This window comes from Emys orbicularis, chromosome 4 (genome assembly GCF_028017835.1).
Source record: "Emys orbicularis isolate rEmyOrb1 chromosome 4, rEmyOrb1.hap1, whole genome shotgun sequence".
NCBI classification, from domain to species: domain Eukaryota; kingdom Metazoa; phylum Chordata; order Testudines; family Emydidae; genus Emys; species Emys orbicularis.
Genome location: NC_088686.1, coordinates 18,896,690 through 19,040,868, shown reverse-complemented (window position 1 = coordinate 19,040,868; position 144,179 = coordinate 18,896,690). Strand labels below are relative to the sequence as shown.

Genomic DNA, 144,179 nt, shown 5'->3' with positions numbered 1-144,179 from the left:
AGAGCTAATGACACCCTTGGATGTATAAATAGGGGATTCTCGATCAGGAGTAGAGAAGTTACTCTGTATTTGGAACTGGTGCAACCTCTACTGGACTACTAGGCCTAGTTCTGGTGTCCACTCTACAAGAAGGTTGTTGATAAATTGGAGAGGGGTCAGAGAAGAGCTATGCGAATGAAAAAAATGCCATAGAGTGAAAGATGCAAGATGCTCAGTCTACAGACCTGATTAAAGAGAAGGTTAAGGGAGACCTGAGCGCACACTGCGAGTACTGACATGGGGAACAGAAATTTGATAGTAGAAGACTTTACAATCTAGCTGATAAAGGGATAACAAGAGCCAATGGCTGGAAGTTGAAGTTAGACAAATTCAGACTAGAAATAAGGTGACCAGTGAGGGTAAATAACCATGGGAACCACTTAGCAAGGCTTGTGGTGGATTCTCCATCACTGGAAATTTTTAAATCAAGATTTTTTATTTTTTTATTTTTTTTAAAGATATGCTCTGGTTCAAACAAGGATTAATCCAGGGAAGTCCTATGGCCTATGCTGTACAGGAGGCCAGACTAAGGTGATTATTGTGGTCTGATCCAGCTTTGTAATCTATTAATTGCTTGTGAGGTGCTTAGTTACTATGGTAATGAGGGCCATATAAGAACCTTAGACGGACATGCTGCTGAGCTACTCTTGTAGCTAATAGGCAGGAGTACTGGCTGCACAGCGCTTCTCCCCCTGCATTGGATTTTGAGCAGTGGAGCCGCATGAGGGTACCTTCTTGTGGGCCAAATCACTGCCCCGCTCCTGACTCTCCACACTCCTGTGCAGAGAGTCTATATGGAGCCTGGCTCTATGATGCACGGGTGGGTGGGTCAAATCCCACTGTGTTGAGGTTGTGTGGGGACGTTTGCGTTGTTACCCTCAAACAGAACAGTATTTCTGTCCAAACACATTAGATCTATTGTGTGGGGGGGAAGCAGCAAAAATACCCTGTAGGGGAACTCCAGACCACCCCCTCCGCATACCTTGCTGCCCAATGAGCCAAAGTCCCCTGCGCTGGGAGAGGGGCACGGACAAAAACTCTGCAAGAGTCACTAGGAGACATTTCCAAGTGGATTTTTCCATGCCATGGCCAGGCCATAATTGCTTATGTTACATAAAAAGTGTTGCTCTATTTCCCAAACAGGACTCGTCTTTGGGCCCTTTGCAGCTCCACAAGGAGAGTTAGTCATCTTCCAGCTGGCAGTGGGGATGCATGTAGAGAGGGCTGGAGCTTGCTAAGCTGGGCACAGGGCTCCTTCCCCCTTCCTCAAAGAAATGAGTGGGATTTTAAAAGACAGCCATTCACGTTAAAACTTGGCTGTGAAACACGCCCCTGCTCCTACGGAGGAAGTGGCTGGAAATCCTCCTATTTCTTCACAACATCACATCATTTCTTTGGGATTTATGCAGCAACCAAGTATGAGCCCAGCAGGCAAGCAATCCTCATAGAATATCAGGGTTGGAAGGGATCTCAGGAGGTCTAGTCCAACCCCGTGCTCAAAGCAGGACCAATCCCCAGACAGATTTTTACCCCAGTTCCCTAAATGGCCCCCTCAAGGATTGAACTCAGAACCCTGGGTTTAGCAGGCCAATGCTCAAACCATTGAGCTATCCCTGCACACAACTCCATAATGTTTAGCATTTATATAGCACTCTCCCGTGTACAAACTATCTAATGCATCCTCACAATACCGCTGTAAGGCAGATCAGTAGTGCTATCCCCATTTTACATATGGGCAAAGAAATAGGCAGGTAGAGAAAGTGACTTGATCAAGACCACACAGTGGCTCTGGATTTCCAAGAGAACACACTTGGGAAGCATAGTTCCAGACTTCGACCTCTGGATCATGCTATCTCCCGGCACGGGACGGGTAAACTGGTTCAGATACAAAAGAACATTCAGCTGAAATGAAAATCAAACCTTAGGTTGTGTAATGGAGAAAAGTTGTGTGGGCCTGGGATTTAAGGTGGTCCAGGGAACAGAGCACTGAAGCAGGAGTCAGGCAAGGTAGGCTTCTTTCCTGGTTCTACCAGTGACCTTCTGTATGAGTTTAGGTAAGTCATTTCAGCCCTCTGTGACTGTGTATTCCCTCCTACTCTGGTCTCTTTAGATTGAAGGCTCTTTAAAATAAGGGTGCGGGGGGGGGGGGGGTTCACTAAGTGTTTGTACAGTACGTAGCACAATGGGTGGTGGCCTCTTGGTAATTACTGTAATATAGTTAATAGCCAACAAATTGAAGTTGCCACTAGTCAGTTTTAACTGCTGCTTTTCAACTTTGCTCTTCTTTGTCATATTTTTCATTGAGAAAAACTATAGAGATTTCATTTACAATATGAATCAGACAAAAGAAGAGAAAACAGAGGTTGGTTTATCAGAGCAAATACATGATTACAGAGAGCAGGGATCACCTAGAATGTGGAGATATTGAGAGGTTGGTATAATCAAAATTGGGCAAGGATTGGTTACTTGGAGATTCCGTATGTGGGGTGTAATTTGAAGCGACAATAGAGGTTCAGTTGTAAAATACTCCCTATTCCCAGGCCAGGAAACAGTATCTGTTTCTTACTAGTGATGGCGCTGATACATTGCTCTGTGAAGAATCAGTGCTGAATCAACTCCTGGAAAAAATAACAGCAAAGCGAGGAATCCAATTTAGATGTCCTAAGTGATTTTCTAAATATGGGCATCTCCTGACCTGATCAACCCTATAAAAGAATAGAGCCTTTAACTCCACAGTCTATTACATCTCTCAGAGGACTGAATCCATGCAATCTAAGTTTGTTGGCATAATACATTTTATATATAGCCCATTACAGAGGAATTATTTGATACCATACAAGAAAAGCTGCATACCTTCCCTGACTGCCGTCTTTTGTTAAATCAGTGACCAAGTCAGACTGTGGGCATATATTAACTATATAAGGTCAAACTCAGGGACAGATTTTCAAAAGGTAGAAGACTAGTGTAAAAATGTGAATGCAGTCAAGTACCTAACTGGTATTTGTATCTGCATACCAATTAGATACATGTGCACACTCACTCTTGCACGTGGGCCTAAATGTCTGACTTTTTGATAATCTGGCCCTTAGTGTACAGTACAAATCCTATCAAGCCTAGTTTCCACTGACAAAATTAATTCTCACTAAAAATTCATATATTCTATGTAGCTATATGTCATGATCCCATAGTTGAAGAGAAAATAGACGTCTTTGAATATATGGGGGTCTCTGGAAGTTCACTAAGATATTCTAGAAAGCTTCATCATAGCCAGGGCCGTAGCAACAAAGAACGTGGCCCCCTCCGAACGGTGGCCCCCTCTGAACATATGTCCGGGTGGGGCCCCTTACAATGCAGAAACTGGAATGCGGTATTTATTTTGCCACTTTTAGGGGCCCCCTTCCTTGCGGGGCCCCCTCCGGTCGGAGGGTACGGAGGGCGCTCGCTACGCCTCTGATCACAGCCTTGTCGTAAAGGCAGCCTCATGGTGATCAACTGACATATATATTTACCCTATATAAATACATTTTGATTTATCAACATTAGGTCAGAATTTAAAGCAGTTGTTATGTAATGATGATGGGAGGCAGTGGTATTGGATGGATGTACTAAATCATCACCTACAGGTAAAAACTGATCAGGAAGTACAGAGACCTGGACCAGGCTGGACTCAGAGATTGGTAAATATGATCAGATCTTATTTAATAAGGATAAGAGGGAACATTCCATGTGTTCTTGCTAGTCTCAAACTATATTTACTATCTGACCATCACCCACTTCTCAGCAGCAGCGTCCGTTCAGACTAATGCAATGTTGTGGGATGCTTCTTCCTTGCATGTCTTCAGCATAGATCTGTTTGCTCCCAGGCATGATGCTCTTTGATGGAGCCTCACAGTTAGGATAAGGGCAAAGTGAGCACCTATCCTGACCAGGTTAAAAGAAAAAGTATTGAGCCAACAGTGCTGTTAGAACTTGTTCTGGGGCTCGATCCAGCACCACTTAAGTCAATGGGAATTTTGCTACAGATGTCGGTGAGAGTCAGGTCAGACCACTAATGAGCTGCAGTATGATCTAACCGTGCTTCAACTCTTCAGCTTAACGCTACTGATAAAATACCATCTACCACATTGATTCCAGGGTTAGTGTTTACGATAAGCGTCTCAAAGGTCTTCTCCCCTTGATTTAGCTAATCCCCATACAGTTAATCCTCTCTGATGCTCTCTCTAGCCAGGCTTTCCCTGTCCACTTCCATTGCCTTCTCTTCTGCCTTTTCTAACCTGATGCTTCTGACCCTAACATGTTGTGCCTGATCCTGCAAGATGCGGAAGCCCAGATCCACAAGGGTTTTTAGGTCCCTGATTCCCATTGATTTCAAGGGGAGCTAGACACCTCTGTGCCCTCAACTCTCACTGAGATCTCCGGCAGTTGAGGGCATTCAGCACCTTGCAGTGGAGACTCTGAACCTTGCAGGATTGGGCACTTCTGTATCAGTCACTGGATCTTCTGCTTCCTTCCCTGTCCCAGAAATCCCCCTCGGAGTAGCCCCTTCTGTTTCCATCTGTCCTCAGCAACTGCTCTGGTCTTTGCATTCTCGGCTTCTAGCTGGAGCATCCCCCTGAAGGGCCTGAAGCCGCTCTGCCCCAGCCATTATGCAGGGCTTGCGCTAACTCCAAAGTCCACAATCAGACATGGCTGCTAAATGTCTTTGAAGCCTCTCCTCTTCCTGTGTAGGTTTAGCATTTACAGTTTCCTTTGTATCCATCTCCCGAGTGCAGTGACACCGATGGGAAGCTTTCCAGGGCCACGTCACCACTTGGATGACACCTAACCCAGGTGAGTCACCAACACCATTGAATGCCAAGATATCAAAGTAACCATCCAAAAGCTGTAAAGAAAGACAGAGAGGAACAAGTCACTTGCAGCAGGATCTTTTAATCAAGCAGGTTTTTTAAGTGTAATGTACCTTTAAAATATAGGTAAATTTTGCCCTCACTGACACCCAGGCAACACCAGGGCGTGCAGAGGTTGCATGTGGATAACTGAAGGCAGAATGTGGCCCATCAACGTTTAACCCCCCAGCACACTGACCTCCTGCTGTCCAAGCTGAGAGCTGGAATGTGGATCCTATATACACGAAAGTACTAGCCCTCCACAACATACCTGAGGTGGTGCATTTCCTGGTGATTAAAAGCACCCTGTTTTGCCTGCTTCCCTGTTGTCATAACATGTGAAGGAGTCTTTCTACATTTTAGTATCCTGCCTGCTCTCAAGAATGGTGCAGGTAAGCACAGTGTGAGGCATAGGCCTGAAAACCAAACCACAGCTGGTAGATGTAATTTTAAGTCCCACTGACTTCAGTGGAGACAGGATTTCACCTCCCCACATTCATTCCTGTTATATTCCAAATAAGGGAGAGATAAAGGTTCTGTGGTTAGGGTTACCATTCGTCCGGATTCCCCCGGACATGTCTGGATTTTTGAGCTAAAAATAGCGTCCGGGGGGAATTTGTAAATGTCCGGACTTCCCCCCCCCCCGCCATGCAGAGCGCGCACGGCTAACAGGGCAGCCGCCTGGATGGTGCCACTTACATGAGGCTCTGACAGCCAGAGAGAGCCCCTCCTCCTCTCCCCTGCAGCTGAGATCACTCCCTCCCTCCCTGCATTCGCAGATCGCCTCCGGCAGTCTGGAGCTCCTCCCCCGCTCCTCCTCCCCTGCCAGCCAGCCTGCCGGGACGAACGGCTCAGGCCGTTCCTGAGCAAGTTCACAGAGACATTAGGCGAAGGCCAACAACAAGGGGGCCAGGGGGTCGGAGAAGGGGCAGGGAGGTTTTGGATGGGGCAGTCAAGAGACGGGGGGGGTCGGGAGTTCAGGGGGGGGGCTTTCTGGGGGAGGGTGTGGATAAGGTTTTGGGCAGTCAGGGTACAGGTAGGGGGTAGGGTCCTGGGGGGCAGTTAGGGGCAGGGGTCCCAGGAGGGGGCAGTCAGGGGACAAGGAGCGGGGGGGAGGGTTGGGGGGTTCTGAGGGGGGTGGGAAGTGGGAGGGACAGGGGCGGGGCTAGGGCAGGACGGGGGCGGGGCTAGGGCGGGGCTCCTCCCATCCTCTTTTTTGCTTGCTGAAATATGGTAACCCTATTCTGTGTGACAATTGTAAAAGTCAGTGGATTCCTCCATTTAAAGCACATAGAGAATTTATAAACTTTTGACCAAATCCATTATTAGTAAACAGAGGTCATGTCGAAATCTGCTTTCTATTTACTACAAAACAAACATAGATATAGCAGGTCTTTAGTTTTTAATTCGTGAATGAATTTGGTCTTCCTCATGTGACTTTGCTATGCCCGTCCTCTCCTTCTCCTGCTCCTAGTTTAACTCTTTCATGGCTTACTGGTCCCTAAATATTCTGTCAATCTTTCACAGACTATAAAATAACTATTACCAAACAATAGTGGTAACTATATTTTTTTTCTTCTGCCCTCCATAAAGATGTGTTAACTGTTTTGTAGAAAAATATAAACTCAAATAGTCAGCTCAGCTCCCTTGTTGATGTAAATTAACTTAAATGGAGCTACACCTATTTACACCAGTATAGGATTTGGCCCAAATATTATACAAAAAAGAGAGGAGAGAAAAGAAACCCGCTGAGAAATTCCGAGGGTAAGGTCTCAGGACTGAGAACTCTCCTGTTTATTGGGATGAATATTTCTCTGTGTGGGCGTTTTAATTGCCTTTAACTTTTATTCTTATGCTGTCCAGCAAGCCTTCTGAGTAGACAAGACACTACCAGAGAAAGTCAGTCTATACTAAAGTCTGTCGGTTCCCAGTTTTGCTGTTTTGATAGTCCAAAACCAGAACCTCAAATCTCAACTTCTTTGCATTCTGATGGGTGTTGATGGGAGATTTCAGATCGGAATGAACTGATCCAAACCTTCCCAAGTGGTTTTAGTTTGGATTGGAACCAACAGTGGAAGGGGCCTATTTTCAGGTTTAGGTGCCACCTAAAATCACACGAGAAAAGCCCTTTTCACAACTTTTTGGGCTACAATGGCCAAAATATTGCAAGCACAGCTGCTCTTATCTGACTTCTTTCATTTTTGGATTAAAATTTCACATGAACAGTTAGAGTTTAAGGCTAGAAGGGATCATTGCATCATCTAATCTGACCTCCTGTATCTGACAGGCCTTAGCACCTCACCCAGTGACCCCTATATTGAGCCCAATAATTTGTGTTTGACTAAAGCATATCATCCAGAAAGGCAGCCTGTCTTGATTAAGATTTCAAGAGATGGAGAATTCACCACTTCCCTTGTGGTGGTCAGATTCCAGTGATTAATCACCCTCACTGTTAAAAAAATCAGTGCCTGATTTCTAATTTGAATTTGTCTGGCTTCAGCTTCCACCCATTGGTTCTTGTTCTGCCTTTCTCCAATAGACTGAAGAGCCCTTTAGTACCCGGTATTTTCTCCCTCACGAAGGTACAACACTGTAATCTAGTTACCCCTCAATCTTCTTTTTTTGATAAACTAAACAGATTGAGCTCTTTACGTCTCCTGCGGTAAGGAAATTTCTCCAGCCCATGAATCATTTCTGTGACTCTCTTTTGCACTCTCTCCAATTTTTAACCTCCTTTTAAAAATGTGAATACCCAACCTATATGCAGTATTCTAGTATCCGTCCCACCAATGCAGTGTACAGAGGATAAAATCACTTCCCTCCTCCTCCATTTATACATTCAAGGTTTGCCCTTTTGGCCACAGAATCACACTGGGAGCTCAAATTCAGTTGCTTATCCACTACGACCCCAGGAGTCACTGCTTTGCAAGACACACTCCCCTGTTCTGTACCTATGGTCAGCAATCTTTGTTCCTAGATGTCCGACCTTGCATTTGGCTGTATTCAAATGCATTTTGTTTGAACAGGCCAGGCTTACCAAGCAATCCAGATTGCTCTGCGTGACTGCCCTGTCCTCAGTGTTACTTGCCATTCTGTCAATGTTTGTGTCATCCTCCAATTTTATCCGCAGTGATTTTATGTTTACTTCCAGATCATTGAAAGAAATGTTGAATAGCATCAAGTCTAGAACGGATCCTTGCAGAGCCCTACTAGTAACATCCCCATTTGAGGACAATTCCCCATTGACAACTCCTTTTTGAGATCTGTCAGTTAGCCGATTCTTAATCCAGTTAATGGGTGCGTTATAGATATTGTCTAATGCTAATTTTCAATAAGAATGTCACATGGTAATAAGTCAAATGCCCACATCTACATAGTTACATTTATCAACCAAACTTATAACCTCATCAAACATGAAATCAGGTTTGTTTGAAAGGATCTATTTTTCATAAAACCATGTTGAAGGGCATTCATTATATTCCCATCCTTTAATATTTTATTAATTGAATCTTGTATCAGCTTTACTATTGTTTTGCCTGGTATTGATGTCAGACTAACTGGCCAGTAACTACCTAGGTCAACCCACTTGTCCTTTTTGGATATTGGCACAATACTCTTCCAGTCTTCTGGAATTTCTCTGGTATTTTGAGATTTATTAAACATTAACATCAGCGGGCCAGAGATCTCCTTAGCCAACTCTTTTAGCATTCCTGGGTACAAATTATCCAGGCCTGCTGATTTACATGTTCATTCCTAGTAGATGCTGTTTAACAGCCTTCTAATTACTAATGGACTGGAAAATACTTCCATCATCCTCATGTGATACGAGTACATCAGCCTATTTCTTTACAAATACTGAACAAAAACATCTATTGCACACTTTTATATTTTCTGCATCATTAACATTTTTACCATCTCCATGTAGAAATGTTTCTGCTCTCGAAACAAACCCCAGCTCAAATGTAAGCTTGATCCAAATGCGAGCTTATTTTCCTGTCTCTGTATAAAATAACTGTGACCTGTTTAGGGCCTGATCTTTCAAGACAGCAGCGATGTGAAACTCCCAGTGAAACCACAAAGGACATGCAGTATTGGACTCTGCTCCTCATGAAATTTTTGGCATCTTTGTTATTCAACATCAAAAATGATTTACATGATGAACTGGGCAAGTTGATTACTACTTCACATGAGCCTATTGAGTTTGTTAACACCAAAAATGGCTGGCATTAAGTTTTAAAGTAGCCTACAGAGAATGAATTGTTCTTCAAAAAAAAAAAAAAAAAAAAAGCACTGAAATTTCCTAAAGGTTTTTATAATGGAATGTCTTCTTTATTTATATTTTTATAAATCCATACATTCTAGGCACCCATGACATTAGACAGGAATTCAACCAAACTGATGCCCAAACATGCCTAAATTTCTTAACTACATGTCTCCAAAAGGCACCATAATTGCAATGGGAAACTTTATGGACATCATACAAGACTATAAAACTGTGCAATTGCTTAATAAACTTAAATCAGTGATGATCTAGTCTACTAAGTACATCCTACGGCCCCGATGTTGCAACTGGATCCCTGAGGGTGCAAGTGTCTGCCCCCATGGATTTGATTGCAGCATTGGGACCTTCTTAAGCTCTTTTTATAGGCTGTAAGCTCTTTGACTGTCAGTTAGTGTATGTTTGTATGGTGTCTTAGCATGCTGGGACTCTGACTTGATTGAGTCCTCTAGGCACTACCATAATAGAAATTTTAATAAAAGTAGCAATAAAGTCCAATTGCTTTTTAAAAAAAGGAAATTAAAAGGACATTTTAAAAAATAGTTATGAAAATATTTACCGTATATACTCGTTCATAAGCTCAGAGGTGAAAGTAAGCCGGTCCGGTCCGGTCCGGTGTACCAGCAAGAGCCAGTACGCCATGCCGGACCGCACCGGCTTCCGCGGCAGGGATTTAAAGGGCTCTGGGAGCCCTTTAAATCCTGCCCGCAGCTCCGGCGGCCGGGCTGGGGCTGGGATTTAAAGGGCTTGGAGCTCCCGCGGCTGCAGGGAGCCCAGAGCCCTTTGAATCCCGCTGGCAGCTCCGGCGGCTGAGCTGGGGCCGGGATTTAAAGGGCTCGGAGCTCCCCGCCGCTGCTACTACCAGTTGAGTCATCAATAGGCTTGGCAGATTTTTTTTTTTAATTTTGACAGATAATGTCAATGTTAATTTTTAACCATTTTTTTATTTTTTTTTATTTAAACTTTCACAGTTAGGGGAATTTATGGGGGGAGTCAGATGATTGGGCGGTCAGACAATTATTTAATGACAACAGACACTGAAATTCAAAAAGTTAAAGCTTTATAATTGTTAAAACACTAATTGTCAACATCCCATGTCAAAATATACAAAGTCAATTTCCTTAAATCAAACTCTAATATGTTCTCAAGCAGCATTTTTCTTATCTTGCCTGTCTGTAAATTTCTATCATCATCGATGGAAATTTGTTTTTGTCTGTTTGCATGTGTACAGTGAAATTAAAGTTTACTGACATTTACCGATAAAAATTGAATCTTTCCAAGCCTAGCCATCAAGGTAAGAAATTATAGACCATATGACCTGATCTAACAACCGTTTCTAGATCTTTACGTTCAGGAGATCCTAATGTGAATTTACAACTCAGTGTGTCCTATAATAGTTATCTAGTGACTCAGCACTGGTCTAGACTGATCTGCTGGCTTTCACTGAATTACTACGACAATAATGCCAAGAGGACCCAACTGAGATTGGGCCTAGAGCACTAGTCCCTGCCCCAAACTTAGTATCTAAACACACAAGACAGACAAAGAGTGGGAGAGGAAACAGATGAAGTGCTTTGCTCTCACTCAGTGCTAGGAATAAAACACTGTCTCTTCTGAGTCCTAATCTAGCGACTTAACCACTAGACAATGTTGCCTCTCTTATGTGGCTATGTCTTTAGCGTTACAGTGAAAGGGTATCTCTTCTTTCATTCTGCATTTTCCTTCATACGTATTTTTCCATCATTCCAGTTATTTAAATAACTGTTTTACATCAATATCATGCTGTAAAGTAGTGCTATGTATTTCCCTTTGTACTTCATAATCGCCTTATATTGATAGTTTTGTAAGTGCAGATCCTGAGACTTTAATAATAGTAAAAAAGAGGAAAATGTAGATTACTGAGAACATGAGGAGACACTGAAAGGCAGAGCTGGAAAGGCAGAATGCAATGTGATTGAACACATCTGTACATAAATATAGAGCTCCTGCCAACTCCTAGTGTCTGGGCCAAAAGGACTAAGGAAATCTCTTCTGGACCCCGTATGAAAAGCAGGACCTAAAATGGCTAGACCCCAATAGGCTTAACGGAACAGATAATGTGAATGGTTCAAGTCACTGCATCCAAATTTAGCCCATTCTCATATCTCAGCATTTGCTCATTGGGTAGACAAGCCCATCTCTAATCAGTGTTCAAGCTCCTATTCTTCCACGCATACATTACTGGCTGGCTCGTACCCTTCCCCCCCTTCCCCTACCATTTCTGGCACCCTCTTAAGCCAGGGATTGGCTGCCATGGAATATACACTAACAAGTACGTCAATGAAACTCAAGGACAGTGGACACTACAGGGAAATAAGAAGTTGCGAGAAAAACCTAGTACGCCTCTGCCTGTGGGTGAGTACGGATTGTTTCCGACTGCCAGTGCAGAGAGCGAAAACTTTCACCCCTGTGACTAGCTGGCTAATACATCATACTCTTTGGCAGCTGTTAGATTTTCCAGCCGCAGAGCCAGCCAGTGAACTTATCACACAACCTCTGGCTACAGTGGGATGTACCAGATAGGTGCTTCCTCTGTGCAGCCCCGCAAGAGCATTCCCTGCTAGAAGGCAGGTAAGACAGTTCAGACTAAAACTGAGCCTGACATTAACAAGGGCAGCCTTCACCGTTCCCTCCTCTCCCAGTCAGCAGCAGTGGGGTGTGAAAGAAGCCACAGTTTTATTTAGGGGGGAAAAAACTATTAAAAAACCTAATGCGTCTTAATGAAGCTTATCAAAGAGCTGAGACACTTATTAGACTTTGCTTGCTACACAATTAAATCAGGGATGTTTTTCTCTTATTTACTTCACCCTCTGCAACTCACATCCCAGCTACATGGAGTCTCTTTGCCTCTTGTTCAAATGCCCCCCAAAAGTCCCAATTCATTGTCTGAGAATGTAGCCCCGTTAGCTTGTCTACCCTGAGCTGCTTTTGTCTAGTACTGGTGCATGTACACTGAGGCTAGCAAACGGGACAGTGCAAGTGCAGATGGGTCACAGGAGCTTTAATGTCTCATCCGGATCTGCTTAGGGCTGAGCTAGGATGACACAGCGATAAAAACACAGCTGCTCTCCCCTGGCATTCTCACCCATGGGAATCTTCCCATTGACTTTAAAGGGAGCTGGATCGATGAAATGTGCAGTGAAGGGAGGGTGTGCTGAGTATGCGTGCATAATTCAGAGATGTATTTTACAGGATGCACATGAGCTGAGAGGCAAGGGCTCTCCGTTGAGGGTATGACAAGATGATCGAATTGCTGCGTAGCACATAGGAACCCAACCACTGCTGATGAAACAAGATTAACCCAAGATATCCTGAAGCTTTCAAAATAATGCATGTAAACTAGATGCAGCTCCCACATGTACTGTGCTCAGAGCACTTTTCTAGCAGACTCCTCCTGGTTGCCCTCCTTTCCCTTTGATGCTTCTAATCCCTCCAGTCCCTCTCAAGGAACACACACATTTCTCTAATGATTTATTTTCAAAGGTACGGCAAGCGCATAAACCTACGACTGACAGCACCTACGTGATCATTAAAGTTATCCAGTCCCCTCCACCCAGTATAAGCTGGCTGGCTTGTCCTGACACTGATGACCTTTTTATGTATATTTATAGACATCTTCCTTCCCTCTGAGTAATTATAACAGAACAACACCATCAATCCATTATATAACAGAGGAAGAGCAATGCCAAAGGATGATATAGTTGAATCTGACTTTAACTTCCACAGTGCAGAAAATGGGTGTCAGTGAAAGCGAAAACTTAAATAATTCCTTGTAAACTGTCAAACATTATCTTATTCTCGCTGCCAGGTTTTAATTGCTGTGGATGATACAGTCGAGAGACCCTTCAATTTATATGGACCTATGATTCCTTTTATATAGCTATTAAATATTTCATTGAAGTTTTTCAGTTTACAGGCAACATTACAGTGCAACAGAATGCAATAAACAAAAATCAAATACACAGTTTCAAGCAAAAGTGCTTAGACTTGGAGATTTCCATTAACAGAAATATTACCATCTGGCACCGGTCAGACTGGCAACTACTTGTGACTAGTGAGACTACAGTTATGATTCATTTATGGAAACACCTGTCTCTGCAATAACCTTAACCTCACCTCACCCTCCCTGTTTGCCTGTTTATTAACAAGAGCTGGGCAAAAACTTTCACAATTTTAACAAAACTTTGAATGTTGATTAAAAAAACAGGATGAAATGTCGGTGGTTTTCATAAAAATTACAGCCCTCCCCCCGTATTTTTCACCTATCGTACATTGTCTAAATCTTGGAGTGTGAGCTCTTAGACAAGGACTTTTTGTGTTATTTATTTGCACAGTACCTAATATAACAAGACCCCAATCCCTATTGGGATAGTATTAATAACAAGAACAATGTGAATTTACCTTCATCTTAAATTGAGATTTATATCTGAATCATAATCATGAGTACATTTAGATGGGTTGATTGTCAAGTTTTTTCTCACAAATATTAAACAGCAAAATGATTTGCCCCCAAAATTCTAAAGGCTGGGTGAAATTTACCAAGTGATAATGGATCCATACTAGCCACGCTGCTACCACAGCATAGGATGGGGTGTGGGCGGAGTGGCTAGGTATTGGGACCTCTACAACCACAACCTGCCTAAACAAGATCTGTGCTGGTTGGCTCTGAATTGAGGGAAGAATTGGTGCTGGACTAGTGAAGGGATCATTTGAGCAGCATTAATTCAAATCCAGTACCCAGGAAGTCCTGCATCTGAGGGGGAACAGCGGAACCACCTTGCCCATAGGCTGGAGATTAACTTGTGACCCTTCACTCCCTTGCATCACACAGCAGCTGCTTATCCAGGCTGGGTGAGAGAATTTTATCAATTATGTGCACTTACAAGCTCAAGCTTGAGAAACTTACAAACCAAACAGAAAGTCAACTCATCACAGTAGAGAGAACAACAGCTTGGGCTGCTGATGCCTGTCCTTTCTATTCTCCCATGCAGGAAACTGCAAAACCCTGCTGCTTCCCTTATGAAACCAATCAACTTTCCATGAAGAATGATTTCTTTAAACATAGAATTGAACTAGCTCTGGCTTACAATAGATGGCTTCTATTTAACAAACCACATGGTATAACCATATATCCTTGACCTAATCTCATCAGACAGCTTGGTATCTTCATTGCTGTGCTTACTAATTACAGCTGCCCAACACCAATAATTAAAACACACCTTTTTAATTCTTTTCCAGCAAAGATTTATACTGCACACATCCGAGGTGAAACATTATAACAATGGACCGTCACCACTCTCGTATTGATATTTCTTGATTTTACTGAGGTTATGAAAGGCTTACATTAAAAATAGCTTTATGATTTAGACTACATAATAAAAAGAAAATCATTATGCTAACTCTTTCATGGCATATCTGGGAGAACAAATTCAACAAAGAATGGCATGTGTATCCTCACAAAAACTGCTAATGCCAATTAGATTTTATTTTAGTGAATTCCATAGTACTAACATTAAATGTCAGGCTGGTATAATAGGGATATGAAGTCACTATAAAAATACAATGTATTGTAAAGTGAGAAGATATAGGGTCAGAGCCTCAGTTGCTATAAATTGATGCTGCTTCATAGGCCAATACAGACCAGCTGAAGGTCTGGTCCTACAGTTTTTAAATCATGGAGCTTAAAAATATTAACATTGTGGAAATCACGCATTAAACCCTCCAAAATGATACAGAGGCTTTTACCAGGCCTTGTCAGTCAGTCTATACATCTGAAGAAGTGGGTCATAGCCCACGAAAACTTATGCACGAATAAATTTGTTAGTCTTTAAGGTGCCACAAGCCTCCTTGTTGTTTTTGCTGAAGCAGACTAACACGGCTACCCCTCTGAAACCAGTCTATTAGACAGGACGGTATTCACAAAGGGATTTAGGCATTGCAATGCTTGACCATCACAACGCTTATCTTTTAGGTGCCTAGAAAATCACAGGAACAACAATGCAATCCACAAAGCTGACTTAGGCACTGCACAGGATGGTTTGCCCCAGGGGCTGGAGAGTGTGGGCTGAGCCAACCCTGGTTACAGGATGAGTCCAACCTGAAAGGAATTAGGATTCCTGAAGGAGCTAGGGGTAAGGCTGGGGAGAGCTTGCTCAGGGAAAGAAGAGGAGGGAAGGGCTAGGCACAGAGGACAGACACACACACACAACCACCCCCTCCTGCAGCTGTAGGGAAAAGATCAGAGCAGGAAAGGCAACTGCTGGGAAGAAAGTAAGTAAGAAAAGCTCTTCAGGCAGGAAGGCCTGATAAAGCAAAGAAGAGACTGGGAGACCCAGAGGGGAAGTAGGAAGTGGCCTAGGGGAAATTGCCATGGAGGCTGGACCTGGGGGTGCTGCTGCACCCCCTGGCTTGAAGTGGTTTCCATCAGCTGCAGGGTTTACAGTTTGGCTCAATGGCACTCAGCACCTCCACTATACAAATTGTTCCACAACCCCTGACTAGGGGTAAAGGAGCTGTCCTAGCTGGGCAGTACTTGGGTTCCCCTACTGATCCCAAGGTGGGGTGATACACCCCCCCCCCTTATAACTGTGTAGCTCAGTGCACTCAACTGGGATGTGGGAGAGACCCAGGTTGAATTCACCCCTTCTCTGTGGAGGAGGGAGAATTTGAACAGGGGTCTTCCCTCCCCCTCCATCTCAGGATCATGCTCTAGCCACTGAGCTATGAGAGGTTCTGATGTGAGGCTCCCTCAATCTCTCCTATTGAAGCTGTTGCCCTCTTGATAAATAATGAGGGGTTGGAGCAGGGGGAACTGGAGCCAGGGTCTCCCTCTCCCTGGTAGGTGGTCCTCACCGGGCTGCAGAGCCATTCCCAGTCTCTCTCCCTCACCCCCATCCTTAGAATAGTCATTGGGCAGAGAGAAAGAGGGTGTCCCACATCAGAATATCCTGTTGCTCTGGCAGAGAGGGGGGAACTGACCCAAAGTCTCCCACTCCAAGCTCGATGCTCTAACCTCTGGGCTAAATGCTATAAGGTGGGCTCCTCTTTTGGAGGTTGGGCTGTGAGCACGCCTATCAACTCGGGCAGCTGAATGCCTGTCTTCCCTCAGTTTGTGGATTGCTCTGGGGCTTAGGCAGGAGATAGACACCTGGATGCTTTGAGGGAGACAGCAGGGGGGTTGCTCAGAGACAGAAACAGAGGTACTCAGGGAAGTTTTACTCTGAAAAGCTTAGGCGCTGTATGAATTTAGGCAACTATAGGGCTCAGTGGGAGCCAAAACTGGGACTTAGGTGCCTAAATATCTTTGTGGATCCCACCCTTAGGCCCCAATGCTGCAAACGCTCATGCTAGTGACTAACTATGGCCCTCAGCAGTCCCCTTTAGTTCAATGGGATGACTCGTGCCTTAAGTGTTTGCAGGATTGGGGCCTCTTGCTAGATGTAAAATAGACTGGGATATAATGTAAATGTTGGCACACAACACTGCCGGAATAGTCTGCAGGGCTGGAGATAATACTTAGCATGAAAGGAGGACCTGATTCTCCTCACTGCCACTGCTGTAAATCAGGAGCCAGCAATGTGGTTACGCCAGTGTAAAACCGGAGTAAGTGAAAGGAGAACAAACCAGGCCCATAAGCTGTAGAACAATTTATAATTGAAATACAACTACCAAGAAGCTGCATTAACCATTCAAAGGGCAGAGGTCAGGCTTTCAAAAGTGGCTAGTGATTTGGGGGTGAGAGGCAAATTGAGACCCCTTTAAAGGTCTCTGGTTTGCAGAGGGCAGGTGCTCAGCATCTTTTGAACATCAGGCCGCTCTAAGGCATCTCAGGTACGACACCTCAAAAAACAAGGCCCCCCCTACAATTCTGTTTGGAAAAGATGTTGATAGGAATACTACCCCCATGAAAAAATGGGAGGGGGGTGTGGACAAAGAAATTGATCTAGATGAGTGGGTCTCTCTATGGGAAAGGGGATATACATCTTCAATTTGCGTAGCTCACAAAGAAAACTTTTATAAATTACTGTCTCAATGGCATTTGACTCCAGTTAAGAGCCATCGGGTTTTTGCTACTAGGGAGGCACTTTGTTGATGGGATTGTGGGGAACATACTGGCATATGTGGTGGTTGTGTTGCAGGAATTAGACAATCTGGGGAGGAAATTATTAAAGAGATTAATTTTATAACAAAATGCTGCTTCCCAGAGATTCCCTGACCTGCTTACTTAATGCTCCAGTGAGTAAAGGGTCTACATTTTAAACAGAACAAATTAACTTCTTTTATTGTTAACAGCAAAGCTTTGTAGTGCTTAGCACTTGAAAAATGTGACTTCTCCTGTAGAATTGTGGTATAGCAAAATATGGACTGTCCTTGTAATGGAAAAGCTTTACATCAAGTATGGACACAAGAGAAGTGCCCAAAAGAGGTAATTTGGTCACCCTTTTTACAGTACTTGGAGGAGGAGAACACCCCAGCCAGCAAGCCAGAATCTTTAGCCAGGTTCTTTGAGTATTAACCTGATACTAAATGAGGTAGTAAGTAAGGTATGATTATGTTTTATTGTAACCTTGCCTTAATAAAAAGTTTTTAAAAATCAACTGACTTGTAATTTTGGGGGAGGCCTTATGAAAACCTTGGTGTAGGGCTCAACTGTGCACGCCCTGCTGGAAGACAATGAATGTTTTGGATATATGAGGAATGCCGGATCAGGCCTTTTATGTCATCTTCTAAATGCCCATAGATTCTTTCTCCTGCCTCTGACAGGAAGTCTGGGAATACTGGCCTGAGGTGACATGGGAGAGCTCCGGGCACACACTAATCAAGACTGTATGCAGCAGCCGCCGCCGATAGCAGGACTCTGAAGAAGTGGTCCTCCTGCAATTAAGAAATCCTTGTTTTCTGAGACAGGTGACTACCCCAATAGAACTGTGCCCACTGGGTAACAGAATGCAGCTGTGTGCAGTGGGTTAAAATTCATTTCAGACTCCATGACCTCTTGGGAGCCTTTACTAATGCATCTGAAAGTAAGTTATTCAAAAGTGAATGAAAGAACCTGGGGGATTGGTGAATGGCTAATATTTATATAGTGCCTTTCATCCAAAGGTCCCAGAGTGCTCAGCAAATTTACAAACTGTATGTGTACACAGAGCTCATCCAGCCCGCATGTTAGGAGGTAGACTGTGGCAGATTTTAAACAGTGCACAGTAACATTTTCTATCTAGTTTATCTATAAAAGGTATTTGCCTGATGGTCGAAGCCTGGGTTGCTGTGGCCTGAGCATTGTTGCAGAGAACAATTTCCTTGAAGGGGGGAATCTGAGGTAGCTATATTGAACTCCATTGTGGCTTTATACATTGTGTTCAGGACATCAGCTGTACCAGTGTAAATAGAGCAGTCTTAGGGCAGTCTAGCTTAAATGTGGCTGCCAGCAATAACCCTGAGGAGCTGTTCTGGTAGCCAAAAATAGCAAGACTGCAGCAGTGCCAGAGCTTTTAAACCATTCAAACATCTACTAGAATTATTCTCCAGGGTCCGTATCTACTAACTTTTTGCTCGCACTACCTCATTGGAGCAGCACAAAGGGGCTGTAACAGAATGTATAGCTAGGCCCTGCATGTCTGTCTGAACTGTATTAAGTTAGAAGGAAGGGTCCCAGGAGCAGGGACTGAGGTGTCTTCTATATTTTGTACAGTACTGACCACACTGACAGTACTCATTGGTGGGTGTGTGCACCCACACACAAAATAATATCAATCTCAAAGGTACTAACCCTATAGAGAAAGTGACTAAAACCTTTTTATAGGTACCTACGAACAAAGATTTGCCTAGAAGATGGTTGGCTCATGTAGAAAAATAAATTGTACCACTATGGTCCTATTGGGTGATTAGGCTAATAGAGAGACTTCTCAAGTGTAGTTCAACAGGAAGTGATAATACTTATGAGATAAACTATACAATAGTGAATTCAACCATAACTGCACAACACAACTAAAGAATAAACCAAATAATGCAGTAAAGTTCACATTTATTTATAAAGGCCCTATAATAAATTATACCAATATTCCAAAAAATGCACAAGCAGATCTAAAGGGCCAATGAAAATGGCCCCAGAAAGGAGACAGTTCTCCACCTTGTCCAGCTACAGGAAATCTATGGCTGGGTAAAGTGCTAGACTAAATAGATGTGCCTTGCACAAGATCTGAAAGGACACCAAAGGCAAGGGCTTGCCACTGAGAAAGTCCTACTGTCAGTCCCATGGAGCTCAACGCTGGAGCAGACAAGAAGAAGAGAATCCTAGCCAAGCATCACTCCTGCAGGAGAGGCAGTCTCAGGCACAGTTGGATTTTAGGTCACTTAGGTCTCGGAAGAGAATCAATACATTGACTTACATTTGGATACAAGGTGTTTCCCAGAGAAGAACTCAAACATTGATTAAAGTGGGTAATCATAATGCAAATTATTAATAACTACTACTTTTAGAGTGGGGGAGGAAGAGAAGAAACACAGTCTCCTCTCCCAATTGTGCTGTAGCTTATTTCTCCCTCCTAACTCTGGGACTTACAATCAATGGCCTTTCCTCCTGGTAAGCATGATACCTACTAGTATTCACAGAGTGCTAATCACTGTATTATCTAGACATAAAGACATGAGAATGGATTCCGAATTCAGTTGTGACCAGTGTAAATTGGGGTAGCTCCACTGTAGTCAATGGAGTTATATTGACATAACCTCAGTAGAAGTGAGTGTCCTCTGTAGCCTGTGCCACCATCTGCTACTGTAAATAGTTGGTTATGTCCCTAATTAAAATTCTTAAACATAACAAAGATGCCCAGGTAGGTTCCTGGAGACCACATTGGTCCTGGTTTTCTGAGCTAGGTACTCAGTAGCCACAGCTCTCATTGACTTCATCTGGAGTTGTGGGCACTCAGCACTTCTAAAAATCAGATCCCTCTCTCTACCAGCCTCAGCACACAGCTGGATACACTTAGTACTTAATTTGTGCCAGGGCTGAGCCCCGGCACCTCTGGGCTTGGCAGTTCATAGCCCCGGCACCTCTGGGCTTGCCGTGTCAGTTATGAAAGTAAAAAAAAATTGCTTGAGCCCCGGCACCTCTTTCATTACAAATTAAGCACTGGATGTATTATAATAATACTCAGTGGCTCCAGTTTTCCTTCAACAGAAAAAAGCTGTCTGACTGCTATCCATACTAGTGAGCATCAGTGATTTTCTAGTATCAGAGGGGTAGCCGTGTTAGTCTGAATCTGTAAAAAGCAACAGAGGGTCCTGTGGCACCTTTAAGACTAAGAGAAGTATTGGGAGCATAAGCTTTCGTGGGTAAGAACCTCACTTCTTCAGATGCAAGTAATGGAAATTTCCAGAGGCAGGTATAAATCAGTATGGAGATAACGAGGTTCCCTGATTGAACTAACCTCGTTATCTCCATACTGATTTATACCTGACTCTGGAAATTTCCATTACTTGCATCTGAAGAAGTGAGGTTCTTACCCACGAAAGCTTATGCTCCCAATACTTCTCTTAGTCTTAAAGGTGCCACAGGACCCTCTGTTGCTTTTTAGTGATTTTCTAGTTACCTTCGTAAATCACTATCAACGACATGTGTTTTCCTGAACTTGTTCCCTTAACAGTCTCTTATTCCATTCACAAACTCTCCGGATTACTCCAACCCCTTGTCGATCACTCTTAGATATGTTCCTTCAAGGAGTAGCAGCTAAGGATACTAAGTAGGATAAGCATGCTTTAAAAATGCATGCTGAATGGAATTTCAGCCTACTCCACTAAGCCAAAGGAGGTATGTCTACACAGCAATGTAGCCCAGGCTTGAGCCTGGACTCACACCTAACCCCCCTTGCACACCACACACCAATTGTGTTAACCTAGGGCTCGGACCTAAGGTCCCAAGACCCTGCAGGGCTGGAAGGTCCAAGAACGTGTTAAGCTGGGACCTAGGGTCCGAGCCCTATTACTTTCCCGTGTGCGTGTAGCCCCGGCTTGAATTGGGTCCCGGAAGTCTTCTGGATGTATCTCAGAGTTCCTTGGGGAACCCTGGAGGATCAGGAGCAGTGCTGTCTGTTGGTATCTATTGGGGCACTGGGTGTCAGAACTCCATTCTTAATTCTGACACTGAATTTGCTGCATTCATTTTATAGCCTTGCGAACTGGAGATAATACAGTCTACATCACAGAAGTGTTGCAAAGCTTAATTAATGTTTACAAAGCCCTTTGAGAACCTTGAATGAAAGACTCTATAAAAGAGAAGTACGTTACTGTTATTATTAACGTTCATTATGAATGGAAAAGTCAAGTACCCAGCAATCAGATTAGGATCTGCCTACTGTGGCGTTACATTGGGTGTTCAGATACCAGGATGAGAGGCACCTTTGAAATACTGGTGAGAGCTCGATAGATTTCTTCTGCAACATCAACTAAATTTGGCACCACAACCAGCTACCATTCTGCCAGCTGTTAAGGGCAAGGCCTTCTGCCAACATTTTCATTAATAAATGGGTGAAAGTAGATGCACACCCTGGCATGCTCCGACTTGTGCATATGCAAGGAATGGGTGTGCTCCTATTAGCTGGGGTTGCAGATGAGCATCTGGCCAGCTTCTTAAGCACATTGGGCAATGTGCCTGCAAGCAAAAATGCCCACCCATTTTTGCACCCAGGCTTTTGACAATGTGGGCAAATTGCATAGTATAGCATTTACTGTAAAGCCTGATGCACAGCTACGGTGCCCTATAAATAATAATCAGAGTGTAGCTAGCTCCTAAATCCTATGGGGGTTGGAGGAAAAAGCCCTGCCCATTATCACGTCCTAACTCTTGGTTGGAACATGTCTGCTCCTTGCAGAACACACCCAAGCGCGTTGCATGCCCGGCTGCAACCAACTTCGCCGTGACTGGGGTCACAGCAGAGCTGAGGCTGCAGGCACCTTTAATGTTTAAACCAGCTTGTCACCTGACCTAACCTGGATCGTCTGCTCCGGAGAGGGCGGCTGCAGGAGAGACGGGATCGGGGGTGGTGGAAGGGGTAGGAGCCGCCTACTGACGTCTAGAACCTGCTGTGCAAGTGCAGGCGGCGCTGCCTTCCCCTGGCAGGAGAGGAGAGGGAAGGAGCCCGGCGGCAGCTGACAATGTGCAATGCCAGAGGAGCGGCCAGTCGGGCAGGCAGAGCCGGCTAGAGGCCGGCGCTGAGCCGGTACCTGCCGCCACCCGCACCTGGCGGAGGGGCAGGGGCAGGCAGCCGCGGCGGGCTGGAGCAGGTACCGGGAGGCCGGGCCGGGGAGCGAGCCTGCGGTGGCGGGCGGGCGAGGGGGATGGATCGGCAGCCGACAGGAAACAGCTGATCCTCAATGGCTTTGGCCTGCGGCCTCCGCCACAGCAGCACCTGGCTGGATTGCAATGCACCAGCCGGCCCGGGCCTGCGTGCGGGCTCCTCGGGCGGAGTGGGGAGAAGCGGGGCCGCTGCCCGCTCGGTGCCTTGCCCAAGGCAGGGGCTGCTGGGGCTCGGGGCTGTGAGATGCGGTGGGGAGCCGGCTGCCCCCGGGCAGGGCGTGCAGGGGCTCGGGGCAGTGAAATGAGGAGGGGGGGATCTGGGGTATAGTGCAGAGAGCGGGGCAGGGGAGGAGGCGCAGGGCGCTTGCACCGAGAGATCTGCCAGGCTGGGGGCCCCGGGGGAAGGCGGCCGGGCCCCCTTCCAAGTCCTGGTGGCGGCGATTGATCTTGGGGGGAGCTGTCCGCCGCTCTCCAGTCTAGGGCGGGTGTGGGGGGGTCAGAGCTCCCCCCCCCCCCCGGCTTTGCTCTGTTCCATTCTCCACCCCACATGATGATTTTGGGCAAGGAAATAGACAATGTGCTTTAAACCATATTATCCCTGATCTCCTGCCCCCCTCCCCCTTCCCGGTCCTCTCTAGACAAAGAGCCCCGGTCTGCCTCCCCCATGACTAATGGGGTCCATCCCCCCTCCCGACTCCTTGGTCCCGCAGGCTGGAGGGTTTGTTGTCGCACCTTGTTTGGTTGGTGTTTTCTCTGGGTGTGGATGGCTGGCAGCAGCTTTCTAATGGTGGCGGATCATGGAGGAATATACAAGCCAGCCAGTTTATTGGCATCGGTGGCCCACCACACATGCAATCAGCATCTTAAACATCCTCGAGCGGGTTTTGTTCTCAATCTCTGCCCCTCCATTGTGGTGGATTTGATCACGTTAACAATCCCGTGTGCGGCTTGGTAAATCCCCCCCTCCCCACCCCCTCCTTTTAAAAACAAAAACACTTGTATAGTCAATGGGATTAAGTGGCTTTGTTCTGTCCTTTTTTTTTTTTTTTTTTTTTTTTTTGCTTCTTGTCTAAATTACCCTCCTCTCCTCCTAGAAATGTCCATAATAAGTATTAGTTTCAGTGGTGTCTGCTGCTCGGGGTGAGAGCTGATTAAAGATACAGCCTCTCTCCACTGAATCTAGCTAAGGGTTGCAGCTTCAATTCCTCCACTGACTTTCTGCATTGTAGGCCAATAGCAGCTTTATGGAGTGTTTATTCCCTTCCTCCTAGCAACAAATGCCAACATGGGATCACTGCATGGCATTAGAAGCAAAATGTAGTGTCAAGAGGTGGGCTGAGTTTCTTTATCCCCTAGTGTTTCTGTAGGACTAGCAGCGTAACAGTGCAGACCTTTCTGTCTGGGTCCCTGCCCTTCACAAATAGTTTTTGGTATGAATGCAAGGCCTCCTGGCGTCTTGCACTTACAGAGTGCCCAGGCGTTTGAATAGCATTGTGCCCACTCAAGTCAGTGAGGCTGTTTTGAATAGGCTAGAGGTGACAGGGGAGTGGATTTACAGTCACATCCTTTCTGCAGGAGAAGTCCTTCCCTTCTGTCGGCTCCTGGGGCACTGGTGCCAGGTGGCTTTCAGTGATTGTCCACATCGTGGTTCTTTTATGTTCCCAACAAGGAATACCTGAGAAGGGATGGACGGAACCAGAGGAGCTCAGGGGTACTCACAGATGCTAAAAAAGGAAAATAAAGGCAGTCCAGTAGTATGTGTTAGGGATACTCAGTAGTGTTCTAAGCACTGACTGCTTGGTGCCGTATGGGATACAGATGAAGTCAGAATCCATGCCCCAAGGAGTTCATAATCCAAGACAGACCAGAACCTCTCTCTGAGCCTCCCAAGGCAAGCACTATCTTGGAACTCATTTCAATGTCCCTGGGTGGATGATGGCATTTTTACTGATGCAGGATAGCGTTTGTAGTCTTATCGCAGTTGTGGGCCCATGTCCCATGAGTTAATAGTTCCATATCAGCCCAAAAGCCAAGTTAGGCACTTGCCTGAGAAGAGGATGTAAAGCCAAAGGTGCATAGCCCAAATTGCTCAATAACTACGGGTATCTTTTCATGTGAACTTAGTGTCATGGGACTATGTTTACACACAGTAAAAAGGGGATAGTAATACTTGCCTCAGGGCTTATGAAGTTTACTTCATGTTTGAAACATGCTTTGAGATCCTCAAAAGGAAGATTCTGTAATGCAGAGATCATAGGGCATTATGTTAAATGGTCTCTTTCCCCTTCTTGCCATTAGTGTTGTTGATCCATCCTGCTTTGTTAGAGGACATTGCCCACACTCTCACCTATAGCTAGAAACAAAACAAAACTTTGAGAAGAGGAAGATGCGGGGGCGGGGGGGGGGAATCAAATGGATAGAAAAAGAGAAGGGAGTCTAAGTAGTGATACATTCTTTTTTTCTTCGGAGATGTGGGGGAGGGAAGGTGAAGAGAGAGAGAGAAACCCTCCTCTTGCCCCCAAAACAAATGGCTTTCTTCCCTATCCACCCTTGCCCAGGGACATCAGAAACCTAATGGGAGAGCACAAGCAGCAAACAGGTTTGCTGGAACTGTTGCCTGCAGAAGTCATGCTCCTCTTAGAGTGCTCCTTTATGCATTAGCATCACTGATCTCTGACCAGTCATACTTTAGAGTTTAGACTGTGATTTAACAGTGTGCCTGGTATAATGGGAAGTATGTAGCTGCACTGTCCTGGAGCAGACTGGCGAGCCAACTGTGATACAACGCAGATAGCCACAATCTGTTCCCTGGTTCTTCCCACTTGCTGTGGGGGTGGGGTGGGGAAGTAAAGAGCTACTGATACAGAACCGTAGCAGGTTGCATCCCCCACCATGTACCAGCTGAGCTCCTCTGGCTGGCTTATTGAGATGGGGGGATACAAGGCTCTGCCCACTCCCTGCCCTATATGGCCATTCCCCACCCACCTGCCCTTCCCCTCCCCATGCGTTGTGTTGTGCCTGCGATACGGGTACCCCGCAAAGGAGCATAAGAGGGCATGTTATGTCTCCTTGCTCCCGGAATTGGTCTGGCCAGTAGTTATGGACCAGCTTGGCTGTTTGAATATGGAGGTGGAGGAAGCATGCACTGTGCTCCTTGCCAGTCTGGAGGATGCAGTGGGTTGTCAGTGCCCAGAGAGAGCCTGGTCTAGAGAGCCTTCCTGCTTAAGAACAAAAACAGCCATACTGGGTCAGACCAATGATCCATCTAGACCAGTATCCTGTCTTCTGACAGTGGCTAATGCCAGGTGCCCCAGAGGGAATGAACAGAACAGGTAATCATCAAGTGATCCATCCCCTGTCGCTCATTCCCAGCTCCTGGCAAACAGAGGCTAGGGACTCCATCCCTGCCCATCCTGGCTAATAGCCAGTGACAGACCTATCCTCCATGAATTTCTCTAGTTCTTTTTTTAACCCCATTATAGTCTTGGCCTTCACAACATCCTCTGGCAAAGAGTTCCACAGGTCGACTGTGTGTTGTGTGAATAAATACTTCTGCTTCTATACCACCTGTCGGCTTTGTAGCCATTGGATTCCAGTAGCCATGTATTTTAATCTGTTTATAAACTCCCACAAAACTTGCTTAATACGTTCAGATTATTTTCAGTGCTGTCAATTAACTTGCTTCTGTTATTGGCCAATAACTAATAACAAACTATATATGTGTTGTTTTATTTGTTCAGGATGTTTAAAGGTTAAGTGCCAAACACCAAAATGAGTGTGACTTCGTGGTTCCTGGTGAGCAGCACTGGCATTCGCCACCGGCTCCCTCGGGAGATGATATTTGTTGGCAGAGATGACTGTGAACTAATGCTCCAGGTAAATATATTTTCATAAAAAATGTTCTGATCTGGTAAATATCCCTTGAAGATGTAGTAGATGCCTTGACTGTGAAGTTAGGGGTCTAGAAGCTGTTACAGACCTAAATGTTGCTTTTAAATAAATCCCCTAGTTCATCAGAACTTGATTTGAGGCTAAATTTACCATATCCACAGAAGTTTAATGGACTTGTGAAAGTGACAGTGAGCTTTCTCAAATGGCCCAGTGATTAATTTCAGAGTCAGGGCTTCATTAGCTGTAAGATAACTGACTGGAACAGATTAACAGTGCTACTCCTGAGGGAATTCTGCGACAAAAAGTTCAACATTCTGTGCACTATATTTTAAAATTCTGCATAATTCTTCATATTTTATTTGTCAACACAATATAATTATGCCATTTTCAGTTATTTTGGTCATTTATTTCAAAATACCTGTCAGCAAGTATGTCTGTAACAATATAGACAACAAAAAAAGAGTCAGGAAATTTGTTTTGACAAATAGATTCCTTACTCGACATATTAGCACATGTATATGGCTCCACAGAGCAGAGGGCAATACTAATATTTCCATGTATGTAAAGCACAGAAGACTTCAAGGGTATGTCTACACAGCAAAGGAAAACCCGTGGCTGGCCTGTGCCAGCTGACATGGGCTCAGCCTGTGGGGCTGTTTCATTGCTGTACAGAATTACAGGCGCAGACTAGAACCAGAAGTCTAGGACCCTCCCATCCTGCAGGGTTCTAGAGCTTGGGCTCCAACCCCAGTCCAGAAGTCTACACAGCAATGAATCAGCCCTGCAGCCCAAGCACCGCGAGCCCCAGTTGGCTGGCCCAGGCCAGACAGAGGTTTTTCTTTGCTGTGTAGACATATCCTAAAGGGCAGGACATCCTTAGGAGTGAATTTAGGCCCTGATCTGGTATAGCACTGAAATATGTACAGATAGTTCAGCACCTGACTAGCAGCTGGAGCCCGGCGTATGGTCGGAGCCACCAGCTGGGGATTCCCCAGCCATGCCCCTCTCCGGCTCCAGGCACACCACGATAGCAAGCGAGAGGGACAGAGTCTTGCACACACGCCCCGCCGCGCCCCCCTATGCAGTGATTTACGTCTCCCCTGGCTGGCTCCGATGACCAAACCAAACACACCCACCTGGGACGTGTGAATCAATTATTCTGCTGGGAAAGAGTAAAATCTGCAGGGGACATTAATTCTGCACTTGCTCAGTGCTACAGAATTCCCCCAGGAGTAACCGTACTGCTGCTCATACAGACACTACACAAAAGAAACACGATTCTGTCCTGTCATGCTGAGTGGTTAGGCTGTTTTTTCTGTAGATTTTACTGCATATACCATCCATTGATGCTTGTGATTTTGGTTTTTGCTAACTTAACATTTAATTACATTGTTAGTGCTTTCAGAGAAGATCCAAGCCAGGGACTTAAAAGAAACACGAATGTTCAGTGCAGAAACTTTAGCTGATGTGGTGGCGTGAACGAGACGGCATCCTTCGGTCCCAAAAAGTTACTGTGTTACTTGTACATAAAGATGACACACACACCCCTCGGTGGAATAATCCAGTTTGTTTGCAGTCTTGGCCTTGATAGTCAGATGTTTCAGCTAAAGAATGCTACATAGTGTTGAACATACAGATGTACAAACTGGAGAAGAACGTTAACCAGGAGCCCTTTGCCTCAGGACTTTGTGGAAATTCAGGACCAAAATTCTTGGCTTTGGCCTAGTAGAAACATTAATATTTAGATGCAGAGAGATCTTCGTTGTGAGGTTGGTTTTTTTTTTTTTTAGTTACAAATGAACTGGGCTGCAAAGAGGGGAAGCGGCTTTGTCTTGCCCTGCATGAAGCAGAGGTTCCTGTACACTCGTCCCCAGATCACTGGGCGCAGCATTTAGTGGTGATTGGCAGAAAGCTGGCTGTTGCGCAGTGGGGCGCTCTTCCTGGTTTCCACTTGCTAAATAGTGTAAAGACATGTCATAAATGCTTTTCTAATATTGTTTTCCGGTGCAAACAATTTTTGTAGCTGCTGCAGGGACTTTGTGTGATTACGGATGGGAGGGGAGAGATTGGGTTTCCAATCAGAGGGGGGGTGTTGACAAGCAATCAATCTATTAAGATGTGGTCTAGCTATAACAACATTTGAGAAACCTCTACTCAAAAGGAAAACTTGGTGTTTTGGGCGCATTGATTTGCAATGAATGAAATGGCTAGACTGGGTTTTCCAGAGTTTGACACTCCAGCATCGTATTGTTTCATTTGTTCGGGTTTCCCTTGATCATGCTTTCTTGCTTTGTCTTCTTATATTTCTACGTTTGGGAGTGGGAAGTAAGACGTGCAGAGGTTAAAAATGTCCTAATATTTTCTGTAGGGCTGTATCTGACTGTTCAAAAATCCTGATTGTTCCAAAGGGCTTGAGTTTTTAAGTGACCAACTTGAGGCCTTTTAAAGGAACTTGATTTCATAGGGTAGGTGCTTGGCACTTTCTGAAAATCAGGTGTCTCTAGTTGGGCACTCAAAAATGGAGGCCCAAAATCAGTAGTCACTCTTAAAAATCTCGTCGCTATTTCTTCCAGTGTTAGCCCATTTCAGAGCTATCAGACTGAAGCCTCCCCATTCCTCTGCTGCAGTATTTCCGGCTGAGGAGCTGCTCTGTGAGGCTGAGAGTTGATTCAGCACCGTGCTGCTCCTGGACTAACAGACTCATGCCATCAGCAGCAAAGCCTAGCAGCAGGGATCCTTTTACATTCCAATCTGGCTCTTTTTGGTGGGTCACAGTTAGGGGGAAATGAAGTAGGCGCCACTAGAAGTCTGTCTGGAGATTGGTCCTGCTCTGAGCAGGGGGTGGGACTAGATGACCTCCTGAGGTCCCTTCCAACCCTGACATTCTATGTTTTTTTCTATGTTCTAATAGAAGTTGTGAGGAGGATGTGATTGTGATTGGGAGTCTGGGAGAGAGAGTGAAGGGAGGCGGGTTTCACTGCTCACCCAGACTGAAAGCTGTGTATTGCTTATTAAGGCCAGTTGGTCGATGTTCGTGTGACACATGAAACGTGACTCTTTCTGAGTGCATTTCTTTGCTGTCCTCGGTAATAAGTCTTTCTCTCGCTTGGGGTGCCCAACCTATGGCCTGCGGGATCCCTACATAGCCCGCCAGAGCATTTGATAAAGCGGCAGAGCTTGGGCTGTCAGCCCCAGGCAGAGAATCTGTTTGGCCCACACAAGGTTGTGCTTAGGTTTATGTGGCCCTCCTGTGTAATAAGGTTGGGCACCACTGCTTTAGATGATACTTAACTTCTCATTTTGAGCAGCATGGTGGATTATTGTACTAGCTGTTCACTTCTAGAGACGTTCATCAGAGCTGTTTTAGGTTCCAGATGAAATGAATTTACAGTAATCTAAGGCAGATTATAGAATTTTCACATGTCACGTATGTGTTTGCAAAGTTGCATGTGCGCAGATGGAGGTTGGGGGTCTAAAAATAGACCTCTTGCTACAACGACTTTATCACAAAACCACTGTGCAGACTGGCACGACAGTTTGTCTTCGGAGGGGCCTAAGAAGCGGAGGCATTGCACGGTGCATTGTATAGAGGTGTATTGGCAAAGCTCTTCTGTGGGGACCGTACTACTAGTTTACTGGAACTGGTACATTTGTTTAGAACTTGTGGGTCAGCGTGCTTACTGTAGAGTTATTTTGTTTGGAAGTGTGTTTTCGGGGATCGAGCCATTAGCAATAAATTATTCCTAGTACACATACAGCAGACCGGTATTGTCAGGGGAATGGAATGTATAACCTAATAGGTCTCTAACATTATGATTATTTAGTAGTTGTGTTGTGGTAATGACTAGAGCCTGATCAGGTCCTCATGTGATGCAAAAGACAGTCCCTGCCCCAGAGAGCACACTATCTGTTATTCTACTGCTCTAGGAATTATTTTTTGGGCTGAGGTGGGGATAGATTCTTATTTTTAAGTTTCTTTAGTTGAGTTGCTTCCAGGTAACAATAGATTCCTAAACAATTAAAATGCTTTACTGTTTTGTTACAGAATTATAAAGGGATGCTATATGCTTTATTTTGACCCGGGTTCACTTATTTCATTCAGTGGACTGGATCTACTGTTCGCAGTCAACCAGTTGAAGAAGATTGTAGCCTTAAAGCTTGAAACAAAATTGGTTTGCTAGGCAGGAACGTAATCTTTCTGGAAATCTTCTACACCTACTTAGAGGATTAGAAATATTTAAAATACTTCTGCAGTGTTGTCAGGCTTTTTAGTGCAAGTAGTTGTGAGGCATGTTTTGGTTCTGAACATTAGTAAAAGGGAAAAACTGGGTTTAATTTGTATTTTGAGGTGCAGCCTGGATTATTATAAATAGTTAGGGGCTCAATTCTGCCATTCTCACGTTGAGTTTGCTCTTCAAGTAGTCCTCTTGATTCCAATGAGATTATCCAAGGAGTAAGATATTATTCAACATATGAGTAAAGGTTTCAAGGTCCACCTCTAAACAACACAGTAAAAAATGCCAATTTTCCATGACCTTTTTTTGGGGGAAAAAATCATTTAAAAATATTTCTCATGAAAATGTTTTGGTCAAAACGATTTTTTTCCCAGGGGGGAATTAGGGGGAAACAACAACAACTTTTTTCAAACTTTCCTGAAAAATATGATTGGCATTTTTAATCAACTCTGACCTTCTTCTTAATCTTTTTTGTATTTGGGGTTTTAACAAAAATGAAGAGAATTAAGTTTTCATAAACTGAAAATTCTTACTGAGAACCAACCATTTAAAAAAAAGAAGAAGCTGGCACTGGGAGCTGTGTGTGGGGAAGAGGAAGCTGGAATTGGTTGGGCACCAAGGGGTCGGGGATTAAGAACCAATGTGATGGGGGGAGGGGGAAGAGAGGCCCTGATAAGGCCCTGGGATGCAGGGGAGAACTGGAACTGGCCAGGCAAAGAGAGTGGGAAAAGGAGCCAGGAAAGGGGGAGACTGGGCCAGGAACCTGGGAGGCTGTGGGTGGTAGATTGAGATTGGATGAGGAGCCCAGAAAGGGGTACATTAGGAATCGGAGCCGAGAGGGGAGGGTTAGGGAAGAGATAAATCGCACGAGGGGCTGTGAATGGGGAACTGAGGCTGGTTGGGGAAGGAAACTGGGACTGTGTGTGGGATGGTAAATACTCTGATAAATCAGGTCCGAGGTGTCTAAAACTGGGCCCCCAAAATTAGTGGAAACTTTTGACCTAAATACTTTTGTGTCTCAGCTCCCTATCTGTAAAATGGGGATAATACCCTTGCAGGGCTGTTGGGAAGATAAATTCATTAATGTTTATGAAACACTCAGCTACTAACTCACCAAACTCTTCATGGCAAGAAAATCTAAGGGATAAGGAGTTCTGGAGAGCTGGCAGTTTCTCAAAGAGACAGTAGGAAAGGCAAAACAGCAAACTGTCCCCAGATAAAGAAAAGGAAGAATAGTAAGAGGCCAATATGGCTCCGTCGTGAGCTCTTTAATGACCTGAAAATCAAAAAGTGGAAATATGGACGACTGCTTGTGTTATTCTTTTGTACTCATGTTTTGCATGTAGACACAAAATGAGAACTGCTAAGGCACACCATGCATTACACCTAGCAAGGGGCATAAAATGCAGTAAGAAGAGGTTCTATAAATATATTAGGAGCAAGATGAAGGAATGTTTAGGTCCTCTACTTAATGGGGAAGGAGAGCTAATAATGGATTATGTCAATAAGGCTGAGTTGTTTAATGCCTATTTTGCTTTAGTCTTCACTAAAAAGATTAATTGTGACCAGATGATTAACACAATTAATATTAACAAGGGGGAAGGAATAGGGAAGAACAGGTTAAAGACTATTTAGATAAGTCAGAAGTATTCAAGTCAGCAGGGTCTGATGAAATGTATCCTAGGGTACTTAAGGATAGTGCCCTGCAAATCCGTGGATATCCGCAGACTGTTTTTGCAGATTGTAGATCAGATGCTGATACAAATTTTGTATCAAAAGCTCTGCATATCTGTGGATATCCGCTTTATACCCATGGACCATTTTTGTGGATCTCTGATCGGTTGCGGATACAAAGGTTGTATCCGTGCAAGTCTCTACTTTAGGAACTAGCTGAAGCAATTAGTAATTATCTTTGAGAACTCATGGAGAGTGGGTGAGGTCCCAGAGGAATAGAGAAGGGCAAACATAGTCAGGGGAGGATCTATGTTTTTTGCCGCTCCAAGCAGGGCAGTCAGGCGGCCTTCGGCGGCATCCCTGCGGGCGGTCCGCTGGGGACGCGGATTCGGCGGCATTTCTGCGGGTGATCTGCCGGTCCCACGCCTTCGGCGTATCCGCTGCCAAATTGCCGCCGAGGCCGCGGGACCAGCGGACCTCCCGCAGGCATGCTGCCGAACGCTGCCTGACTGCCACCTTCACAGCGACCAGCAGGCCGCCCCCCATGGCTTGCCGCCCCAGGTACACACTTGCTGCGCTGGTGCCTGGAGCTGCCCTGAACATAGTACCTGCCTTTAGAGAGGAAACAAAAAGGAACCGGGGAATTATAGACCAGGCAGTCAGGCTAACTTCAATACCTTGAAAGATACTGAAACAAATTATTAGGCAATCAGTTTGTAAGCACCTAGAAGATAGGAGGGTAAAGAGTAATAGCCAATATGGATTTGTCAAGAACAAATCATGCCAAACCAACTTTATTTCCTTCTTTGACAGAGTTACTGGCCAAGTGGATAGGGGGAAGCAGTGGATGTTGATTTTAGTAAGGCTTTTGACACAGTCCCACATGACATTCTCATAAGCAAACTAGGGAAATGTGTTCTAGATTAAATTACTATGAGATGAGTTCACAACTGTTTGATAGACTATCAACGAGTAGTTATCAATGGTTCACTGTCAAGTTGTGGGGAAGTATCTAGTGAGGTCCTGCAGGGGTCAATTCCAGTCCAGGTACTATTCAGTATTTTCATTAATGACTTTGATAATGGAGTGGAGAGTATGCTTATAAAATTTGCCGATGACACTAAACTGGGAGGGGTTGCAAGCACTTTGGGGGACAGGATTAGAATTCAAAATGACCTTGACAAATTGGAAAATTAGACTGAAATTAACAAGATGAAATTCAGTAAAGACTAGTGTAAAGTACTTCACTTAGGAATTAAAAATGAAACGCACAGCTACAAAATGGGGAATAACTGGGTAGGCAGAGTACTGCAGAAAAGGATCTGGGGGTTATAGTGGATCACAAATTGAATATGAACCAACAATGTGCTGCAGTTGCAAAAAAAGGCTAATATTCTGGGATGTATTAACAAGAGTGTCATATGAAAGATACAGGAGGTAATTGTCCCACTCTACTCAGCTGGAGTACTGTGTCCAGTTTTGGGTGCCACATTTTAGGAAAAAGGTGAAGAATTGGAGAGCGACCAGAAGAGAGCAACAAAAAATGATAAAATGTTTAGAAAACCTGACCTGTGAGAAAGAGTTAAAAAAAAAAACCTGGGCATGTTTAGTCTTGAGAAAAGAAAACTGAGGGGGGACCTGATATGTCTTCAGATATATTAAGGGCTGTTATGAAGAGGACTGTGATCAATTGTTCTCCATGTCCACTGAAGGTGGCGCAAGAAGTAATTGGTTTTATCTGCAGCAAGGGTGATTTAGGTTTAGCCCTTGTCTACACTACAAAATTAAGTTGACCTAAGTTATGTCAGCGTACAAGTCCACACTATGTCCCCTCTGTTGGTGGTGCACATACTCACTAGGAGTGTTTCCATTGACTTAACTTTGTGGGGCACTGACAGCTGGAGTCCACCCCCCTAGGACGGTGGGGCTCTGGCTGTCAGCCACACACGGGGCTGACAGCCAACAGGTGACGTAAATAATGCAGTGTCTACACAGACACTCCAGCAACCTAATTACATCGACCTACGTACTATGCCTCTTGCAGAGGTGGAGTTATTAGGTCGGTGTAGTGGGCAACTTACATCGGTGGGAGCAACACTGTAGTGTAGACACTGACCGAGTTAGACCAGGCCTAAGATATTAGGAAAATCTTTCTAACTATAAGGATAGTTAAGCACTGGACAGTGGCATAGCTACCGTGGTGCAAATGGTGCAGTTGTACCAGGGCCCATGAGGTTAGGGGGCTCAATCATCTGAAGCTGAGCTGGACCACCATGGAAGAGTGGGGCCCACTGGCCCCACAGGGCAATGGGCGAGGCTGGAATGGGGGGTCCCTTTGGCTGGGGTAACCCTGGGCATGAACAACTGACAAAGACACGTGGAGAAGGCATTGGGGGGGAGGAGAGAGGGGTCAAAGTGCCTGGGGATGTGCAGGGACAGAGGTTGCCTGAAGATGGGAGATAGCGCACAAGGTAAAAGCCACTTCGTACAGGGTGGGAAATTTGTGGGGGACTGGGAAGGGTTGGGGGAGGGGGACTACGGGATTGGAAGAAGGGAGCTGGGGGGGCTAGATCAGAGCTGGGGGGATGGGAGAAAGGGAGATGGAACAGAACTGCGTGGAGCTGGGGTGCTTGATTACAGCTGTTGAGGATGGGGGAAGAGGGTTGGAGTGCAACTCGGTGGGTCTGGATCACAACTGGGGAGTTGCAGGGTGTGGGAGGCCGGGGTTGGAGCAGAGATGGAGGGGACTGAGTGGGGAAGCTGAGGGGGGGCCTGAAATGGGGCTGGGAGGGGGATCAGGAAAGTTGGAGAGGTAGAAGGGGAACTAAAAGGGCCTGGAGGGGTGGTTGGATTGGGGTTGGGAGAGCTGGGGGTCTGTAGGGAGGCTGTGAGGGAGCTGGAGGGAACCTAGGCAGGAGCTGTGTGACGGGAGAGCTGGATTGGGGCTATGCGGAGCTAGGCAGGAGCAAGCGGATGGGGGGAGGGGGGCTGTATTGGGTGGATTTCAGAATTGGGAAAGGGGCCCCTAATTTATTCTTGCACAGGGGCCTTCTGGGGCCTTGTTAGGCCATTGGCTCTGAAATAGGTTACCAAGGGAGGTTGTGGAATCCCCGTCATTGGAGGTTTTTAAGAACAGGTTAGCCAGACACCTGTCAGCGATGGTCCGGGTTTACTTGGTCCTGCCTGAGTGCAGGGGGCTGGGCTTGATAACCTCTTGAGATCCCTTCTAGCCCTACATTTCTGTGATTCTGTACACCGAAAAACCTATGAGGAAATTAATAATTTTATCCTCAGAGCAGGGGTTGAACAATGTGCAGTAAATAAGGAACCACATATAGAACAAAGAGGAGAAAACAAAATATTGAATAGCTGCTCATTAAGTGAGCTCTGTCTGCCCTGTGCGCTGAATGAGAGAGGGATCTGATGGGGAAAATACTATGTGGTTATGTAATTAAATACTGTCTCATAACACATAGGTCCAATGTGTTTGAATTAAGATTGCACTGGCAACTTTACTTCTGATGTTTCCTAACTTCGGAGAGTTTGAATTTGCAGCCTTAATGATGTTCTTTTACCGTGGTTTTTTTGTCTCATATGTATAGCGTATAATGAGCATACAGAGCTGTGGCTTCGAGGAAATTGACATGAACTTTTTAATCTACTTGGCTACATTTTCACTCTATCTGATGCTCTTTGGGTGAATTCATCTTCTGCTGTAGCACCTTTCCGGAATACCCGGGCTCAGGAGACTCTATGGGTTCTGCAGAGCAAGCTCCACTGGTTCTAATGCCCCTCCGTCCCCCTTGTGGAGGCATTGGTGCTGGCGTTGTCTGGGGTGGAAGCAGGAGAGGTCAGGGCAATCCTGTGCTCCAGCCTTACTGTACCATTGCAGGGGCCCATAGGGTCTGAACCAGGCCTTCATTACAGGAGGCTGAAGCTGCCTCTCCTCTGTCCTGGGACTGACTTTAGCACCAGTGCTGGAAGGGCAGGTCTGACCCCAGGTCTCAGATTATCCTAAACCAGTGGTCCCCAACCTTTTTCGTCTGGCAGGCGCCAGACGAGCCACTGAGGACCGTGGCGGCGGACGAGCATCCGCTGAAATGCCGCCGACAAGCGGCAACGTCAATAGGCGTCACCGCCGAAATGCCGCCGACAAGCAGCGTCATCCAGAGGCATCGCCGCCAAAATGCCGCCAAAAATCTGGATGACGCTGCTTGTCGGCGGCATTTCGGCGGATGCTCGTCCACCAGCCAGTATGCGGGCGCACTTAGACGCCCCAGCGGGCGCCATGGTGCTCACGGGCACCGCGTTGGGGACCCCGTCCTAAACTATGTATTTGTTCATTAAGTGGGCTAAGCGCCTCACAGACATGTCTGAAGTAGGGCTGTCAATTAATTGCAGTAACACGTGATTAACTCAAAAAATTAATCACGATTAATTGGACTGTTAAACATACAAAAATGTTTAATAAATTTGAATTGGCATTCTATTGTTTATCTACATTTTCAAACATACTGATTTCTAGTACAACACAGAATACAAAGTGTACAGTGCTCACTTTATATTATTATTTTTATTACAAATATTTGCACTGTAAATATGATAAAAGAAATAGTATTTTTCAGTTCACCTCATACGAGTACTGTAGTGCAATCTCTTACAAATGTAGATTTTTTTTTGTTACATAACTGCACTCAAAAACAAAACAATGTACAATTTTAGAGCCTACAAGTCCACTCAGTCCTGCTTCTTGTTCAGCCAATCGCTAAGACAAACGGGTTTATTTACATTTACGGGAGATACTGCTGCCTGCTTCTTATTTAGAATGTCACCTGAAAGTGAGAACAGACATTCACATGGCACTTTTGTAGCTGGCGTTGCAAGGTATTTACATGCCAGATATGCTAAACATTCGTATGCCCCTTCATGCTTCAGCCACCATTCCAGAGGACATGCTTCCATGCTGATGACGCTTGTTAAAAAAATAATGGTTAATTAAATTTGTTACTGAGCTCCTTGGGGGAGAATTGTATGTCTCCTACTCTGTTTCATCCACATTCTGCTATATATTTCATGTTATAACAGTCTCGGATGATGACCAAGCACATGTTCGTTTTAAGAACACTTTCACTGCAGATTTGACAAAACATAAAGAAGGTACCAATGTGAGATTTCTAAAAATAGCTACAGCACTCAACCCAAGGTTTAAGAATCTGAAGTGCCTTCCAAAATCTGAGAGGGACCAGGTGTGGAGCATGCTTTCAGAAGTCCTAAAAGAGCAACACTCAGATGCGGAAACTACAGAACCCGAACCGTCAAAAAAGAAAATCAACCTTCTGCTGGTGGCATCTGACTCAGATGATGAAAATGAACATGTGTCGGTCCGCTCTGCTTTGGATTGTTATTGAGCAGAACCCATCATCAGCATAGACGTCCTCTGGAATGGTGGTTGAAGCATGAAGGGACATATGAATCTTTAGTGCATCTAGCATGTAAATATCTTGCGACGCCCACTACAACAGTGCCATGTGAATGCCTGTTCTCACTTTCAGGTGACATTGTAAACAAGAAGTGGGCAGCATTATCACCTGCAAATTTTAACCAAACTTGTTTGTCTGAGCAATTGGCTGAAGTAGGAATGGGTTGACTTGTAGGTTCTAAAGTTTTACATTGTTTTATTTTTGAATGCAGTTATTTTTTTGTACATAATTCTACATTTGTAAGTTCAACTTTCATGATAAAGAGATTGCACTACAGTACTTGTATTCGGTGAATTGAAAAATACTATTTCTTTTGTTTTTTACAGTGCAAATATTTGTAATAAAAATAAATATAAAGTGAGCACTGTACACTTTGTATTCTGTGTTATAATTGAAATCAATATATTAAAAAATTTAGAAAACATCCAAAAATATTTAAATAAATGGCATTCTATTGTTTAACAGTGTGATTAATGGAGATTAATTTTTTTAATCGCTTGACAGCCCTAGTCTGAAGACAAAGGTCCCTGCTCTGAGGCGCCTACAGCCTTACAGACCACATATAAATGGGGGCTGTGCTGTAACTGCAAGCACGAGAATGAGCTGGGAGATTAGCACATGTCCTCCTAGATTCATGATGTCTGACTATAGCCTTGCTATTTTGGTTTTGTGTTTTTCCGCGTCTGTTTTGCTAACACTTAATGGAGGGGTGGGTTAACGCTTATCCAGCTCACCCAAGAAGCAGGTCTTGAAGGGGCTGGAGGCATGGTAGACCCTGTGGGGAAAGGCCGGAGGTGGTTCCCATGCAGCAAGCAATCGGGAGGGAGGAACAGGGATGAGTAGTGTGACGTGAAGTGGGCAGATACTCAGGCAGCTTGAGCAGAGGAAAGGTAGTGAGGGCTTAAGCAAAAAGAAGAGTAGAGTGGTAGGTAGGAGCTAAGCTGAGCAGAGCCTGAAGACTGTAGCATGGGCTGGAATTGAAGGACACGAGGCAGTGAGCAAAGGGGACCAGAAGAGGGCTGGATGTGACTGGACTATTTGGTTTGTATGTGTGTTTGGGGGAAGGGGCATTAGCCTTTCATTGCTCCTAGTAAACGTAGAAGCCAGACTTTTGTGGCAGCCTTCTGGACGGATTGCAGAATGGCACAAAGAGCGTCAGGGAAGCCAGGGAGGAGGAAGCTGCAGTAGCTGGGTCGAGAGATGGTTAACGATGAGTTATAGACCTGTTATTTCAAACTGGGTGAGAAAATTCAACGTATGTTCTGCTTAAGACTTATACTCCTGGAAGAGTCTAGATCCTGACCCGCTGAATTACGGGTTTGTTTCCTTCCCCTGTCTAGAATATTACCTTGGAGATCTTGACAAGTGGCGAGAGCGCCACAGATATAAAACCACACAAGCTCTAGCCAGCTGCAAATCTAGTTTGTTTCAAAATAATGGATTAAGTAGTTTCCAGCACTGCACCCACCTCTGAAACCCCCGGCCAACTGCTGGGCGTTTGCAGTTTTATTTTCCTGGGTTGTGTGTGTGTGTTTAAATATTTTTCCACTCCTGGTTGCTATACCAGGGCCCCAGTCCTGCATTGGAATCTATTCGTGTCCACCATCTTGGTTGTGATGGGACTAAAAGCATCAACCTCTGCCGCTTGAGGCCTGGCTCTGTTCCTGGGAGTGTAATAGACTCCTATCCCCTGTGGATTGGGCACAAAGTGGAGATGCACAACACTCACCGACCAATGGGCTGCTCTAGCACATACCCCTATGCTTATGCAGAGTCCCATTGAAGACAAGGCATGCCCTACTTTGACATGTGTCCATTGTAACAGATCTGTTGCAGGGCTTAACTGATTGTACTGGAGAAATAGCAAGATGGACTGTACACAAAATGCTGTCAAATGCACAAAGTAGAGAAACGAGGGAAAAGAAATCCAGCTGGGTAATCTCTCTTGGTGATGTGAATTTTGGGTGTTACTTGTAAAAATAATAAGTGAGCAAATTTCAAATCAGAGTATGTGGTTTTTAAATTGATCCGGTGGTCCCTTTTCAAAGGCTGGCACTGGGAGGTTTAAATTTCCTTACTGGGACAGTCGCTGTTTTGCACTGTGGCTAGCTCTGAGCGTTTCCCAGAGTGCTAGTAACAACTGTTACTGACAGAACTGTAACCTGCTCAGCATGGAAAGCATTTGACTTAGAATGAATGTTTGTTGCAGGTTGCTGCCAGAGTGCTGCAGTTATCTGAGTGCCAGTGACACACATCAGACTATCGTTAACATACAGAATACAGCAACTGCCATCATGTATTTATTTTATCTCAGAGGTTGCGGAAGCAGCAACTTTCTGCATTCACGGCAGCTTTTTCACAATGCCACTCGCAAATTTGGCCTGGCCGCCCTCTGTCATGATGGAGGGGCAGCTGGGCTGAATTTCAGGGAGTCATGCAGGGGCACCATTTAGGTAGGGTGGGCCAGGGAGCTGACCCTCCTGTGCTTAGCCTACACACAACTCAAGCTGGGCTGTTCTTCTTGTCAGGGGGAGGCTGTTCGTGGTCCCATCCTGGGGCGGGGAGCTGAGGCGCATGGAGCCAGTTGTGGAGAGGCTGGCCCCTGCTACTGACAGCAGCACCCAAGGGCTGGCGGTGTTGAAATGAGCCTCTGGAAGCCAGGCCCAGCAGGGAACTGCAGCATGGAGGTGGTGGGGTATGAGGAGTGGGAGCCTGTGCTGCCACTGGGCTGGGGGGCCTGGTCCCTGCATTCCTGCGCACTCTGGGCTATGATTGCAACTCCCTCCTAGGAGCTCCAGGGGCTGGGGGAGGGGAGGGCAGGGCTGGATGTGGTGCAGAGAGGGAAGACCCTACATTCCTTTCCCCCAACACATGGTGCCCACACTTGGGGACTTGTTCCCTGCAGTGTGTGCCCGCACTGGGTGTAAGTGGCCCCTGGACCGCCCACTGTAAGCTGCCTCCGTCACTGCAATCTGAAATGGTGCCCCTACCTCAATGCCACTTAAATTTGGCCCAGCTGCAATTCCCTTTGACAAAACCGTAGCTTTAACGCGCGGTGGCCGCAATCTTTGAGCCTAAAACCACAACTTTCTGACAGCCTTATTTATCTCCAGTACCATGATCCCTCCTGGCACTGAGTTTCAAATCCAAAGGTTGAGTTGTAAATCTTGATCCTGTGCGTAAAGCTGAAGCAGAAGGGTTTTGCCTGTGGGTCCTGTGCCGAGCCTGGGGAGAAACGGAATCTGGATCTACATAGAGACCTGGGGTCTGACTGCTACTAAACCATATGGGGAAATGTAAGAGACGGCTTGATTCTCCCCCATCTCTCTCCCCAGGCAGGTTTCTGACCCTGTGGATCTCACTTTGAATCTGTCAGCCGCCCATTGTTTTCTTTCCTTTCTCTTCCCTGTGTCATTCCTGGAGCCCTCCCTGCTCTCTATACATAGAGCCATGGAGACCTGCCACACAATATCTGTTCTCTGCGGTATGGGATCTCCCTCCATGGGGACTCCACTGCTTTGGATTCCTGCACTGCAGAGCCACATTTTTAAGCTGCTTATAGTTCTAACCCAGCAGGCTCAGGATTTGGGGCTATGTGACTAACGTAGTGAGCGTATTTTCAAGGACCACAGACATACCACTTGGCTGCGTGGGTAGTTGCAGTAAATGAAAGGGCTGATGTAGGGTGCTGGTGGAGGTTTTCAGATTGGCACACAAAGATTTAGGTAGGTGTGTTTGGAAATATGCCCCCATCTAATGTAGCTTTAGGGGGGTTTTCAAAGTGCATAGTACCTCTCCTTTTGTATAACTTTGTTAATTGGAGGTAAATGGTAAGTTCTAGGTATTTAAAACATGGTGTAGTATAGACCGTGTTGGAGAAACAGAGCAACGTAACATTATTAAGAAGTGATTATATTTCCAGAAAAGAAATACTGTGTAAGTTAATATTGTATTGTTCCATATTACCCTTCAGAAAATATGGTAAATGCTATTATTGAGTGTTCAGGAAAAGCACACTTCTTGTCTACAAGATAAGTTATTTGAACTGATAGTAGGCTCTTTACTAGAACCGGAGAAACTTTGAATTTCTCCTTCTGCCCCAGGGTGGATTTGATTTAAATCAAATTGATTTAAATCATGATTTAAATCACTAGTCAGGAAGACTCGATTTAATCATGGTTTTCTACATAAAAGTGCATTCTTGTTGGTCGTTATAACCTTAATACATATTCTTCACAACTCAGAGATGGATGTAGGCTTCATTTTTAGAAGGTCCACACTATACATTTTTAAACCATGATTTATTTTGAAAACTTTTCAGATTAGTTTTACAGCTATATCAGAAAATGAACGATTGTTTGGTTATTTCATCTACCAAAGGTAATTGAAGCAGATATTTCTGAAGTCACTGGGAGGTGAACTATCTCCAATTCAACAGGTTAATCATTAATATTTGGAGGATTTTCTTGCCATGCTGTATTAGGAGGAGAACAGCACCAGACAGACATTTACATTGTTTTATTTAACTAAAACAACGTTAAGTATTCTGGATTTTTTTCTTCAACAGCAAACATAGAATATTTTAACAAAACAAGCATATGTCTCTCGCTTCTCACATTTATCTCCAGTCGTCTTCTCCTTGTCCAGATCTGTTCAGCCCCCAACAATCTTCTACTCATTGAACTTTTGGAAACTTTGCACTTTTAGATTGAAGTAAGGGATTGACTCTGTCTACACAAATTTGCAGAGGGACAATAGAGTTGAGGTCTGTTATTTCTCACCTCTCTCTATTTATTTATTTATTTAAAAACATTTTTGCTGTTAACAAGCATGTTACCTCTGGAGACACAAATCCACAGTTTGAGAACTGCAAAACTAAGCATCTCTGATGGTATCTTCTAGACTGAGCACTGAGTCCCATTGGGTAGATAGAAAGATTAACCTAAATAATCTATACAGAAGCCTGTGGAACCCCATAAGATTGGGTCCCTAATCCATGAACTATTGGAACTCATTTACTAAACTTTTCTTAAACATTACATGAATATATTGTCTCATACTCTAGAATTAGAATTTATAATCCCTATTCCATGATGAGATATCTTTGAGCTATAATGTATCTTAATTAAAACTATCTTTTAGATAAGTTTTTTCCTCAAAGCATTTTATCACAAAAAATCCGATTTTAAATAAAAAAAAAAATGATTTTTTTTTTTTAAATCATTGATTTTTATCCACCCTATTCTGCCCCCTCCCCATCTCCTGGGGTGTATCCTTCTGTCTGGCTCTTTCTAGCTCTAGGCTTCCATACAAACAGTTGTACCTCCACCCCCTCATTTGAGAAGATGAAACCCTGTTTTTGGTGTTTCCAAGTGGAATAGAAGTGATACCTGTATTGGTGTTGGAATGCTTAGCACCCTGTTTATCTCTGACTTTGCTCCTCCTGAGAAATACTTACAGCTGTCAGCTTGTTTCACTTGTTTTTTGCTTTATAAATATTATTGTTTTAGACATGCTGTTGTGAATTTTTTTAAAAGAAGCACATGGGAAATTCAGATAGCAGTGTTTCCAATTTAACGTGTCTCCCCCCGCCCCACCCGTTACATAGAGCACTGTCGTATTTTTGCGAGGGAGGATGCAATTGAACATGTTTCTCACTCTATCACCTTCATCAGCCTGATTAAGTCAAAATGCTTAATAAGCTGATGGTTCCTAAAATTCTGATGTAAATGAGGCTGTTCTTACTCTGACTTTATCCACCAGGGGCCTGACTAACTCCCAGTGAGTTCGTTGAGAAGATTCCGACTTCAGTAGGAGTTGGATCAGGCTCTAGTTTAACAATCTTGAAGCTGATCAAAGTCCCTTTTGTTCATGAGTAGGATATGAAGCATTCTGCTCCAAACCGGAAGAACAAAGGTTGATCAGCCTCCAGCCCTTGAGGTTACTGTTACACTGAAAGTGAGAGCTATTTCCCTTAAACTTAAGGGATGTCATCATAGGCCACTTCTGCTCCCAAATAAGAGTGAGCATGGGCAGATTTGCATGGAAATAACTAAAGGTGTGAGATTACAACTCACTTTAGTTATTTTGCTTCTAGTTTCCATGTAGACAAGCCCTCAGGAGCTCCTGTTGCTGATTCTTATGGTGTGCGTTTGTTGACACAACTGAAAGCAATAAAATTCCCTTTTCTGCGGGAGAGCACAGCATTTTGCATCAGTGTTAGTTGTAGAACAGTTAAAATACAAACTTTTTTTAATGCTTTCTTTAAAGAGATGCTGCCAAGTAGTTTCAAGACTGGGGGCCAGATTCTTCACCCTATTTCTGGTCCTTTGGCATCACCAGTGTGGTACAAGGAAGATGCAATTTGGTTACAGCTGAAAATTCTTCCATGGAGAAGAGTTCTTGGTTCTAAGTCAGCAGAGTCAGCTCCTGCACCAGCCTACCCCCTCTTGGTGTAGGAGTTGGCAATTCTCAGCTAGCACATGGGCTCTAGGGGACTGTACCCAGCTGTCATAAGTTCCAGTAGCCTCAAGTCTACACTAATGTACATCAAGGCCAGAGCCAGGGAAGCTTGAGAATCCGGGAAAGGTAACCAAATCCCTGATGTCCACACTCCCTATGTCCCCATTCGGACTGTATCTTGGTGCAAGAGAGAATCAGGACCTCTATAACCCGGTGCAACAGAGAGTCTGTTTTGCATAAATCTTTTTTTTTTTTTTTGAGGGGTGGGGGAGGGGGAATCATCACACGTTTGCTATGTTAATTTCTGTGTGGCACACCGTAAGTGCCAGCTGGCTCTACCATAAATGTTTATTAACAAGCATTGTGCCCAGAGTTCTCCATTTCTGCAGATACCAGTGATGACTGTGATGCCCCAAGCGTCAGCTAGCTCAGGAACCAGGGAGTCCCTGGTCGTGTTAGCTGCTGGGTCATCCAGCCAGAACATCGCTGATCTGCTTCTCTGTGTCCTGTGGCTGGTACGAGACCTTTCAGTATGAATGGTCCAGCCAAGAACCTGTATCAAAGGGGCTCTTCCAGAGTGAGGCAATAACTCAGAGCAGTAGTAAAGCTTTTACCTACGTCTTGATTTTGGCCCATCATTCTCCTTCCTGGTCCAGTTCTGCATGGTGCTGAGTGCCCACGGCTTCCATCGATGGCAGTGGGTTTGTCTTGACTAGGATTCAAGGGCGTCTTGCTGTTAGAAGATGAGTTAATGTCCTGAAACTAAAGTCTAGCCAAGTCAGTGTAGACTTTTAACAAGTGCTAAGAAGATTGGGTTGCCACTAGGCTTCAGCTGGACCAGCTTAGCATCTGCTTCCCTGACTTGCCACACGAGAATAGGAGGACCTGTTAGCCAATGCCTTCCAACAGCTACGAACCTTTAAATCCTAGTGAAGGCAACCTAATGGGTAGTGAGCACTCGACATCTTGAAGGGCAGGTTCCTTGGTCGTCTCCCATTACGACAGCGGTATATCCTGCTTGCACCGTTGGGCCGTCTTTTGGCATTGTGAAACCACATAAGAGATTGTATTATCCGTGAGGGCAGGGCAGGGCGGCTTGAGTGACAGCTTGTGGAGGGAGATGAAGTCTGTATCAAAGGCACTCAAGGTCCTGAGGCACGTGCAACCCTCTCAGATGGTCCCTTGTTTTAGGCCCAAAGTTGCCCACATTCCATATACATTTGGCGGGACTCTCTTCTGTCATTGCAAGTTATTTACATCAGAGGTAGAGAGCCATGAAACCGAGGTTACAGAAAGAATACATGATACAATAAAGGGATGAAGCCCGCAACCTCTTTGAGGCAGGGACCATTTTGTTGTTGTTCTGTTTGTACAGCACCCAGCAAGATGGGGTCCTGGCCCATGACTGGGGCTCCTAGGTGCTACTGCAATACAAATAAAAAATAAAAATGAACATATTTCACTTCCTGTGTGAGTAGCCCTGTGTGTCATGTCTGTGTCCGTCCATCTCTCATCTCGGGTCTTTGTCACACACTACGTGGTCCAATGGCTAGGGCAAAAGCCTAAGACTTGAGAGTGGGGTTCAATTCCCTGCTTTGCCACAGACTTCCTGTATGACCCTGAGCAAGTCACTTAGCCTCTCTGTGCCTCATCTGTACAATGGAGATAATAGTGCAGCCCTCCCTCAGAGGTGTTGTGAGGATTAATATGTTAATGATTGTGAAGTACTTTGAGATAGAGTGATGGAAAAGGCACTATATGAGAGCTAGAAGGTGGTGGTGTTAGTAGGGGCTTGCCATAAATGTGCTGGAGTCTGGCGGGTGCTCTTGAATGTTACTTCTCTGCGTGCAATATCAGTTGTCCAGAAGACATGTTCATATCATGGAAACTGTTGTACAGCTTTAACTATCATGGTAACTTCCTGGCTCGACTGCTAGAGTAATGACACTTATTGGATGGCATGGCAGTTAGAATTTCCTCAGCAATAAGGATCATTTTTCATTTGGAACTGACTGTATTTACATTCAATGGTGACCCACTTTACTTAGAGATTTTTTATTTCATGAGATACCACAATATTAGTGATGTACCCTGAGACAAACCTGTTTCTCTTCCCCCCCCCCCCCCCCTCTGTATCTAAGCAATAACTTCTGCTTTCTGCAGCAGGTTGCAAATGATGTAGGATATCCCATGATCTATAAATATAACCTCCAAATTGAATATATGTTTGTTTCCAATCAACCAATTGGGGTCATTCTGGAGGACACATTTCCATGGTTGAAACTTAGTCTGGAAAAAAGAAGAAAAAGCTGAGGATTTATCTGCTGCTAGGAACATTATCAACATGTTTGACATCAGCAAGGGAGAAAAAATTCTAGGAAACTGTTACAATATTTGTCACAAAAAAGCCATTCTTTTGTTTTAATTCTTGAATTCTCATGAAACAGTGCTGGCCTCTCTTTGCTTAAAAGCAAGTTGGTAGAGCCATTTTTAGAATAGTGTTGTGGAAGCCAGTGTGTCTATACCTGGAGAAGGGGAGCAACTCCTCTCTTCCAATAGCTGATTGATAGATATTCAGTAAAAGTGTAGCTTTGCCTCCTTACTTTGGTGCTTTGTTCATTTTTGCAGATACCCAGAGATACTACAGAGGTTTATATTGATGTGCTTTTCATTGACTGGTCTAGTTTTTCCAGTTAGAATTCAGGTCATATTGGGAAATTGAAAATAACCCTAAATATAGAGCAGAGAGTTTCTGTGACCTCATTTAATTTTTTCAAAACTATAAAGATCATGTAAAAAATGGAACACAGACACAGTTTATTTTACCTGTAGTTAATTCATACATTTTGAAGATTAAATGTACTGAGTGCAAGTAACATCATGTGGAGTCAGTGGGACTATTCGTTTGAATAAAGTTACCCATGTGTAGGTATTTCCAGAACAGAATTCTTACATAATAAAGTAATTAATAATATGTAATCTTCCACCCACCCCCATACCAGGTGAGCCTAATATCACCATTTTGTTTTGATAACCTCTTGTGTCTGGCCAGTCTCAAATTCATTATGCCTTTGTTCCCAGTCCCGCAGTGTGGATAAGCAGCATGCTGTAATCAACTATGACAAGGACAAAGATGAGCACAGGGTGAAGGATCTTGGGAGCTTAAATGGGGTAAGTTGTAAATTCTTCAGCTGGCTAAAACGTATATACTATGTATGTCTAGGTCCTAATCGTACAACATTTATGAGCATACTTAACTTTACTTGCGCAAGTAGACCCATTTTGAGTCAATGGGACTTACTCATGTGAGTGAACCCTAACACCTGCATAAGTGTGTGCATGGCTGGTTTGAGTAATGAGTTGTTTAACTAGAAGATAAACACACATCCATTGAAGTTATTTTCCTTTATTTTGGTGCTCCCTCTCTCCCCACCCCTCTGCCCCCCTCAACCTCAGCCCAACTGAACTCATCAGTTGTTAATAAATTTGTAGAGCTAGTTGGAAATGGGTTGAAATTTTGTCTCTGTTTTGCATTGAAATTTTCTGACTGGCTCTATAAAACTGCAAAACTAGTAAAGATTCTTCTGTCAGCTGTTCATGCTAAGCAGGGTGACCTTGCGACAAGCCAACTGTCTTACTAATTAATGATGTACAGTATGGAATGCCATTTAATTTCTCTGAGATAAACCATTTAAAAATTGCCTTTTAAATAATGAGACTAGCCCCCCTCCCACCCTGTTTCTGTTATTAAGATTGAAGGGCAGCGTGGCCTAATGAATTCAGCATAGAGCTGGGAGACGCACTCTTGAGTCTTAATCTCTGCTCTGGCACCGACTCACTGGGAGGCTTCAGGCAAGTCACTTAGGGCTTGTCTACACACACGAGTTGTACTGCTTTAGCTAAAGCGGCGTAGTTAAAGCAGTACTGCCCCCTACTGTGGATACAGTTATATTGGTATAAAGGTGCTTTATACTAGTATAGCTATTTCTGTAGGGAAAGGAGAATACACTGTATCCGTATAAGATACCTTTATAACTATGTCCACATTAGGGGTTGTACTACTATAACTATTTTGGTTTTAAAAAAATCATTCCCCTTAAATAGTACACTGGTACAAAAACTGTATGTAGACCAGGCCTTGGACTCTCTGCCAGTGTTGTCCTCTACGAAATGTGCATGATCATCCATCGTTATGTACCTCTCAGAGGTGTTGTGTGAAGGGTACGTAATTGTTGGTGAGGTGATTTGAAAATGGAAAGCTCTGTAGAAGTGCTAAGTATTATTATTTTGTTACATAACTACTGTAGATGGCTCACTAGCTCAGAACTTGAGGCAGGTAAGTCGCTGGGGCAAAGCAGCAGCTGAAAGGGACTGATAGGTGACGGCAGAGATGATGCAGGCTGCTGTGCTCTTGCTTTAAATAAATATTAATATTTAGTAGTAGTAAATATAACAAACCAGCATTCATTAGAAGAGGTAAGCTCTGTGTTGGGACGTTTGTACTCTGTAAGGGGAGACACCCCTCTCCCCCCCCAGGGGGTTCACCGTGCCAGGCCAATGGGGACTGCGGGAAGCGGCACGGGCCGAGGGATGTGCTGGCTGCCGCTTCCCGCAGCCCCCATTGGCCTGGCACGGCGAACCGCGGCCAGTGGGAGCTGCGATCGGCGTAACCTGCGGACACTGCAGGTAAACAAACCGGCCCAGCCCGCCAGCGGATTTCCCTGATGGGCCGCGTGCCAAAGGGTGCTGATCCCTGTTCTAAACTATATTTCACTGGATTTAATACTTGGTCTTGTCACGCATGCTTAACCTGGGCCATTGTGAAAGGATTAGGAGGGGAAAGTTATGCCCCAGCACTGAAGGCATATTTGCTCATTTTCCTTTGTAAACCTGTTTCTTCAAAGTCATTTTTGAGAGAGTCAGTTTTTTGTTGTGTTTTGCAAGCAGTGACTCCGCTCTTATCCACCCAGGGAAGGAATTGCATTGCAGCTCTGAAAACCCGACAACTGGCAGCTGCTGCTCATTTCCTATCGATATAGAATTCCACCTCTGAGCATGTGATAATTCCCAATGTTTGCCAGTGCCCATCTTCTGATCTAAGTGCAGCTGTGTGCCTAGCCCCCAGCAGCATGCCAGCATTTGTTTGTGATCTCTTTTTATTTTTGAACTGGACATACCAAAAGCACTTACACACAATTGCCTGATTGTCACATGTGGATTCATTTCTTTTCTATTAGGAGGCCTGGAGTCAATTTCCAGCTCTGCCGCACACTTCTTGTGTGACCTTGGGCAAATCTCTTAATCTCTCTGGTCTTCAGTTCCCCATCTGTAAAAAGGGAATAATTAGCTTGTAAGCTCTTTGGGGGAGGGGGGCATCTTTTAGTTCTGTGTTTGTACAGCACCAAGCACAATGTGGCCTTAGGTATCACTTCAATACAAATAATGATGATGCTTCCTTTCATGCCTGCCCCCCATCCCTGGTCTCTCCAGTTTATTTAAATTGTAAGCTTTTTGAGGCACAGACCTGTCTCATAGTATGCACATGTGCAGAGCCTAGCATGGTGTAGTACTCGTCTCCATGGGGGCATGTGGGTGTTACTGTAATAGCTAAAGAAAATTAAATCCAGTACACAGAATATGAATAGTTCTAACGATTGTCAAACTATATTTTGTTTTCACTGGTTTTTAGGTGGAGCTAGGTGTTTTCAGAGTTTATACGTGTGTTCCATGGGGTTGCTTGGCTAAATATGTAAACATTATGCCAGGGGTCGGCAACCTTTCAGAAGTGGTGTGCCGAGTCTTCATTTATTCACTCTGATTTAAGGTTTCGCGTGCCAGTCATACATTTTAACATTTTTAGAAGGTCTCTTTCTATAAGTCTATATTATATAACTAAACTATTGTTGTATATAAAGTAAACAAAGTTTTAAAAATGTTTAAGAAGCTTCATGTAAAATTAAATTAAAATGCAGAGCCCCCCGGAGCGGTGGCCAGGACCCGGGCAGTGTGAGTGCCACTGAAAATCAGCTCGCGTGCTGCCTTCGGCACGCGTGCCATAGGTTGCTTACCCCTGCATTATGCCTTTCATCAAAAGAGGGTTTATGCTTCTGTCTTGCAGACTTTTGTGAACGACGTCCGGATTCCTGACCAGAAATACATCACACTAAAACTGAACGACGTGATTCGCTTTGGCTACGATATCCTTATTGCCTGAGCAGAGCATTACACACTATTTTTGTTTTTAAGTTCTCTGTTGTTATGTTGAGGGTTAAATACCCTTAATTATGGCTAATGACTAAGTGTGTTGATATTGCCTTTCAGAGCCTCTGGATGGCTCATCAGCTTAGAATTTCGGCACTGTGGGCTTGATCCAAAGCGTGCAAATATCAACTCCCTTTGATTTCAGTGGGCTTTGGATCAGGCCTTATGTTGGCAGTAGCTGCATTCATCATGGGTGCCATCTCTACCTCTCATCTTAATGGGACTAAATAATCTCCATCCAAGAATATTAAAGGAACTGGCACATGAAATTGCAAGTCCAATAGCAAGGATTTTTAATGTATCTGTAAACTGGGGGGGTGGGTGGGTGGGAGGAGTATATCTTATGACTGGAGAATTGCTAATATAGTTCCTATATTTAAGAAAGGGGAAAAAAGTGATGTTAGAAACTACAGGCCTGTAAATTTGACCTCAATTGTATGGAACAAATTTTGAAAGAGAAAGTAGTTAAGGACGTAGAGGTGAACAGTAATTGGGATAAAATACATGATTTTACAAAAGATAGCTCATGCCAGACCAACTAATCTTCTTTGAGACGATAACTGATACTTTAGACAATGGAAATGCAGTAGATCTAATCTACCTGGATTTCAGTAAGGCATTTGATACAGTTCCACAGGGGAAATAATTAGTTAAATTGGAGAAGATGGGGATTAATATGAGAACTGAAAGGTGAATAAGGAACTGGTAAAAGGGGCAAGCGACTACAAAGGGTCATACTGAAAGATGAACTGTCAGGCTGGAGGGAGGTTACTAGTGGAGTACTTCAGGGATTGGTCTTGGGACCAATCTTATTTAACATTTTTATTAATGACCTTGGCACAAAAAGTGGGAGTGTGCTAATAAAATTTGCAGAAGACACAAAGTTCCTCCAATACAGATGAAGACCGGAATATCATACAAGAAGATCTGGATGACCTTGAAAACTGGAGTAATAGAAATGGGATGAAATTTAATAGTGGAAAGTGCAAGGTCATGCACTTTGGGACCAACAACAAGAATTTTTGCTATAAGCTGGGGACTTATCAATTGGAAGAGACAGAGGAGGAAAGACCTGGGTGTATTGGTTGATCACAGGATATCTGTGAGTCGCCAATGTGATGTGGCCATGAAAAGGTCCTAGGATGCATCAGGCATATTTCCAGTAGAGACCCGGAAGTGTTAATACCATTATACAAGGAGCTGGTGAGACCTCATCTGGAATACTGTGTGCAGTTCTGGTCTCCCATGTTTAAGAAAGATGAATTCAAACTGGAAATGGTGCAGAGAAAGGCTACTAGGATGAGCCGAGAAATGGAAAACCTACCTTATGAAAGGAGACTCAAAGAGCTTGGCTTGTTTAGCCGAATCAAATGAAGGCTGAGGGGAGGTATGGTTGCCCTCTATTAAAATATCAAAGGAATAAATACCAGGGAGGGAGAGGAGTTATTTAAGTTAAGCACCAATGTGCCCACAAGAACAAATGGATACAAACTGGCCATCAACAAGTTTATGCTTGGAATTAGATGGAATCACCATCAGAGCAGTGAAGTTCTGGAACTGCCTTCCAAGGGGAGCAGTGGGGGCAAAAAACCTAACTGGCTTCAAGACTGAGATTGATAAGTTTATGGAGGGGGTGGGATAATGAGACTGGCTACTTGCCATTGTAGGCAATCTATGACTGCTAGAAGCAAATATCTCCAGTGGCCGGTGATGGGCCATGTAGAGGAGCGGACTCACCCCTGCGGCGCCTCCTGCTGGTGACTCTGGGAATTAGCTCGATCCAGCCATCAGAGCGCCCTCTGCAGGCTGGTGATCCGCCTGTCCTCTGGCCCTGTGTCCCTCCCAGGACCCCGGTGCCCCTTTCTCTGGGTGCTGCCCCCTGGCAGTACACCCCTTAGTACTAGGGTCTCCCCTCCCAGGGGAACCCCCATCCACTATCCCTACCTTGCCTCAGTATCCGGCTACTGCCAGTCATCATCTAGCCACACGCCTGGGGCAGACTGCAGTATCAGCCTACTCATCACTGACAAGGAGGGTTTGGACCTGCTGCCTTGGCCTACCTCTGGGCTGCCCTCTGGGCTGCCCTCTGCAACCCCCAGTACCTGTTGGCCTTATGCTAGGCCACAGCCTGGGGCTTTCCAGGCTGGAGCTCCTCAGCCTTTCCCCAGCCCTGCTCCACTCAGGTATCCTGTCTCAAGCTCCCTGCAGCCAGGTCCTTCTCTCTCCAAGTGCAGAGAGAGACTCTTGGCCTCTGGCTCACAGCCTTTTTATATAGGGCCAGCTGAGGCCTGGTTGGGGTGTGGCCCAGCTGCAGCTGCTTCCCAATCAGCCCAGTTTAGCAGCTCCCAGCCACAACCTTCCCCCAGGGCTGTTTTAAGCCCTTCAGGGCAGGAGCGGGGTAACCACCCCGCTACAGGCCACAAGATGGGGAAGGCTCTGAGTTACTACAGAGAATCCTTTCCCAAAGTGTCTGGCTGGTGGGTCTTGCCCACATGCTCAGAGTCTAACTGATCACAATATTTGGGGGCAGGAAGGAATTTTCCCATGGGTCAGGATGGCAGCATGGGGCATGGGTCACTTGCAGGTTTAAACTAGAGTAAGTGGTGGATTCTCTGTAACCTGAAGTCTTTAAATCATGATTTGAGGACTTCAGTGACTCAGCCAGAGGTTATGGGTCTATTACAGGAGTGGATGGGTGAGGTTCTCTGGCCTGCAATATGCAGGAGGTCAGACTAGATGATCATAATGGTCCTTTCTGACCTTAAAGTCTATGAGTAGAGTTTTTTTTTTTTAAATGGAGCCCTGGATGTTACACTTCACTAGGCACCAGTCTGGGAGCAGACATGAAAGAGAGTGTGTGTGTGTGTGTGTGTGTGTGTGTGTGCGCGCAACATCCTCCTAGGATTTTATTTTTTTACCCCTGCACAGTACAGATTTTCTGCTATACTGAGGCCCATCCCGTTATTTGCAGGAAAAACTTGTCTGCCAAAAATGCACCTGTGTTGCTTTGCCTGCAGGTGACTTGTGCATGCTAACCTTAGTAGTTAAATGTCTAGCTCCTGCAAATTGCTGCTGGCACTAAATATGTGGACACATCTATTCATTTTGCAGCTGCAAACTGCACCTTGGTGAGGGAGGCCAGGCCCTGGACATGTGACTACTGTTTGGTTATGAAATGTGTAGACAACCAGTCTGTGCTGAAACATCCTTTGATCTTTGATATTTGCAGCCTCCCCCTTCCAACCCGCCTACTGGTTTGTTCCATCCATCTGTCACATCTTGTCTTTTAGGCTGTAAGCTCTTTGCTGCAGGGACCTGTCAATGACTAGATGTTTGTACAGTGTATGGGGCCTCAACCTGGTGGAGGTCTCTCTGTACTGCAGTATAAGGCACTGATCCAGCAAGGTGCTTACACATGTGCCCCATCTTGAGCGTGCGAGTGACATCAACAGGACTTCTTGCGTACTTAAGGTGAGGCATGTGTTCAAGTGCCTTGCTGAATAGTGACTTGTATGGCTAATATGTTGGCATATTATTAATAATACTCCAATATCGCCTCTTGGGATCTCTGATTTGATATATACAGAAACCCGAAGAAGACTATTGTAAACTTGAATGCATCCAAGGTATTAAGCCAATGGCTAGAGTGCAGGTAGATTTTAATGACTGTGATACAGATCTAAACTTTTCCAGTAGTTCTGGGCATTGTACGTCATAGTCCAAGGGCCTAATCATGCAGCCTTTACTTGTGGCTATTCCTGTAGAAATGAAATATTGCAAATGACCAGGCATCTGTATGTTGCCCATCAATGGGAAGACTTCCGAGAGTGAAGGCTGCAGGGTCAGTCATCATTAAGTACAAACTGCACCAAATATGATTTCTGCCCATTCTTTGCCATGACATTTTAAAGAGTGCTTTCTGTGCCTCTCTTGTTCAGCCCTATACCGAAGGCAGCATCTTTTCTATGCTATGAGTCAGCTGAGCTCTGTTGCATGAGGGCGTGCAGCTCTTTTTCCATTGAGAGTGGCACTCACAGGCTCGTGAGGTTTCCCTGCTATGCTCATGCCACTTGTGACTATTTTTAGTTTAACATTTCCCACCCTGTTTTTTTCCCCCCTCTGCTCTGTGTAATCTTTATAGGGCTGCTTTTGACAACATTACTGAATGTTTCCTTTATACATTTTCTGTGCAGCAGAAACTATCTGAGCCCAAACACATGAATATTGCCCTTTTTGAGAGGTTATAGCAATTCACCCCCCAAGTTACTCTCCACACAAGAAGCTAATACTGCCCAAAAACTTGTTAGTGCAGAGCAGGATTGTGCCGTGGTCCTATGTGGCTATGCAGGGAACTAAAGCTACCCATCCTCCTCTTGCACAACCATATGGGACTATTCCAGTTATGGCTTGGGCATTGAGGGGGAAGGGCAGGAGGATCTGTGAGTGAACAGTCATGGCTCTGAATTCCTTCCCACGGCTCCCCCTGGTCCAGTCCAGCTGTGTATCACACAGTGCTGTGCCTAAAGGCTAAATATAGCCTATAGAAATTGATATATATGTTGCAAAATATACACACTGTTGTTTTAAGGCAATAATTATGTTGGGCTGTTTAGTTCTGGTAGAGTGACGACTACTTTCAGTTTCTTCATCAATTTTTTCCTTTTAGGCTTTTCCTGTTGTATACTCACATCTGTTTCAGTTACAGTATCGCTGTGTATTTAATTCCTTCCCTGCTTCCTTAACAAGCGCCGTACATTCTAACATGTATGTCTTGGAACAAATTCAACACAAAGTACCAGAGGAAGCATTAAAGGTAAGCACTTATGTTATTTTTGTATGGAGATACTGGTACTTGTGAAGCGATGACAGCATTAAACAGCAAAACCCTACAGCATGTTCTTAAACAACATCCTACATTTTTCAGCACACCGGTGACAGCTTTGATAATGAATTGTGGAAAAAAACACAACTTAAGGTTTCCCTTCAATATGTGCTTGGGAGGACCTCACCTTGAGGATAGAGGTATCTCCCAGCTAGCCCAGATCTACTCTGTCCTTTCCCAACACTAGCATCTAACTGAAATTATTTATGATTTCATGACTGCCTGCTAAACAAAGGGCACTAAAGCTTTAGTGTATAGAGATGAACTCTCAGCACATTCAACTTTTCTTCAGCAGGAAATCAATGTCCTCCTAGAAATTAAGCAGTGAAGGGTGAATACCTTTCTCTGGGTGCTGTGGCTTATGTCAGCCCCTTAATGCTTCCTCCAATGAGCCAACGTTTGCTCAATTTACTCTCAGTAACAATCTCAATTTCAATAGCCTCTTTTTCTCTCCAAAGATCCTAGATATTCCTTATGACTTTCCTTATAGAGCAGTTTCACTTACTTCAATGAAATGGCTCCCCTAAGCATGAGCTGCAGGATCAGATACAGAACATACCAGACTCACTTCACCCATGACAGAAAGTCAGTCCCCTCTGGGGTGGAATGCCATAGGTGTTTCACAGCTCACAGCAACGCTACATAGCATTTAAAACAAGAAATACCAATACCAAATGTCAACCTTCAATTGACAGTTATAGTCTCACACCCCAGGTTCCATATTTAAGTCTACTTGTGTACGAGGGTAGGACTGGGTGAATCATTCATTGAACTTACTCAGACCTGATTTTTATGGAAACACCCTTTTCTGTAGATCCAGTTAGATCATTGAACACTGCCCAGCTTTAAGGGGAACCTAACTTTATGCAATATAGCTTTCTGAGCCTTCTGTCCAGATGTGAGACAATTAATGATAAAATATGTTGAGGTGTCACTGAAGCCTTAAGAGAAGGTAGATAAAAGGATGGGTTTGGAAGACTTCATCATGCTGTTGTGAGACTAAAGAACGGTGAGGGGGTTCAGTATTTGAATCCTGAATGGAAGGGGCGTTCATTCTAACTGTCCTTTGGTTATTTTTTTTAAAGCGTCTCCTAATGAGATGTTTCTTGGGGCAATGTCACTTAATATCCTTCTAAATGAGGTATTTGAAAGCTTCTCAGCTGGTATTTATATAACTCCATAGCCTTTGTTCAGGCATGTCTTTTATTCTTGTTCTCGAGCACAGCCACAATATTTGTTCTTATATGATCACATGGGGAGATAGTTTGCTCTTTTCATTGCCTGTTGTATGGCACCGCATAGCCTTGTCCGCATTTTTGCTTCTGTGTCTGCAGCACGAAAAGTATACTAGCCAACTTCAGATGAGTTTCAAGGGCACCGTGATGAAAAGGGTGGAGCAGCCGGTGGAACATGGTGGTTATACCGAATCCCCGCAAGCAAAACTGGAGAGAGGAGAGAAGAAAGCAATTACAGGTACTTGCTCAGAAACCAGTTAGTCAAGGTTCAGAACAGTCACTTACAATGCATCTTGATTTCTTTGCTGATTCAGAATAGAACTCCAGTAAAGCAGGCTACTTTTAGAAGCAATTACAGAGGTCCTCTTTCTAAACTTCTCATTTAAGTATTCTTGTTTCAGACAATGAGCCTGGCTTTCTCTGATGCAGTCTTCAGGAGAAATTTGCCAGTCTGACCTTACAAGAGAGCTGTGCTATTGCAATGGTATTTGCAGTGGGATGTGGACAGAGCAGGTCTGGCTAATTCTTGGCACCTGTCTGGTTTATTTTTAATTTCTTACCCGGGAACTGGCGCACGAATGATGCGAGTGACTCAGCTTGGAAAATGCAAGGCTTCCATGGATGGGCGCCAACATGCAGGGGATGGCGGCAGTATTGAATTCACTGCAAAAGCCCTTCATGGTCTTAAGTAACTGCACTTCCTAACGTGATGGGGGGATTGACCTCTGTTGTATTTCGGGATGGGTGGATTGCTGCAGGAAACATAAGGACCATAACGAATGCGGAGTACTTGTGGCACCTTAGAGACTAACAAATGCACAGAGAACATGAAAAAAATGGGTGTTGCCATACCAACTCTAACGAGACTAATCAATTAAGGTGGGCTATTATTATTATTATTTATTGATTAGTCTCGTTAGAGTTGGTATGGCACACCCATTTTTTCATGTTCTCTGTGCATATATATCTTCCTACTGTATTTTCCACTGCATGCATCCGATGAAGTGGGTTTTAGCCTACGAAAGCTTATGCCGAAATAAATTTGTTAGTCTCTAAGGTGCCACAAGTACTCCTCGTTCTTTTTGCTGATACAGACTAACACGGCTACCACTCTGAAATAAGGACCACAGTGAACCGTTTCAGTTCAGCTGAGCCCCTTCTAATACCTTCTCCCCCACTCCCTTTGTCTGTTGTTCCTGCCCACCCCACCTCTGTGCTCTTCTTCCTCGTGTCTAATCCCAACCAAGATGCCTCCTGCTTCTTCCCTACCCCTACAGTGTTAACAGACATAGCAGCCTCTCTCCATTTACTTTATCTTCATCAGACTCGTGATGCATCCCCTTTAGTGGTGCCCAAAGTGCATCGCTTACCTTCGGAGCTTCAGAGGTGTGAGATGAGCAACAATCAGTGTAATGCACTCTGGTGGCTTGTTGCCTGCCATGCATTCTAAAAGCCCCAAAGTGCCAGGAAAGTTGAAGTAAGCAATAACCTGTGGCCTAGCAGAGAGGCTGTCAGACATACTGAATGGGCCCCGTAGACCTGCAAAGGAAGGAGAGGTAGGTGGCAAGAGGGGAGAGGCTGGGGGAGCATTGTGTGGTTAAGGGAGGAGAGTCAGTGCCTGGGTTGCAGGAGAGGGGTGTGTGGATTTGGTACAAAATCTTTGTAGAAGCATCTGTCTATTTAGATACTTGGGTGGATCTGTCACTACTCCTCGCCAGACTGAATGTGTTGACCTTAATCTTCCATATTGTGTATTGCCCTTGTGAAAATCCCAGTAAGCTGGGAGAGCGTATTAAAGCAGCATAGCATTTCTCCTCTGTATTTTCCCCTCTTCTTCACTCCTGCTGTGTGTGAAAGCACACATACGTTCCTGCTCCTGACTCATTCTCTGCCCTGCAGAAACCTTTTCCCCGGCGCTTTCCATGTGTCCCGGTGTCACTCTTACTTGTAGTGAATACAGCAGACGTGGCACATTCCGCCTTGCCTCCTCGAGAATTGTTCACAAGCGCTCAGTTAGAGGGATGGGCTTGGCTGTGATTAGCTGTGACACAGAGGAGGGTGAAAGCAGGTGAACTTTATCTCGGCCTTGTGGAAAACTGTCTAGCCCTAGTGTGACATGAGCCAGATTCTTGAAACAAGTTGCAAATATCCAGTTTGTAAGCTCCAAATGTAGTTAATTTACATTTGTCACTTACTGGCTGACATCTTGGCAGGGAGTATGCAGGCGCTTTCCTACTTTGGTTCTTTTGATCACTTGTCACCTTGCAAAGTATGCAGGGCTTTTTTGTATGGTTTTCCGATTGAACCCATGTAAGGTAGGCAGTTGATATTTGGAAATATCTGCAAATGCAGCATCTAATGCGATACCTCGAGCACGGTGACCTACTTTCCCGGTGTGTAACTCTTGCTAACCCATATTTAATTTTCACTTGCAGGAACAAAACTTAGGCGAATCCATAACGATTCAGATTGCCTAGGAGGGGTGAATTTTAAGGATTGTGTTGCTCGCTCCCACTGCTCAGTGTCCAGTCTGGCAAGAGGCTGAGTGTCATCTGCAAAGTGCTGAGCTGCTGCTAAGCCCATTGAAGGAAGTGGGAGTTGAGGGTGCTGAGTATTTCGAAGGAGGCACTCAGCACTTCGCAGGATGGGACCCAGTGGACCTCACCCACAGCCCACCGAAGTCAATGGAAAGAGCTCGATGGGCTTTGGATCAGGCCCCCAACCCTTTGGAAGATGAACTAGCAGAGCTCATACTTAGCCTGCATCAGAGTTTGACTCATTCACTTTGTCTTCAGTTATACATGCAGTTTTACTCTGTGTTTTTGGAGGATTGGCAGTGGTTTAAAATCATCACGTTCTTACTGCCATTAATATCTTTCCAGCAAGTGGGTTTACTTAGTGGCAGTGGGAAAGAGGCTTTGGAGAGAGAGCCGTTCTGCTAAGCCTGTAGGTATTTAGTAATTTGCTTGTAGCAAATTAAAGCACGATCTGTGGTGACAATGGCCTTTAAAAATCTATATTATAGTTCCACTGGGAGGAAAGGGAGCAAAGAGGCAGGGCTTTTATAGAAGGGGAGGTTTAAAAAAAATGCTAGAGCAGGTTAGGAATGGGGGATGACACTGAAAACAATGAATCGGAAAGAGGGGTCTCAACTGTGCTTTTCTGTTTATTCTTTCCCATAATACCCAATAAATCTTTATACTATTAAAAAAAGAATCCTTGTGCCTTTTTAAAGTGTATTGCCTTTAAAGTGCAACATATAATCAACCATTGGAGCTTGCTCCTATAGGATGTTATTGAGGCAAGTAGCTTAAATTAATTGAGGATTAGAAATTCTAATGAATAAGAAAAGCAGCCACAGGTTGACTAGCTAGTGTTAAAAATAAGCAGTATTAGTTCTCATGCTTTATGGGATAAGCTGATCCCTGGCTGGATTAGGGAGACATAACTCCCCGCGTAGATGGTGTTGCACAATTACTTTGCATTATGCAGATTTGAAGACTGTCTCTGGAGCCCGAGCCCTTGCCATTGGCCATGGCATATTGGGCTAGATGGACCATAGGTAGGTTTTGACATGACAACTCCTGTGGTCTCTGTGCATAATTATAGATTGGTCATACAAGGGGTGATGTGTACATCAGCATCCTGCAATCCTTGTGCAGTCTAGAGTGTTGCTATTTGAACACACTATTGTTGTAGCTTAAAAACAGTGTGGTGCGTTGTTTTTTTAAATCCTTTAGTATCCCGAACCTTACAGTGTTGGCAGATCAAAATAAACACTGATGGCTTGATTTTCAGAAGCGTGGCATGCCCAGAGCTCCCATTTGAAATTGGCACCTTTGGAAACAGGGCCATGCTTTTTAATTTCCTTCGAATTCTGTGAAACGGTCTGCATACAAGTGACCATTGGTTAACTATACTGCTGTGTGCTGGAGAGGACAGAAGGTCTTGTGCTTGAGGCACTAGATTGGGACTCTGGAGATCTGGTTTCACTTTCTGCCTCTGCCACAGAGTTCCCTTGGACTAGTCATTTGGGCCTCCATTTCCCATCTGTAAAATGGGGATAATACTTCTTTCGTGTCTGTCTTCTCTGTCTAGATTGGAAGCTCTTCGGGAAAGGGGCTGTCTCTTATCCCCTGTTTGAACAGCGCCTAGAACAATGGGGCTCTGATCTCTACTGGGTCTCAAGGTGCTACCGTAATACAGATAATAATATTGATAAAAGTTTAAACCTACTATTGAGGATGAGGAACTATAACATTTGTAACTGATTTGCTGGAGTGCTTGCTTCTAACAGTTCTGTGTAGTTAAATTGTGGCGTACTGTAAATTAAATGGGCAGCTTTCAAGTCTTGGGGCCAAATCCGTCACTGGAGCAAGCTGGTGCAGCTCACGTGGAGTCAGTGGGAACTGTTGCTGCTTGTGTAGTGGTGGGTTTAGCCCTTTGGCTACTTTCACCCTGAGGTCATGGTAACAGTTGCATTAGAGGATAGGAGAAATCACCATCTTAGGGTATGTCTATACTTACCTCCGGGTTCGGCGGTAAGCAATCGGTCTTCTGGGATCGATTTATCGCGTCTTGTCTAGACGCAATAAATCTATCCCGGAAGTGCTCGCCGTTGACACCGGTACTCCTGCTCCGTGAGAGGAGTACGCGTAGTCGACGGGGGAGCCTGCCTGCCGCGTGTGGACCCGCGGTAAGTACCTTGTAGTTCGAACTAAGATACTTCGACTTCAGCTACGTTATTCACGTAGCTGAAGTTGCGTATCTTAATTCGAACTGGGGGGTTAGAGTGGACCAGCCCTTAGCTATGCAACTATCTATATCTCATCTGATCCAGTTTGAGGAACCTACAGCACATCAAATACCGACTAAATAATTGATACAAATAAGTTTGGCCATTGCAATGCAAAAACCTCCAATATTAATGTATACTCACATCAGTTACAAGAGACCATGGTATAGGTTTACCCCACTTAAAAAAAAAACTTACAGATAAAAATTGCCAAGGATTTCTTTAGTTTTTCCCCCCAGCTAAATTGTAGTCTACTATTAGAAAAAATGATAGCGGTTTTAGGAATTACTTGACTTAAAATATTAAAATTGGATCTTTTCCCTCTCCCCCACACCCAAGGCCTACTCCTTAATGAGCCTGCTATACTACATCTTCTGAAGATGGCAGTTGTGCTATTAATAATTAATCAAAAAAAGCTTGATTGAGGCAGTGTAGATTTCTGATGCTTTGGTTGTGAATAGCAAGCTTCAAAAACTGGGTATGCTCTCGTCAGCAAAGGAATTTACCATTATTGTCTCTTTTCCCTTTGTAATTTTAACCTTATTTGGGCTACTGGGTAAGTACCAGCCTTTGGCACTAAACCAGGAGGCTGCCAGGAACCCCATCAGTTATATTATCAAAGAAATGGAACCCCGCGTGTGTAACGTGAGAGCTTTCTCCCAGGAAGCTGTCAGAGTGGCCTCATTAATGCATAGTTTCTTCTTTTCCTTGTTCAGGTGGACTGCATTTTTGGTCCCGACCCTTGTTGCCTTATCACTTTCTTAAAAAGAGTACTCGTCCCCCTATTACAGGAGTAAATTGCTGAACGGAACACATGCACGTCAGTAGCCTTCTCTGCATGCCACTGTCACCAATAATTCAACATGTATCTAGTTCTGTCATCTACAAGAATAGTTTTCAGACTTTCTACCTGAATTTCTGAGCCAAGAAATATGTTTGAATGAATTGGCATCATCTGGACAGATTGGCATGACATTGGGAGGGGTGGTAATGAGCTGCTATCAATTAGACTGACTGTATATGATTTAAATGACTGAGTAGTTATTTTTCATTTATGCTCCTCATGGCACCAGCAGTTTGGGCAGTTCCCATGTTTCTGTGCATTTCCCAACAGCCCTGTGGGAAAAAAAGCCGAAAAGCTGTGGATTTAAGGCGACTTGTGTCTAAGGTGGTTGGTGTGTATAATAGGGCGGGCAAAATCTTATAATCCATAATTCCCCACAGAATGTAAGAAATTCTCCTTTTGGGGCCAGATCCTCAGTTGGTGTAAACCAGTGTAGCTCTGCTGAAGTCAGTGGACCTATGCAGATTTACATCAGCTGAGGATCTGGCCCTTTGGGTTAGAGTTGAAAGTTAGCAAGCTCCACTCACTTAATATAATTGCTTATTTAAAATCGGGTTTAATTTAGAAGCTAAAATGTGATGGAAAATTAATGGTTCCTACAATATTTTAGCCAGACATAAAAAGAGAGAAATGCAGTCACCTCCCCCTCCCCTTCTAGCTGTGCCCTTTGCATTCTTCTTGGAAGTTGAGTGGAATGAAGTTGTAATTTATTCCCTTATCCTTAGGATGATCAGGGACAGCAGATTAACCCCAAAACAAATGGAGCTTTTTACTCCTCCCCCACCCCCAAATCTTTAATCTTAAAATACTGATACTTTTTAACATACCACGTACAATCTGGTCTTGCCATCAAAGCCATGTAGGCAGACTCTGTGCACTGTTCAGTGCCCCCTAGGAGGTGGAGGGCATTAATTGGCTTTCAATCCTGGCAGTGTAAGGTAGAGCAGACTTTAGGCTGCTCTGATGAGTGCTGGCTGGAATGGCCACCCAGAGCAATGCACTCTGACCATGCCTTTTCCAACTTTGATATGTTCCTTACACTGGGCATTGTGCCATGTTTGTCACCCATGGATCCCCTACACAAGGGGAATACCCAGCTGCCCCTCTAGGGCTGCTGGAACAGCATAAAACAGCTGGAAAGAGGGGCTGAGGATCCCGCTAGTCAATTTTTGTTTTCTTTCTTTTTTTTTTTTTGGCTTTTTACCCCCACTTTTCATTCTGTCTTCACAGATACGTATGAACGGCCATACTGGATCAGACCAATGGTCCATCTAGCCCAGTATCCTGTCTTACGACAGTGGCCAATGCCAGCTGCTTCAGAGGGAATGAACCGAACAGGCAATCATCAAGTGATCCATCCTCTATCATCCATGCCCAGCTTCTGGTGATCAGAGGTTTAGTGACTCTCAGAACGTGGGGTTGCATTCCTGACCACCTTGGCTAATAGCTATTGATGGACCTATCCTCCAGGAACTTATCTAATTCTTTTTTGAACCCTCTTATAGTTTTGGCCTTCACAACATCTCCTGGCAATGAGTTCCACAGTTGACTGTGTGTTATGTGAAGAAGTACTTCCTTTTGTTTGTTTTAAACCTGCTGCCTATTCATTTCATTGGGTGACCCCTGATTTTTGTGTTATGTGAAAGAGTAAATAACACTTCCCTAGTCACTTTCTCCACACCATTCAGATATCTATCATATCCCGCCCTTAGCCATCTCTTTTCCAAGCTGAAAAGTCCCAGGCTTTTTAATCTCTCCTAACATGCAAGCTGTTCCATACCCTTAATCATTTTTGTTGCCCTGCTCTGTACCTTTTCCAATTCTAATATATCTTTTTTGAGATGAGGCAACCAGAACTGCACACAGTATTCAAGATGTGAGCATACCATGATGTGAGCATACCATGAAAATAGTGGCACGATGATATTTTCTGTCTTATTATCTATCCCTTTCCTCATGGTTCCTAACATTCTTTTAGCTTTTTTGACTGCTGCTGCACATTGAGTGGATGTTTTCAGAGAACTATCCATAGTGACTCTTAGATCCCTTTCTTGAGTGGTAACAGATAAATTAGACCCCATCATTTTGTATATATAGTTGGGATTATGTTTTCCAATGTGCATTACTTTGCATTTATCAACATTGAATTTCATCTTCCATTTTGTTGCCCGGTCCCCCAGTTTTGTGAGATCCCTTTGTAACTCTCTGCAGTCTGCTTTGGACTTAACTACCTTGAGTAGTTTTGTATCATCTGCAAATTTTGCCATCTCACTGTTTACACCTTTTTCCGTATCATATATGAATATGTTGAACAGTACTTGTCCTTGTACAGACCCATGGGGGACACCACTATTTTACCTCTCTCCAGTTTAAAAACTGACCCTTTATTCCTACCCTTTGCTTCCTGTCTTTTAACCAGTTATTGATCCATGAGAGGACCTTCCTTCTTATCCCATGACTGCTTACTTTCCTTAAGAGCCTTTTGTGAGGGACTCTGTCAAAGGCTTTCTGAAATGGCCCAGGTTAAGCATGCGTGACAAGACCAAGTATTAAATCCAGTGAAATATAGTTTAGAACAGGGATCAGCAACCTTTGGCACGCGGCCCATCAGGGAAATCCGCTGGCGGGCTGGGCCGGTTTGTTTACCTGCAGTGTCCGCAGGTTAGGCTGATCGCAGCTCCCACTGGCCGCGGTTCGCCGTGCCAGGCCAATGGGGGCTGCGGGAAGCAGCAGCCAGCACATCACTCTCTATCCACTGGATCTCCCTTGTCCATATACTTGTTCACCCGTCAAAGAATTCTAGTAGATTGGTGAGGCATGATTTCTCTTTACAAAAGCCACATTGACCCTTTCCCAACAGATCATGTTAATCGATATGTCTGATAATTCTGTTCTTTACTATAGTTTCAACCAAATCCTCCCCTAAGGGATGTCCCTGTCCGAACCACATGCTCCTCTTCACCTGTCGGCCTTCCCCCCGCCCTTAGTTTAAAAACTGCTGTATGACCTTTTTAATTTTTATGTGATAGAAATCCGGTTCCATTTTGGTTTGGCTGGAGCCCATCCTTCCTGTATAGGCTCCCTCTTTCCCAAAAGGTTCCCCAGTTCATAATAAATCTGAACCCCTGCTCCATACACCATTGTTTCATCCACACATTGAGACCCTGCAATTCTGTCAGAACTAAGAGACGACTAAGGGGGATATAGAGGTCTATAAAATCATGACTGGTGTAGACTAAGTAAATAAGAAAGTGTTATTTACTCCTTCTCATCACACAAGAACTAGGGGTCACCAAATGAAATTAATAGGCAACAGGTTTAAAACAAACAAAAGGAAGTATTTCTTCACACAGCGCACAATCAACTTGTGGAACTCTTTGCTGGAGAATGTTGTGAAGGCCAAGACTTATAACTGGGTTCAAAAAATAACTAGATAAGTTCTTGGAAGATAGGTCCATCAATGGCTATTAGCCAGGATGGGCAGAGATTGAAAACTATGCTCTGAAGTGTCCCTAGCCTCTGTTTGCCAGAATGGGCAACACAGGATGGATCACTTGATGATTACCTGTTCTGTTCATTTCCTCCGAAGCACCTGGCATCAGCTACTGTCGGAAGACAGGTTACTGAGCTACATAGACCACTGGCCTAACCCAGTATGGCCGTTCTTATGTTCTTAAAGGTTTTGGTCAGTTCTTACTCCTTTTCGAAATGGTTTGCCAGTCCCTATTTGTGATACCTATCGCTTAGCAATTACAATTTATTCCTGATGAGAAATCTTCCTCCTTTGAATTTTAAAAGACCACAGGAGCACTATGAATGTAGCTTTCTTTTAAACGCTGTGAGGTGAAAGTATATAAAATAAGTTTTCAACCTCACTTGATCTGTCATCCTATGAGAGACAATATGTTTATAATTTCCGTACATGAAGAAAAGCCCTTGGGAAGGGCCTGTGGTCAGTAAATGCTGTATTTTTAAAACAAAATTACTATATTTGGACTGTCATTTTCAAAGCCAGCATTCCGGATTTATTAGTTTCTCAATCGGATTGCTTCTAAAATATTCCAAGCGGTGGTTGTTAGGTTTGGGGGAGGGGTTAACTCTTCCTTCAGACATACTTTTTAACTGTATATCCTATTGCTGCCATAGCAATAAGAACTAATTTCCACCCTTTCCACACTAAGCTGGTAAGATAGATCAGTGCAGGGGCAGTCTGACGATTCCTTTCAACAGCTCAGTATGTGGTTTTAAAGCACAAGTCAAGTAACCGCTGTCTAGGCAGCCATAACTTGAATATGATGCCATAGAAGAAGTCAGGATTTAAAATATGTCCAATAATGGACCTGCTGATAGCTGCCATTGCTGGAGGCATCTAATGCATAGGTATGAGGGGCTCAAGAGTACAGATATGCATGCTTGCGAAATTGCTATGAACATCTGCTAGCCCAAGTGTGCCATCCACTCTTGGTCCCCACCATGTTGAGAATGACAAATGAAAGCTATTTTACTTGCCTCTTTAAATAAGCAAAGAAAACCTTGTCTCAGGCAAGCTGGGGGGGCGGGGGTATAATCTTTACTCTTTACATTACAGTAGCATCCAGAGGCCCTAATCAGGATCAGCTAAATGTTTTACAAACATGTGTGAAGAAATGCCCTGAATACCTAGAACCCATCCTAGGACCCTGATCTTAATTAACTTTCGTGGGGAATTCGCACCATGTGATTCAGCTGACCAATCAAAACTGGCATTGCCAAGACACCTTCCAGAAAACGAGTGATAAACAATAAATGGTAACTGTTTCCCGTGGGGGGGGGGGAGGGGGGAAGAGAATATAGAACATTTCTAGAAAGTCTGGTTATGTTCATGCAAATGTTTGGGTTTTTTCCCTATGTGACCAGATTTCATGGGGACAGTGTTTTTGAATGAAACTTTTTGATCAGTTCCATTAGCCATCATTTTCTCATAACAAAGACCTGACATTGCACTGAGAACTGTTTGAGTGAATCCCTGAAATCGCATAGCGCTTCTTTGAATCCCAACACAGGAGACGTCTGCCTGAGTAGAGGTTACTGCAGGATCAAGGCTAAGTGGCTACCAAGCAACTGTATGAGTTGTGTGAGTTGTACTTTGCACCATATGGGTTACATGGTGTTATCCAGCAACTCTAGAACTCTAGGTTTCTTTCACTCTTTGGGGCAGGGACCATCTCTCTCTTTTGTGTGTGCATGTGTGTGGCAGGAGGGCAGATGGCCAGTGCAATGGGGCCCTGGTTATAGAGGCAATTAATCATTCTGCAGGCTCGTAACAAGGTTGTGCAGATTTGCTCATGACAATATTTATGTATCAACCTGAAATTCATCCTTATGTATCAACCTGAGAGTCATCTTCTGTAATTCATAAATGCCAATCCAGCTTTTCATTGGATAGTGAGTGAGGGAGTGAAGTTTGGTGTATAGTGTGCTCAGCCCATAATGCGTCTGAGGGTATGTCTACACTACCTGCTGGATCGGCGGGTAGTGATCGATCTATCGGGGATCGGTGTATCGCGTCTCGTCTAGACGCAATAGATCGATCCCCAAACGCACTCCCTGTCGACTCCAGAACTCCAACAGGGCAAGAGGTGGAAGCAGAGTCGCCGGGGGAGCGGCGGCCATCGATCCCGCGCCGCGAGGATGCGAAGTAAGTCAATCTAAGTCGATCTAAGATGTGTCGACTTCAGCTACGCTAGTCTCGTAGCTGAAGTTGCGTATCTTAGATCAATCCCCCCCCCTAAGTGTAGACCAGGCCTGAGTTGCCTTTGGTTACTTTCTGTGGCTTTGTGGGCTGAAGATAGCGTGGTGGCCACACAGAGGATCTACTGCCTCTCGCTCTAGTCTTGGGGAAGTAATGGGGCAAAGGATTTCTTCCCACCCCTGCGCTGTATCAGTCTCCTCTTTCCAATATAAACATTGCGTGGTTTGGATCAGCACCAACATTCAGCACAGGTCATTGCTCAGGGTAGGATCCCTGCTTGCCATGGGTTGGAATGAAGGTTGCTGACCGAAATCTGGAGCGTGCCCAGCCGAAACTGGTTTACATGTCAAGAGCTAACACCACTTCCACCCATGTGCCTAGCGAGGAGAGAGAGTCTCCCACGGGACACTGAGAAAGGATTTGTAATGAGGCTCAGCGTATCCCAGCACTAGGAACCGTGAGATGTGCCCTGGTAGCACCGGCGTAGATGCAGGACCTTGCAGCAGCGTGAGCGTCGTTTCGCAGTGTGGCTGCTCTCTCTCATGCTGAGCTAATGCAAGAGAAGTAACTTGAATGCAGCTCACTTAACTCTGCAGTGAAAAGTCACCATAACAGATTGCCAGCCCGATGGTGTTATTCAGGATTGGGGTTGTAGGCAGGATTTGGCTTTTACAGCAGACTTCCTCTTATTTATACCTCCCTTCACCTTTACTACTTTGTATTTCCATACTGAGTCCAGTCCTGCAATCCATCAAAGACAAAGCTCCCATGATTTTCACCTGGAGGTTTGCATCCAATAGAACTGCAGGATTGGGAACTGTAAGTTTAAAGAGACACAGTTAAATCCTCCTTTAAGACGTCCATGTCTGGAAGAATTAAAATTTCACTTTTTTTCACATTTATTTTGCTTTTTGCGTTCTGCTCAGCTGGGACAATGAATTGTGGTAGAGTCACTCTTTGGTTTCTCGGCAATAATATAATGCTACCGTTTGGGTTTGCAGCACAGCAGGGCATACTTAAAATCCAAAAGAAAACAGACAGTCTTCATTGCAATTTCTCTCCTTTTTTTTGCCCCTTCTTTCTTTCTCCCTGCGCCCCTCACCCACCAAAACTTGGGGTCTGAACTAAATTGGGAGGAGACACTGGCAGTTTGAGCCAACAATATTTTGTAGTGAAATGCTGGAAAATTGCTTGAGTATAAGAAAGTCCATTGAGACTCCGTCAGTCCACTTGCACCTCCCTGTTAGCAGACTGTACTCTGTTGCCTTTATGAATCTGATAGCCAACGCCTACTGATATTTGCTGTCATGGTAACTCCTTGCTTTCCCTTCCCAGAGACAGCTCCTTATCGCACACCCCTGTATGGTCAGCCTTCATGGTGGGGAGAAGATGATGCAAATAACAAACTAGAAAGGCAGGAGGACAGAAGGCAAGAAGAACATTATTCAGGTAATGGAGATGGTCTTTTGGGGAAAACTGATTCTTTTTATTTCCTGCTGCACAGCACTCTCCTTCAGAATTCTAGTGACTAAAATTCCGTGTACTCTTTACATTTGCATTCAGTTGTAATATTTTTGTTTAAAACAAAATGGGAATAAGGGGAAATAAAATAACGTGTGTTTGCTTGACATTGTGTGAAATGATAAATAGTGAAAGTTGCTTTGGTAATACACTTTTAAATCCAAATAAATAAATACCAAGAACACCACCCCAATGGGCCTGCTTGATTTCTGTTAACACCATGGAGGACACTAATACATTATGAAATCAAGCTCTGTTCCTAGCTTCATATTCACAGGTAGTCCCATGGAAATCACTCGTGTGTCTAAAGTTAAGTAGAGGCTGATGTGGTCATGCAGGATCAAGGCTTAAGAAATTACACTGAAGAATAAACTTGGCTGTAGTTATTAACTGTGGGATGAAGTTGCACAGGAACCTAAGGACCACCCCAAACCCCACCACCTTTTGCTCCATGTTCAAGGTCCACTTCATCATCCTGCCTTCTCTAACATAAACACAGAGCAACCTACAAATTCAGGGGGAGCCAACCCAACAACCTCCCAAAATAAAACAAAAAACCTACCCAAATAAACGTTGCACTGCACACACAATTCTTCTTCTGGGGAGAGAGAGAACAAACCCCACATAACAGATGTTAGTCACGTTGCTTATTGAGGTTCTCAGGTTCTACAGCGATGAGGGTGGTATACAAACAATCAAACTATACAGTTACCATGTATAGTAATTTAGGCTTTTAATCTAACATTGATGTGGTGCCTGTAAGGTGTGTTCTTCCATATTTTTGTATCTGTAGAAAGAACGAAGGAGATATCCCAGCATGAAGGGGAGATCAATGGTAATGTTATTGCTTATCGAGACTCCCAGGAACAGTCTGTGTATGCATTCAGAAGAGAACCTAGTTATTTTGAAATCCCAACGAAGGAATTCCAACAGCCGGCAAAATCTCCTGAAACACAGGTCCACGAAATCCCAACGAAGGACATCGATGCCGTGGTGCCACCGGTTGTGCAAAGCCATGCCTCTTTTACCATTGAATTTGACGACTGTACCCCTGGTAAAATAAAGATAAAAGATCATGTAACTAAGTTTTCACTCAGACAGAGAAGACCTTTCAGTAAGGATGTGGGTCACACAGAGATGATGTCAGCGGAGAGCAAGGTGGCTGATTGGCTGGTTCAGAATGACCCAAGTTTGATGAGAAGGCAGTCTCCAGGAGACGATGTGTACAGTACAAAGAGTGACCTTCCGGTTCATGTGAGGACACTGAAAGGTAAGCTGTTGTTTTTCATGCTGGCTAGTCCGTGTGCTTGCCTTCCAAGTACAGCATAAATGGGGGGGGGCGGAAATGTTGCCCTTTTTCTCAGCACAAAGTTCGCAGGGTAAGAACCACTTCTCTGTGACAGGTATTTTTATAATCACTATCGACACTTCTAAGCCTAGTTCAGCTGGCGGATAGCCCACCTGCTGGACATGGATGCCACTTGTGATGCTGGCAGTGGAATGCTCTAACCCGGTTCCCACCCGGCTTTATCACGGCAGGTCGTCAGACATACTCATCTCAAACAGAGTTTCAGTTTCAGATGTTCGAGTTTTTCTTCATGCCGTTAAGGCAGGTTAGAAACAAGTTTAAGTTAGTTAATCTATTCTCTTGGCCTCCTGTCATGATACGAATGACGTTTGCTTTCAAATGTAGCTAATTGCCCTTGACCTTGGTATACAGTGGACAGTCACAATCCCAAGACAGGGGGTGGGGGCTAGAGCTCCAGGGGCAGAGTCTGAGGAGTGGGGACAGAGGTTATTGAAATTCTGTGCCATGACTGTGAGAGAGGTTTCTTTTCCTTAACAGAAATGTATCTGAACCCCCCCCTCCCCCCCCCCCCCTATTTAACTGTTCCAGGTGAATCCAGGTCACCTGCCTTTGGGAAGAGTCTGTCACCATGAGGGGTTTTCTGTCATCTCTTGCAGACAAGGAGGGGAAGATTTTCAAAGGCCCGAAATAGTTTGGTGTCCCACTGCTACTGGCAGTCGGGCATCTAATGTCCATCTGTGCCTTTGAAAATTCCCCCCACGATCTATTTGACCTGAGCTAGTTTGACCGCCTCTATCAGGCCAGTTCATTGTCAAATGGGGAAAAGGCAACATCTTGTGAATTTCCACCAGTTTGCTCATGGAGGCCTTGCAAGTGCCGGAGGAGCTACAGTTTGTAATCCTCCTGCCTGATAAAGTCAAGGAGGGGGGCTATCAGGTCCACCAATGGCTGAGGTTAATGGCCCTTTACAGGATGGCAAGACACCAGCTTCCCTCAAAGGAGAAGTCACTAGGCCCTCGTCCAAGAAACCATCTCCTGATGTTGACAGTCTTGCTTACCTTTGACGTAATCTGCCATGGTATGTAGTGTTTGAGAAGGTTGTATAGCGAAGGAGCTCTGGTGTCTTCAAGGGTATGTCTACACTGCAATTAAACACTCCCAGCTGGCTCGGGCTAAGGGGCTGTTTAATTGTGTTGTAGACGTTCGGGCTCAGCCTGCAGCCGAGCTCTGGGACCCTCAGAGGTGGGTGGTCCCAGAGATCGGGCTGCAGGCCGAGCTCGAACATCTACACCATGATTAAACAGCCCCGAGTTTCTAACTGCAGTGTAGACGTACCCTATGCGACTGCGTTTTGTTGTCTCGGATGTGAACCTCGGCTGTAGTGTATGGGAATGCACTGGAATAGTGCTCTTCCTTTTCAGAGAGATGCCAGGGGCTGGTGGCAGGCATTTGCTCATCTGCCCCTAGGATTTTCCCATATGGTGTTCTGTACAGCTGTGTGTGTCTCCCCGCTCAGTGTCTACATGAGGTTGGGGGAGAGAGAGTGAGATAATGTGATGTTTCAATATGCGGATGATGCACGTAATTGTCTTCTTTTCATCAAATACCTAGTTAGTGTATATATCCATCTGTATGTAGGCAGAGGATTCTCTGATGAGAACTTTGCAACATTTATCCACGCCTTTTTGACCTCCAGATTGGTTTACTGTGTAACATGTTCCTATGTGGGGCTGTCTTTGAAGAACACTTGTAAGCTACAGTTGGCCATCTCCTTAATTAGCATTGTTGGCCCCAAGGAACATTTTACACCAGTTTTCTGAGGTCTTCACTGTCTGCTTCTTTGCTTCTGGGAACAATTCAGGTGTCTTGACATCAGGATGTAAATACTCTGTGGTTTGGGTCCTGGCCACCAGAGGAAAGATGTAGTCTCTTACTGACTCTTACTGTGCTGTCATAACATCTGAAATCATCCACGGAACTTCTTCTCACAGCCCCAAGATTTTAACATTGAGAGCAGGGTTCCCAGCCCTTAACTTGAGAACTTGCTGTTCACCTCGATCCAACTGAGACCAAGTTTACTGACCTTCAGGGCACAATACAAGGTCCATTTAATTGCTCAGCCTTTTTCTTGAGGAAGGAGCTAGTGAGATCTTTGAAAGGCTACATTAAGGATTTAGTGTTAAATCATGATGCTCTTTACCGGTGTGGTTGGGCCACTTGGATTTGCAAAACAGGTGCAGTTTTCCTTTCAACTGCATGGTGTTAAACCTCTGTCTCTTCTTACCATGCATGTGTACGGTCTAGAGTACAGAGGTCTTTTCCCAGTTCTCCTGATGACTTGCTGTAAGTCCTTGGGCAAGTCACCCACAGCCTGGATGCCTCGGATTCTTTCTTGGTTAAATGTTGGGGGGGCGGGGGAGATATTAAATGTTACAGAGATTCTGTACTAAAAATTTTACTACTTTTGGTGCAAAACAGAGCTTAATAAGCGAGAACCTTCCATAAAATAACCAAGTTAACCTTTGCCAGGAGGGTGAAGAAATGATGTGGAAGCCATATACATAACTTTTGGGAATTTTATGGCCTTAATCCTTTAGATAAAACTGAAAATCCTGCAACTCCTAAGGGGGAGAGAAAATAGAAGTTCAGGGGCGCTTTAGCTATGAATTCCGTCAGCCTGCTGCTCTTTCATCATCTTGGTTTGAGTCCATGGAATGCAATCTACAGGGCTTTTGTTTTGTCTTGTTTTGTTTCCCCTGCTCTGCAGGGTAATTTTTGTCCCGCAACAAATGATGCATAACAAGATAATCTTTGAGACTAGTGAAATTGCACAGAATGGTAAAATAATTACTGTATTTATTTTGATTTAAATAATAAAAAAGATGCACATAAAAAGCTCTAGATGCCCTGATACATAATTAATTTTACAATAACAACAAAACCAAAACCCCAGCCGTATTTAAAAAGGAACTCCATCAGCCAGCTCCCTACAACCCCTCCCCCTACTTCCCACCCTTTCATCATTCTGGGACGCAAACCCTCAGCTCTCTCTAAACACCAGATCAAACAGGTGTCTTTTGCAGCGTGCCCAGTATGAACTATTCCTTTACAAAGAGAAAAATCCAGGATTGACAGTGCTGGGAGGTGGTTACTAGGTGAACTGTGAAATGTTAGTGTAGGAATAAATTGCATGTGAACGTTTTCAGGTAACAGACATGAAGATGGGACGCAGAGTGATTCTGAAGACCCCGTTGCACCCACAGCAGAAAAGGAGACCACCAGCAATGACCATGCAGCTGAACAAGCCAGGCTTCAGCGCCAGATCAGGCGCGACCCCCACGAAATGCTGCATAACCAGCAGGCCTTCGTCATCGAGTTCTTTGATGATGACACGCCTCGTAAAAAGAGGTCACAGTCTTTCACGCACAGCGCACACTCCTCCCAGAGCGACACGGATCCCGTGCCGAAAACCAAGGTGGAAAAGCGCAAAGCTGCCATGCCTGCTGAGAAGCTTGGTAGCCCAGTGCCACCTCCTCATCTGGCTGCCCAGGCAGGCAAGCCGGCCAGCAACTCCTCGGGGACACAGAGATCCAGCTCCTTTAAGAGAGAGAAGACAGAAGATCGGATCAGCTCTTCGTCATTCTCTGCTTCAAGGCCGTCTGCAAAGAACTACGGCAGCATTGGGAGGAAGTCTAAAATTGCTCAGGATTTTGCTGCTGAGTATCTAAGGGAGAACTCTCAAGCTGGAAAGCTCAGCGCTGAGAAGCCAGCACCTCTGCAGATGCCAGTGGCTCCCCGGGTAGTAATATCGTCTGCACCAGACCCTGCCACCGCACCACCTACCGACCCAAAATTGGTCAAGGCTAGGAAACACGATGAGGAGGATAGTTTAAGTGAAACGGGCACATACACCATTGAGACAGAGTCCCAAGATAAAGAAGTAGAAGAAGCTCGGAAAATGATAGATCAGGTAAAATCACTCCAGGGAACACCTCTTATAAACGTGATCACTGTTGGCCGACAAACCAGGGGTTGACCCAGGGACCTCTAGGGTTCGTCTGCGCTGCAAAGTGGCAGCCCGCGGCAGCTAGTCTCAGAGCCCAGGTCTACAGACTCGGGCCCATGGGCTTGTGCTAGAGCGCCAAAACAGCCCCCCCTTTCCCCGCTCCCCAGGCTTCAGACCCTGAGCCTGAAAGTCTGTATGTCCATTTGAGCGCTGTAGCCTTGTCTGTAGACCTGGGCTCTGAGACGCTGCCGCTTGCAGTGTAGACGTACCCCTTGAGCCAAAAATATGAGCTGCGATGGCTTCAGCTAAAGGGTGTGAGCTGGATGGGAGCTCTAAGGGATTCCTGTCTTCTGTGGATCCGGCACAGAGGGGATCCTATCACACATTCACCACAGGCACCATAAATGGGGGTAAAATATCCATTAAAAACCCATCTGAAAAGGAGCAGGGGGACCTTATCGCAACTCACATCTTTGTGTCCAAACAGGATTTACATGAAAGGTACAAGAATGGCCTTGCAAATGTACCAGCAAAAAGCAACATGATGCTCAAAATTATGAAGGGGTCAATTCTGCAAAGATTTGTACAAATGAGTAACTTTACACAATGGGACTGCTCGAATGCACAGGTCTTTGCAAGTTCAGGATCTAACTATGCATCATGCCCTTTACCCCACCTCCTCCAGCCCTGCTGTTAATAATATATGGGGCACGTATACTCTGCCTGGCAGGCCAAAAGAAGCTGAAACAGAGGACAGATTTTCTCTATCTCAGGAGCCCCAGTGACATCCCCAACTCCTAGTTGGGGGTGGTTTGGTTTTGTTAAAGGGGACTTGTCCAGGCAGACGGCAACTAATTGCTGTAGGGAAGGGAGTGTCCGGGTGGGGTTGGTCATGGAAATGGTTGTATCTGTTTTAATTTTAAAAATATAAAATGAATGATAACTTAAAAAAAACCCAACCACCCCAAACACAAACAGTTTGTAAAGCGTGGCCTATTTCCAGGTTTAACAACAGAGGAAGCAGGCAGAGGTTCAAGTAAAACAGGCACGGGAAAAATAACAGAAATGTAGGCAAAGGGTAAAGTACTTTACCCTTTGCCTACAGCCTGAGTCAGGCTCTGAAGCTCTGCACTAGCTGGCCTATGTACCCATGTGATCTTATCTCTGCTACTCCACATTCATCCTCCTCCCCTCCTTCCGATGGTTTGTTACACCCACTCGCTGCATGTTGTTTTAGCGCTTGTCTACAGGGGAAAGCTAGTGTGAAATAAGTGAGGATGTGAATGTAAAGCACAGGAGATATTCTGCACTAGCGCCCCACGTGGACACTTTTATTCCGCACTGAGTGCCTCTTTGGGGATTAGTTTAATCTGCTTCCAAAGAGTAATAAGAGTGTCCACACAAAGAGCTAGTGCAGAATAGTTATTCTGCTATATCTCTTCTGGGCTATTTCCCTGTAAAAAAATAAGCCCTTAAACTAGATTGCAAGCTCAATGGGGCCTTGACCCTGATATATAAACAATCATAATGCAACAGTATAAAAATACCCCAATTAATAGATCTTTGCACTAAGGAGAAGGATGGTCTCATGGTTAGTTTGGGAGTCAGGTGACTTGATTCTTATCCTGATTTTTTGAAGAGTGGCGAATAGAATAACTTACATGGTACATACAAATTGGTTTGTATCTGACCATTTGGGACCCCAGTTTCAGTGTGATTAGCATTTTTTGGATTTGGCTTTCATGGTTACGTTGTTTTAATCTCTCCCCTCCCCCACCACACACTTTTTTAGGTTTTTGGCGTGTTTGAATCTCCAGAGTTTTCCAGATTATCTTCAGCCTACAGACCTGTTATAAAAGGCGAAAAGGAAGAATCAAGCTCTCACCAGCATCTAATCACTGAAAATGGCACCAGTCAGAAGACACTTTTGCTCCAGGCATTCCCTTCAAAACCCACTTGTGGGTCCCAGGCTGAGATGCAGGTACAGGGAACAGGGATGATTTATGTGCTTTTCTGCCTAGGTGGGATGTATTGATTCAGTTTCACCTTTGGGAGATCAGTCTGTGTGTGCAGCAGGCTCTCAGGAGGGTGTGACATTCCCTAGGGTGCAACCTGAACTGCTGTGTCCCTTCAGCTCTTCAGACTGGGATGCCTTTAACACTGCTTTGCTGCTGAATAGCAAACCTCTGCGGGCTCTGCTCACACACACAGCCCCTAGCAAGTAAAGTCACTCCCAGCTGAGTACATGAATGCTATGCCCAGCCATCCATAAATTACATACAGGGCGACACCCGCATATCCCTGAATCCCAGCCTTGTCCCCTAGAAATGTGCATCTTGTACTGTTCAGTACAAGCTCATATATAGTCTGTCATTCCAACAGTGGGTAATGAATATGCAGCAGCCCCGTTGACCTAGTAGAGATTTCTTAAACACTTCAATCAAACACACTGGTTTAGATAAAACAATAAAAGAAGTTTATTAACTAGAGAAAGATAGATTTTAAGTGATCATAAATGGTAAGGCATAAAAGTCAGCATTGGTTACCAAAGAAATAATAGGTTAAACACGCAAGCTAATTCCTAAACTTTATCAGACTAATAGGCTTAAAAGCAAAAGGTTTGCCTCACCATGAGCTGCAATACATTTCACAGGCTGCATCCCTTTCCAGCCTGGGACCATTCCTTCCCTTGTTCAGTTCTTTGAGAGTTGTTGCTGCCATAAGCAGAGAAATGGAAGGAGGAGAGCGGTGTCCTGTGGAGGTCGCTGTCCTTTATTTTTATATCCTCCTCCTCTCTCTGAGGATTATCGCCCTACCAGGGAGTAGACAAACAGTCTCCTCTGTACGTGAGATTCGTACAGTAGCTGGGAGGATATGTAAATTTCTTGTTTACACTTCCCCGTTGCTGAAGAATGGCTGCTTAAGTAAGTGATAACTCACTTGACTTTGTTGGTACCTGTCTGGGGTTGCCAGTGTGTCTTTGCCTCTGAAAAATGGGTTTGTTGGCATTACCCAGAACTACAATATATTTCAGTAACAATCATATAGCAAAATCTCATAATTTTACACATAGTGTTATACACATTTTAACAGGACAGTCATGTTCAGCAGATTATGAGTTTTCAAATGATACCTCACAATGCATACTTGGTACAGAATATATCATAATCATATAAAGGGATGAACATGGGTTACAGAGTGTCATGTGGGTACAGGGTGTCACAGAGGGATTTTGTGACAAGACTTCGGTTAAAAATTTTTATAACATTCCATTTGTCTTTTTATAGGTGCCTCCAGCATCTCATGGTGGTCAGAAATGGGTCTCTAGGTGGGCAAGTCTTGCTGACAGCTACACAGACTCAGGGCTTTGTGATGGTCAACAGCAGGGATTAGTATCTGAGGGCCATACAGGTAAGTACTGTACTGATGCCATCTTCAGGATGCTGGACAGTTATTTAAAAGTGACATGAAAAGTGTGTGTGTGTGTTGAGGGGAAGATGTGCTTATGCTTCTTTTTGTTGCTTTCTGATGGACATAAAGAAAGCTTGAAATGCTCTTAAATTTTCTTACAGCTTACTGTCTGTTTTAACTGAAGTATTTGGAAAGAAATCTTTCTTTGTTTAGGATTAGCTGCCTCATCCCTTCAGTTAAGGGTTACGAAGGCACCCAGTGCACATTTGAGTCATCCAAGTCCTCCAACAAGAAAAGTGAAGACCATACTTGACATTCCTGATGTTTCTTAAGGTGGCATAGGGAACAATAACACTTAAGGGGGCAGGATTGGAAATAACCATCCATCAGGAATTGTTTATGCTTCATTACAAAGGAAAAAAGGAAAGGCAGAACCTCAACTTTTCCTTTGCAAGACATTTATGAAAGCTAGTACTGACCAGCCCTCTTTAGCTGTGGTTTTGTTGCATTTCTCCCATGTTCTCAAGCTGTGCTGAGCATATCAGACTGTCCTTGGGTTTGGTAGAACTAGGTAGCAGTAATTGAAGTGATTGTAGGAAGCCTGATGCATAAAACGAAGTACAAGAGAAGAAAAAACAAAATGAAGTCTTAGAATCATGTCAGAGATGGGAGCTAAAAAACTGAAAGGGCCCTAAGACCTGATGTTGAGAATGGGAGTCAGAGAGAGTAGGAAATGTTGTAATCCAGAAGACAACCATGCCCCCTCTCTCTAGATAAGGAGCCATATGTCCTCGCTCCAACAGCTAAAAGGCTGCAGAAAGCAATTATTTTGTTCCAGAGATTATTTCCATAATGTGGCACATTGTACTTGAATTCTCCTGGACAATTGGGTGTTTTATCTTGCAATGCCAATCAAGGTACAAGCCATGTATTATTTAAACGAAAAATGATGGAAGATCTGAAATCCTGAGCTGTGACATGGGGTGAAATAATAAAACTCTTCTAGTAAAGTGTGTCCTTAATAACACGTAGAATATCATTGGCTTCTAATTCCTACGCCTGTTTAAACAGGAGGATTTCTATATGGAGACTTTGATGTGGAATACAATCTGCTAAGGTCGGTACAAGTGGAAAGTGGCATCTCTTTAGTGAAGTAAGCTATATCATCTAGCACATTTCTTAAAATGTTGCATCTCTGGTCCAAACATATGGCTACATGGTTGACAGCTTTTCCCCGTTCCCTTTGGCAGGAAGAAGATATAGTTTCAGGGTCTCTTGTATATTTGTATGGTCTTTTAGATTTATATAACTGTGACAAGAGTGCTTACACGGCTGGGATGTTTGAATGGCAAGGTTATTAAATCAGATTTAGGACTTGATTCTGCAAGGTGATGAGCACTCTGGCCTTGATCCAGCCTGGGACTTAAGCAAATGCTTAGCTTTAAGCATATGTATGGGACCTATTGATGTCAGTGCTTAAAATTAAGCACGTACTTAATTGCCTTTCTGGATCTGCGCCTTGCAGGCTCAAGCCCCTGGTGAATAAATGCAATGTTCTAGTACAGCATGTAAACCGCATTTAATGGGTGTCTTTTAATCTTTCTTAGAAAGTGGCACAGCTCATAAACCGGGAGAACCAGAGACCATTGTGCCCTCAAGAACAAGAAGGCTTCTTCCCCAGCTCCCACCGAGTGATAAATCTGACAGCCCAACACCCACAGTTTTAATTTGTCAAGACTCGTATCCTGAAGTATCCAAGAGAAACGTTGTAAAGGAACAGGGTAAAGAAACCTGTGCTGATCCCAGCACCCGATTGTTCATCCAAGAGGACTTGGATCCTGATAGCCTGAGTGATGCCAGCAAGTCCGACGACGGCTTTGGTTTGGAAAAAGGAAAGAAATGCAAAGAAAACAGTAAAATGCCTGAGCAAGAACGACGAAGCGGGGAAGACTTAAAACCTGAGGTCCGACAGCTGGCAGCGCCAGGGGTTTCAAGTATCACAGCTGTAAGTGAACCAGTATCTACGTCCTTCTACATTGGTGATGACACTAATGAAGTTGGGATTCCCTCCAAGCTTTCTCTAAGCACGTCTCATTCTCGAGCAGACAAAGAATGCAAGGATCAAGAGTTTCCTGTCAAGTCACCCAGTGCAGCTGCTTCTGGAAAGCCAGTGGTCAAAGACGTTAACAGCACTTATGTTAGCGCATCGGGGAAAATGGTTATTTCCCTTCATCAGAATCTTTCTCAAGAGCAAGAAAACATAGCCACAAAAGAAATATCCTCCTTCATTAGGCAGGAAAGTTTTACCAAAGATAAATCAAGCGGCATTGTTCCTCAGAATAAACTTCCTCATATTTCAAGTCACCCTCTGCTTAAAGATTTAGATGTTGCACGATCAAGTCGTATGGACTATAATCAAGACACTCATCTTATCCTTAAAGACACTGAAACTGCTTTGGCAGCACTGGAAGCCAAAATACTCTGTCAAAACCACCAGCTGGACCTTTCAGAAACTATTCCCGGGCAGCTAGAAGACTCCTTATCTGGGGACTCTGATGTGGACACGGCAAGCACGGTCAGCTTGGTTAGCGGTAAAAACGTCCCAAGCAGCACATCGAAATGCCAAGTTCCGAGCAGCTTGCAGAAAGAGAAATCCTCCTCCACTCCCTCTATCCAGGACCAGTGCAGCCAGCCCAGCGCTCGCGAAAGGCTGTCAGAAAAACGCAGGATGCTTCCGCCTGAGGCAGGAAACAGAGGAGAAACCGCCAAACGTTTCCAAATCAAGCGTAGTGCTGGGGCTCGTGGGTCACTGGATTTTACGGATGATGAAAGAAGCTCTAGTCTTCCTTACTTCCCAGTAACTGAAACGGCCTCCTCTGATCACGAGCATTCTGTGTCAAAATCCGTCCCCAGAAGGAAACCTTTTACTCAGGCTGTGAAAGAGGAGCGCGGCAAAGTGACTGCCAATGTGCAAAAGATCCAGCAAGTTCTCACCAGGTCCAACAGTTTATCGACCCCCAGGCCCACGAGGGCCTCAAAACTCCGTCGCGCCCGGTTGGGAGATGCATCAGATAATGAATGTGCCGACACCGAGAAAACAACCTCCAACCTCGAAGCCACAACTGCGTCTTCTAAACAATCCGCGGAGTCTAAAAAGCTGTCCAGGCTTGACATCCTTGCCATGCCAAGGAAACGGGCAGGTTCGTTTACGGTGCCAAGCGACTCTGAAACTACGCAGCCAAGAACTGGGTTTTCGGGACGCAGTGTGGAGTCGTATTATGCAAATCGGAAGCCACCTGTGTCAGAGGCTAGAACTGCAGCTAGAAAAACTGCATCTGCTGCTACTACAAAGCAACCTTTCAGTAGAACTCGTTCTAGCAGTGTCAGGTATTCATCCACCTCCAGTAAGTGCTTACATTTTATGTTTCTCCTTAGTCCCGCTCTTTTATAATATACAAACTCTCTGTGGGCTCCAGGTGTAGTTCTCCTAGGAACACCGAAAGCACGGCGGTGGGTGTGCCATGAGGAGGAAGAGAGGAAAGGGATCAAGGAAGAGGGACAAAGGGAGGAGTGGGCACAAATAAGCATGTTGGCGCAATTCATGAACAACACAACTTGACACGTCAAGGTATAGAAATAGCACATAGACCCAACTGAGATTGTTTGATCAACCAGAAGGATTTCATAAGTGATTAGTGATTTTTGAGTGCCTCAGTTATTGCGTGCCCAACCTGAGATGCTTTCATAGTGGCTGACTTTCAGAAGGTGGGTATTCAGCACTTTCTAAAAGTCCGAGTGTCTCGAGTTGGGCACCCAAAATCACTACTCACGTGAAGATCTTGGCCCTATTCACAAAGATAGAACTTCTCGACTTTCCAGTGTCACATGGTTTTGAAGAACCAGAAAACGTGCGCGTTGGCCCAACAGAGAATTTATAACTGTGTCAATGATGGTTTGAGGTCAGAGGAGTAAATTTGAAGGCCTCAGAAAAGGCAAAACAAGGAATAAGCAAGTGAGCAAATAATTTGGAAGCAGCTCTGCTGCTTGCAGCAAATTCAAAACATTGGATGATTGGACAATTGGCGTTGAACTCTGATAGCCCATGGGGGGAGATTGCCTCTGCCCCTTTTTATGTTTGGCATGCAGCCTCCAAAATGTGCCATAGTTACAGGAGCTGCATACTTTAAATCTCTCATTGAGGAATATGGTGCAGATTATTTGGCTGCCTACCTGTGCAGAGCCATTGGCTATTTGTGAACCGTGTCCTGAACATTAACAGTTATGTTTGAACTATACTTAAATTAATAGATGGGGAAGATGCATATGACAGATACTTCACAGTAATCAGAGATGGTTCTGAACGTCATTTGGTCTGATGCCCTGGTTCCTTGGCCTTCGGGGCATAAGAACCTAAGAATGGCCCTACTGGGTCAGACCAAAGGTCCATCTAGCCCAGTATCCTGTCTTCCAACAGTGGCCATCCCAGGTGCCCCAGAGGGAATAAACAGAACAGGTAATTATCAAGTGATCCATCCCCTGTCGCTCATTCCCAGCTTCTGGCAAACAGAGGCTAGGGACATCATTCCTGCCCATCCTGGCTAATAGCCATTAATGGACCTATTCTCCATGAATGTATCTAGTTCTTTTTTGAACCCAGTTATGGTCTTGGCCTTCACAACATCCTCTGGCAAGGAGTTCCACAGGTTGACTGTGTGTCAACCATGCAGCAAGTCATATCAATTCACTTGGGCTTTTAGAGAAGGAGGGGAATGAAGAGGGTGAGGAATTCTGTGGCTTGCTGAGTTTCACTGGGGTTGTTGGGACAGTGGCTAGTTTCAGCCCATCTGTTTTTTGTAACTTGCGTCAAAGGTCTTTAGGGCTTGTCTTCACTACCAGGGTAAATCAATCTAAGTCGACTTGAATAACATAGCTGGAGTCGACGTAGCTTAGGTCGACTTACCCCGGTGTCTTCACTGTACTTCCTATTGCATGCTGGAACTGTTATTCACTGCTATTGTTGTTTTAATTTTGACTTTTTAAATGATCTAATCTCCTTTTATTTTGTTGGGTTTTTTTTTACACACTGATATGCAAAGAAATCAGCATAGAGTATGAACAAGCTAAGGGAATATGTACAATATTTCCCTTGTGTTTTCTGAGACGGTGCTCCTATTTACATTCTCTTGTGTTAGAATATTGACAAATCCAAAGCACAGGGGGTTGGACCAGATGACCTCTTGAGGTCCCTTCCAGCCTTACATTTCAGAGTTTTCCAGATAGGTGCTTCCCCTACACTGGACCACAGACTTTGAATGTTAAAACAAATTCATGCCCAGTTCTTGTTCTAAATGAATTGGTTTTTGGCTTCCAGTACTTTGTTACAACACACTAACATATTTCTTGTGTAGAATTACAGCAGAGAATTATAATTCTTTCTGTTAAATCATTTTCTATTAAAATACTAATCTTCTAATTCCTTGATAGAATTCTGGACCTTGCACAAGTTCTACATAGACTGGGGTACTTTAATATGCTTTGTCGTACTGTAGATAGTGTTTGATACGTGTTCCTGTACTAATGAACAAACAGCTAGTACCCCCTTATAAGAGCAAAAAATAAACTTGAATAAGCTTAAATGTTTCACTGTGGTATCAAGGCGTTTTTTAACATGATACAGTAACAATTTGAAAGTGATGTGCTTTGACACTGGAACCAGAGATTCTGGGTGATGTGAGGACTGGAAGAGAGCAGTGAGGTAGATCTGGCTGCCTTATTCAAGGATTTCTTAAAATAGTTAGCTAAGAGCCATTACCTCCATCCATACCAGTGAAAACGTAATCCTACCAATAGAGAAACAGAATGAATACATGGCCATGGGACATGAGATGCCAGGATGTTGTCAGGCTATCTTAGGGCTGGTCTACACTGTGTGTGTGTGTGTGTGTCAGTCTAAGATACGCAACTTCAGCTACGAGAATAGCATAGCTGAAGTCGACGTATCTTAGATCGACTTACCTCGCATCCTCATGGCGCGGGATTGATGGCTGCGGCTCCCCCCGTCGACTCCGCTTCCACCTCTCGCCCTGGTGGAGTTCCGGAGTCGACGGGGAGCGCGTTCGTGGATCGATTTATCGCGTCTAGATGAGACGCGATAAATCGATCCCCGATAGATCGATTATTACCCGCCGATCCGGGACGTACCCTTAAGCAATTGTACTGAGATGTCACGATATTATCAGAATGTTTTGAAAGCTCGGGGCCAGATTTGACTCACTTATGCTGGATTTATGCAGCGTGATGTCATTGGCTTCAGTGGACTTAATTCTGATTTACACTAGCCGAGGTGAGTGGTGGATCAAGCCCTTAATTTTGAAATGTCCACTGAATGCAAGAGTAACCTCTTGATTCTGAAAGTTGAATGGCTTTTTAGGTTTTTTTTTTAAACACTCTCTCAGCTGAATTACGAACAGATTCATTTTTCTGGTAACTTTATCATGAGCCAAGGCTCTTAGAAAGTTGTAACCAAGCTAGTAATGTGTCTAGGAGTGTTCTGTTCATAGTTAAGGGGTAACTGCATGTCTATAGACAATTGCTCTCCACATTTTATATGCCAAATGCAATATTTTCATTTGTCTGATACCACCTATGTCCATTACTTTTGTCATTGGCTTTATTTGATTGTTGTGGTTTAGTATTGTGATAACCTTGGTAACACAGTGAAGCTTTTAAGTGTATTCAGGTCATACTTTAGTTTTAAATTAAGTGGCTAATTCTGTCTTCTATAGATTATCATGGCAGAACATAAGAGGTGAAACTATTAATTATTAAGTAATATAATGGGATATTAAACAAACAAATATTGGGAGCCCAAGTTTCAAATGTAGGCACCGAGTTGGCCTAATGTTGATACGTAGATGCCTAAAAATGGGTATCTAAGTGCTTAAGGACCTGCTTTAGAGCCCAGGGAAATGAAGGAAAAGACTCTCATTGACTTTAGGAGACTTTGGAGCAAGCCCTAAGTACTCATTTGAATACTTTTCTGAGGCGTTTGAAATCCTGTTAAAAGGGAATGCAGATTTTCACAAATAAAACGGAGCATGAAAATCTATGCTTCATTTAATTCCTCCCCCCCCCGCCCCCTTTTTTTTTTTTTTTTTTTTTTTTTTTTTTTTTTTACTTCCAGCTCACCTTTAAGATGCTTGGCACACTTGAAAATTGGGCCCTGGGGACTTCTAGGAATCTAACTTGTGTATTACTTATAGATGGGGCTTCTGTGTATGGAAAATCAAGTCTGACAATAATAGAGTATGTTTAGTTGATAATACAGTCAATATGCTTTTCCACTGGAATTTATAACTTCAAATTCATATAACTTGTGGCAGATCCATTAAAATAGTGAGCCGTTTTTAAATAAGCTCTACCAAAGTTTCCTTTAACTGAAAAGATGCACAGAAACTCTCCAGGCCTTTCTTTGTGTTTGTGGGCTAGTTTGTACTACTCCTTGTTTTGCCCGCTGTAGTTAGACTGAAATCTCTTCTCTTCTTCTTCATCTGAAACCAATTCATTTTTTGTAAGCTTCAAGGCGGAGACAGCAGGGTTCAGATTACACTTCTACTTCAGAGGAGGAGTATGGCTCAAATCACAGCTCCCCTAAACACAAACGCTCCCATACTTCAACAGCCACACAGACCGCTAGGCCGCACAGTTCTGGGCTGAGCCGCCAGAAGCACAGCGGGAGAGAAACGGACGATGACGAAGACTACGATGAACCTGACCCCTTCCACTTCAGCGCACAAACAGCCGAGATAGCCGAGATAGCCAGGTGAGCTGGAATCATAGTGCCAAGCCGTTCTAGGAAAACTGATCTCCTGCGTTACCTCAGAGTTCAAACCAAGCTGGAAGGAGGGAGCCTGGGGAGAGAGAATCCAGCATTGTAAGAGAATGTAGTTAGAAAATAAAGTATACTCTCTAGGGGCACCAGTGAGCTGTGGAGTGACACAGTACAGCCTGTCATGCTGCCAAGTGTTAGTGACATGCATAGTCCTTTCCTCCTTACTTGGAGGATCCTTGCGTTATATAATGACATGAGCTGGTTGTATGTTTACTCCTTCAACTGAAATTCTATCACTCCTTTTGCTTAATCCGTTCATTCTCCCCCTCCGCCAGTTAAACACAGTTCTGGTTTTAGGGCCTGATCCAGCTCCCATTTTCTATTGTCTTTAGTGAGGACCCATTGTGTTTTGGCTGCTTCTGTTCCTGCTCTAGCAGCAAATCTAAAATACATGCTTGTCTATACCCTCCTGTTTACTTTAGCGGTCCCATTTGCACTCCTGTAACTCCCTGGCTCATAGGGGTTTATAACTAGGTCATAAAACTTCTCTGTGACCCAGCCTGTGAGTTTATTTTATGTTACTGTTAGTTTAAATGATTGGGCCATATGGGGTCAGGGAGGAAAATACAGGAGTGGTGATAACTATGACAGCTGCACTGACAGATGTGCTGTGATGAATTGTATCTATGCAGAAGCACATTTGTCTTTAAGAAAACTTCATGTTTAAAGGGCAGTGGGCATTTGAAGGAGTGATTTGAGGAATGATGGAGCAGAGGGAAGGAAAGGGTGCCCTGGTAGTTAAGGCACTGGACTGAAAACCAGGAGATCTGAATTCAGTTTCTGGCTCTGCCACAGACTTTTTGTGTGACCTTGACCAAGTCACTTAATCTCGCTGTGCCTCAATTCCCCATCTGTAAAATGGGGCTAATACCACTTCATTCCTTCCACCTGTTCTCTGACCTGTCTGTTTAGATTGGAAGTTCGTCAGGAAAGAGTGGGAGCCAGCAGCGTGATTTCCTTTTATTAAGAGACAGTTACTTATAGTTAGAGGGCAACAAATACATAAATACTCTTTCCCTGTTACCAGTCGCTGTAGTTGCCTTTGGGTTGTCACATGTTTGCACTTCAGAGGTGCGGGGGAAGTGTTAATGGAAGGGGGGGTGGCAGTGCAATTGAGTTGTAAGGTTAACAAAGCAACCGGGAAATTCCCTTACTAAGATACGTTCTGCACTGTGACATAGTATGAACCCCCTTGCCCCAACGTTTCTCAAACTGGGGTTTGTGGACCCCTGGGAGTCCCCGAGGGGACCCCCAGGGGTCCGCGCGCCCCAATGATCAACTCCTCCCCCTCCCTCACTCAACTCTTCCCCCTCCCTCTCAGGGATGTTCCCCGGCATGCTGGAGGCGCTGGTGTGGATGGAGCGGAGTGGGGACGGGGCACGCTCGGGGGAGGGGACGGAATGATGTCTGGGGCCGCCGGCCCCGCTGATCAGATAGGGTTGCCAATCCTCCCAGTTTCGCCGGGAGTCTCCCAGAATCGGGCTCTATCTCCTGGAGGCTACTAACGCCGAACCGGGAGATTTTAAGCGCTAAAAGTCCAGTGGCATAGCAGGGCTAAGGCAGGCTCCCTGCCTGCCCTGGCTCTGCGCTGCTCCCGGAAGCAGCCGGCACATCCCTGTGGCCCTTGGAGGGGGCAGGGGGTCTCCGCGCGTTGCCCCTGCCCCGAGCGCCAACTCTGCAGCTCCCATTGGCCAGGAACTGAGGCCAATGGGAGCTGCGGGGGTGGTGCCTGTAGGCTGGGGCAGCACACGGAGACTCCCCGGCCCCCTCGCCTAGGAGCCGCTGCCAGAGGAATTCCTGGTTGCTTTCGTGAGCCGCCCAAGGTAAATGCTGCCCAGCTGGAGCCTGCACCTCTCACGCCCTCTCGCACCCCAACCCCCAGCCCAGAGCCCGCACCCCCTCCCGCAGGGGCCAGGAAGAGGTGAGGTGGGGGTGGGGCATTGGGGGAAGCGGTGGAGTAGAGGCGGGGCCTGGGGCTGAGCGGCAGAGCCATCCCTTGGGCAGGGTGAATTGGGGCAACTGCTCCAGGCCAGTGCGATTGGCCGGAGCGGTCGGTCCCGGAAGACCCGGTGCAGCGAGTCCCCTGGCCGGAGCCCTGAGCTGCCGTGGCACTACAGCCAACAATAGCCCCACGATAGCTGCCGGCAACTGCCAGCAGCAGCAGGCGGCCCCGCACCAGGCTGGATCCATCCCGCCGGCCCAGCCACCAATGCAGACCTTCTGCCTCAAACTGGCGGGGGTTGATTTGCAGTGGCACTGGAACATTTTTAATAGTGGGGTTGCTGAAAGCCAGCGCCCTCACCCCTGTCCACCCCCCTCCCCCAGCTGAGGCTGGGAGAAAAGCCCCAGGCGTGGGGCTGGCAGCTGGGACTCTGGGTGCACAGGGCCGGCAGCCGGGCCCCTGGGTGCGCTGCAACACCCCCCGTACCCGTAGTTCCCACGCCTATGCTGATTTGTCCCTGGGCCTGCACCCCCTTAGGGACGGCCTTGCTGAGCAGGGTGGCTTGGGGGGTCCCTGAAAATTTTAAAATCAAAATGGGGATCCTCAGGTTGCTAAAGTTTGAGAACCGCTGCCCTACACAAAGGTTTACAGCTCTCCCGGAGCCCAGCACCAGCATCATGAGAGCACCTGCCCTCTGGCAGGCTCTCAGCACCTGCCCTTGCCACGGTATCTTAGCAGCGCCTACCATCTGGACATTTTCCAGCAACTACCTGGCAGCTCTACTGCCCCTCCCCTGGTGGGCTGTACCTTGCCTGTTTCCAGCATCAGGCACTCACCCTGCTACCTACTTTCCAACTGCAAAGCTGTCCAGCTAGCTCCCTGTCTCTCTGGCACTTTACCTTCTCTCCCACTAGAGTCTCCCATCTCCAGCTACCAACCTGACCTCTCTGCCAGCAGCTACTCATCTGATTTTTGCCCTGCTAATATTTTCCCCCCTTCACACCTGAAAATTAAAAAATCTGGTTTGAAGTGATTGATTAAGCCTCACAGCACAAGTAAGGTAGGCAGGTGGGGATTGTCCCCTTCCTTTGAAGGCCTGCCGAGGTACAGGGAGGCTGTGATTTGCCCCCCAGTCACGCAGCCCATGGCACATGGGGAATAGAACCTTGGAATCCTCACTCTCAGGCCTGTGCTCTAACCACTAAAGGATAGTCCTTGCCCTTCAAAATTGAATGTCAATAAACAGGCTTTGAAGCCACTGATGAGCTCATGTGGAGTAGGTTCTCTCGCCAGAATGTCTGTTATATAATGGGTTATTCTGGCTGTTTGGAAGCATCTGGCTGTTGGCTTTGTGGAAGTGCATCGGTTTTTAAAGTGGTGGCGTGTGTAAAACAGCACAGTTGGATAGTAAAGAAATACTAGTTTTCTTGAGTATAGGAATTCTGTAGTGCCTGCCATTCTTTACATACTGTCAGTTTAAGAAGCCAACTCTTATCTACAATCAGTCAGTCTTTCCACATTGTCCACAGTATGGATTTTCTAAAGGTTTTTTCTTTTACAAATGTTCCAATGTAAAGGTTAAAACATCCAATCAAAGTAGAAACAATTATCGACTTTGCTTCATAGGAGGATTCCCTAAAAGAGAGAGCACTTTAGATTGCAAAAGCTATAAATAAATGGTTACATCAGATTTGTCTAGCATTGTACACTGAGCACTCTGCAGAACTCGGTCAAGTAGTCTGGTTCATAATTGCTGCTCTGATTTTTCCGCTTCTGCTTCTGCTCCCGAATTAACTGGGCGTGGTTTAGAATAGTAAGTGAGAGTTAAAGGAGAAAATTCCACTTGTTTACAAAGAGGATAATCACATAATTGATGAAGTCTGTGACAACAGTATCTGAAACAGACAAGTGTAGATGGTGCATGAGACATGCAGATCTAAATATTATTTCATTAGTTCAACTATACATCTTGTTTCTGAGGAAATCACTTCAAAATATTTTGGTGACCTCATGGTTTAATAAATTACTTGATTACTCCAGTAAAAGAAATACATAAAAGCAACGCTAGCTGGCTGGGAGACAGCTTTAAAGAAATCACATCAGCCTTTTTTTAAAACTAGACCAAGATTTTTAAAAAGTGACTAGTTAGTTTGGGTACCTGAATTTTTTGGTTTTAACTTGATTCCTTAAAGGGGCTTAGGTATTAGATCCCTTTAAAGTATTTCAATCTGGGTGCTTACTTTTTCAAGCCTTTTCATTTTTGCATCTCATTTGGGTTGGTCAGTGAAACTGAACTGGTCAGTTTCACTTTTGCTGTTTTCATACCTAAGAACAATATTGTTTATCTACTTAGGTTCTTTGGATTCTCATTACCACAGTATCCGGGAGACTGAGTTTCCTATGCAGCAAGGGAATGTCAAAATAAAATTTAAAAAAATCATTAACATCTGAAAAGCATCCATGAAAATATTTATTTTCATGTTAGGTTTTGTAAATGTCCTTTTTTATGTGTGGTTTTTAAGGGAAAGAAATTTTAAAATTTGAGGTCTAAAGAAAATTTTTCTTTTAAAAACAAACAAATTTGTTTTTGGGTTGCCTATATAATATAACATTTCCTGATGTTATGGTAGAACCAATAGAATCAGCCTCTGATTAAAACATCACAATTTTTGAAACCCCTCCGGCTCCACTGTAAAGAAAATGGACCAGATTCAACCCAGGTTTATATGAGCGTCTGCCGGTGAAAACCACAGCCCAGGTCCCTGGCGTTGTAAAGTGCAGCAGAAGAGGTGGTTGCGCTGATGTAAAGCGATTGCAAACTTCCTTTTATCAGAGTTTAGAGGCATAGGAGTCCAGTGTGAGGACGGAGTGTGATGTGCAGGGGTGCGGATTAAATCAGCACCGTCTCTTAGCAACTCTTGATGGCAGAGTTCCCTGGGATACCCAAAGCAGCAGTGGCTGTTCTCCCTCAGGCTGAATTCCCCAGGGCTTCTACAGCCTCTGCAGAGAGGTGTAATTCATACAGCTTTAGTGCATCTGGCCCAATAAAGACTCCTTTGTGGCCATGGGACAATGACACCTGCCATTAGAGCCCTGCACGGGATTACCTGCAGCAGGACTGGGGTCCCGCCATGCCCGCTGCCATAATAGCGGGAGCAGGATTAAAGAATAGTCCCAGTCAGGGCTCTACCTGCTATTACATTCAAGGGACTTTTAACAGCCTTTTAAGGATCAGTGTGAGGTTTATTGTCAGATGCAGTGAGGTCTAATGGATCTGCCTTGTGCTGTGCTGTGTGCTCTAGATTAAGCCAAACCTTGGTGAAAGATGTAGCCATCCTTGCTCGAGAGATTCATGATGTCGCAGGCGATGGGGATTCCCAGAGTTCGTCAGGAACCGGACCAAGCACCTCCCTCAGTTCCGTACCCAACACCCCTGCTTCTACCATATCAGCAAGGGAAGAGGTAAGATTGCTGTCGCGGCAAAAATCTGGGCCACAAAACTGAAGCAAGTGTTCATCTATCCATCCGTGGCAAGGGGAGGGCAGCAGCGCCAGTCTCCGGTTACTACCAGGAGGGGCGGGGAATGCAAACAAAGGAGCACTGTCTCTGTAGTGCACACAGTTTTTGTTAGTCATGGTGGCCCCTGCTCTGGCCAGCTTACACCGAGGTGGGACCAAGACTTTCCTCAGCTTGGTTCAAAGGGAGGAGTTTTCCCTTGCCAGATGGTAGCAGGCTTGCTCAGCCGGAGGGTGGGGAATAAGTCATTTTATTTAGAGTCTTCAGCAGGCAGTAGAGCTCTATGGTGAGGGTAAAATAGTCAACTCCCCTAGGAATTGATACCTCCTGCTCAGGGAGTCTCCCTGGATTAGGAGAAGTATAGTCTTCATGGGGAAATCAGTTTCCCATAGTTTATATGCTGCTTGGTGTGGGCTTAACTCAGGGGTCTCCTGGCTCTGTGACATCGCCGGGCCCTGGAGTGTTGAGGAGAGAGAAGGAATTCTTCCACCCTTTATATTTTAAAGCAAGGACATTGGCTGTGGGCACTCTGGCCACATGTCGCACACCTTATTTTGCACTTCTACAGCACCCCTCCTCCAAGGCTCTCAAAGGGTTTGCAGATGTTTGCTACGTTCACATAGATGAGCCCACGTAGGACTCCTCTCTTTCCAGCCAGCAGCTGAGCGGAGCAGATTCTGTAGGGCAAGTCTGGCCCTCTAGTTTGTTCCCTTTGAAGGGACTTAACTCCTTCCCTGCCTGGCTGTTGGTAGGACCCATCACATTAGCTTTAGATGTTCCCCTTCAGATTGGCTTCTCCTGTCCTCCCCAAGTGAAGTAACTCACAGGGCCTTTGATATCACCTGTCTGTGAGTCTCCACTTGCTGTACAGTGATATGATTTTATGCATACTATAAAATAGATCCAAAGATATGGGAAAAGTTAATGATCCTTATGTATTATTTGAGTTAGGTTAGGATCTAAAGGCCCCAAAGGGGGCCCCATTGTTCTTATTCCTGGAGCCTCGGAATGGAGTTTTAACAGAGTTCCTGAAATAATACTGAACATGGTTTATCCTGCTTTTCACTTGCAGTTAAACCAGATACACCTGCACCCCTGTCAGAAAATGGTATTTTCCAACTGTAGACAATAGAAACTTGTGTTTCTATTGTGCAAAGTACAGTTGCTTCACAATAGCTTCAGGCAGTGAGATGATAAAGATTCTTTTATTGCTTTCCTTGAATCCAAGTGCCACACCTGCAAAACGGCTATTTTGAGCAGCTAGATAACAAATTTACCCTTTACTTCCCAGCTTCCAATGACTTTCTTTTAATGCCTGTTAACAGAAATCGCAGAGAAACATACTTATTTCTATATATATAGTGCCATTGGGAGCGTGGCACTTTGTAGACATGCTAGAAAGACAAATTCCCTGTTGTAGAAGACTGCTTCCTATCTTGGTGAAATACGAGGGACTTGGGAGAGGAATGTTTGTTTGGGGGACGTGTGCTGACCGTGCGTGTGCTGAGCCTAACGGCCTGCTAGGCAAGGCTGAGAGCTTCTTAACGAGGCTGTGATCCCTAAGCCTTTTAGCACCCATCAACCTTTAACCAGGGGGTGGGGTTACTCGGGGCTACTTAGGGAGACCAGGGCTTTAAAAAGCCTGCTCCTAAGCGACCAGAGGAGCTAGCGAACGGGATTTTTGCGAGGGAGTTCTCCAGGTGAAGGAGGAGCGATTACATGACCCTTGGGGTAAGTTTGTTGCCTGTAGTGTGTGTGTATCTGTGTTTGTGGTGTGCTTGCTGCTTGACTGGAATATACCGTGTGCTCTGTTTGTTTGTGTGTTTGTTTGTTTGTTTGGGGGACCGTGTGTATGCTGAGCCTAGAGACCTGCTAGGCAAGGCTGAGAGCTTCTTAACGAGGCTTTGATCCCTAAGCCTTTTAGCACCCATCAACCCTTAACCAGGAGGTGGGGCTACTCAGGGAGACCAGGGCTTTAAAAAGCCCGCTCCTAAGCGACCAGAGGAGCTAGCGAACAGGGGATTTTTGCGAGGGAGTTTACGGGGGAGTGTGAGCAGGGGCTAGAACTCAACATTCTTTAAACTTAAAAGCCAAAAACACCCCCTTGATATAAACAAAACAACAACAAAGGAACCAGCTGCAGGACTAAAAAGAGAATGCAGGCAGAAGTCCAGCAACAGAGTGGGGGCTACCCAGTTTATTGCACCCAATGCAGCATGTATGATTACCTGCCCTATGGGCAGGTGGTGTAAGTGTGCATTTGGTGCAAGGAGCTCCTGGCCCTCAGAGACTGTGAATGGGCTTTGTATTAGTAATGGGGGATTCGATCATTAGAAACGTAGATAGCTGGGTTTGCGATGACTGGGAGAACCGCATGGTGACTTGCCTGCCTGGTGCGAAGGTTGCGGATCTCTTGAGACATCTAGATAGACTTATAGTGTAGTGCTGGGGGGAAGCCGGTGGTCGTGGTACATGTAGGTACCAATGACATAGGGAAGGATAGGAGAGAGGTCCTGGAGGCCAAATTTAGGCTGCTAGGTAAGAGATTGAAGTCCAGGACCTTCATGGTAGCCTTCTCTGAGATGCTCCCAGTTTCACGCGCAGGGCCAGTTAGACAGGCAGAACTGCAGAGTCTCAATGTGTGGATGAGACAATGGTGTAAGGAGGAGGGGTTTAGATTTGTTAGGAACTGGGGAAACTTTAGGGGGAGCCTATACAGGAAGGATGGGCTCCTGTATAGGCTCCCCCTATAAACCAAAAATGGAACCAGATTGCTTGGCACTTAACATTAAAAAGGTCGTAGAGCAGTTTTTAAACTAAGGGCTGGAGGAAAGCCGGCAGGTGTGGAGGAGCACATGGTTTGGACATCCCTTAGGGGAGGATCTATTAATAGAGAATCTCAATGTCCTAGTGAGGACAAGAGGATGGAAAATAATAAAATACAGGCAGGGTCTTATCAGAAACAGTCAAAAAAGAGTCCCATTCAATTACATCGTGTAATGGCAGACAGCTAAAAGGAGACAAGTTTTTAAAGTGCTTATATACAAATGCTAGAAGTCTAAATAATAAAATGGGTGAACTAGAGAGCCTCGTATTAAATGAGGATATTGGTATAATAGGCATCACAGAAACTTGGTGGAATGAGGATAATCAATGGAATACAGTAATACCAGGGTACAAAATATATCGGAAGGACAGAACAGGTCGTGCTGGTGGGGGAGTGGCATCATACGTGAAAGAAAGGGTAGAATCAAATGAAGTAAAAATCATAAATTAATCAAAGTGTTCCATGCTCTAATAAGAATATAGCGGTAGGACTATATTACTGACCACCTGACCAGGATAGTGATAGTGACTGTGAAATGCTCAGGGAGATTAGAGAGGCTATTAAAATAAAAAACTCAATAATAATAATGGGGAATTTCAGTTATCCCCATATTGACTGGGTACATGTCACCTCAGGACGGGATGCAGAGATAAAGTTTCTTGACACCTTAAATGACTGCTTCTTGGAGCAGCTAGTCCTGTAACCCACAAGAGGAGAGGCAATTCTTGATTTAGTCCTAAGTGGAGCACAGGATCTGGTCCAAGAGGTGAATATAGCTGGACCGCTTGGTAATAGTGACCATAATATAATTAAATGTAATATTCCTATGGCGGCCCAACACTGTAGCATTTAATTTCAGAAAGGGGAACTATGCAAAAATGAGGAGGTTAGTTAAACAGAAATTAAAGGGTACAGTGCCAAAAGTGAAATCTCTGAAAGCTGCGTGGAAACTTTTTAAAGACACCATAATAGAGGCTCAACTTAAATGTATACCCCAAATTAAAAAACATAGTAAGGGAACCAAAAAAGAGCCACCATGGCTAAACAGCAAAGAAAAAGAGGCAGTGAGAGGCAAAAAGGCATCCTTTAAAAAGTGGAAGTTAAATCCTAGTGAGGAAAATAGAAAGGAGCATAAACACTGGCAAATGAAGTGTAAAAATACAATTAGGAAGGCCAAAAAAGAATTTGAGGAACAGTTAGCCAAAGACTCAAAAAGTAATAGCAATTTTTTTTTAAGTACATCAGAAGCAGAAAGGCTGCTAAACAAGCTAACCTGGCTTGAGTGCTAAAGGAGCACTCAAGGACGATAAGGCCATTGCGGAGAAACTAAATGAATTCTTTGCATTGGTCTTCATGGCTGAGGATGTGAGTGAGATTCCCAAACCTGAGCCATTCTTTTTAGGTGACAGATCTGAGGAACTGTCCCAGATTGAGATATCATTAGAGGAGGTTTTGGAACAAATTAATAAATTAAACAGCAATAAGTCACCAGGACCAGATGGTATTCACCAAGAGTTCTGAAGGAACTCAAATGTGAAATTGCAGAACTACTAACTGTAGTCTGTAACCTATCATTTAAATCCGCTTGTGTACCAGATGACTGGAGGATAGCTAATGTGACGCCAATTTTTAAAAAGGGCTCCAGAGGTGATCCCGGCAATTACAGGCGTGTAAGCCTGACTTCAGTACCGGGCACACTGGTTGAAACTATAATAAAGAACAATATTGTCAGACATATAGATGAATGTAATTTGTTGAGGAAGAGTCAACATGGTTTTAGTAAAGGGAAATCATGCCTCACCAATCTACTAGAATTCTTTGAGGGGGATCAACAAGCATGTGGACCAAGGGGATCCAGTGGCTATAGTGTACTTAGATTTTCAGAAAGTCTTTGACAAGGTCCCTCAACAAAGGTTCTGAAGCAAAGTAAGCTGCCACGGGATAAGAGGGAAGTTGCTCTCATGGACTGGTAACTGGTTAAAAGATAGGAAACAAAGGGTAGGTATAAATGGTCAGTTTTCAGAATGGAGAGAGATAAATAGTGGTGTCCCCTAGGGGTCTGTTCTGGGACCAGTCCTATTCAACATACTCATAAATGATCTGGAAAAAGGGGTAGAGTGCGGTGGCAAAATTTGCAGATGATACAAAATTACTAAAGATAGTTAAGACCCAGGCAAAATGCGAAGAGCTACAAAAGGATCTCTCAAAACTGGGTGACTGGGCAACAAAATGGCAGATGAAATTTAATGTTGATAAATGCAAAGTAATGCACATTGGAAAGCATGATCCCAACTATACATATAAAATTATGGGGTCTAAATTAGCTCTTACCACCCAAGAAAGAGATCTTGGGGTCATTGTGGATAGTTCTCTGAAAACATCCACTGCATGTGCAGCGGCAGTCAAAAAAGCGAACAGAATGCTGCAAATAATTAAGAAAGGGATAGATAATAGGACAGAAAATATCATGTTGCTTCTATATAAATCCATGGTACACCCGCACCTTGAATACTGTGTGCAGATGTGGTCGCCCCATCTCAAAAAAGATATATTGGAATTGGAAAAGGTTCAGAAAAGGGCAACAAAATTATTAGGGGTATGGAACGGCTTGCGTATGAGGAGAGATTAATAAGACTGGGACGTTTCAGCTTGGAAAAGAGACGGCTAAGGGGAAATATGATTGAGGTCTATAAAATTATGACTGGTGTAGAGAAAGTAGATAAGGAAGTGTTGTTTACTACTTCTCATAACACAAGAACTAGGGGTCACCAAATGAAATTAATAGGCAGCAGGTTTAAAACAAATAAAAGGAAGTATTTCTTCACACAACACACAAACTGTGGAACTCCTTGCCAGAGGATGTTGTGAAGGCCAGGACCATAACAGGGTTCAAAAAAGAACTTGATAAATTCATGGAGGATAGGTCCATCAATGGCTATTAGCCAGGATGGGCAGGAATGGTGTCCCTAGCCTCTGTTTGCCAGAAGCTGAGAATGAGCGGCAGGGGATGGATCACTTGATGATTACTTGTTCTGTTCATTCCCTCTGGGGAACCTGGCACAGGCCACTGTCGGAAGACAGGATACTGGGCTTGATGGACCTTTGGTCTGACCAAGTAGGGCCATTCTTGTGTTCTTATGTCCCCAAACTGTGGAGTGCACCCCTCTCAGGAGGCACAGAGGGACATTCGGAGGGGGTGTGGCAGGGTCTGCGGGGAGGGAGCACCATCCAGCCCTGCTGGGCTCCCAGCTCTGTTCTGGCCCCGCCCCTAGCCGTGGCCCTGGCCCCGCCCCCAGCCTTGGCCCACGACTGTGGCCCAGCCGCAGCTCCGCACCTGGCCCCGGCCCCGGCCCCACTCCCAGCCTTGGCTCCCTTCCCGGCCCCAGACCTGGCCCCAGCTGTGGCCCCAGCCTCAGCACGCTTACCCCGTCCGTGTCTCCCACACCTCCCCAGGAGCCATGGCCCTGCTCCCAGCTCCGGGGGGAGGGCAGGGACGGTGCAGATAGGGATAATCGAGGACGTGACCCGGAAAAGTTTCAGGACCACTGATCTAGAAGCAAAGTGTCTGAACGACTGTGCTTAGCAGGCGTCTTCTTAGACCCAAGGTTTTTAGTCATGGTTTTAGAACTGTACTGTGAGTTCAATTAGAAGGTTTTAGGGGCCCAGGAGGGCCATAAGAAGTGATTGGAAGAAGACAGAGTGTCGAACTCTGGAGCCTTGTCTACACTAAAAATCTTTTCCAAAACATCCCACTATTGCTAACGCCATTTAATTTCCACCACTGTCAGCAACAGTGCGAGCAGAGAAGGCTGAAAAATTTCCCAATGAAAAAAAGAGGACACTTTTTTTTTTTTGCAAAACATAGAATCATAAAAATGTAGGGCTGGAAGGTACCTCAAGAGGTCACCTAGTTCAACCCCCTGCGCTAATGCAGAGCTGAGTAGACCATCCCTGACAGGTGTTTATCTAACCTGTTATTAAAAATCCCAATGATGGGGATTCCACAACCTCCCTTGAAAGCCTTTTCTAGGGCTTAATTATCTTTATAGTTAGAAAGTTTTTCTTAATGTCTAACCTAAATCGCCCTTGCTGCAGATAGTTTGCTGTTGTGCTTTTAATATTGTCTCTTTGAGAACAGCTCTTTTAACCTCTGTTTCCTTTAGATTTTCTTCCCATGGGACCTTACCTACCAATTCTTTGAGTTTGTTAAAGTTTGTTAACGTCTGCTTTTTTGAAGTCTGTTGTCCTTATTCTGAAGCTCTTACTGCTTCCTTTCCTTAGAATCATTAAATCTATCAATTTTTGACCTACATTGCCGTCATTCTTCACATTTGCAACCAATTCCTCCCTGTTGGTCAGAATCAGGGCTAAAATGTCTGTCTCCCTGGTTACTTCCTTAGACTTCTGAAACCAGAAGTTGTCCCCAATACATTCTAAGATCTTACTAGACATTTTATGATTTGCTATATTACTTTTCCATAGATGTCTGGATAGTTTAATCCCCAATTAATACCAAGTCTTGAGTTTTGGATATATCCCCACTAGGGCTGTCAAGCAATTAAAAAAATTAATCACGATTAATCGTGCTGTTAAACAATAATAGAATACCATTTATTTACATATTTTTAGATGTTTTCTACATTTTCAAATATGTTGATTTCAATTACAACACACAATACAAAGTGAGCACTGTACACTTTGTATTCTGTGTTGTAATTGAAATATATTACAAATACTTGCACTGTAAAAAACAAAAGAAATAGTATTTTTCAGTTCACCTAATACAAGTACTGTAGTGCAATCTCTTTATCATGAAAGTTTAACTTACAAATGTAGAATTATGTACAAAAAATAACTGCATTCAAAAATAAAACAATGTGAAACTTTAGAGCCTACAAGTCCACTCAGTCCTGCTTTTTGTTCAACCAATCACTCAGACAAACAAGTTTGGTTATAATTTGCAGGAGATAATGCTGCCCGCTTTTTGTTTACAATGTCACCTGAAAGTGAGATCAGATGTTTGCATGGCACTGTTGTAGCCGGTGTCGCAAGATATTTATGTGCCAGATGTGCTAAAGATTCATGTGTCCCTTCATGCTTCAACCACCATTCCAGGGGACACGCATCCGTGCTGATGACAGGTTCTGCTCCATAATGATCCAAAGCAGTGCGGAACGACACATGTTCATTTTCATCATCTGAGTCAGATGCCAGCAGCAGAAGGTTGATTTTCTTTTTTGGTGGTTCGGGTTCTGTAGTTTCCGCATCTGAGTGTTGCTCTTTTAAGACTTCTGAAAGCATGCTCCACACCTCATCCCTCTCAGATGTTGGATGGCACTTCAGATTCTTAAACCTTGGGTCGAGTGCTGTAGCTATTTTTAGAAATCTCACATTGGTACCTTCTTTGCGTTTTGTCAAATATGCTGTGAAAGTGTTCTTAAAACGAACATGTGCTGGGTCATCATCTGAGACTGCTATAACATGAAATATATGGCAGAATGTGGGAAAAACGAACAGGAGACATGCAATTCTCACCCCAAGGAGTTCAGTCACAAATGTAATTAACGCATTATTTTTTTAACGCGCATCATCAGCATGGAAGCATGTGCTTTGGTATGGTGGCCAAAGCATGAAGGGGTATACAAATGTTTAGCATGTCTGGCACATAAATACCTTGCACCATTGGCTACAAAAGTGCCATGCAAACGCCTGTTCTCGCTTTCAGATGACATTGTAAATAAGAAGCAGGCAGCATTATCTCCCGTAAATGTAAACAAGCTTGGACTGAGTGGACTTGTTTGCTCTAAAATTTTACATTGTTTGTATGCTCTAAAGTTTGTATGCTCTTAAGTTTTACATTGTTTTGTTTTTGAGTGCAGTTATGTAACACAAATGACAATTTTTTTTTTGTTACACTTTCACGACAAAGAGATTACAGTACTTGTATGAGGTGAATTGAAAAATACTTTCTTTGGTTTATCATTTTTACAGTGCAAATATTTGTAATAAAAATTAATACAAAGTGAGCACTGTACACTTTGTATTCGGTGTTGTAATCTAAATCAATATATTTGAAAATGTAGAAAAACATGAAAAATATTTTATACATTTCAATTGGTATTCTATTGTTTAACAGTGTGATTAAGCGCGATTCATTTTTTTAATCGCGTTTAATTTTTTGGAGTTAATTGCGTGAGTTAACTGCAATTAATCAACAGCCCTAATCCTCATCTTTCATGTTCCCGCCTTTCATCCAGCTCTGTTAGTCCCAGTGTGTGTGGCCAGTAATGGCTGACACCATTTTAAGAATCATGTTGATTAGATTTGCTTCAGACACAGTTAGATGGTACAGAATGGCTCAGCAGCTGGTGGACCATTTGTATTAGGATGCCTAACATAACTAACATTGGTGCAGCCAAACTGGTGTTAACAATAGTGGGAAATAGAGTAAATCAATGGGATTTTCTAATGACTTCACTGAGAGTTAGGGCAAGCCTTTAATGATGAATGGCTTGAGATGCTGAGCTCGCATCCTTGTACCGTGTTATTAATGGCACTAAATATGCACCAATATGGGAATTGGTAAAAGTGCATAAAATCTGTATGACATTGGATTAAAATCAATAGCCATGTGCCTACAGAGACAGAGGCATTAAAATGACTTGATATGCTAAATCCATACTAAAATGATTATTGTAGATTAATGCAGGGAAGACGCATAAGAGATGTTCAAAGATCATGAGAGAGGGATGCCAAGTAATGTTAATCAGTGGGCATTTATGAAACAGCTTTATATTAAATGTCCTAAGTGTCGTCCTATATGGAACAGAGCTTTGGGAAAATAAGAAGTCCATTCAACACAAACTGAACTGCTTTCAATGCAGGAGTCCGTGCAGAATATTCCAAGTAGGCCGGACTTATAGAAGAAGTAATGAAGAGATCCTAAAATGGGCACAATTGCCTACAACAACGCAAGGAGTATGGAAGAAGAGATGGGACTTACTTTTAAGGATGTCTGATAATAGGCTACCCAAATGAGCATTTCTTTGGCAACCCGAGGGCAAGAGATGGGGAGGTCTACCTAGAGGCACACTCCATAGCACAATAATGCCTGAAGTGTCGTCGTTGCCTCTGAATATAGAGGATCTAGAAAAACAAGCCCAGGATAGGGATGATTAGTGCCATTAGACTTCTGCCTTGTGCTCCTGATGGTGCGGGAAGGCTAATGATGACAATATTACATTTTGCATATGTGAGGGCGCAGAGTGGGGGAGCAGACACTGTTTGATAAGCAAACTACTGTAATTATACTAGGTTCAATAGAAGGCTGTTTGATAAATGGTCACTGGACACAGGTAGAGCACTCATGTGAATAAGCAAAGCAGTTTGTTGCACTGTCTGGCTTATACTAAGGGTGTGTATATAAAACATTGTACACCACTAATCTAGTGCCCTGGTTTTCCATTGCTGAGTATCCATTCCTTTTCTAAGAAGGGAAGAATTCAGGGCTCAACTTGTTCTTGATCCCCCAGGCACAGTAGGAAGAGTAGTAGCAATTTCTATGATGTTTTTAAAGCTTGGTCAGTGGGGACTAACCTGGAGTTTGGTAGAGGAAAAAAATATTTTAGAATACAAAATACTATTCGAAGTACCTCACTGCAATTCAATGTCAGTGTTTTCAGTCTATGCTGCTGTTTTCAGAGGTTTATAAAAATGACCATAAATATTCACTCTGCACTTATACTTGGCACAACAGTTCGGAGCCCTAAACAAATTGATTTTTTAATGTCTTTTATTACCACACTCGATTAAAAATTTAAAATGAGTTGTGCCCTTTTAGAAGATAAAAATGGGGCCATAAAACTGCGTTTTTGTGCTTTAATCCTGATATTTTGTCCTCTACTAGTACAGGATTGGCTTGGATTTAAACCAGGATGTTTTTTAAGTTTCCACGTGCACATTTAGTGAGGATTTTAGTGGCCCCCATGTTGTATAGTGTGTGGATTGTACAGTTCCCTGAAAGGCAGGCTTGCGCACTACTGTGAGTTTACAGCAAAGAGTACAAACGATATGGCTTGCATTTTCAAAAGTGACTTGTGATGTTGAGTTCCTCGGTTACTGGATGCCCAACCTGAGACGTCTTTTAAAGGGGTCTAGTGTTCAGAAGTGCTGAGCTCCCGCCCTCTGAAAATCAGGCCAGTTTAAGGTGTCTCCAGCGGGGCATGGTGAATCACTAGGCACTTTTGAAAATTTAGGTTTGTGTTTAAAAAAAAAAAAGGGGGGCTAATGATATGTGAAAAACTTTTAAGTCTCCTTCAGTATTGTTATGATGTGTGTAAGGTATTAAGAATGACATGGGCCAATACTTGCGGATATGATCGAACTGTGAATGAGAGTATAAGCCAGTTTATCATGAGACAGTATTTCACAGGTTATAAGTCCCTAAATATTGGATGTACACCATAGTAGGAATGTCTCATTTGTTACCATTGATTTTTAGTGAATCTTCCACCACCACTCCCAGCATCATGCACTAAAAGCGTTTCCAAAGTTCTGAAAGGACATTTTAAAAAATGAACAATAGAGGGCAGAATTGTGGATATAATCCACCCTAATTGAACATTTTGAATGTTGTGTGTATTTAACCCAGTGTCTCTTGCTTTCTGACTGTTTATAACTCATGCTCTGTTGTGCAATGCTTGAGTATACAGCCCTTGCCCCAGGATCCCCAGTTTCTCTTCATTTTGCTTATGAGAGTTGTGTGCTATCCACCAAACGCCCACTGCACTCTCTTCACAGTTACACAATCTCTGTTGCATAGCTTGTCTGATTTCATTAAAGATAGTCCATATTACTGCAGTTCGTTTCTTTTCAATGTAATCAGGGAATTGTCACAGATCATCTCTGAGGAATTGGTGTGTGAACAAATTCTCAAGATGTCACTATGCATGTCCATGTTTGGGAATTTCCCATGGAAGTATGTTGGTGTTTTTAATTATTGTTCTCTGGAATGCGCTTTTTTTAGAATACCACCCATTATGGTTTATCTTGTATGTGTGCTTCCTTTGATAACTACTGTCTGAGTCATGTGGTCAGCATTGATCTCTTTATCTCATTTGTTTCTGTTTTAACACAGATTGCTCGTACATCTTTACGGCCGGCATATCCATCTCAGGTGCACTTTTCATCCCATTGTTTTGTATCTCTCTCTCTTTAATGTTGTTTTCCTTACATCCTCCTAATGTTTTGTCTAATGAGTGTTATCAATTTTAACCTAGTTGTCTTGCTTATTGTGTTTATCTTTTCTAGTATTATTTACATGTTTTAATTGCTTTTTCATCTTTTCCGTGTATTAATAGAGATTGGTTTTGCTTAATTTTAATGTCACTTTAAGATTGCATTAATTTTTCAGATTTTGATATATTAAAACATAAAATGCACATGTGTGAGCGGGTCTTATCTGGAAACAATCATTTTTCTTTTGAATTCAACCCTGAATTCATATTAGGCAGGGATTTAATTTGTAAGTACTTGCTGTTGTACCAGTGTTGCAAACATGCACATGAGTAATTACATTGAGTATCATGGGACAGCCCCCATATATAAATATTTGCAGGATTGGGGCCCAAATTATTTGTTTCAGAACCCATTCCTGCTTGATTAGGACCTGAACTGTGGAGCACTCTTCTTGGGCTTGCCTCGAAATCTGTAATACCTTTGGAAACGGGCCCGTTTGCCCGCCTTGTGTTTTTTTTTTTTTAATCTGCACCACAGATAATTGCGACTGACTCATTGCTTATTATTTTAAGTTGGTGCAGCACATTCCAGAAGCAAGTCTGAACTACCAGAAGGTGCCTCCCGGGTCAACAGGATTCAAGGATTTTGATCAAAATATGAATGACAATAGAGAAGAGGATCCCTCGAGAAAAACGAGGGCAAGAAACCGAGAGGAGGCAGGTTTTTTTTCTCCTGTACTTTATAAGCTTGTATATAATACTGTAAGTTGCAACCCATATGTCTATACTTCCTAACTAGCTAGCTGAGGGAATTCAAAGAACTCCAGTGCTCAGGAGTCCTTGACTTTGTAACTATAGAAATACCTGTTTAGAAAAACCCTTATACACCTCTACCTCGATATAACGTGACCCGATATAACACGAATTTGGATATAACGCGGTAAAGCAGTGCTCCGGGGGGGGGGGGGGGGGGGGCTGCACACTCTGGTGGATCAAAGCAAATTCAATATAACGCGGTTTCACCTATAACGCGGTAAGATTTTTTGGCTCCCGAGGACAGCGTTATATCGAGGTAGAGGTTTAATGGATGCAGGGTAGAGTTCTCTTTTTGATGTAAAACACTAATAGAAACCTGAGAATTCTACTAAAAGGAACCAGGAAGCTATGGAACAAGATTTTCAAAAGTCACTAGTGATTGTAAGCGCCACACTCTTTGGGTGCCCAATCTGAAACTTCTTAGAAAGGCCTTGTTTTCAGCACTATCTGAAAATTGGGCCTTTTTTGAAAGGTGCATCAAGTTCAGCACCCACAACTGCTAGATTCTGAAAATCTTGGCCCTCCAGTCAGTATTTGTACTTCATGTTTTTGCAGCTGGTACATAGCCAGTAAGACCACTCATAGAACAAGATAATATTCAGGGGTGGCAGAAGCTAGACCTTACTAATGAGCTTCTGCACTGGGTTTGGGTGTCCTGCCATGGCCTACTCATTGTATTCACCCTAACCCTCAGTAAAGCATGAGCAGCTCTAGATTCTATCCCCCCAAATGCTCCATTTTAGGATAGCAGTACAATAAGATGTGATGTCTACTGGCTATTCCAATTGAGGTCTTGCCAAGTAAACTGGAAAGATTGCCCCCAGAAGGCTTGGGAGTCTCTGGCGTATAGGATACTGACTGGTGTGCTGTGAGTTTTTTATTAGATGGGTTAAGCTGATTGCAATGAGAATGTAAAGCTTTCATTCAAAAGGCCATGGATACAGTATGGTCAAGAGACTTGGGTATATTGTTTTTTTCACAGCAGGTTGTAACATTGCTTTTCCAAGACTAACGCTGCGAAAGTAACTTGGTTTTGAGCTACCATATGAAAACACATTGAACATTTGCAATGGGGGTTTTCTGTTTTTGTCTTTAAAACCATGGGAGGACTTCAGTGATTGGTTTTTTAAAAAACAACAACGCTTGAACAGTTTTATAACTGAAAACAATTCTGCAGGCCTCTCTTCCTTTACTCTTTAAAATAAAATCTTAACAGATTAGTGCTAATCCCCTCAGTGAAGTACTGCAATAAAGCTGCTTTTTCGCTCATCTCCTGTTGAGTTTTAAACGTGATCCAGATTCAGGAAGCCTCAACTGAAATGCTACCATCTCCAGTTGAAGAAACAAACTCTTTTGACACAACCAGTATAATATAAAAATGGTAGCTATGAGGGCACATTTTCAATATGATCTGATCTGTTACATTTTAGGTCATCTTTGACAACCTGATGTTGAACCCAGTGTCTCAATTATCCCATGCGATCCGTGAAAATACAGAAAACCTGGCTGAAAAAATGAAGTAAGCTTTTAGCTCTGATCTGGAATGTTCTCTTGCCTGTTGAGTTGTTCCAAGGAAGGGCGTGATTAATTTATTACTTATGAAAGGTACTGGATTGTCATCCCTGGAAACTGTGGTTGCCTGTACACAGAAGGGGAAGAGCACAGACTGCAAAAATAGAAAAAGGTTTTTACTTCCCTCCTCCGTTTCATAGGCTTGTCCTGTAGCATAGTCTGTCCCTAGATAACTGAAGCCTTGACCCAGCTTCGTAACGCAATGTGAGGATGTTTGTATAAAAATGTAAAGTTCACTGTATATGGCACAACTAACTTTGTTATGGAGGACAGTGTCCAAATGATGGCAACTCAGAGTACATGCCTATTCTGTACTGCCTTCCTGATGCATCTTAGCCTTCCCTGGAGGAATCTCGCCTATGAGAAGACGGGGAACTCATTCTCTATTCCGTTCAGTCCATGGACCCCCCCCATTCCAAAACTCCCAGCGTGTCTGCAGATTGTGATGGTGTTTGTTGTGATGCCCTCTTGGAACAAGATTGTCAGCTCCTAGGCCTTAGGACAGGCAGCGGGTGGGGAATGACTTTTGGTTGCTTGTGAGCTAGATTCAAAGTGGAGATGAAAGGCCCTTTATCTCATCACTAATCTACAGAACCCCGTTGTTGCTATGTTTTGTGTCAATTGTACACTGTAAACAAATGTAAAGGATATATTTTTGGTGGGCATTTTGTAAAAGGTCCAATCTTGTGTGCTTCAGAATTGTGTTTCAGAACACTGAAAGGACCTGGGAGGAGATGGAGGCCAAAATTAACTCGGAAAACGAAGTGCCAATTTTAAAGACCTCAAACAAGGTAACGTGTTTGTGCTTAAGTAAGCTTCTTGGCACCTTGTTTATTTCTTAAGAGAAGTCTTTGCCTAACAATTTATGGACTTAGGCTGAGATTTTCAGAGCAGTTAGATGCCCGGCTTGCATTGAATTTTAATGGGATTTGGTTGCCTAACTTCTTTAGACTCTTCTGAAAGTCCCAGCCTCGACTTTGAATGTAAACATAAAAGTGACACATAGTCACTGTAAAAGAATTTTCCATTGTAAGTAAAAAAAAAAAAAAAAAAAAAAATTAAGAAACCAAAGCAGTGAGCTTCAGAACCAACCAAGCCTATTTCCTAAATTTTTATTAGTCCAAATGTATATATTGAACTTCCTCCTTCTTCTGTTTTACGGTGTGACTATTATATAGTCTCATACTGTTATTTTAATGTCAACTTCACCTATGCCTCCCCTTTATTAGTCTTCAAGGACCCAGTCTTGCTAAGAGAGGCACAAACACAGATTCTTGTCTAACTACCACTCTTCTCAGTGTCTCCCACCAGTGTAGCTCCATTGATGATAGCACGAGCGTAAATGGGGCATAGGCGTTTTCACCATCGTGTTCTCTTCATTTACCACGGTTACACAAAAGAGTGGTAAAAATGTTGGTGCCCCAGTCAACGTTCTCTGTACTCCTGCACAGACTCCTGTTTTCATTAATAGGACTCCCTTGGGAGCAATGCAAAGATCTAAGAACATGCTTAATTATTGGGCTCAGTGAAACCACTCATGTTTAAAGCTAAGGATGTGCATAAGTCTTTACAGGATCAGGGGCTAAGTGTCTGCACTCGCAGACCCCTTTGCATTATTGGGCCATAAATGTCTGGCCAACAGCTATAGTCTCAAATAAAAATTCTAGTCCAATGCACATTTTTACTGAGTGGCTTGGTAGTGATTTTTCAGATATGGCAGACCAAATCCCACTGGTGTTTGCCCAGATAAGCGTGTTATTTTGATGCTCAGTAACACAGTAGCTTGAGAAAATTCAGAACGAAATATGAATTTACCTAATCAGAAAAAGGTAGAATAACAAGGTATTCTATGTAGGCTTGATTCCTAAAGTAGCTGAATGTTTGGTTGGTTAGTTAACTGATCTTTTTGGTGTATTTGTTTCTAGGAAATCAGCTCTATCCTAAAGGAGCTAAGAAGAGTTCAGAAACAGCTGGAAGGTTGGTAATTTTAAAATGTTCTCAATTTCTCTCTTAAATGTACATGACTAGTACAAAATAAAGTACCATTGTAACTTGTTGTGATTTGCTTTGTCAATTTAAACTCTGTAAACGTAAAGCACTCATTCATTTTATGCATGCATTGCTCCTCAATATATACAAACAGAAGACGTATAAGTGATGGATTGTTCTTGTGTTGCAAACATAAGAAAGTTACTGACTTCTGAAATGCTGTAGTTATTGCTGTAGAAATGGTTAATTCACAATAATTAGGACTTGACCACAAGATGGACAAGCCAAGGCTTCTGTTGTTCAGACCCCCACATGGCTGACAGCCCTATTCAGCCAATAAGTCATGCCATATTTTCGTACTACTTTTACGCAAGTGTTCGTGTTGACTTGAATCCATTATGGAAGGAGCCACGCTATAGAGATAACAATATGAGCTGAATGCCTGACCCTTGTTTCATTTTAATAGTTAAGAAAATGTTAAAAACGTCTTATTGGTGAGTGATTGGCGTTTGGCAGGTGTTTCTCTTTTTCCAGTGTAAACAGAAAACGTCAAGTCCTAATGGTAAAGGTCAATTTTGGAGGGGTTTTTATTTTTTTGCTTATTAAAATTGCTTGGGCCCAAGGATAATTATAAAGAAGGTGGAGTGCAGTCATGGGGAGGGGGGAACAAACTGTGATTAACTGGGCACAAGAGTCGTCTAGAATTCTGAAGGTGAGAGAGTTTCTGTGTAGAAATGCTGCTGAGTGCAGCTAATATGCATCTTTCTATTTCTTTTCTCCTTCCCCAGTTATAAATGCTATCATTGACCCCAGTGGGAACTTGGATGTAGTTGCTACTAACAAAGCGTCCTCTGCTGCTACACAGTCTACAACCACTAAAGTCAGGACTGCTAACCATTCTGGCTCCGCGTTGGAGATTTTGTCACCAGTACAGATGCGAAATTACATCCAGAAATCGAACTGTGGATCTTCTAGCCTACAAGATGCTAATTTCATTCCAGATGGAGAGAAATACGTGATCTGATACAATATTTTATATTGCTATCATACTGTCATTTACTGTGGCGTTAGTTTTGTGTCCGAGTGGTTGTGGACAGTTCGTATGGAGCAGTTGTTTAGATTGCTAACACATTACACACACACACACACACACACACACACACACACACACACACACACAACACACAAAAAACTATGCTGTGTGGGTGAATGGCAAGTCTGTGTATGCCTTTTGAACAAGACTAGCACTGTGGAGCAGCACATATTCAGCATAGAGGCAAACTCTGATTTTTACAATACAACTCACTTAAATTCTTCCAATGTGCCATAAAAAACAGGCTTTGCATATCCTCCATTTGCTACTGCCGAAGCTCTAAAGTGTTCTTGGATTAGCCTGTTTATAATTCTCAGTTACTGGTAGTTCAGTTGTAACAAGGCTCTGTTTAAAAAAGAAGTGTACTTTTTTTTGATTGGCGCTACATTTTGGACTGATTTTAAAAATAAAGCATTACAGTTCTATTGGAATCAACTTGCATACCTAGCAGTATATTGGTGCAATACAGTGGGTTTCTATAAGGAACTCTGTTTTTGTTGTATGAAAATTGTTTTCGGTGTTTGCAAAAAAAAAAAAAAAAAAAAAAAAGGAAGGAACCACTTTGAATCTATGTGCATCATGCTTTCAATCCAAAACCTTTGTTTTTCTATTGAGAAGGTGTAAAATTTCTAATATAGTTGTAGATTCTGAACATATTTCAGGCACAAAGCGTCAAGTATACAGATGTAGATTAGCCTTATAAATGAGAAGGTCAGTTTTTATAGTTGAGCTTGCCAAATTCTCATTATTTCAGTATAATCGCTGTCTGAAACTTTTTTTGAAAATATAATAATAATAGTCTTTCATATTGAGCTGCAAATTCTCCTGAATGAGCTAAAGAGCAAGTTGTCTGTGATCAGCCAATTACTAAGAAAAACATCTGTTCCATTGGCTCATGTAATAAACGTAATTACACAATGGCTGTGAACTAATATTCACTCTACAGCACTCAAAATAATGGCTTGAGTGTGGCTCTGCCTTTACTGATAGTGTTGTCATGAGATTTTTCATGTCCAGTTACGCATGAATACACACCATCCTGTTGTATTCTCGAGAACCTACCCAACAGTGTGAAGCTGCTGGTGTTACAATGCATTGGTATGACTCTTTTGGTCCATTAGAATCTTAGGAACACTAAGGATTATTTTGCAGCAGCATTGAGAGTATACTGTAAAATTAGCTTTTTATATCCCATCTGTCAATCGAGCTGCCAAATTCTAAACAAAGTATTTGAGTGGCTTTTTGGAGAGTCTGTTTGATGCATGCAGTGTGCAAACTGGAATCTGTCTCTGTTGCATTAATTCCTCTTGACTGAAAAACAGTGATCAGGAAAAGAAAGTGTATCTGCAGAGTTGTGGGAAATACACTTACTGATGGAGGTAAGCAAACTAAATTCTGCTACTCACTCATACAGTGTATAATTTTGCTAATGAAAATAGCTTCCCAAGCTCGATTGCTCTTTATGTGCTGGCTTCACATTGGGGGGCGGGGGAGGAGGGGTCGGGTTGGTTTCATAATTGGGTCAGTTAATTGACCTTTTCTCCTAGGATTTTGCTAAAGTGTCAATTAAATAAGTATAATTAAATAACTGGGCTGCTCACACCGTGTTTAGTGTACTAGCAAATGGCAGGATTCTGCTTCAAGTGCCACCAGAGGGAGTTTTCCATTGATTTAAACAAAAGCAGTCCCAAAGGAAGAGTGTGCTGGTTTGCCATGCTAGTGTGTCTTGCGAGCCTGCAAGGTTTTGCGTGGGGGGGAAATAGTGCAGTTTTGCTACCAATGTATCCAACAGAGAACATGGCTCGTCCGCTCCTATGGATATTTGGAGGAATATACTGGACTTCATATGAACACTATGATGATGGAAGTAAAATTTACTTTGCAAAATAACTAGGAACTTGGCCTTTAAGTTTCTCTGGCTGCCTGTTATGTTAATGCTGTCTCATTGTTCCAATGTATCCTTTTGAAATACTTGCCTGTGTCCTTAGTTAATATCATAAATAGTGGTATGGCTCTTGACACACGGTAATTCGTTTTCAAAAGTCTCCTTGGTGAGGGTCTGATCCAGCAATGTGCTGACTCCGACTCATTGGGAGTTGAAGGGCTTCAGCAACATAGTCCACTGCAGTAGACAGGTGTGTGTTTGAGTTACTCATCAATATCAGATTTTATTATTTGTTTCTACTTTTTACTACATTGTCCCATCCTCGTGGCTATGCTCTAGTGGTTTTGTTTCTTGACAACGTATCCTTGATGTGACTTCCATTTACTTTCACTTGGAAACTTACTAGTTTCTACTTTCATGAAGTGACCCATCAGAGATGAATTTTCTCCCTTTGCTGTTCCTCTGTTCTTGGTACCCAAATATCTTCATTGCTGGTTGTGTAAACCCAGAAATATGGTACCTTTAAGAAACAATTGGAAATAAAGCTGGAGTCATGAATCTCTAAAAGTTTTAGTCTGGGGGCAGGGAAAAGCACAACCTGATTTTGTTTCATTTTGAATAATTTGTTCAGTGTGATATAAAAAAAAACCCTGTTTCCCGGCATAAAGTTCTTACTGAGAATTTTTCAAGACTATTTTAATTGCAGTCCTGGTACGTAATCGTTTTGGTGCTGAAATGTAACAAATATATTTGAGGTACTTAATTAATCTGAAGTATACCTCATTCTGCATTTGTCTGTTAGAATTAAGCCAAAGAGCAAGCCACATAATTATAAACCATTAGCCAAGGTTTGGTCTTATAAGCAGTATTCTGTGACAACAACAATAAAAAGCCTGTACAGTTCTGATGTGAGTATCACAAGCATTTAGGGTCTGATCCAATGGCTGTTAGAGACAGTGGAAAGATTCCTATTGACTTTAATGGGCATTGGGTCAACCTTTAGTTGGTTATCTTTCAGTGAGCTTGATGTGTGCTCTACTGACCCAATAGTCATTCATACAGTAAATTGTTTTCATATTTGTTGTATTTACATTTAAAAAATTAGGCTGGCATTTTCAAACAAGTCTAAGGAAGTTAAGCACCCAGCCCTGATTAAACCTTTCCGGGACGTGGATGCTAACACACTTAGGCGCCTTTGAAAATCCCAGCCTTTGTTCTTTTACTATACTTGAAAACTGTGCTCTCATTTAGATTGTTTTCGGATGTTAAACTCTTGAGACTTCATGATGATGGAATGAATGTAAATCCTTGGGAGAATGCATCAGTGCTTTGCGAGCAAGAACCTAAGTGTGTCTACAGTACCGTCGTGTTGTGGTCATGCTAAGAGTGTGAATAAAGCCTAAGTCATCCTTGAATATTTTAATAAAGAAAAACCTTACAGAATGTTTACATACAGCCTACTGAAAAAAGTGTTTAAAATATATAAGTGCAAGATTCTACTAGTTTTTTCTTCATTTTTGCAGATCACACTAGATATTTTTAAAATTCAGCAAATACGTGTAATGATTTTGCAAAAAAAAAAAAAAAAGAAAGAAAAGTTAACTACCTGTTTACTTTGGATGTGCCCTGTGCTGAATTGTGCCTATCTGACTATCTGCTGTTGTTATGCTGCCGATTCTGCTGTTCTAAACTCTTCACTGGATCATTCCATTTGCATGCAACACAAATGCAAGCTGTATGAGAGTAAAGCTGAAACACGTTTGTATAACTTGAATTGATCAATGACTGTCTCTCTCTTTTTTTCCACACTCTCTTCTCAAAATGTTGTATATAATTTTGATTCCTATTTCTCCCACCCTGTTTCTTTCTCTTGTTTTTTGAATGGTAATTTATTTTGTTTTGATGATAGACAGTATCTGTACATTTTGTTCCAAGGTGATATTGTGGCTGTCTTTAAAAATAAATTGTTATTTTATATAATTTTATCATAAAATTTCTTTAATAAATCATTCTTTTATCATGTGACAAATATGATTCTGGGTTGTTGGTTTTTTTGAGAATTAATTTTGATATGGGAAAATATTTGGAGAATTAAACTATTGATCTTACACTGCCCCTTATAATGGCATGAAGGATCATATTGCTACATAGTAACAAACACAATTGGAGTCTCTTACAACTACATTGTTGCCTACATAGAGCACCCATTTAATGCACACAGATTCACCCATGTGGATTCAGTTGCAGGATGGGGGCCTGAAAATCACCTTCTGTTCTGAGGCCCTTTTCTTACTTCTGAATATTTGGTGGGTTTGCGTTGCATTGCAGTTGTCGGGACACAATTCGTTTGCTGCAATTAATGAGGGTATTTTTAAGGTTTGAACCCAGCTCTATTTTATATGCCCTGCCCCCATTTAATCCTTTGGGTTAAGGTCTATCCCTGCCTGAATTCTGCGTCCTCTCTCACACTGCTGAAAAGGCATCATTTTCTCCTGCTCAGCCTAAGGAGCTCTCACCACTATGATCAGTACAGAAGTGGAGCTTTGTTTCAGCTTCCTCGGTCATGTCCAAGTTTCTGAACAAAGCAGCATGATGGAACACGCATGGCAGATGCAACATCGTGTGATGAGTTGTTTCAGCAATGAATCAAAGTATTACAAAAGTCAATCCCATTTTTTCCGTCTATTAGGGGCCTGATGCAAAGCCCAACTGAAATCAATGGGAGTCTGTCCATTGACCCCAACAGCCTTTGGATCAGGCCTTTGAGAACTGGACATTTTATTTTTAACAAACTAGATTTGGCTTTTTTCACCAGCAATGGGTTTTGTCAAATGTTCCTGCCTCTTTAAAAATGCTTCCTCTAGCTCTGCTGGTGTCATAGGTGCTGGAAATGGAGGGGCGGGGGGTGCTGCACCCCCGGCTTGAAGGAATAATAACAACCTAAATACATGGTTTCCGCCTTCAGCACCCCCACTATAGCAATTGTTCCAGCACCACTGGCTAGTGTAATCTTTTACAGAAGGTACGTCTACACTACCCGCTGGATCGGCGGGTAGCGATCGATCTATCGGGGATCGATTTATTGCGTGTAGTGTAGACGCGGTAAATCGATCCCCGATCACTCTCCCGTCAACTGCTGAACTCCAGCTCGGCGAGAGGCAGAAGCAAAGTCGACGGGGGAGCCGCGGCGTGCCGCGAGGACGCGAATTAAGTAATTTTAATTCGATCTAAGATACGTCGACTTCAGCTACGCTATTCTCGTAGCTGAAGTTGCGTATCTTAGATCGATTCCCCCCTCCCCAGTGTAGACCAGGCCAGAGAGAGAGAGAGACACCCTTACATCCCCTAAAATACGGCACCGATTGTACCTTACTGTGACACTCTCCACACCCTGACTTAGCAGCATTGAGCAATATTTCTGAGTGTTTTAAATGCCATGCCAAGTGCCCTTTGAAACAAAGGGGCAGCCATTTCAGTCATTTTTAATAAGTCGTTGCTGAATAAAAATAAGATGTGAAACTGCTGCCAAAACTACTCGCTCAGTGATGAAGGCCATTATCATTCACTTTTAAATCTTACCAGAGGAAAGGCAGAAGCAGCTATCACTACTGCTTACCGCTGAGTACAGCAGTCAGTTGAAATCCTGCCATGCTCTTTCAACCTTTCCTGGCCGGTGTGAGACAGATACGTGGCCTGATTCCCCCATAATCTTACAGGAGTAGCTCAGTGGGATTGGGGATTACTCCCGTCTTTAAGGGTTTGCAGCATCCGTCCATATTTGCAAAAGTAACTCCCTAAACTCATCATTGATCTCCGATTCCGAACTGTCAGTCTCTTACAGAAAGGCAATTTATACATGGGCCTAATCACTTATGCTGGACCTTGCCGGTAAAGATGGGGAGGATGTTGGGGAGCCAATGCATAGTTTTTCTTTTTTTTTTCTTTTTTTTTTTTTTTTAACCAGCTAGAGTGAAATATTACATTCATAGCTGGATGAAAGCAGGATCCTTGTGATCCCAGTTCCATGGTCAGATAGCTCACCTGGAGGTCTGAGGGAGCCAAGAGAGAGAACAACAGGCAGCAGCACCTAGCACAGCTGCCTACTGAGGGCCAGTTGCCTGATTTAGGCGGGAGATGAAGGATTCAGAAATGGAAGGCAGGGGTCTGTCAGAGAGCTCAGACTGTTCGAGAGACCCAAAGTGTCGGTGTTTCAGGATCACATCCTCCAGAACTAACAGGCAAAGCAAGACCTGATATTTTTAATGTAAAACAAGGCGATACCTTCGATTTCTGAATAGCAGGGGAAGAACAAGGGAAGCCCAAAAAAGTGTGTAGCCACCATCACTCCCTCCCTTCTTACAAGAAATGCCTTTTTTTATTTGTATGTAAAGGAACAAGCACAAACAACCTTGTTACCAAAGGAGCAAACGATGTGCGCGCTCTCTCTCTCTCTCTCTCTCTCAACTACAGAACTCTGGGCAAGGAAAAAGTTCATGCCCTGTGTACTAATGTAAAGCTCAGCTCTGGTGTAGACACCGCTAGGCCGATGGAAGAATTCTTCTGTTGACCTAGCTACCGCCTCTTGGAGGGGTGGATTTACTAGAGCAGACGTGGGCAAACTACGGCCCACGGGCCACATCTCGCCCGTGGGACCCTCCTGCCTGGCCCCTGAACTCCTGGTGTGGGAGGCTAGTCCCCCGCCCCTCCCCTGCTGTTCCCCTTCCCCAGCAGCCTCAGCTCACTATGCCACCAGCGCAATACTCTGGGCGGCGCAGCTGCAGAGCCGCGGCCTGACCCGGTGCTCTGTGCTGAGCGGTGGCATAGCTGGCTCCAGCCAGGCAGCATGGCTGCCTGTCCTGGTGCTCTGGGCGGTGTGGCTGTAGTGCCTCCAGCCACCGGTGCTCTGGGCAGGGAGCAGGGGGTTGGATAGAGGGCAGGGGAGTTTGGGGTGGTGGTCAGGGGGCAGGAGTGTGGATAGGGGTCGGGGCGGTCAGAGGGTGGGGAACAGGGGGTTTAATGGGGACAAGGGTCCTGGGGGAGCAGTTAGGAGGGGGGGGTTGGATGGGGCGGCAGGGGGCAGTCAGGGTCTGGGGGCGGTCAGGGGACAGGGAGCAGGGGGAGATGGATTGGGCAGGAGTCCCGGGAGGGCTGTCAGGGGACAGGGAACGGGGGGGTTGGATGGGGCAGGAGTCCTAAGGGGGCTGTCAGGGGGCGAGAAGCAGGGGGGGTCGGATATGGGGCAGGGGCTAGGCCACGCCTGGATGTTTGGGGAGGCACAGCCTCCCCTAACTGGCCCTCCATACAATTTCGGAAACCCAGTGTGGCCCTCAGGCCAAAAAGTTTGCCCGCCCCTGTACTAGAGCAATGGAAGAACGCATTCAGTGACTGTAGTACACGTCTATCCTACAGCAGCATAGCTGTGCCACCATAGCATTTCTAGTATGGACATACCCATCCATACCTGCACACTTGTAGTAGGAAGGAGAAGTATTCACTCTCTGACTCCAGGGGAAGTTTGTTTCCAGTGGGAATATGTCCCAATTTTGGCACTCAAGAGGCAGCCACATGGGTAGTTGTCACTCTCCAAACCCTGGTTGTGGACAAAGAAAGCTGCAGTTTGCATGAGTAAAGCACACCCTGGTTTCAAGCAGGGGAAAGCTCCACAGGCACACATCACAGCTTTACTTATTTATGCTCGCACTGGGGCTAGCCATTGACTGAGGGAATTGAGGTACAGTCCCCATGGAGGAAAAGGTCTCTCTTTCACACACACCCTGTCCTAATCTGCTCTGCTGAGCTGTACCATGTTGCTTTGTCACAAGCAAACCTTGGAGGGGGGGCTTGTTTGTTATTTTTGAAAGAAGTGAGAAGAATGACACGTTGTTCTTTGTTTTCAGGAGGCTACAGTGAGCAGGAGTCAGGCCTTCTCGCTGTTTATCTCTGCTGTTAGGTCGTCAACTCAAGGGGGCAGACGGTAGCCGCATTCCCCACTTAAAACAGCTACTGTGAGCTTCATGCATCTCGTGAGCTTCATGCATAGCCTGGCCCTGGATAAATTATGGGTCACTGCACAAGAGGGGCCTTGCCCCATCACTGATGGGAGTGGAACAGTAGAGGGCTGGAACCAGGATCTTTTGTCTTCCCCTCTCACCCATGATCCTTGTGGTGTCATTCGGGTACCACCTACGTAGCCCCATAAACCAAATTGAATGTTTTTTGGGGTAGTCTAAAATAACTGCAACATCTTTATCTGTTATTAACTCTGGCAATGAAAGTATTTTAACCCAGCAGCTTCTGTTTAACAAACCTCCCATGTCTACCAGTGCAATGTCTTGTAATGTATCATCCTTCCCCTGCCCCAATAGGGCTCTAACTTGTTTGTCAGAGGGAGAGAGTGTGTCAGTCCTGGGCTAAAGTGAAGAGGAAGGTTTTTAAAGTGAGAGGGGTTTGCTCTCTGTAGGAGGCAAGTGGGAGAGTCCCAGCTGGTTGCCAGTAGAGCAAATGCTACAGGGAGCCCCAGCTGTGAAGGGAGGAGGGGATGGAGAGAAGGCTAAGTTTAGAAATGCAGAGCTGGCGGAGGAAGTGAATGTGAGATCAGACAAATAGGGGGCAGCTAGACCACAGAGGGCTGAAAAGCAGGAGGGCATATTGCCATCAGAATTGCAGCTGGACAGTGAGCCAACCATGGGGAGGAGAAATGTCTCAATTTCCTGGATTCTGGTGGCAACATTCCAGATTCCCTGAGGGTTGGTGCATGTGCAGGTAAGATCATTATGGAGAGGATTTTCCAAACGTGACTAGTGCTTTCGGAAGCCTCGGCTTGAGAATGCCTCGAAGGGGCCTGAGGGTGCTCAGCACTTCCTGAAAACCAGGCCCCTTTCAGGCGTCTCAAGTGGTGCCTCTGTAAAATCTGAGCTAGAGATTTTTCCGATCAAGCTCCTTTTCATTGCCAAAAGGGGCAACCCAATTACAGGGTGATGTCCTGGGCGATCTGGATTAAAAAGGAATGTTTGCTTTTAATTAAACTGTTCATTGTTGTCTTGTGCAATTTCAGAGTCCTGAATCTTTAGCCTCATGCAGACAGCAGAAATCGCTGCTGCCACAGGCTGCAGTATCATGTTTAATAAATGAGAGCGGATGCTAATAAACGGGCATGATGTAGTGCTAGAGGGGGCCAGAATTAAGCCTGGCATACAGCACTCAGTAGTGGGTGGTGCTACACCTGGGGAGAAATCCCAGCCCCTATCGAAATCAATGGAAGTTTAATCATAGACTTCAGTGGGGCCAGGATATCACGCCCGGTATGTAGTCAAAGCAGCGTGACTGGCTGTTAAATCTGCTGCCATGTGTGGCACTAACTCTGTGCCTTTGGTTCAGCCTCTTTTACCTCTATTGTGATAGAAACACCTAATCTGGGAGGGGAGTGGTGGGCTGGGGATGGGCCCAATGATGGGGTATGGAAGTCCTGCCTTGACTGCAATGGGGCCAGGATTTTGTGTGGTGTTTTTAAAACCTTTATGCACTAAGGGCTCAATCCTGCAAGATGCAAGCAATTCAGTGGGTGCTGAGGAGGCTTAGTATACCCAGGAAGTCAATGCAAGTTCAGGGTACTCAGCACACCTTGTTACTTGGCCCCTTGCAGGGTTGGGCCCTCAGAGCTTGTGCTAAGTGCAATAAGAGTTGATATTATTGAAGTAAACCTGCTGGAACATCTCACGTGGACACTGCATTGAAGATCTATCACGCCCCCTAACACAGCCTTTCTCTGTAGCCTTTCAGTGCTGATCTAGGATTTGATCCTGCACCACTGAAGCCAGTGGAAATTTTGCCATTTAGTTCAACAGCAGCAGGTCCCTAGGGCCTGTTTGGAAAGCAACTTCAGTGGCAACTATGCTGATTTACACCAGTTGAGGATTGGGCCCCAGAGTCCGAGGTGCCACTCGGATAGGCAGAGCCAGATAGTGACTTGGGATCTCTATCTATTTATGAGCTTTGTGACACTCCCGCCCTGAAGAGGAAGTTAACTATAGCAAAAAGCAAATGTGGAAGGGGGTTGGGGGCACAAATCTGTTGCAGGAGATTTTGTCTGCTGGCTGCCAGAACAGCAGCTGTGAGCCTGATCAAAAGAAGGCAGAGCATTTTCACAGCAGACAGTCTGCCAAGATGGTAAGTACTTTGAACGATTATGCTGTCATCTTGTACTTTTGGGAAACAGGGAGATGAATGCACCTTACTAATTTGAGGCACATAAAACAGCTTCTATCTGTTTTATCTGGGCGGGGTGTTTTATTCTAGAGACTCATCTTCGTAAATGTTTGAAATTCAGAATCTGCAACAGTTCATTTCTCCTGGAGAAAAAAACTCATCAGAAGCCCAGATTGAGGCTCTTTTGTTGCTGTTACTATTTAACAGTCCCCTAATACGACACCATCAAAAGGGATTTTGGAGGGGAAAAACCCAATCCACCTCTATATGATGCTTAAATACCCCAACCTGTGTATCTCCAGGTAATCTAGTATTAGCCTATCTGTTGAAATCTGATAAGCAAAATTAAAAAAGACTTTTGTTCTTTGCACTTTGTCACTTACTTTCAGCGACTAAAGTCCACCAAAGTCAAACAAAGCTGCTAATGAGTTGTGGTTCCTTATTGGGCTACTACTTCTGCTTTTCTTTTAAGAGTTCTGTTTGATTCCAGAGTATTCTTTTATTATTATTATTATTATTATTAAAATTTGGGACCACATCCTCAGCTTGTGTAAGTAGGTATAGTTCGATTGACTTCAATGCATCAGAGTCAGTGGTACATAGAATTCCCTAATTTGAACAAAATGGGGTTTTTATTCCATGTGCTTTTTATGGCAAGTGGGAGGCTGTTCATGATAATATGTAAAAGAGAAATGCTGCTGTCCAAACCCATCTTGTAACTGTTACCGGAAAAGAGAAGTGAAACATGTTAATTACCGCTTTTGCAAGTTCTAGATGCTAAGGCATAATGTATCTGTAGGCGCATATAACAGGGCTGCAGTTCTTTCAAGGGATCCTGCTGGCATCAGACAACACGCGGCAGAAAAGGATTTAACATGGGGAGTGGGATGGGCTAGATGGCACCTCACAGGGCTTTCCTATATCTGAGTTCTCTGATTCCACCAAGTGCACTCAGAATGGAAGGTTTGTCACCAAGCGCTCTAGCCCGAAGCAGCAGCTGCTCGGATTGCTGCACTGGGTGGAGGGGTAAAATGGGGCCTAGCCTGGGCATCCCCTCTCCCCAATACCCCATTCCAGACCCAGAACTGTGCAGGGGAGCCCCCCCACACACACATTTTGGAGGGACTAACACCCAGGTGGTGCCTCCCACATGTGCAGCTGCAAAAGCTGCCACAGCAGGGACCTCTGGACACTCAGAGAACTTTCTACAGGTTTGACTGGACTTTCTTTGCCCTGTGCTGACTGGCTGCTTGCTCCAGGTCTCCCCCTCTGTCCCAGCAGGGGCTATGGAGTGCCATTTAAAGTGGGGGGATACACTGCCCTTTCTTCCCACCCCCACCCCCGCCTGAACCTCTTCTTCCCCTCTCAGGCACATCACTTACCCCACCATCAGCCTGCCCATCCCTGCCCCCGGGCCAATGAACCGCTACACCCACCTCCTCCCAGGAGCCTGAGCCCTTGGGGGACTCTCCCTACTGTCCCCTCCCAAGAGCCCCTGCCACCCCCACTCCACTCCTTACCTTACCCCTCCCTGCTGGCGATCCTCGCCCTCGGGTAACAGGTCCCTCCCTCTTCCAGTCCCGTGCCCAGCACTAAGAGGACCTGCATGGTTTCGGCAGCTGGCAGCGGAGGGCCAGGCATGCAGCACACTGCCCACAGTGCATGCAGATTGGGACCTAGGTGCCGGTTGCAGGGTGCTCCCAGCTGTGACGTGCACAGTCACTTGTTACGAGACCCTCCCACGCACACGGCTGCACATGAGCGCAGCCAAAACCCCAGCAGATTACATCTCTTGACTGGCAACCGGCACGAGAATAGAAAACCCCTTATTTTCCATGTACCTGCTTAAAAATGGTGAGGCCGTAGCCTGGGCAGTGCCCCTCCCCCAGCTCTGTAGCCCTATGCCTCACAATCTCTTCCCTTCAGCCTTACTCCACACCTGCCTGCTTACCCTCTTTTCATCTGGCTTGTCCCCCACACCACCCTTCCTTTCAATGTCCCGTTTCCCATTTCTTTCCATTTAGGTGACTGCCTCCTAACTAAACCCACATCCCAAACAATGTGGTGGAACTAAGATGGCGTTTGCCACCATCACATTAGTCACTCTATACCCCTTCCACGACCTGGTGTCTGTCTTGTCTATTTAGACCGTAAGCTCTTCAGGGCAGAGGCTGCCAATACTCTGTGTTTGTACGCTGCCTAGCCCAAAGGGGCCCAATTCTTGGTTGGTTTTTAGCCACTGCTGAAATAAACATGATTAAAAATAATAATAACCGATCCCATAGATGGAATCACAGCTTTCCCTCCTGTGAATGTGTGGGCTGTTGTTTATTAAACGTGGTTGTATTCACTCATTTTATCCTGTCATCTTTTCCTCCTCTTCTGTGTTGCTTGCTCTCGCTTCTCTACCCTTTCATCTTGCATTCTCTTCTTTTATCTGAGTCTCTTCCCTTCCCCAAATCTACATTTCAGCATCATTACTCCTTGATTGCCCACTGCTTCCTGAGATCTTCTCCTCCTCTTTCCTTCACGCCATCCAGCACTTGGGAACCAGTCCCTACAAGCAATCTGTGTTGCAAATACATTATGGCTCAGGGACAGGAGTTATAGACAGCAGAGGTGTAGAAAGGAGATACAGGGCCAGGATAGGTGCTCATGCCATACTGGCCCTCCTTGCCACTATCATAACTGAATCTACCCTTCCTCAGAATGTGCTCTTTGCTTCTGAACGCATACAAATGCCTATTATCCCCCCAAATTCATCCCTGGGGTAACTACAGTGACCTCAGGAGTGAGTTTGACCCTGAGGCATGTGAAGTGATTGGAAAGGCAGGGGTGGATGAGGCCTTCCGACTCAGTGAGTGCACTATATTGCGGGGGAGGGCATATTGTGGGGTTGCTGCCTTCCTCATGGGGATGAGGAACTGGGAACGGGATGGAAGCTCACAGAGGGCTCACTGCCCTCCTGGGGGGTGGGGGAGGGCTCTGCCCTGAGGGCAGACAGGGCGCTGTTCCCGGTCCTGCCTCTTCCTGAGCTCCAGCCCCACACGATGATGCCAACTGCAGCAATGGTTGGAGCTGGCCCCGGTTGGGGTGGGTGAGTCACTCCCCACTCTACTGATAGTGGGCGCCAAACCTGAGTGGCGCTGCGACCAGATTGCACGCCAGCCACTGCCGGACCAAACCTGAGCCGCACTGCATGTTCTGTGGGGGCAGCTGAGCCCATGCTAAAGCCACCTATGTGGAAAGGCAACCCCCAGTGTATCCACTAACGATTCTTACCCCGTCCTCTGGTGTGAGCTTCAGTGAGTCTAGGGCAGTGTTTTTCAACCTTTTTTTGGGCAAAGGCACACTTGTTTCATGAAAAAAATCACGAGGCACACCACCATTAGAAAATGTTAAAAAATTTAACTCTGTGCCTATATTGACTATATATAAAGTAATTCTCTTGAATAGGAATCAAATAAACACAAAGAAAGTATTTTATAATTACTTTATTATGAAATAGTAAGTAAACAGAAATATGAAAAATTATAAAATACTTTATTCAGTGCGCAACCTGGGCCTGTTTGGCTGAACACAAAGCTGATATTCTGAGCTATTTATAGTCCTTAACATCAGTGGTGGGATTCAAAAATTTTAGTAACCAGTTCCGACATTCAAGCATGGTTTAATATTTTTTTCCCACGGCACACCAGGCAACATCTCGCGGCACACTAGTGTGCCGCGGAACAGTGGTTGAAAAACACTGGTCTAGGGGATATGGTACTGTTACAAAAGTATCAAGTACCCACTCATGTTGCCACTCCTTTCTGTAACTCCTGGGGGTTACCTCTGGCAGGCTGGGAACAGCACTACAGCAGGGATACTCTGTGGCTGGAGACCTTGATGACACTTGCATGTGGGGACAGCATAGCCTGAGCACTGGGGTTAGCTAGTTTCCTGGAGCATGGCTGCAATGGAGAGAAGAGACTTGCAGATTTCAGCAGACCCACTTGGTCTGTGTCCCATTAACACAGTCTCTGCCTTGAAGAGCTTACAATCTAAGAAGCCAACCCCAGTGCACAGGGTAGGGATGAAGGACAAAATATACAGTCAAAATGTTAGACCATTTAGATTTGAAAAAGATCCACTATCCCCTCTAGCTTCTGTACTTTGGCATTATTAGTTGGCTAATTTATTTGTAGGCACCATGATAGAAGTGGGTCTTGAGGAGAGATCTGAAGAATGAGAGGGTCATTTCCTTGCAAATTAGCTACAGGGAATGCATTCCATGTGCAAAGACTGGGCCATGTCATCTTGGTATCTAGTAATGTCACCAAAGTTCCATAATACGATAATTGTTCTGTACGCTTGTCATTTCCAGAACTCCACAAAGTACAACTGCAGTAACCTGGTTTTCTGTGTGTAACAGGCTTTATACAAATGTTGCCATAGTACTTGATTCAGTTTCTTATTTTCCCCCCCGTACATACGTTTCTGTTTTGCAGATTGGAAAAAATGCTTTTAAAAAATCCCTGCTGTTAAATGAGTATTCCTATGTGAAATTAAACTCAAATGACCAAAAAGGCATCAAAGCGGTAGGTATTCAAACACACCATGGTGAGTGAACGAGAACTGAGAATACATGGCATTGTATCAAGATCGCTCAGAAAAAATAACAATTTAATAATAATATTTTTATTATATGGGTTAGAATTACAAGTTGGCTTTGAGCCTGTATGCAGCAAAATCAGTGGCCAAAATCCTCATTGACTTAACCGGGGCCCTGATTGGCCCCACAGTGTGTGACAATATAGAGACCAGTCCTGCAGCCTTTGCTTGTGAGAGTAACGCCCACTCATGCAAGCAGTGCCATGTACTTCATTGATGCTCAGATCCGACAGTGACAGGAGGCAAATAGATAAATAGACAAATTTAGTGGACCACATTTCCAGCTGGTGTATATCAGCACAGCTTCACTGAAGTCAATGGAGCCCTGTCAATTTACCCACCAGCTGAGGATCTGGGCCACTGACTTCAGTTGCATCCGAAGAAGTGAGGTTTTTACCCACGAAAGCTTATGCCCAAATAAATCTGTTAGTCTTTAAGGTGCCACCAGACTCCTTGTTGTTTTTGTAGATACAGACTAACACGGCTACCCCCTGATAAGTGAAATTACTGTGGATTTATCCTTTAAAATGGCCCATGTAATACAGCAGATGAAATTCATCTGCAAGGCTGATGTACCACTTGGATACTATTTTAAGGGATTAAGCGATTCATCGAGCCTTGTGTGTGTATGTGTCTTAGAATCATAGTCCAGTCCCCTGCACTCATGGCAAGACTAAGTATTATCTAGACTGGGGTGAATGTACTGGGGTGAATGTTCCCCCGATTTAGTCACCAAGTAACAATCCATTAGAATTATTTTATCCACCCAAGCTTGCTCCCAGCACTCTGGCATAGGGGTGCTAAGCACAGGTTGTCTTCTATGTGGATTTCTTCCCTTGCAAACCCATATTACAATATAACCCATGCCATTAACATTCATAGGGTGAAATCCTCACCCTGTTGAAATCAATGGGAATTTTGCAACTGACATCAATGAGAGTGGGAATGGACTGTGAGTCACACAATTTCTTAATTAGATGATCCATCTGTAATCTGTTAGTGTTACAGGCCAAAATGCTCATCTTAGGTGGGTTTGTTTTATACAGAGGTTCACCCTTCAACTGGTGGTAGCGTCGCAAGCATTAGAGAATTTACACAAAAGTTAAAACCAAACAGAGATTTACATTATAAGTGATATTTTAGCTGTTTTCTTAGAGTGTTTAAAATCTAAAATGGAAGATTAATAATTGTGCTAATTCCTATTATTTACAATTATTTTTGTTTGTTCACATTTACACCTAGGGCTTATCAGGCATTTTCAAATGAATAGGAAAGGAAGGTCCACTCCCTGGAGGTTTTAGAGTCCAGAGGTGTTGATTGCCTTCCACAAGGTGCCAAACACTCCTAGCTCCTAAGAGTTGCAAGAGGTACTCTCTAGAGTTGAAATCAGTGGGAGTTAGGTGCCTAAATACCTTTGAGGGTCTGGGCATGACTAGGTAAAAATGATCCTAACATTTATAATTATTGCTCCATTGCTCGATCTCCTTAATATAGGAAAGTCATGTAGAGGTCACTATTATGTTGTAAGTTTCATAATGAGTGCATGCACTGTACCTGTATATAAGTAAGTTCGCCAGACATTCTGGTTATGAAAGACACAGAAAAAGAGAAACACCAAGCTGTTAGACCAAAATGAAAGCATAAAGAGGAACACTATCGATCTCATGCACTAATGGTTTGCTAAGTTCCACTTTCCAAAGTGACATTTGAGGTATAGAAGTCTAAAAACAAACAATGGCCTGAAACCAAAAAATGGCTTTATGTTTCTGATTTGTATTTATATTTATGTTTCTGACCTCTGCAAAACTGCCTGTTTGTTTTTTCCCCAAGTTTGTAAATATACCAATTATGGTTATGACTCCATATTTCAGGCTGCGTTACGGATGAATATCTGCTATTCTTGTGTTAAAGAAAAATGAAACATGTCAAATAAAGTTTGGGTAAAGAAAGGATTTTTGGTGTATTGGTATAAAATAAAATTTTAAAAGTAAAATCAGCCCCAAGCTCAGGGTCCTTGGTCTGAATGACGTATCTGGTGCAAATGAACTGTTTGATAGTAGCTGAAAGCAGAGTTAACATTCAGGTACTTGTTTGTAAAGTGATAGGTACCCGTTACAGTATTAATGGCTCTTGGAAGGCTTTTCAGCTATGACAAACCATCTCTAACATGAACTCTCTTCTAGGTCCAGTTCATACTGGTGATTTCAATAGTTGGGTTTGTTGTCCTGATGGCTATTTACATCATAAAACCAGTCAACATAGATTTTCCAGAGGACAAAGAAACCATTATCAGCAGTTACCAGCAGATGGAGGAGCAAGGACTCTTTGGTGATATCTTGGAAGACAAGATGATTAATGAAGACAATGTCAATAGATGTAATGATTCATGCAAGTAAGCCAGATCTGATGGTTTAGAGAGAGAGAGAGTTAATTAACTGATAGAGAAATAGTCATAATGTTAACAACTGCAAAAGAAGACAGATAGCAAAGCAACATACTGTAACAGTTTATAAAGCATCACTAATTTGGGAAGATAATTAAACTTTCTGATTACGCATCTCATAGGATTACAGAAACTAGAGCCAGCAAACACTCTCTGGTCATCTTGCCCAGCCCTTGGGGTTCTAATTCAGAATTGTCCATTACCGCATATAGAGAGGAATATTCTTCAGTGTCCTTCATGAATGACTCTCAGTTCATGAATGTTTGCCTCATGATATGCAATTGCCATTGCAGTTTTGAACTTGTGGAAAGTATTCCTTATGACATGCCTTATGAGACAAATAGCACCACTGTGAAACCCTTGTACCAAGCGTGGATGGGTCTTCTCAACATGGCACAGGAAAGAATTCATGTGGCTTCTTACTACTGGTCTCTCACAGGAGAAGATATACATGTAAATGACTCATCTTCTGAAGAGGTAAGAGAAAAACAGGAATAAGCTCACATATGATCCATGGAGCAGTGCACCTATCCGGTCTGGCTCCAGGACCCTCCATTGCCACAGTTTACCCTCCTCTCATACCATCCTCTTGGCCTTCAGAGCTTGACATGACAGAGGTGGCTTAGCCCTCCAGCCAAATCACAAGAAAGCCACGCCGTCCGGGGTACCAAAGTCCAAGCAAACACAAAACCAAGAGTCTTCCATCCTGATCTTCCTTTCCAAGAGTCTCTCTTCTCTTCCAAAGCTGCCCTTCCCCTGGGCTCAGCTCTGCCCTCTCCTGGCCTCTATTCAGTCTTTATGTGCCTGCCCTTGTTTGCAGGGATCACGGCTTCACCTCACTAGGTGGCAGTGTAGGAGAAACCCTTGCTCACCTTCTTCTATGGGTTTCCAGCCTTCAGAACCCAACACAATAGGGCTTTCCACTATCTCGGCTGCCCTGCCGCTCCTTCCAATGTCCTCTTCCTATACTATCTGCCATCCCAATACTTCTCCCTCTCTCCCTGTGACCCAGAAGCTGCTCATATCCCTTCCTCCCTCCTATGACCTGCCTGTCACATGATTTTGCTCATTTCCTCCACCTGGTTGAAGAGACAAGTGTGGCAGAGGTGCAGCTGAGCCCCTACCCTCTTAAAGGGCCAGCTCATCCTATTCTAATCCCTACTACTTTCATCCTCAAATAAAAATGATTCAGAAAATCAATTCGATGTATCAGCAGCCAATAGTTTTTGTTGCCGTTTGCATTTCATCTTTGAACTCCAGAAATATGTCAGTTCTAATGTTTTCTGTGTTTGGCTGTAATGACCTTACAGCAAATTATATTAATTGATAGGAAGCAAAGCTGTATTTATAAATTGGATCAAGATCTTTATTTTGTGTCTTTAGTCCATCTCTAGCTGAAACTCACTTAAAGATAAGACATTCCCATCCTTGTATTGTGTGTGTTTCCTTCAAATTAAGTACCTATTTTTAGAAGGTCCTTGCTGTTTATTGTCATAGTGCAGCATAATGAGTGGTGCATTATATGCAGGGTGAAGATATTCTGAAGAAGTTCAAAAGTTTACTTATGGAGAATGTCTCAGTGTATATTGCAACAAGCCTGCCAACTTTAGCTGTCAATTCAACTGATCTTAAGGTTTTGAAGAAAAAAGGTAACTATGTAATTCACAAGGCCTCTACAGTTCTGCAGTGTTGTAAACACGGACCCAAGTAAACAATGTTGTAAACAAGGACCCAAGGATCCAATTCAACTCATGTTTAATTTGCAATCAATGAGACTACTCACATGCTTAAAGTTAAGCATGAGTTTAAGTGCTTTGGTGGATTGGGTCCTTTGTGAATATTGATATACAGTTAAGGTACTTTTCTGAAAGTTAAGCTTTAGCAAGTATTCATATATTATACAAATACTAGAAATCCATATCATACAAGTACTAGAAATCCATACACGTTCTGGTCACCACAAGAATGATACAGATTACACTCCATTTTCATGTTAATATTAAAATTAAAAGCTGTGTTGGGAATTACTTTAGCTAAAACATGTTTGTTTCCCCCTCTTACTCAATATCTTTCCTTAGGGGCTCATGTAAGAAGGGTCAATTTTGGACATTTGACAAAAGGTGTGCTGCATTCCAAATTCTGGATTGTAGACATGAAACACATGTATATTGGCAGTGCAAATATGGACTGGAGGTCATTTTCTCAGGTCAGATGTACTTTATACTGCTAAACATAAACTCACCTCAATACACATGGTAGAGATGATATCCATGGGATAAATTTCAGAGCCATGTGAGAAATGATCATTCACATATTTTATTATAGTTCTCCGTGCCAACACATGACAGTAATATAAAATATGGGCACATCAGGAAAACAATGTGGGGTGAAGAAAGCCTTTGAGGTGTAAGAGAGCGGGTTTTGACATATGTTCACTCTCTCTGCAGGTGAAAGAAGTTGGTGCCGTGATATACAACTGCAGCTGCTTAGCCAATGATCTATGGAAAACGTTCAGAACATACTGGGATCTTGGGCACGCTAATGCCACCATTCCCTCCCCATGGCCGAACAATTATTCCACCCAAATTAACAAGTTTAGGCCTCTGGAGGTGCAGTTTAATGGAACCTTGACAACAGCCTATTTTTCTGTAAGCAGATTTAAAATTAAAATATTTTTTGGTAAACTGTGGCAAACTGTTTGCTGGAAATGTCATATTCTGTATTTTTCTCTTTACTCGGGCTCATTTACGCTCTACTCAGGTTGAGTAGCAACTTATTCCACAATTCAGTGGAATACAGAATTCCCTCCATTCAGTGGGGCTACTCATGGAATAAGGTCCTACGCAACATGAGTAAGGAATATAGAACCAGGCCCTGTATCTTCAGATGAAAACATAGGGACAGATCCTGCCATAGGTCACTCACATTTTGTAGTAACTTACTGCTCAGGTCTTCCCATTCATTTGAAAGAGACTACTTTAGGATTAATGCATTACTCAGTGTGAATAAGAGTGGCAAAATCTGGCCCGTAGTAAATAGTGTGTAGCAATTCTAGCCCATGATGGTTTTTAAACTTTCTTTTACTACCTTGTAATGGCTAGTAGATTTGAAATACAGAATTACTGACCTATAGGGTTTCTTCCTTATTATATTAGCTATCTGATGGACATATTGATTATATTCTGGGATTTTGGGTCCAGTTTTCGAACCTAAAAATTGTTTAGACAGTTCCTGAACCTGTAAATGAATACAGCTCAGGAAATTCTGTATGTGTAATCAAAACTGAGTAGAGGTTAATATAATTCAATCAATTAAAGTTTGTTGAAAGAAAATTTAAATAGTAGGACAGGAACAGAGAAATGTACGATGATCATCAGACTTTGTTTCCCTCCTTTACAGGCCTCTCCTCCTGTGTTTTGCCCAAAGGGTCGTACTCACGACCTCATTTCTATTATTGATGTTATAAATGATGCAGAAGAATATGTGTATATCTCAGTCATGGAGTATTTTCCTACAACCCGCTTCAGACACCCAGCAAAGTAGGAGATTAAACCTGGATCAAGCAGTCAACTGTTTTCATAACTAAATGTCCTTTGCTTTTGCAGAAATTTGTTCTTACCAAAAATGCAGCATTTTCCCCCTTTAGAAATATTAATATTGTTTTTTCACCCATGGAGTGAACTGAGACTTTGGACATTCTGCAGTTGTTATGCCATTGCAAAATGTGTGTAAAACACTACCCTTCTGTTTTGGTAGCATTTTACATTGACTTTGCTCTCACTTCATAGCTTCATGGAAATGTATGTAGGGCTGGAAGGGAGCTCAAGAAGTCATGAAGTCCAGCCCCCCTGTGCTTAGGTAGGGCCATCTAAACATAGCCCCTCCCTGACAGGTGTTTATTCAACCTGCTCTTAAAATCTTTCAGTCACGGGGATTCCACAATCTCTTGTGGAAGCCTAGTTGTGCTTAACTACACTTATTGTTAGAAAGTTTACTGGAGTAAATACCTACACAGGCTGTAGGGCAATGAAGAATCAGGCCCTTTCCCTCCAAACTTTACTCAAGGCAAAAGCATAGCAGTTACAAGAACCTAGGGAGATACGTTCGGGGTAAAATTTTCAAAAGAAAACGTTGCTCCTCCTGGCATCTCTCAATGGTCTCTGGTCTCCTCTGCTTCCTCCCATTATGGTTGCAGTATTAGATGAAGCTTTTTTGCCTTTTCCTCCTACTTTACAAGTACTTCTATGGGCATTCAGACTCTTCACTGAGGCTGTGAATGCCTGGAGAAGGAACTATAAAAGAAGGGAAGTAGCAGGCACTATATGGTCAGCTAGTGCTCTGACGACCACAAGCAGATCTGGGTTTAGAATTATATAGTCTCTGATCATTAGCTTCGCTCTGAGTAATACAGAAATCTGTGGAGTCATTAGGTGTTTTTAAAAAAGCCTCAAAAACCCTCAGCTGCACTTGAATTAGGAAGTTTATATGCAGCCAGCCTTTCTGAGTATTTTAACTTATATCTGTATCTAGCACTTCTGGGTTATCTAATCACTAAAAAAAGTCTGATAGAGATCATATGTAATTACATATATGTGTGTGTTGCTTCAAGTCTCCTGTGAGGAACAGACTGGGCCCTGTGTTGCCATTTAGTTTATGCATCTATCAACAGTCATATCATGGTACATGTGCTCAGAAATGATCATTGTTCCATAATGAATGCATGACAGTGTGTATTACCTGCAGCCCTAGGCATCTATAGAGAGAGATGGGTTATAGAATCATAGAAATGTAGGGCTGAAAGGGATCTTGAGATGTCATCTAGTCCAGCCCCCCGCACTGAAGCAGGACCAAGTAAACCTGGACTATTTCTGACAGGTGTTTGTCTAACTTATTCTTAAAACCATTAACGATGGCAGTCCACAACCTCCCTTGGAAGCCTATTTCAGTGCTTAACTATCCTTTTATTTAGAAAGTTTTTCCTAATATCAAAGTATTATCCAATCACTCACAGACCAGCTGCCACCTGATGGATAATTTTGCAAATCAGACAGTTCAGTGGAAATTCTGTTCTATGTCATATATTTGATTTTCTGTATTTCTCTTCTCCCATTCTTTTTCACTAAGAATATTTGCATGAAAACAGGCTCTTTTTCCCCTTAGGAGTCCATTATTAATGTTGTGCATTCTCTGTTTGAAGCCTTAATCCCCCGTTTATGTTCTCTATGTTCTCTCCTGATCTGATGCAAATGGAGGTTTGAGGGTCCAGGGAATGCAGGATTGAGCCCTTGCACATCTCCACAGCAACCAGCTGTAATGTTACAAACTGTGGCTGATTAGTTCAGGTTGGGCAGAAAGGAGCAGCTGAGGCAGCTGAACTCAGAAGGAACAAAGCTTCTGTTTTCATACCCAGGGGTTAATTAATTAAAAACGGGTAAAACAATGGAGAATAGTCCCTAAACAGAATCTTTTTCCAAGCCTTCCAAATATATTATGGCTCATGGACCTAATTCTGAAAACACATGAGTAGCTCTGTTGCTTTCAGTGGGATGAGAGAGAGAGAGAGTGTGTGTGTGTGTGTGTGTGTGTGTGTGTGTGTGTGTGTGTGTGTGTGTGTGTGTGTGAGAGAGAGAGAGAGAGGGTCTGAGAAAACAAAGCCCTAGGTCTTTGTTTATTTGTTTAATAATTCCCTTTGGAAGCACTCAGACATCTCCCAGTGGCAGGAGAATAGGTTAAGGAAATTAATCCACCACAGCCTTGCTGGGGAACTTTGGGCAAGTTTCTGTGTGTCAGTTTCCCCATCAGTATAATGGGGCTAATAATGCTCCCCCTCCTCTGTAAAGTGCTTTATAATCTAGGCAGTGAAAGTGATACACAGGTGTTAAGAGTTAATAATTATGGGCCATATTCTGCCCTCCATGGAAGTTGTCGTCAGCCTTCCCCCCAAGCGTGGCTCATACAAGTGCCAGGAAGAACAGTAGTCCCTGCACTCAGAGCAGGGTCTTTCCCGGACATGTGGCCTTACAGCATACTAACGGGGGCAGGCAGGGGTGGAGAGAAGATGGTGCCATGCCCTTTCGTCCATCTGCACTAGCTGATGGAGTGGGACCAGTGTATAGAGTGGGAACAGCCTCTGTGCATAAGACACATCCAGGAGGCATTCTGCAAAATGACTCCTGGTTTATCCCCAGGGCTCCCCATTGTCTTTGACTCCAGGTAGTACCTTCAAAGGAATGATCCAGCTCTATATTATTATCGCTATGGTTATTTTGTTATCAATGTAGTGAGAGAGATTTCTTGTCTCAATTTTCTCTGAATGTATTTTTCTGTTCATTTACTTTCATTCCTATAGATACTGGCCAGACATTGACAATGCTCTGAGACGTGTGGCATTCAACCACAATGTACAAATCAGGCTTTTGATCAGCTGCTGGCTTCACACTGACCCATCCATGTTCCATTACTTGCAGTCACTTCATGCTCTCAGTGATCCACATACCAACATCACCATCGATGTGGTAAGATAAGAAAACTCTTTTGACATAATGGGCCATCCTTTAAAAAAGGCAGCTTTCAGGCAGGCACCACAACTACTTGTGTGTATAAATGTACAGCTGTATACACAAATGCATGCGCATACAAATTTGATTACAGACCTTGCAGCAATAGCCCTTTGAAATTTGGGCCTAGGCGATGTTATTCAACATTATTCTTATCTGAACCCAGCAACCGCTTCCACCAGCACTGGTTTGATTTCAGCAGCTTTCTTGGACATATTATTAGGGTGGAAAACCAGTGAATTATGAAGCATATTTACCAAGGAATGCCACTATATGGATAGCGATTACGTAGTTGCCAAAAGCTTTGGTGGTGCGATGTGATTGCCAGTGATAGATGTAAACTGAATATACAGCCGGACCATCTTAAGGACCTAGCTAAAGATGGAGCCAGTTGGCACTTGATCTGCAATGATTCTACATCCCTGTGGGATTGGTCATGATGATGATGATATTCTTCTAGGAAGCAATGGCTGTACTTATTTCAAGCCAGTTTGCAATATTAGTGCACATGCAAAGAAATCTACAAAGAGGATAGCTGACTCATTACAATTGTTGTGGTAATTTAATTGATAAGCTCTTCTTCACAGCCTCTAACAACTTTCACAGCATCATCTTTCTGGTGTGGCATGGTTAAGAAATTACACTTTGTCTGATTAGTAGCACCACTCACACTTTTATGAATGGGACTCCTTACTAGTGACCTCCCTGCAAATACACCAATGTGGTTACTAGGGTGAAAGCCCAGCTTGGTGCAGGTGGATGGATAGAGGAGAATAACAGAATCAAGATGGATGGATTTTTAGCAGGGAAGATAACAAACAATGGTTTGAAATGTAATTTTAATTAAAGTAAAAAAATTATAAGGCACTGTTGCTCTTTGCAATACCAGTCTCTGTCTGGGATCAGCCCATTCAACTGTACAGTAACGCTCAACAATCAGTGATGAATGCAGAATAGTAAGACTATTAAACAGCTGTCTAAATCTGTATTTAGTTGTCTTTACTGTAATATGATAGCTCTTTCACAGATGGAACATTGTGAAGTACATATTATACTTATCTGATCACACTGTCTTATCCAGTTTTGCTCACAGTGCAGTCACCAGTTTTCCAAGTTAGTTTTCTTGACTAATAGCAAAATCTGTCTTATAAACCATCTAAAGCCAGAGCTTTTGAAAATATTGTTCTATTCTATTCTATATAGATTTTTATTTGAAAACAAAGAAAGTTTGCAGCATCCAATAATATAATCTATGCTTCACTCCAGTAATTCTATGTATGCTTTGTAATTATTTTCCATCCAGAAAATCTTCATTGTTCCAGTTCTGAATCACACAAACATCCCTTTCGGGAGAGTGAACCACAACAAATATATGGTCACTGATAAAGTGGCGTATATTGGTAAGCGTCCTATTTTGAATATGTATAGTTTCAGACATGATCAGAACTACAGGGTTGGGACAGAGCTGAAATGGCATTGGGTGTCATGTCAAATGTTAGCTAAATTTACCATGAAGGGTGCAGAAACATATAGTGGTAGCTTTAGCAAAATATTTGCACTGGATAGAAGAGTAAAGACATGATGGGAGAAAATAATGTAGGGCAAATTCAGCAAGAGATTATTTTATTGGATTGTGAACCATTAAGAATGAAGTACATGGCCTTGAATGAGCGGAGATTAGTATTATTGTCAAGCACTTGCAGTAATCTCATAAATTGTGTGTTTAGATTCATGCAATGACACTCAGTATTCCAGAGGGGAAAAAATTATTTTGCTTTAAAAAGCTTAATGTGAGGAATCCATTGACCAGTTGTTTGTTAAGCAGAATTTCAGGAGTGGAGGATACAGGGGCCTCAGACACCCTAAATTATTAACCACCATGTTGGTGTTGATGTCTCATTCTCATATTAGAATCCTAGATGAGAGGAAGTGATGGAAGAGGGCACCAAGTTCACCCCTCTGTCAGTGTGCGTTTGTGTCCTATTGAATTATCTTCAGAAGATAGAGGTGCAGTTAGTTACAATGAGAATTTATTTTCTACCCAAAGCACCTCTTGGAATGGATGAGAGATTTGTCTGAGTGAGACAACCTGCCACAGAAACCCTATGTACTAAAATTTGGATTTATTCACAGTGTTCAATGCTTTGTGTTATGGTAGCTGTTGACAGAGCATCAGAAATCACATTTAGCTAGATCCCAAGAATAGGACACAGTGGTTGTAGGTGTTGTGTTCAGCTAGACCTGTTTTCTTGTAACAAGTAAAGTTCAGCTGCATACCTTATTTTCATTTAGTCTTTTTCTTCTGATGGTTCAAAAGCTTTGCAGAGATTGCATTGTCACTGAGGCAGCTAAGGCACTGCTGCACAGAAAACCGAGAGAGAGAGAGAGAGAGTGCAGAGTGAAATAAATTTACTAGCTATGGACCTGAACCAAAATATCAGACCTGGAAATACCCCCCCTCCCGCCTCATGCCCCAATTCAAACTTTGTGTCTTGCTCCTATTTCTATAATGGGTACATTCAGTGCCTCTGTGCCACAACCTCCATTGTATTAGACTCCTAAAGAGCCTCCAGTTGATACTTAAAATTGCTCGTCTATATTGGAGCCCTCAAATGAGAAACAGCCTGATTTTCAAAGATGCTGATGACTTGCAGCTTCCATTGAGTTTCATGGCATTTGTGGTTGTACCACATTTCTGAAAATCAGTCCACTTATATTTAGGTGCCTTAAATATGTATTGAAGAGTCTAACATTAGTCCCCAGGCATGAAATTTCATCCAACGTCACGTCTCCCATTTGCCCCTCTGCCCTACAAAATATTTGAAATAAAATTGTTCTTCCTTTTTAACCATCAATGTTTCTATCCTGTAGGGACTTCCAATTGGTCAAAAGATTACTTTAGTAATACAGCTGGAGTTGGGCTGATTGTCAACCAGACTTCAACAGATCCTCAAAGAAAGAAGCCGGTTATACAGGAACAATTAAAAAATCTTTTTGAACGAGACTGGAATTCCAAATATTCAGTAAATATGGAAGATCTACATGGGCAGAAAGACTGTGCCTGGGAAGAGGGATTAAGTTACTTATAAACTTATCAACATTTTTCTTTCTGTTTGAAATGTAATATACATGAAATACATAGTTTATTTTTTATTATTTGTCAAAGAAATCATTTCCTACTGGTATGGCCCACTACTTAATGTTCTGGGAGCATAGTTCAATATACCTGTATAATCAAATAATTTTTGGCAGGTAATATGTGAAATATTTGTATATTTGTCTGGGACAGCATTAGGCATGGGCCACATAAGCAGCAACCCAGGGCACAATAAGGACCAGATTTAATCACCTAAAGATGCAGATTCATAGATTACAAGGTCAAAAGGGACCATTGTGATCATCTAGTCTGACCTCCTGTATCACACAAGCCATAGAGCTTCCCCAGAATAATTTCTAGAGTAGATGTTTCAGAAAAATATCCAATCTTTATTTTAAAATTGTCAGTGATGGAGTATCCCCCATGACCCTTCGTAAATTGTTGCAATGATTAATTACTCTTACCATTAAATTTTTACACCATATTTCCAGTCTGAATTTGTCTAGCTTCAATTTCCAGCCACTGGATCCTGTTATACCTTTTCTCTGCTAGTTTGAAGAGCCCATTATTAAATATTTGTTCCCAATGTAAGTACTTACTGATTGTAATCAAGTCACCCCTTCATCTTCTCCTTATTAAGTTACATAGATTGAGCTCTTTGAGTCTTTCTCACTATAAGGCATGTTTTCTAATCCTTTAATCATTCTCCTGGCTCTTTAGCAGGGCCGGCTCCAGGCACCAGCGCAGGGGGCAGGTGCTTGGGGCGGCCAAGGGGAAGGGGCGGCATGTCCGGGTCTTCGGCGGCAATTCGGCGGCGGGTCCCTCGGTCCCTCTCGAAGGGAAGGACCTGCCACTGAATTGCCGCCGAAGAATGAAGCGGCACGGTAGAGCTGCCGCCGAAGTGCCGCTTTTTTCTTTTTCTTTTTTTTTCTTCGCCGCTTGGGGCGGCAAAAAAGCTGGGGCCGGCCCTGCTCTTTAGTGAACCTTTATCAATTTCTCTTCAATTATGGGCACCAGAACTGAACACAATATTCCAGCAGCGGTCACACTGGTGCCAAACATATCGGTAAAATAACCTCTCTACTCCTACTTTAGCTTCTCCTGTTTATGCATCCCAGGCTCGCATTAGCTCTTTAGCTTCAGTGTTACACTGGGAGCTCACGCTCAGCTGATTATCCTCCATGACCCTCAAATCTTTTTCAGAGTCACTGCTTCCCAGGATAAGGTGCCCTATTGTGTAAGTATGGCCTTCATTCTTAGTTCCTAGATTTAGCTATATTAAAATACATATTGTTTGCTTACACTCTGTGATAAATGAAAGGAGGGATAGCTCCCTTTTATGGACACCCAGCCAGCCAGTTAGCTATAAAATCCCTCTTAGTAGTTGTTTTCTACTTACTTTACCTGTAAAGGGTTAAAATGTCTCCCTGCATAGGTAAAAGGAAGGGAGTGGGCACCTGACCAAAAGAGCCAATGGGGGGAAGGCTAGAACTTTTTAAAATTGGGAAAAAACTTCACCTTTGTCTGTCTGTGTTGTTCTCCCGAGAGAGGGAACAGGGTAGCAACTATGCTTTAAGAAGCTTTGAGCTAGGTATGAAAAATGATTTGGATCATACCTAGAAACTCCTCATTTGAAACCCCCAGGTATGTAAGTAGATCAGGAAATGTCTAGGAAGACGCGATCAGGTTTATCCTCTTTTATTTCTTTATTGCTTGTGGACTCCTCTGTGCTAACCCCAAATGCTTTTGTTTTGCTTGTAACCTTTAAGCTGGACCTCAAGAAAACCATTTTTGATGCTTAATTCTTGTATTTGCTCTTTTTAAATCTAGCAATAGCCTAAGTTTTCAGATGTATTTTCTTTCTTTTCGTTTTTAATAAAATTTACCTTTTTTAAGAACAGGATTGAATTTTTTGTGTCCTAAGAGGTTTGTGCACAGGTTGTTTAATTAGCTGGTGGCAACAGCTGACTTCCTTTGTTTTTTCTTTCTCGGCTCTTCCCCAGGGTGTGGGTGTGTGAAAGGGCTTGAGGGTACCCCACAGGAAGGAATTCCCAAATGTGCCTTCCTGGGTTCTCAAAGGGGTTTTGGACTTGGCAGCATCTACCCATCCAAGGTCAGAGAAAAGCTGTAACCTTGGGAGTTTAATACAAACCTGGAGTGGCCAGTATTAATTTTTAGAATCCTTGCGGGCCCCCACCTTCTGCACTCAAAGTGCCAGAGTGGGGAATCAGCCTTGACACGCCCAGTTTACCAAGTGATCCAGATCACTCAGAATTTGTGACCTGTCCTCTAAATTATTTATCACTCCTCCAATTTTTGTGTCATCTGCAAACTTTATCAGTGATGATTTTGTTTTCTTCCAGGTCATTGATAAAGATGTTAAATAGCATAGGGCCAAGAACAGATCCCTGGAGGACCCTAGTAAAAACACACATGCTCAATGATGATTACCCATTTCGATTACATTTTGAGAGATATCAGTTAGCCATTTTTTAATCTGGTTAATGTCTGCCATGTTAATTGTATATAGTTCTAGTTTTTTAATGAAAATATTGTGTGGTACCAAGTCAAGTGCCCTACAGAAGTATTCGTATATTACATCAACACTATTACTTTTATCAAGCAAACTTGCAGTGCCATCAAAAAAAGATATTAAGTTAGTATGACAGGATCTATTTTCAATAAACTCATGTTGGTTGATGTTAATTATATTATCTTCCTTTTATTCTTTATTAATCAAGTCCTGTATCAGTCATTCCATTATCTCGCTCATGATTGATGTCAGACTAACAGGCCAAAAATTACCTGGGTCATCCCATTTACCCTTTTTAAAAATGGGCACATTAGCTTTCTTCCAATCTTCTGGGACTTCTCTTGTGTTCTAAGACTTATTGAAAATCAACATTAATGGTCCAGCAAGCTCCTCAGGCAGTTCTTTTAAAACTCTTGGATGCAAGTTATCTGGATCTGTAGGTGCTTTTTAACATCTTCCTGAGTTACAGGGCCTGCTCCAGGCACCAGCTTAACAAGCAGGTGCTTAGGGTGGCCAAGGGAGAGGGGTGGCACCTGCAGCAATTCGGGGGCGGCAGGTCCCTCACTCCCTCTAGGAGCGAAGGACCTGTCGCTGAACTGCCGCCGCGATGTGGCTTTTTTTTTTTTTTTTTTTTTTTGCTTGGGGCGGCAGAAATGCTCGAGCCGGCCCTGCTGAGTTACAGTTGGAATGGAAGCTATTTTATCATTATCATCCTGTGGGATGACTATATCATCTTTTTTCCCCCCAAATACAGAACAGAAATATGTATTGACTACTTCTGCCTTTTCTGCATTATTATTGATAGTTCTACCATTTCCATCTAGTACTGGATCAGTACCATTGTCAGGATTTTTTGTTTGTTCCCAATATACTTTAAAAACTTGTTCCTATTGCCCTTAACTCTGCTGGCCATAGATTTCTGCTTGTGGCCCTTTGCTTTCCTTAACAATTTTCTGCAATTGTGATTTCAAAATTGCCAGTTATGGAACAGTGGTGATGATCTGCAATGGATGTGTCATGGGAAGCCAGAAGGGACACAAGCAGTGGTGGCTGTGCTGGAGGAAAAGAGTCTTGGATGGGTGGGGCATGTAGAGATGCTTTTGAGAAGTTCAAAGACTGCAAGGTTCAGGCAAATCAGTACCCCAGGTTCAGGAAAGAAAGGAGCTGGCTATGAAGGAGTCAGAGAGACAGGAAGTCAGAGAGAGGAGGCCTGGCAGTTATAACTACTAGTAGCAATCGATCACATTGGCATTCCTCACAGCTGGAGACAGATGAGGATAAGCAGGCTGTGACCACCAGATAGATAGATAGATAGATAGATAGTTTTCAGTCTATACCAGATAGACGCCTAGAGGCTTTTGAAAATCCCACTAGGTGCCTATTTGCATCTTTGATCACCTAAATACCTTTAAAAATCTGGCCCTACATTTTTAGAGCTGGCTTCAGTCCAGCTGCTCTTTGCACCTCAGTAGTTAGGACAGCATGGAGGGGTCTGTACCTTTCAGGGCACCCTTCATACCATTAGGGGGACAGCTCAGGCCAGGAGTTGATGCAGGTATGGCACAGCTGCCCCACTTCCAGCTCTGAACACAGCTATGGGATGTGGGGAAGTGGGATGTGGGGAAGCTTATCCCTTTAAGAAGATCCCCTCTACTACACTGCCCGGCAGCAGAGACCTAGATAGCCAATATTTGTTGTGCTGGCCCTGATTAAAGTAAGCCCATATTTACAATGAAACATTGACAGCTAGATTTGTTTACTAACGCATGTTGCATCAAAGAGCCATCTTTTGCTTGAATTAGTGTTGGGAACTGATACATCGTACCCGGGAGCAATAAGGACTCAGAGAAGCAGATTCAGATCTTAGTAAAACTAGTGGGAAAATTAGTGACTCAGCTGAAATCTGGAGTTACTCCTGTTTTGTCTGAGTGTAACTGAGTTCTGGATCTGGCCCTAAGAATCATAGAATCATAGAATATTAGGGTTGGAAGAGACCTCAGGAGGTCATCTAGTCCAATCCCCTGCTCAAAGCAGGACCAACACCAACTAAATCATCCCAGCCAAGGCTTTGTCAAGCCGGGCCTTAAAAACCTCTAAGGATGGAGATTCCACCACCTCCCTAGGTAACCCATTCCAGTGCTTCACCACCCTCCTAGTGAAATAGTGTTTCCTAATATCCAACCTAGACCTCCCCCACTGCAACTTAAGACCATTGCTTCTTGTTCTGTCATCTGCCACCACTGAGAACAGCTGAGCTCCAGCCTCTTTGCAACCCCCCTTCAGGTAGTTGAAGGCTGCTATCAAATCCCCCCTCATTCTTCTCTTCTGCAGACTAAATAACCCCAGTTCCCTCAGCCTCTCCTTGTAAGTCATGTGCCCCAACCCCCTAATCATTTTCGTTGTCCTCCGCTGGACTCTCTCCAAAGAACCTATTTCAGGGCCCAGTCATGCGGGGTTCTGGGTGCTCTCAGTTCCCACTGACGTCAAGAGATGGGATCAACAGGGGTTGTGGGTGCCCTGCACCTTCTAGTCTGAAGCCTTGAAAAGGAATATCAATTCACCGTTTGTTTGAATCGCAACTGTTTACATATACAACACAATCAGGGAGCACATCAGTACATTTCTGACAAGCGAATATTTCCAGTTATCGGGTGTAAAGTCTCAAGACTGCCATTACACAGTAACATAAAAATCAGCTGCCAGGTGGTTACTTAGATATAAAAGAGTGTTAAACCTGGGGAGGATGCTTTTGTTTGTTTAGATTCTGGTCGTTTGAAACCTTAATCATTAGCTGGAATGTAATAACTGGATCATTAATAATTTGGTTGGCAGATTCCCACTCAGCCATGCAGTAGGGTGGCCAAGCGTCACCCTAACATGTGCTCGCCTGCATCCAAGCTGCACTTGCTCCCTCAGGACACTGGGGGGTGCAGTGGTGCCTGGCTCAAGGAAGCCAGGCCAGAGGCCAGCCAGTGGAGGGGTTGATGGATGGGAGGTGGGGGGCTGGAGGGGACAGGGCAGAGGAGGACACAAGGGGGGCAGGTGCTAGGGTGGAGCACAGTAGGGGTACAGCTGGGGAGGTTAATGAGGTGTGGGGCAGAGTGAGGAAGCCTGCCCCAAATCCCTCCCCATGGTCCTGGCTCCTACTACCCCACAACAGCCCCCTCCCCAGGCTGTCTCCCCCCCTCTGCCCACCAGTCCCTCTCCTCACCACCAATCCCTCCACCAGGCTCCCTCCCACACCAACTACCACTGGTGTCGGCCCCTGACTCCCTCCACTACCCAGCTCTCTCATGGCTTCCGATTCCCCACTATAACTCAGCACTACTGAGTTCCCCAGCGCCCCTTGTGCTCCAGGCTTCTCCAAGCCCTCCTTGCATCTGGGGCATTCAGGGACAGTAGATACCGGGTTTACAATGGTGCCAGTGGCACCATGGGGCCGGGCCCACTCCACTTGCACTGCGCCCCTAGCCGCTGGCTACTCTCCGCCTCCTGGCCCCTCTCCCACCCACTGCTTGCTGCTCTCGGCTGGTGACCATATGGGGATGGAGAAGAGCCCTCAGCCGCAGCCGCTCCAGGCCAGTGACCGTCCACTTCAGGCTCCGCGGGCGCGGGGCCTGCCTGTCCCTGACGCTCTGTGGAAGCAGCGGGCTGGGGAAGTCGGCGCGCTGCCCCCCAGTCCTTGCAAGGAAACAGCTCCTCCACCATGGGCACCATCAGCACCAGGCTCAGCGGGGCTGGTGAGTGCGGCATGGGTGGGGGCAGGGCATGGGGGCGTGGGGGAGGTTTTTGTGTTTTGGGGTGCTAGGCAGTGTGGGGTCTATTGGGGAGGAGCTGGCCGATGGGGGAGGTCTGTGTGTGTTGGGGTGCTGGGCAGTGGGAGGCCTGTGTGGGGTGCTGGGCACTTGTGGTGGGGCTGTGGCTGGGGGGGGGGGCACTGGGCAGGGATGGTGGTGTGCAGGGTGCTGTGCATTTGTGGGGGGGGCTGTCAGGGAAGCGCTGGGCATAGTGGGTCTGGGGGGGCACTGGGTATATGGAGTCAGGGGGTATTGGGCGGGGGGGCTGTATGGTACGGCATGGGCCCACCCCCAAGGGGAAGGGGCACGCTGGCAACACAGGGCCGGGCAGGCCAGTGTGCGTCTGGCGACTGCCAGTTTGTAAACAGTGCCCTCGCACTGGGCTGGGTGAAGGGGGCCAGCCCACCATGCCATGCTCCATTGCCCCTGGCTGGCTCCTTGCTCCGGTGACCGATCTCCCAGTGCCATGTTCCATTGCCCCCGGGGGGCCCATGAATATGTTTGGCGCTGGGCCCAGAAAAGGTTAATCCGGCCCTGTCAAGGAATAGGTCCCTGCCTTCTCACTCCGACTGACAGCTTTCAGGGGACCGTGAAGGGGTCCTCAGTGGCTTTTCCCCACCATTTGGTAATGCCACACGTGAAACAGCACAAAACTTGGCAGCTCTGTGATTGGACCATCCCAGATCACATGAATAATGGTTCCTTTAGGGCCAAATTGATGTCATCCCAGAACATCTTGTTCAAGCTTGGTTTTAAACAACGTGAATGATATGGCATAAATTCTCTGAAGTGTCTTATATACAGGTATGGTAGGTGATTTCAGAGACAGAATCAAGGGAATTAACTCCAGCTGAGGTTCTATTTTTGCAGTGGAATCTATGGGCTAAGCTCTACCCTTCATTACGTATCACAGGCATTGCACAGGTGTAAGTGACTGCAGAATTTTGCCCTGTATGGCTGGCCATACATCCCAAAGCTAATTCTGCAGCTGTACTAAAGGATTATGTTCAGTATCAGGAGGTAGCCATGTTATTCTGTATCCACAAAAACAACAAAGAGTCCGGTGGCACCTTAAAGATTAACAGATTTATTTGGGCATAAGCTTTTGTGGGTAAAAAACCTCACTTCTTCAAATAAATGTTAGTCTTTAAGGTGCCACCAGACTCCTTGTTGTTTTAAAGGATTATGTTGTAGCTCCAACGTACCACAAGGTGACAGTGTTTGAGAATAATACTTCTGCCCTCAGAAGGCTGCATGTTTATGGTTATGCTGTCAGAGCTTTGTTCATAAGGGATTTATAGTGAGTTTAATGGTGATACAACGGCGATGCACAGCGTGTGAAGATGTGATGAAAGGTTAGTTGTTCAAATAAGTGTGGGTTGAATCAAGAATTTAACTCATCTATAGCTTTTGGGATTGTCCCCAGCCTTGGAATGCATATCTCAGAACCTGAGAAGGCTACAATTTCATTTAGCCTCACCTCCCAACATGAAAGCACCTTGAACTCGGCAAAATTCCAGCACTGTCTGTCCCGTCCCGTCCCTGTCCCCTCCCCCCCAACCCCCCCCCCCCCCCCCACTCATACACACACTATATAGCAGTTTCATATAAGCCTATAGGTAATGGTGCTGAGTCCATAAAAGTTCACTTTCCTTGCTAAACTGCAGTCAACCTTTTCTGATTGTGAAATGAGGAGGGAAACTGGTCTGCTAGATGACAGTACTGTCAGTGTCACACATGAGTCCAGTTTTCAGCAAGGCTGAAAGGGCACCAGTGAAAGATGCTCAAGTCCTTTAAAACAGTATTTTAGTGTTTGTGCCGATTGACAGCCCAGGAAACTGAAGTCCTCTATC

The 144,179-nt window shown here is 44.1% G+C and overlaps 2 protein-coding genes across 2 annotated transcripts; both read left to right on the top strand.

Moving 5' to 3' along the window:
• The first annotated feature begins 26,308 nt into the window (after positions 1 to 26,308).
• On the top strand, positions 26,309 to 109,087 carry CEP170B (centrosomal protein 170B). Its single transcript, XM_065402580.1, has 18 exons — positions 26,309 to 26,413; positions 47,361 to 47,450; positions 50,398 to 50,476; positions 55,295 to 55,353; positions 56,757 to 56,895; positions 69,363 to 69,476; positions 70,342 to 70,818; positions 74,064 to 74,827; positions 76,656 to 76,844; positions 78,151 to 78,238; positions 79,882 to 81,678; positions 85,850 to 86,096; positions 91,410 to 91,569; positions 104,260 to 104,403; positions 105,933 to 106,021; positions 106,772 to 106,865; positions 108,000 to 108,051; positions 108,852 to 109,087. The coding sequence occupies exons 1-18, from the start codon at positions 26,309 to 26,311 to the stop codon at positions 109,085 to 109,087; spliced, it is 4,923 nt and encodes a 1,640-aa protein (XP_065258652.1).
• Positions 109,088 to 119,081: 9,994 nt separating this feature from the next.
• PLD4 (phospholipase D family member 4) lies at positions 119,082 to 135,988 on the top strand. Its single transcript, XM_065404019.1, has 11 exons — positions 119,082 to 119,207; positions 123,737 to 123,826; positions 126,083 to 126,291; positions 126,636 to 126,819; positions 127,871 to 127,991; positions 128,421 to 128,548; positions 128,790 to 128,990; positions 129,742 to 129,881; positions 132,692 to 132,857; positions 134,203 to 134,299; positions 135,771 to 135,988. Exons 1-11 carry the CDS (start codon positions 119,082 to 119,084, stop codon positions 135,986 to 135,988), a joined length of 1,680 nt encoding a protein of 559 aa, XP_065260091.1.
• The last annotated feature ends 8,191 nt before the right edge of the window (positions 135,989 to 144,179 follow it).

Bases quoted from the DNA above. Each gene is read 5' to 3' on its own strand.
- PLD4 (XM_065404019.1), top strand. From the start codon at position 119,082: ATGTGGAAGGGGGTTGGGGGCACAAATCTGTTGCAGGAGATTTTGTCT. The intron at 126,820-127,870 runs GTAAGAGAAAAA...CATTATATGCAG, and splicing joins ATGACTCATCTTCTGAAGAG to GGTGAAGATATTCTGAAGAA. The intron at 134,300-135,770 runs GTAAGCGTCCTA...TCTATCCTGTAG, and splicing joins TGATAAAGTGGCGTATATTG to GGACTTCCAATTGGTCAAAA.
- CEP170B (XM_065402580.1), top strand. From the start codon at position 26,309: ATGAGTGTGACTTCGTGGTTCCTGGTGAGCAGCACTGGCATTCGCCAC. The intron at 50,477-55,294 runs ATATCCTTATTG...CAAGCGCCGTAC, and splicing joins CGTGATTCGCTTTGGCTACG to ATTCTAACATGTATGTCTTG. The intron at 56,896-69,362 runs GTACTTGCTCAG...TTCCCTTCCCAG, and splicing joins AGAGAAGAAAGCAATTACAG to AGACAGCTCCTTATCGCACA.